The 144179-nt window shown below is 43.4% G+C and overlaps 2 protein-coding genes across 2 annotated transcripts; both read left to right on the top strand.

The window, feature by feature from the left end:
* The first annotated feature begins 52608 nt into the window (after window positions 1–52608).
* Window positions 52609–80200, top strand: CD96 (CD96 molecule). Its single transcript, XM_075727804.1, has 13 exons — window positions 52609–52666; window positions 55687–56112; window positions 59832–59941; window positions 61424–61646; window positions 65131–65186; window positions 67562–67652; window positions 68025–68201; window positions 69435–69488; window positions 72236–72310; window positions 75062–75139; window positions 77735–77824; window positions 78916–79039; window positions 80092–80200. The coding sequence occupies exons 1-13, from the start codon at window positions 52609–52611 to the stop codon at window positions 80198–80200; spliced, it is 1671 nt and encodes a 556-aa protein (XP_075583919.1).
* Window positions 80201–90689: 10489 nt separating this feature from the next.
* On the top strand, window positions 90690–110872 carry PLCXD2 (phosphatidylinositol specific phospholipase C X domain containing 2). Its single transcript, XM_075727632.1, has 4 exons — window positions 90690–90825; window positions 106029–106489; window positions 107690–107931; window positions 110710–110872. The coding sequence occupies exons 1-4, from the start codon at window positions 90690–90692 to the stop codon at window positions 110870–110872; spliced, it is 1002 nt and encodes a 333-aa protein (XP_075583747.1).
* The last annotated feature ends 33307 nt before the right edge of the window (window positions 110873–144179 follow it).

The raw sequence follows: 144179 nt of genomic DNA on the forward strand, positions 1-144179 counted from the left end.
GTGAGCGAGCGGCTGCGTGGTACTGAGTTGCTGGCTGGGACTAAACCACGACATTGATAGAAAATATTTTTCAGAGGGATATGACCTCTCTGAAGCTTGTGACTGCAGCTTAAGACCAGTCTGTTGCTGTGATGTGTGAAATACATCCTAGTCCATTAAGATCAAATGAATTGGGCACTTGCTTGCAGGGGCAGCATCTGCAGCCGAAAGTATTTATACTGATTAACTGCTTTTTTAGAACCCTGTGCTTGAATTGCTAACCTTCAAATAAGTCACCCCTTGGGACATCATTGATGACACAGCCACTTGTCTCAAAATTCAGCTGCTTGATCTTTATTGAACTTGATGAGCAAACATTTAAATGATAATTGAGACACTAATTAAATGCTGTGCCTGGACTCCTGGTTCAGGATTGAAAAGAAAGACTAAATTATTTAATGACAGTTTGGGCAATTACAGGTCCAGATCTTCAGCAGAGTTGTAAGAAAGAGGGGCTTGTTCAGATGTTTGAACCCTGTCTGCTGCTGCTGCCTACTTCTCTGAATATCTCAGCTGATCCCCTGGTTTTACAAGGGCATCACTAGGACCCAACTCACCTGAGTTTCCTAGCGAGCGTCAGGATATTATATTTGCTCTGGTGAACAAAACAGAAGCATAGGACCTTGGGTTTTTTCTGCACTGCCTTGTCATTCTCATCGTGCAATCTTAATACTGTTAATCCATGCCTGCATTTGTAAGTTCACCTACCTTTGAAAAACATGATCTGGCTCCTGACTACAATCTAGTTTTTTAAATTTTATTTTTATATTTCACATTATTCACTATTTCCTTCCTTTCCATTCCTAGTAAGTTAGCTGCTTCTTCCTACATTTCCCATCCTGCCCTTTATTGCTGTTCATGTACATCCATCCCTACATTTCTGCTCTTTTTCCCTACAGGCATATTTACGGCATCTGTTAAGGTAGTTAGGGTATTAGACCTTATCAAAATGTCTCAAGCTCTTTAGTAAGTCACATGTAACTTTATTCTCAAATGACAGTAGATGACTATTCCTCCCAGCTTAGTTGTGTATCATTGCTACCCTGTCCAGGAACCAGAGAAGTGAGAATCATGCTTGGCACTTCCACAGGGATCTTGGAGGCAGGCAAAAATTTCATCCTTGCCAGTCATTTGTGCCCTGTGCAGAACAGACTTGTTCAACAGGGCCTGCACAATACTTAGGAACTTGGTACAATGCCAATTTTTCTTCCTCCTTTCCTATCCTTTCAGTACCAACAGCATGCAGCAGATCAATTTCCTTCACTGGAGGGAGTCAGGAACTGCTACGGGAACAGATGCTAGGGAAGCAGATGGGGCAAGAGTTGATTTGGAGCAATGACAACTCCATAACCTTTCAGCGTCAGCCTGAGATTGCAACTTTCCCCGTATTCCCTAGCAGAAGGCAAGTCCAGGCGCAGGCAAAAGTACAGGCTTAGCGCTGTGCTCAAGCAGTGGTAGGTGGCAGCTGGGCTTCTCGAGTGCAGCCTGTTGGCCCTGAAAAGGCAGCTTGTGGCGGAGCGTGGCTTTTTCTGTCTTCTGTTACATAGCAGCCTTTATTGCAGCAAGTACCTCAGGCTCTTCAAAGAGTTCAGCCTGGCAGGGCTTATCAGCCTGGCAGCGATGTGAACTCTTGTTTTACACATGCTGAACCAGAAACTCTTTGAGAACTGATCAAAAGTTGCTTCTCTAGTAAAGGACGTCGACTCCCAGCTGTTTTGAAAACTTGAGACGTGTGCATTCCAGGCCACCCAGAAGGTCAGGGGCAGAGCAAGGTGTGAAATGGAGATGCACAGCCTCCCAGCCACACAGTCGAGAGGCAGCTCCACATGTGGAACATAACTGGAGTCTCCTCCATTTCCACAAGGGCAAAGGCAGTCGGGGTTTTTGTTCCTGTTTGCCTTTTGTTAAGGGGCAGGGGGATTTTTGGTAGTTTTGATTGTACATTTTGGAGGAAAAAAAAAAGAACAATGATCTTGTTCTCCACCATAGTTTATCTGGATGGTTCATAGTATAGTGGAGAACTTCAAAACTCTAACCTGCCTGATAAAAAATTCAATCTCGGATAGCATTTTAGATACTCTTTTGAAACCTCCATTGCCACAACTTGCAAATGTATACTGTACATGATATAGAGGAGTCGTGAAACTGGTCTAAGGAAGTATGTCTTCAGTAGCCCATTTAAATTTACTCTTTCAGCTGGGTAAAATCCCATTTAAGTGCACTCAATTGGAAATGCGGTTTTAAAATATTTAATAAGGCTACAGCGAGTTCCTTCTTTCAAAGTATGTATCCCAAATTCCCTGCACGGTTTCTTCAGGATGTTTACAAAGGTTTAATTATGGCAAAGTACAGGGTTAAGGCTGAATAAGTGCTTTTTGGATCACATGTTTATGCTTTCTGGTGATTGATAAACAAGATTGTGAAGACTGAGCGGTCCCCAGCCTTTTATTCAAAAACGTACTGCAGACCTGGCCAAGTGAAAAATTATATTTTTTTCAACCTGAGTTTTACCTTGAAATATGTTTTAGGTGATGGAATTTCCTGTTCTGAAGTTGAATGTTAACACAGAATCCAACTTAAAAGCTGCCTTGTATGCATGATTTATTTAGCAGGGTGCCAATGAATAACATATTAGCACATACCTGAAGATGCTTGGTCCTATTGTGATGAGAAGCCTTGAGTACAATGGCGTGGATGTGATGGGACTGGAAATAAAATGAAACATAATTGTACGTTTAGTGCACTTGTTCACAGAGCTCTCAGAGATTTTCTTTATTAAGTGACAGTCACTTGAGAAGCAGAAGAGCAAAAATAGATGACTTTGTACAGCAGATCTTGGTTTGCTATATTACTCTTCAGCGTAAGATTTTACCTTGTGTCTTAGAACGCCATGAATGGTAATAAAGGGAAGCTGACAGCTTCCTAATGCTCTTTTTACATGTGCCTGTCTATTCCCTTTTCTCTCCATTCATCCAAAACCCCAAATTCAACTAAACAAAACCCCAATCAGGTACTTGACTGTAATGCTTTTCTGTATAAGTGTTTAGACCTAAACCAGAGACTTTTTCTAGGGTGCTGTGTGTTGGGTAACTTGGAATAAAAATGCTGTCCAGCTGATGGCTTGTGCTGGTGGTACCTGTAGTCTGTATCAAACTTCAGGGTTTTTGTGGTGCTAAGTGGAAGGTGAATGCAAAATGTGCCTGCACGTCTTACCAGCTGTCAAGTTGAACTTGAGAAGCACGATTAAGGTAGCTCACCACAGGAAGCTGTTCTGTCAGCTGGGTCACAGGGTGGGGATGCTGTGTTTTTCTGTGGTGGACAGAGACCAGGCTCCTCTGAGGAGATGTGGCCAGAGCAGAGCTTTGCAGCCCACTGTGGTGGTCGAGGTCCCTAATGTGACACTTGTCGCCAGACAACTCAGAAGCAGTCTCCAGTTTGGAGAAGTATTACAATATTATTACAATATTACAATATCTGGCACTGTCACAGGTTGTGCACTGTTGATTTACAGCTTAAAAAAATATCTTAATCTATTGCTTGAGGAGAAGGCTGATATCAGCTGATAAAGCTGACCTGTGTCACTCTGAGAAGCCCAGTCTCATCCAAAAAATTTGTGGAGGAGCAGGGATAGGTCAGCAGTTGGCTGCTTGGAGAAGAAATGTCACAACCCGTTAATACATTTTCTTAGATCATGAGTGCTAGGAGACAAAGATAAAAACTGGCTGGTAGGTTAGAGGCAACCTTTACAGAGGAAATGCTGGTTTGTCAGAAGAGGGGATGGAAGCAATGCCAAGGTCCAGAACACCTTTGGGTGCTGCAACCACCCAAAGCCTCCTGAAACCACTCACCCCTGCTCAAACTGCTTTAAATAAGCAAGAAACTAAAATTCAAGCACTTCCTTTATAAAGCCTTTTGATTTCAGAAAAGTGAATCACTGTGTGAAAGTTCGCTGGGAGTGTATTCTTCCAGGATTGCTTCATTCCTTTGCAAAGATGCTTGGTGAGCAGCTCAACACGCTGGCAGGCTACAGCAGCCAGGCATTTACTCCTACAAGTGCCACCTGCTCTGTTACAGCCCTTGCCTCGCTGAAGCCACCAGCATCTTTCTGCTTGATCTGCAGGGTTGGCTCCCTCATGTTGAACTTGGCTGCTCTCTTACAAGGGTAACAGTTTGCTGAGCCGTTTGGCTAAGTAGCACTTGGCAACCTCAGGGAAGCGAATGCGTTCAGCTACATAGCGGACACACGTACGTTCAAGGGGCACTGCTGCGTTCGCTATCGTGCAGTGTTATTTCATATCCTGCGTGTGCCTCTGGGGCTCTTGCTGTGCAGTTGACACAGCTCTTGGGCATCAAGCAGCTGGAGCAATTGCCACAGAAGGTTTAGCGAGGAAACGCGTAAAAGCTGAAGTCGCAGGCTGAATTGAGATATCGTGGGGGAGGTAGCTATTATGTTCCAGCTCTTTTTAAAAACCATTCTGAGACTTGTAAGGTATTTTGTTGTGTTTGTTGCTGGATTTAAGACCGCTGACTGCCAGGCGGTGAAGGTCGCTTTGTACCTTTTTAAGGCAAGTTGCTGCTGTTTATATTAACAAGGGAGCCGCAGTGCTGGCTAACTCCTGACATGTTAACCTGCATCTCTCCTGAGGAACAGGTCTCCGATGGACTCCCCTAGGACCTGTATGTAAGTTGGAAAGTTGTATATTATGCAGATGTCAAGCCCAATCAGAGCTTCCTTGTCAGGATGTGTTAGGGCAGCTGTCTGCAATTTGTGTGACAGCATGCATCTCTGCCAACAAACTACTTTTGCTCTCTGTTGTGCTGTGTCTGCCGTCTGCAGTGCTCCTGGGAAAGCTGCCAGCAAGAGAGAGAGAGCAACTGCGTGCACAAAGGTGGCTGGGTGGCACCTCTTGTAATCTGTGTTCTGCACAGTGTATTGATTGGCTTTGTGGATGGATCCTGGAGGGGGGAACACGAACATCACGTACCAGAGCATGACATTTTCATCAGAGACAGGCTTAACTATTGGGAGCGGCTTGGGTAATGTCTACTTAAAAAAAAGAAAACCGCAACCAAAAAAACCCCCTATGCTGGTTATTGCTTAGGAGCTCTATGTAGTTAAACGTGGGATACAAATGTAAGAGGACTGAGAGCGCTTTGAAGTAAAGCTCTAGTAAGTGCAAAGTGGTGATACAAGATAGACACTGAAGTAAGCTTTTTGCAAACACATGTGCATGTGCCATGGCTAAGCAGTGAAACCTGCTCAGTGCAGCACTATTCCCACCTGGAGCATCGCCTCTGCCAGTTGTAAAATCATTTGGCTCGCAGGCTCACATAGAAAGGTGTTCATGCTGCAGGAGATGGGGCTGGCAAGGAGCAAGAGAGATTTCAAAGAAGAAGGTGGCTGGTGCTTTCTCTGTATTTGCAATGATATGGAGTCGTGAGAAAGACGGAGCTCTTAGGGGGGTTGGTGTGACAGCTCGCCCCACCAACACCTTGAGTAACGGTTGAAAAATGACCACCCCAGAAACACCAGGGAAGGTTATACTTCTTCTCAGCCTGCGACATGCCTTGTAGCAGAGGACTTTAGCCTTCTGTGGTAAAATCTCAGGGTCCCAGAAGAGCTCTGTTAACCTTGAAAGTCTGCGTAGTAGGTGACTTTCTACCTGCAAAGTAGAAAGCACCACTTATTCACAGGCATGAATGACGCTGAGTCTGGTCCACAGGTAGACTTGAAAGGACATTCATCTGCTGTTTGTGGGAATTTAACTGAGCAGAAGCTTCTGAAATGCCAAAAAGAGAGAATCGCAAAATTATTCCCCAAGTGCTGCCTGCCTTCTAATTGCTTGCCATCTCCTTTTGTGAAAAGAGGCAAGGGAAGCAGTTCACACAAGCGCAAGTGCTTGCAGGCTTTTCTTGTGGGGAAAACAGCCGTCTGTCTTCTCTTGCTTTTGGATGCTTAAAATGAGGAAAGCAACGTATCGGAGTTGAGAGAGAGGAAAACCAGTCCAAGTTACCTTGGTATCTGATGATCAAAGGTACGTCCCTCTCTGCTGTGCCCTGGGAAGGACAGCAACTGTTTCCCGAGTGAACAGCACTTAGTTCAGAGCTGAAAATGCCCCTTCGCTCCCGGTGTGGCCACACAGACAAGGGGCTGCCTGCCTGCCTTTGGAGAGCAGGGGATTTAGCTTTTCTCACTAGAAACAGGGCAGCTTAACCAGTTATCCTCTGCCAATAAAAAGAAGCAAGGAGATGAGTCTTGGAGAATGATTACTCCCTGGGTAGTGATGTGGCTGACATGTATTTTCTTGTGAAGAACCACAGTGGGCTACAGCTATTAAGTAGCAGTAATTTGTGAAATTCATGGCCAGCTTTACCATTCAGCTTCCTGTCATTGATTTACAAGTCTGTGATTTTGTTCTGACTACTATACTTTAAATGCAGAAAATAATAGAAGCTAAGAGAAAAACTGTTTGTTCTTTACATTCAGTTACCATTTTACTGTGTGCATTTTAACACTTAAAATGTACTGGCTGCTGGCTGGCATTTCCATCATGTCAGAATGCCTGTATTCCTCTCATGTTTCTAATGAGGCACAAAGTATAGAGAACATAAACGACAGGAAAAAGGCTACAGTTTTTTTAATGACCAAAATCATATATATTTTAAAGCTCTAGCCTAAGGTTATAGCACAACAAAGCAGGCAAAGCCTCTTTCATCTGCAGTTTACTTGGAAACTAGGACCAAATTTCTGTCTCCCAGGTGACAGAAAACAGCAGAGAGCCTCCAGTACAAAAGCGAAGACCCAGTCATATACCATCTAGCACTGTAGAGTCGATGTGAGTTACTTTGCAAGAATCCAGTGATACCTTTCTTCGTACGAGTAAAACAGATAAGGGCAGGACAGTCAGAGAGCCAATGAGACAAAAGAAAATGAAAATTAAGGAAAAATCAAAATGAGCCAATACTGTGAAGCTATTAGAAGAGGGTGTTACAGCATCTGATGTGAGAGAACTTAATTGGGACACACATAGCATTTTCCCCAACTTCACTAGACAAAGCGTTGCACTGACTTTGCCATCAGAACATATGAACAGCATCCGCTCTTCTAAGTTCTTAATATACATCACACCTTTTGCATGAATTTTTCCCGGAACTCTAGGGCAATTTTCTGAGATGAGAATTATTTTTTGCCACCTGCAAATTGCACTTTTGTGAGGAGCTGTACTGAGGAAAAGATAGATGAGATGTTGGTGGGGTGAGCCGGTGCACCAAGGCTGTGTGGCTGACAAATGAGATTTCTGACAAGAAGAGTTGTAGAGAAAAAAACAAAAAGAGCAAAGTTCAATTCCTGGTGATTCTAACAGACCGGTGAAATTGCAGGCTGTCATCAGGAAAATCCTGTTTCTCAGATACAGATGGACAGGGGACACTGACATGAAAATGCCAGCGAGAGTCAGTCTCTGTTTTATGTTGTTAGGTGTAAATAGTCTTTACTCAGGTTTTGGCAAAGGGTTGGGAGTAGGGTACTTAGCAAGCTCGCTGTTACTGCTTGCATTACAGTAGCATTTCAAGGCATGTTCAGGATCCATTATACCAACTGCAGTTTTCACAAGCAGTATACATTGAAGGTATTGTGTATGTACGCATATATACATGGTAAGGCCCCCTGAGAACCATAAAATCAGTTTCGAGAGACGAATGGCGAGAAGAGGAATCAAAAGAAATGGCTCATTTTCCATCTGGGGAGTTGCACTTGAGAAAAATGAAACACTTATCTAAAGCTCCAGGGAAAGCGTGACAAAAGCCAGGAAAGGTTTCTCGTCCCTTGCCCCCATGCCCTGCATATTTTACCAGAAGGTGTTATAGGAAATGTTCAGTGGCAAAGTTTTCAGGGTTTCTCTTGTGTTTTCCTGTGCACGGCAGAGTTTCTCTACGATGATGGAGCAGGAGCGGCCCGAAGGCTTTTCGTATTGTCTGGACACATCGTGTTGGCGCATGAATTTGTTCCTCGGGCTTGAACTTCCATTAAGTCAACTCACGCTGGAGTACTAAAAATGTAACGAAATTGAATTTGGGGAAGACAAAACTGATAAGAGATTTGCTGCTGCTGGGAGTGTGAATCAGACCTTTTCTGCAGCAAAGTTGCAAATGTTACCTGAATATTGAGTGCACCAAAAGCGCTGATTACAGAGACGGTGATCTTCTCTGCTTTGTTGCAGCTCTGATCTGATAGTGGGGAGTTCCTATTTGTTTTGGTACTTAAGCAATTGCCTGTGAACTAGCAACAAAATGAACTATCCAAGATGCTTTTGATAACTTTCAGGCAGGACAGTGTAATGAGCATTGCAGCTATAGATGTATGCTCTGATATTAAGCGGTGCTTTTTGAGATAGTGTGGTGGATTTAGTTTATATTTAAGTAATGCCTTGGACTATCGTTTCTCAGATATTTTCATGTCTACCTTTGATCTGAAACATGTTAATCTAATGAGTGGGTAGAGGAAATGAGTTACTATGGGAACAACATCTTTCTCTAACTTACTGCCCCAGTTGGCTGCTCTGGCAATCGAAGCACGCCGCAAAATGGAGCGAGGCCACCAGAGACAAACGTGTGTTTCAATCTTAGAGGGAGCTTTGGAGGTCACGTTTGGGGTAGAGAGGATAACAGCAGAGCTGTATCATGTGCTTAAAGCAAAACAAGAGGAGGAGGAGGGAGCTGCGATCCAACCATGATAAGGAAAAACCCCAACAAAACTGGGAGTTGTCTGGTGGGAAGGAGACAAAGGCTCTGCTGCTGTGTTTCTTGGGGTGTAATTGATAAATGATTAAGGACAGCTGTTAAAATGTGAAGCTTTTACATCTGTTCTGGTCGTCATTAATAAGGTACTTCATCATTAAACAACTCTTTGAGCTGCATTTGCTTCCTGTTTTCTGCTGTAGACTCACAGAAGAAGCCATCAGTATGGAAAACATGGGTGTGTCTTCCTCTGACCAGTGGTACCTGCAGTGATGGCTGGTGACCTCTGGGGATGCGCTGTTGGCTGGGAAGCAGCACCCCATATTGGTATTATGTTTCCTCTGCAGCTCCCTAAAAACTACTGCACAATACGATGCATGTGGAGAAGAAAAAGCTAAATTCTTTATTATTGCTCATGTAATTAAGGGGAGAACTTTTCTCTGAGTGGAAATGTTTTAATCCTCTCTTCTTTGATTCCTCTCCTTGGCCTATTGCCTGGGCTAGGCAAAGGGAAAAACAGGTGGCCATCCTACCTCCCTTTGGCTCATTAGCTCTCAGCAGTGTTTGAGCATCGGGTGGGTACTCACCCCAACTTCAACACCTACAGGTGAGCAGGAAATATTTCCTCTGGGCAATTTGTTTCTCTGATACCTTCAATCCTTACTATGTAATGTTTGTCATTTATTTTGCCTACTCTCTCAGGACAAAAGCTGTACAATTTACATGGTTAAATCAAATCAGGATCAAAGTAGTTTGATTTACATTTTTTTTTAAATGAAAAGTAACTAAAGAACAATCATTGAAATACATGTTCAGGTTCGATATCAACAATGTAAACCACAATACTAGACATTAACAAAACATCAACAAATGCCTATGACATTCTGAATTTCTAAATAGGTTTTGACTGCCACTCTGCTACACCTTTCCCACTCCAATGTCTCTCTCCACAGTCACAAATTTTTGTACCTTTTTATTTCTTTTCAAGTGGACTCCTGCTCTCAAAGTCCCTTGGTAGTTGCTTGCTTACTGCGTAATCCAGCTGATGGTCAGCCTAAGGAAGCTTTGTCATTGGTTATTTCCTCCCTGCGCTATCAGTTTTTGGGCAGATGCCCTCCTAGCCAGCTGACCCCCGGGTTACACCGAGGTTGCTCTCTCCTTGGCTGCTGTTGTGCAAGGCAGCATCACTGGGGGGCTGTGCAGATCCTCAGTCCCCTCTGACTGGTGCCTGCCCCATTTTCGTCACCACTGTGGCGCTCAGATTCCTCTAATTTCTAGGTCTTTATTCAGCACCCCTACAACTTGAGCTTCGCCTCTCTGATGCAGTTTCTGAAGTTTCATATTCTTGTTACTTGACTCCTTTATTTGCTAATGTTGTGTGTATGCCTCTCTCTCATTGGACACATCAGGGACTCACTTAACTTTCAACTCACCTGCCCATGAGCACCTAGCTAGGGTGAGAGAAACTGCTTTTTCACATGTGCGTATGTGCTGTGGGGAGGTCTCTTTCTGACTGTCTTTTGTGCCACAGTCACATCCCAAAGTTAGGTAGGGTCACACTGTCCCTAAATATTTTGAAGTGAGGATTTAAAACAACTGAGGCTGCCTTTCTCCCATTTTGAGCCTCACTAATGAAAATAATAGCAATAACTAAAGCACCCTAATCTCTGCGTGTTGCAGCACCGGCTTTCCCAGTCTGCACACATGTAACAGCAGCATCTCCCTACCTGCCTTCAGCAATGGTTCCTCTCCACCTCTGGCATGTTCCCAAGCTCTTCTCCAGAGAGCTTTTAACAGTTAAAAGATGTCAATAATACAAATAATTAACGTCAAGTGGCTGTCAATAATGTCTAAGTCTAAAAACATAACACATGTAAACCCATATTAATTAATTGCATCCCACTCTGAAATTTGAACAGTAAGCAAATTAGGAGGGATGGTATAGTGACAATGATCAATGCTTATTTTTTTCCAGGGAAATGCTGTGAAGCAGAGGAGCTTTGGCACAGATAAGTCCTTACTGGAGTTTGTTTAACTCTCACCTGCTTCTGAATATTGTCCTTTTTTTTATATTTGATAGTTAAGTGTATAATACTTACTCTACAGAAAGTAGACGCATGCCATCAGGATATTAAAAACTCTTTTAATGTATGTATTTTAAATGTAAAAAGAGGAGTTACATAGAAAAGCAACAAATGAGAAATTACATTTTATTTCAGCACACTGTTTTTTCCTGTGGCCTGATCTACTTTCCTGCTATTTATCATTCATACTTAGTCCTTGCATCTGGCATGCTTAGTCCAATCCAATCCTCTGCTCTCAGATGCATTTCTACATCTTCTGAACAAGGTTGAAGGGCAGGGACCTCATCCTGGCACACACAGACCTTGAAGGGGGTTACAGCAAACAAGGCAGGTCAGACAACTCTCCAACAACACCATGCCAAAAAGAGCCTGTGTAAAAGATCTCTTTCATATAGACATATTGGTATTTGTAAGCTGGGAGCTGTTGGTTTGTTTGGTTTCTTTTCTCTGATATTTGTAAGGTGGATATCTGATAGTGTCAAGTTTTGTTTTCTGCATTTCAAAAACATTTTTGCACATGGGAGGGTAAAGAACTACAAGAATAAATACAGAAGCTTTAGAAAGGCCTTGATTTTTGATATGTAAAATAATCTCACTAGAATGAGCAAGGAAGAGACGAATGGGGGAACAGACTAATGTATTTTTACCTTTAAAATAACACAGGCCTGTTTAATCTGGTGTAGAATATTTTCAGTACAACTTTTTTTTTCCCTTGCACACTTAATCTGACCCAAATCCAGGCTGTTGCCAATGCCAATCCTTGTCTCTCTCTCCCTTAGCATCCCTTGCCAGTAGGTCTAGGATGGGGAGAGAGTGCAGTGAAAATACCCTTTCTGAGGGCAGTTTTTCAGAGCAGTAGGTGACCATGAATGTCAGTGCAGTTACGGGGGAGCAGGGCTGACGTGGTGTGAGGAAGCTGGAAGGGAGCAGGCTGGCAAAGATGACAGCAGGGAGAACCTGGGCTTGCGCTGCCAGTGACCACCCCATGCCAGATCCAGGAGTGCATGACCTGAAAATCTTCCCTTATCTAACAGCAAGCATTGCTTTTTAAGACTAGGAACAGGTGGCTGGGAAAGAGCTGGCTTTTTACCTCCAGGACCTCTCAGAGCCAGGTGTGTGAGTGCCTCCCTGGAGGACCCCCCAGCCAGAAGCTGTCCGACTTCAGCAGCTAAGGAGAGAGGAGGTGATGAGGGGTGGGATCCTACGCAGCCATGAACATGAGGGAGCATGTGGAACATCGCGTTCAAGCAGGCAGGTCCCATTGTAAGGAACAGGGCTTTGTGAGAGGAGGGGCTGGGAATCACCTCAGGTTTTCCCATGCACCTTCCTCCTGGTCCTCCCTTGAACTCCCTGGCTTCTACAGAGGAGGGGGCACATGGCAGTTGTCCAGGAATGACCTTTTCTTGGCTAGCATCACTGTGAGAAGCTGATAGCTGAAAACCTTTTCTCTGGGAGAGGAAAAATGTAAAAGAAGAGCAGGAAGAGGAATGGAAACAAAATATCTAAAAATGGTTAAGAATTCAGGGGCCTGTTAGGTGCCACTGAACTGAAATTAGCTCTGTTGCTATGAAAATAAGAAAAGTTCTCCAAAGCAAGCTTCTTAATTTTGGTCGTGCTGCATATTCTTCCAGCCAAGCAGCACAATTTTTAGGGCACAACAATTTCTCACAGATTACTCTGCAGAGTCCCTTTGGATGCTGAGAAACTGAGCAGTTCTTCTTCAGTCTGTGGTGGAGTAGCCAGTGTTATCAAAACATGGTGAGCTGCATTGATTCTTACAATTGCTCGTGACTGATTTATCACTTGATTGTAGGAATTCAGTTTAAATAGGGGTTTTTTTCCATCTCCTTTGCTCCCTAATTGATTTTTTTTTTTTTTGAATGCTGAATCTTTGACTTCCTCTCATAAAATAGATTGGAGTCATTATAGCTGTGTGCTTTTTAATCATTCTGCTGCATAATTACTGTTGCTGCTGTTGTCTCCTGGTTTACACTGTTTCTTTATTAGCAGCTCTTACTGCCAAAAGCTTTAAATGTTTAATAATCTGTCAAGGTGGTAATTTGTTTTTTTTTTTTACTTGAAGGCCCTTTCAGTGATATCTTCAAGCACCTGGCCTGGTCAGATGCTTTAATATTCACTTATCTCTGTCTGATTGGCCTCATGTTATTTTTAATTACCCTTCTTCTGGAAAATCAAAGTTACCCATTCATCATAAAGAAAATGCAAGCAGGTCACATGTAACTGTATCAGGCAGTAGGAAAATAGACCCTCCAGAAACAGTAATGAGGCTGATAGCCAAAGATGTCACACAGGCAAGCCTTCCTCTGTTGGCACTAGCAAAAGAGCCTTATTGCAGCCTGATCCAGCTTTCGTAGTAAATGCAGGCTGTAGTGGTTTCCATAACACAGAGGGATTATACTACCATTTCTTCTTTTTAATGCTTTTTGGGGTTTCCATTCAGGGTCCCTGCAGAAATACAGTCATCCTTCTTCCCGAGCTCCTGCAGGCATTTCCTACACGGCATGCCAACTCTGGAGCAGCTTGCCTTTCTCAAATGCCAGATAAAGCCAGACAGTTCATGGGCAATATTTTATCTCTGTAAAAGGCTCTTGGATCTCAATTCTCGCTGACTTGAGCATAAGTCTCAGGGCTGTGGCTTCCTGAGGAGTCCTGCAAGGCTGTTCCCCAGCAGCTGGTGTGTCCATCAGCATTCAGTCATCACTGATGGGCAGGACTGCTGGATGATGGCATTTTGCCACAGTGACGGACAGCAGTCTCCTCTGGGGCCAGAGCCGTGAGCTGCTGCACTGCCTAGCTCACATGGAGTGCAGAGCCAGGACACACCGTCTCCCAGCAGCACAAGGTGCTGGTGGTCCTGCCACAGCAGCTGCTCCTCACCCAAAGCGCCTGCTGGAGCCAGCAGCCTGGCTTCTGTATGTGCTCCCTGGCCCCCGCCATGGGCACAGGGTCTCAGAGGTGGGGCAGCACTCCGCAAGTCAGCTTTTCCTGTGTCCGCAAGGTAATCAGGGACTGAAGAGCATTTGGAAGGGCTGGAAGAAGTGAACAGGTCAGCACAGACTACTGAAACTGGGGCCTTGGTGGCCTGTCGGTAGGTAAAGGACTACAGAGGTGAGAAGATGCTCAATTGTCCCCATCCTTGGGGGATAGGACAAAACATAATGGGTTTCTCTGGGTTAGACGCAAGAAAAAAACTTCCTGGTGCTGAAAGATGGAGAAGCCTGGGAACAGACTGCCTTGGGACCTGGTGGCATTTCAGCTGTTGGTGGTTACCAAAGAGTGTGTGAGACACAAGTCTGTCAAAAATGACAGAGGTATAACGGGGGCCTCCCTTCTGCAAGGCAGCAGGTCAGGCTGCCTTTTAATTCTCTACCCCCTCTTGCTTTCTGTGCGTGGAAGTGCAAGCCAGAGGGCACAGAAATGCTGGGATTTGCACGTGTTAGTCTCCCCAAGAGCTGAAAACAAAAGCACAGAGTAAAAGTTGGGTCGTGATGTTGATGTACACAGGAAAGAATGAAATCTGAAGGAAGGTAGTAATCATTTATGACTGAAAAGAATGAAGAGTCAAGAATTACTTGTGGAAAAGAAGATATATTTTAAATAACATGTTACAGATTTATATCATCTTTACTTTATAGTTGTGTATTCGGGAATTGGTTGCTACTTTTTTAGCATTCCTTCATATATTTTGGGGTAAGCTTCTTCATTAATGAAAGTGACTGTCTGCATTCCTTTAGCACCTTGTCTGTGCCTTATTTTATCTTGCCAGAGGAAACTGGCAGATATTAATTCTTGGGGCTGTTCTTGTCTGTATGATAATCCAGACAAGATTTTGACAATTTCAGTACAATAGGCTCCTCTCAGGAAAGCTTTGATTGCACTAAAATATATTCTGAAGTGCTAATCTCTTAACCTTCTAGAGTTCATTATTTGGACAGATAAAAATTGAGTTTAAAGTGACCTATAGGTCTTCTTGCCAAGATATAATCTAGTTAAAATTTTCTCAAATTGAATTATGTGCACTGCATACCATGTATTGATTAAAAAAATCTTCTTAATGGAGTCATATAATAAGACTCTTGACATGATTTTTTTTTTTTCTCCTTTGGCAGAGTCAGTTTTTAACAGAAACTTCAGCATTTTGTTTTGTAAAGCTGGCAACAGCTTGATGGCTTCTCCATCAGAAAAAGCTTTGACCTTTGGGCCACTTCCTCATTTGAGGAAAACACAACTGCAAAATTAACTAGTCCTGTGCCACTTAGGAATAAGTTTGTTGTATTACATCAATATGAAGAAGATGAAGGCTGCTTTGAATTATCACCTGAAGGACTGGTATTGTGGCCTTAATTCAAGATGCATCCTCTGCGCTTTTGAAATAGGAATTTTAGTAAGTGCTGCTTTTAAATGTCGTTTTTGCCATGATTTATAATTCTTAATTCAGTTCTTTTTCAGACCGGAACAAAACTAAACAAAGGACCAGTTAAGTACATTGAGGAGACACCTTCAGCTATGAGTCATGTTTTCTGGAAGGTGGGCAAGAAGTCAGGCAAGTTAAAGTCAAGAACTTCTCTGTGCTGTGGCATAAGAAGGAGGGTCTCAACTTTACCTCTGCCTTCTCTGATCCCATCTACGGTTTTACTCTGCAAAATCTTTGTTTTGTGGATTTGGGACCTCTACAGCCATAGTCTCCTGTAGGCCTGTGTGTCCCTGGGCTGTTCAGTGACCTCTGCTGGAACAGCAGGAAGATGACTGATGCCTCAGCATTGATTAATTGCCAAAATATGTGGCAAAAGAGAAACCAAGGGGAAGGGAAGTCTGAAGGTCTCTGCAGGGACAGTGGATGTTAGAGGGAAATTTGAATGTGCCCAAGAATGATGAGTCTGTGAACTGTCTGACCTCCTCCAGTGGATTTGCTTTTAAAGAAGGTAGTTTCAATTGTGATACTGGTTTTCTGATACTCTGTGGCTCATGTACAAAAACTGCTCATTTGACTTGATTGAGGAGGAATGGAATAAGTTGCTCTGTGTAAAAAAAAAAAAAAAAAAAAAAAAGGAAAAAAGAAAAAAACAGTTTGGGTTTATCTTTTTCAAGTGTTGAAAATCTCATGAAAAAAGCTTTTGTGGTAGGCAGATCCTAGTCATTTAATTGAGACAATAACTTGGTTTCAGTAAAAATAAAAAAATTAAAAATTTAGTTGTCCTTTTTCTTAAGATACTTTGCAGCAAATCTGAACTTAACAGTATTTGTTCAACTCATTGTAATTACTAGAAATGCTTCATCCATTCAGAAACCTTCATGATACCCTCAGGGACTGCTAAGCTTTTATATAAGCTGTTTTTCTCTTTATCTCTGATTTTTCTCTCACGTGATTTCCCCTTTTCTCTAGATGTCACGTTTTTGTTGCTATAGCGTTAATTTTGTCACTTGAAAAGGTAACAGCAAAGCAACAGTGTTTCAAATCTTTTCTCTGAATTTCTAGCGTCCAATTCTTACATAGAACTAAGCTATTTCTTGATAAAATTATGTTGCAGGTTTCCTACTGAACAAGCTTAATCAGTCAATAGTTCCTGTTTGACAGAGTAAATAAATGATATTGTGGTATGTGATAATCTCCGAGTTTTCCCACCACCTAACGGAAGGCTTATACTGAGGTGGGAGTGTGGAAATGGAGGAATTGACAGGCCCAGACAAATGAACAATTAAGATGGGGTACTGAGGTCTGTGACAAGGTGGTAGAATAAGGTAGAATACGTGCCTGGAATATCAAAATCTTACATGCTAGTTTAACGTGTCCCAGGATAGCTGCTGGACAGATACCATGTGGGAAATAGGCAATACTCTCATTACAGCAGACTAGGTTGCTTACCAGTGGCCTAGAACTTGGAAATATGGGAAAATGAGCCCAGAACTGTTTGAAAATAGGAACATAAGGATATAATTCGAAACCAAAATTCTGTTTATTTTCTGGAAATATGTATTGAAGCAACCTCTTGTCAAAGAGGAAGAGTCCTGACGTTGCAAGGAGCAAAGTGTGGGAGTTTTCAGCAGGAGGTCCTCTGATCCCAGGTCGCAGCCTGGCTGGTAGTGCCGATAAGTTGTACAAGTCGTCATGAGTGACAAAATAGCAATGAGAAGTGGATATACTCACAGCACTTCTCGCTTCTGTTTTAGGCGCAAGCCGTACTGTAAAAGGTTTGCTTCTGTTGGTTCTTATTTAAGTAATTTCCTACTTCAGAAAAAGCAAACTCATGTAGTCAATGTAGTACGCTGCCCTGCACCTCCATTTGGACAGAAGTTGCATCAGCAAATGCTTGAGCAGTTCTAAAAGCATTGCTAAAGAAACAGACCCCAAGGAGGGTATGATTTCACTTTTGGTGTAAGTTAAAGTGTTTGTCTTGGGATTTTGGGTTTTGGGGTTTTTTTTTGTTTCTGGATGTCTTTTCTTCCCCTTAACACCAATAAACTGCAAACTGGATGATAGAAAAGAAACTGGATTGTCAGTCATAAATAGGATTATTGACTAAATACCAGTTGTAGAATCTACACTGCCAACGCGTGAGCCAGAAAGCACATCTTGACTGTATGATTTTATTTCTATTTTCATAGAAGCAGCAGTTAAAAAAATCATTATCACTTGCGTCTGAGCTGATCGTGTTTGATTTGGAAGTCACTGGGATGCAATAAACAGGAAACCCCAGGGTGCCATTTTACTAAGACAGTTTTCAGAGAGGAACCACAGTTTCTGCTGCAAAGCACTGTTGATTTACATGGATTTTCTTGTCACATGTTTTGGCAAAATGTATCAACTTGTGCTTCTTAGCATCAACAAATAATACTTGACTTGCAAACGAGCTCCTTGGCAAGTACCCAGCCACAGGAGGCTTGGAGACTTGACTGAATAAAAAAGACTTTCATTTCACCAATTTGTGAACTGGCGCTATCCCTGCCATGGTCGTCTGCAGCTGCTCTCCGATCCTTGCTCTTGATTCTTGGATATTGAAGCTATTCAGCCTGTTAGCTTTTACTAAATTCCAAGCAATGAAAATGAAACATTTATTTTTTCAATTTCCATGTAAATGCCTTAAAGGGCTCTGAAGCTTATTTGTGCTCTCATGTTTGAAATTCATCTCTTCTACCGTGTGACATTGGTATCTTTTTCTTCACTATGTAAGCTTTTCAAAATGTTCACCTTTTAAAGAAAAAAAAAAAAAATGTAGCTTACTTTGTATTTTTACTGTGCAGCCTTCTTGTTCATAATGAGTTTAAATATAAGGAACATAAACCCATCTGGAAATAAAATTATGCGCTAAGTTCACTAAAAAAAGTAATTACATTATAATCAAACTGTCACTTTATGAGATAGTGGGAGAGGAAATACACCATAATCTGACAAAAGAAGAGGACGGCTTGCTATTTTAAATATCATCCGTGGCACAAAGCAGTGAAGAAACTCTGAATTACATACAGTGTAACCAGGAAAGCTCTTGGAGCCGGGAAGGAGGAACACAGCACTAGGACCAGCGAGAGAGAGATGCTTTCTTCTGGTGGAATGGGGGAACCTTCAGCCATATGCAGCCCAACACATACGCAGGCTACTACTGCCAGTAGACTGACAGCCCAAGGGTGTTTGGAAACAGGGTGGGAAACACTGACCCATGATTAGGAAGTACGCTGAATTCATGCATCGTGTTTTTCATGAACCTCCCATCTCTGCAGCTGTGGCAGTACTTGAGTTATTGTCCTTGTTTGCTTCACCTGAAGCATTTGTGCCCCACCAAGCTGTCAGCGTGTATTCAGCAGAGGCTGACTCGTGTCTCAGGTTAAACGTGCAGGTGAATCAGGTGAAATGTGTGAGGAGTTGCTTTGTTCATGTCTTCCCCTTTCTTGTGGCCCCTGAAACCCATGTTGCCTTAGTGTGAATGGAAATGTGCTGGTTTGAGGGGAAATTCCCAGTCCTGTGAAGCAAAAAGTATGCGTAGCCATTGCGTAGATGGCAGCATTCAGGTGGGAGTGATTTTCTTTAGTCCTTCTGGTCCTTGTCATATAAGCTGCTTTCCCGTTGTGGAGGAAAGTCCTTTTTCCCTCCTGATGTAATTTCTTTGAGATTTGAGTCCATGCTCTGCTTTCCTTTCTCTGGCAATGGGTCCTTTACACGGGCAGTCCCAGCAGTGATCCTTGCTCTGGTGTTTAAGACCAAACTGGTGGCAAATGGTGGGCATGAATGTGGGGCGCAGGGAGAGGGAGAGGAGCCGTCAATGTGATTTTGGATGCCAGCCTTGTCTTTCCAGCAGGGGCTAGGGAGGGGGCAGGTGGGTGGCTGTGAGTTTATTCTCATGGATGAACCAAAGCTGGCAGAAGACTGGCAACCAGGAGAACTGTTTTTACTGCCAGTAATATATCTAATGAAAGAGAAATTTGTTTTCATATAGGGCCTTTCTTCTGGTCGCTGAAAAAAGTTCAGAAATATGAATGGGTTGAACTTCATGTTTTTGTAGTCTGATTTTGTTTCTATTCTAGAGATAGAAATGGTGACATACCAGGAGGTCCATACTGTGGAAGTGGCACAGCTGATACCTTTATTCAGTGTCTTGCTTTTCTCTTTTGATGCTATGAATACAGTGACAGAGCAGCACAGCACAGTGTTATTCTCTATGCACAGTGGGTAAGACCCACTTTGTGTATTCATGCCACATATCTATCTGGCAGGGTACTGTGAGCTTCAGGAAAACAGAAGCCAGGGGAGCCCACTGGAGAATTCCCGATACTACAGCTTTCTTTTTCAAATTTAAATCTCTAATTTGTTTAAGTACAATTAGTTTTATTTTTCTAAGAAAACTGGAAAGATTTCAGTTCCAAGAACATGAACATGAAATGAAGCTTCATCAAGAAGAAGTAATAATAAAATCTTGTCCAAATGCCTATGTAACTGTGTAGTCTCTGTTTTGACAGAAATATCTTTTGTCAGAAACAGCTTTTGACAGTAGCTTTCTCCCCAGATAAAAGTAACAGTTTTAAAGATACTGTTTTTTCCTTCTGTCACCAAATCTCAGCACAAGCAACCCCACTGATGGACTGGCAGCAGTGGACTACTGATGAGCTGTAAGTTGTGTACTGAAGGCTTCATGGGCTTAAATTTAGCATCATCCTCATTTCATGTTATGCCACTGTTGCTGGCAATAGACTTGGTTAAAATGCCATAGTTGTTGTTTTCATTAAATTCATGCTCCTATATCTACCTTTGTCATGCAAGATGTGTAAGATGTCTTGAATTACAAAAAAAACCCTCAAACCAAAACAACAAAAAAAGTATTCTCATGACAGAAGATGCAAGTAAGGTTTTTCTTGGCTTTGATTATGCAGATACTTTCATGAGGCCACTGTTGACTGTTGGGCATAACGAGGCTATTGGAAATAGAAACTGCACTGATCCCAGTGTCTTGGGTAGTCTCACTTTCCACATTGTTGTTCTGCTGCAAAGATGAGGGCAGGGATGCTGGTTCATCTCCATGCCCATCTTGCTGCACACAGCAAGACTCACTGTCGAAGCCCTGATGTCACAGCCGAGCCGTGGGTCTAATTTGTGCTCCATGGTGGATTTGAATCCTTAAGAAAGGCGGAGGATTAGCATGCACTACTTGTACTGATTCCCCTTGGGATGCACTGCCTTTCTGGTTCTTTCTGGCCATTCTGAAATCAACCTTGAGTTGCAACAGATGCTGAAAAAAAGGCCTGTAAATAGATCAGATGGTGCTCTCTTTTTTAAAAAAAAAATAAAATCTGTTTAAGTGGCTGGGGCTTGAGTTAAGTTGTAAGGGTCCATTTGTGGTGTGGGTAACCTTCATCGCTTCCACAGGGAAAGCTGAACTGAAGAAAAGGTATAATAGCCTTCTTTTAGAAAACAAACAAAACCCTTGAATCTAGTATTGCTTAACCCTAGCACAGAAAGGTGCAAGGCTTTTACTTCTCCTGCTGCTAACCAAAGTGCATACACAGAGGATATTTTTTTACAAAGCTAGCAAGCAGCTTTGGAGATGGTGTCAAAGAATTGGCAATACAGTACACTCTCTGGCTTTTGACTTAGCCTAAACTAATCACTGTTAGAGTCCCATAAACAACTACATCTTTCTGCTGTCAAATCCTCTTTGCCCTGTGAAGATCACAGCAATGCAGTAATTCAGCTCAGATAGATGTGACGCTATGTTTTACCTGCCTCCAGCAGCTGCTGCCTAGTGACCTAAACACTATGCATAGTAAAGAAGAAAATACAAATTTTACCTTAAGTGATGGGTTTGGGGATTTTTTTGTACGTGGAGTCATGGAGGTGTGTAAAGACTAAATGACCCAGTTGGGACCGGAGCAATGTTCTCAGGATGTATCGCAGTTATGGACAACAGTAGGTGACGTAGCTGACTCAGCCAGAAAATAAGGGTGGCAAAATGACCCTAGTAGGTTCATGACATTGCATGTATCTAGGGAGTGTACACACAAGTCATGAAATCTGGCCTGACTTAATGAACTTGCTTTTAGATCTTGACAATTTTTTTAGTTTATTTTCTTGGGTTTGGTGGTCGTGTCCGTCCCTGCCCCCGCCTCCTTGTATTGCTTATTTCAGCTACTGTGCTGAGTGGAAGACAGACACTTATTTACGAGCTGGTCTGTTAAGATCTATTCAGGGACTGATGATTTTTCCTGATCCCGAAAGGAAGAGAGATATTTGAGCTTTGTACTGCCTCTCTGCAGGGGCCAGGGCACAAAGTCTCTGGCACAGCTTGACACTGAGGTATAAGGGCTACACTTGCCCAAAACGTACTAACAGAGCAGGATTATTTTCTAGTCTCTGTACTTTTGTTGGAGGTGCTATTGGTCCCTCAACTGTCACCAAAAGTCTATGCTTTTCCTAGTAACCAGGCCTGCATGCACTAGTTTTTTTGAAAGCTGAAACTTTCATCCTCATTTCTGAAATGGGCAAACATCTCTGTCTCTTCAGATCATGTTGCTCTCCTCTTCTCTCTCCACCCTGAAATCAAGATGTATAGCATGGGCAGTATGACTCTGAAACTGTTTTACTGTCCATTCTCCTCACAAGAACCCATATGAAGAGTGGTGAGGCTGATAACTCACGTAGCTTCTTTCTGTTTTTTTCTTCTTCAAGCATGCTGAGGCTGAGGAAAATTAATATCACACTTCTTATAAACCTGTCCTTGTGGCTGATGCAAACCCTCCTAAAAGCATGTCAAAACAACTTGCTTAAGCACAGCAATTTGCTAAAAAGTAATGATGTTGGAAAACAGGACAAACATATGAAGAATTGTAGGAAAAGAGCTTTGGCTATTTGTAATCTCAAGATTTTAAATAGAATATCAGCTCAGAGCTGTGTGATGAGTTTTGATTGCAGAGAAACCAAAGATGGAGGTTTTAGGAATCAATGTATTAAAAAAAAAAAAAAAAAAAAAAAAATCTGTGCAGTGTCTTTTCTCTGCCTTCAAGAAAGAAGCGTTCCATGTGATCCCTGCTCTTCAAGCAAAGGCAGCAAGGTTTGTTGACCTGGATGAAATAAATTACTGGTCTTAACACAAAATTGGAACGAAATATGCTCTAAAATCTAACCTGTGTAGGCCTAAGACAGTTGGCAGCTTTCACATGTACAAATGAGAAGCTGCTGATCTGCTTGCTTATTTTTCTGCTGTAATTATCCTCATCTTTGTCAAAACATACGATTCCATCTTTTACTCTGTAGATTAAAGCCAGAATTGCTAATAATCAGGATTTTTGCTGTCTCATTGTAAAATGCTCATGGCTTCATTAAAAGCAATGTGAGCTCTTTACACTCGTGACCTACTTAAAATGGATGTGTAATGCAAAACAAGCACAATGGGAAGGGCTCTCCCATTCTCATTTAATGTGTTTGATGAAGAAGGAAAATACCTCCATTATAATACTTAATAATAAGTTCAGCTAAAAAATAGAGCCTTAGAAAACCCAATTTTTTTTTGCATGGCTCCAAACTTTCTTGGTCCTATTGGTTGGCATTGGCACTTTCTCTATAATGTAAATCCCATTACATGGCACTTGAGTTCTGGCCTTAGAAATAAGTGGAGACCTGACCACAACAACATTTAGTCTAATTACTTATTTTGTTAGGACTAAATCTATTTTTCCAGTGGAGTCATTGCACTGCATGCAGGCACACCAATGCTGGACCCAAATTTCCTAGTAGAAAGTGGCACTCCCCTAGAGCTTAGCATGTGTCTTCAGCTCTATTCAGAAACCTGTGCTTACCCTGTCCTTACTGTTATTCCGAGGCAAACTTAAGTCCTTTGTTGCCACGGCCATATCTGACCAAGTTGTGGGCATTTGCCTTTAGTTATCTGTATCAATGCAAAGGCAAGAAATAAAATCTGAGATGTATACGTAATTGCTATGTGGGTTTGGCTTTTTTTTTAGATTTCCCCTCCCTTCGGTGATATTAATTTATTTGATGAACTTAATCATACAGTCCTTCTAAAATGACTGCTTACCTCAGCGCAGGATACCTGCTTGTTACAAGTATGATTTGCCCTTGCATACCGCAACAGATCATTTCAAGACAACCATTCTAAAAGGGGAAATGTGATAAATAGAAAGTTAGAGAAAATTCAGGAATCAAAAGTAAAACAGAGCTTACTTAGAGGCACAGAGTCCCAAGGGAGCTTTTTATGTACAGAACATAAATCTAGCAAGTTGTAGTCACTAAGACACATAGATGTCAGGGCTCAGCAGGAGTGACTTGCTAGACCATTAATAACATAAGCAAATTACACCCAGATATGAAACTGCAAATAGAGTCAGAGCTTTGCCCTTAAAAAGGTTTTTGCACATTAGCACCATAACCTTGGAATTAATATTTCCTCCTTTAGCAGTCTCATATCTACTGCAAGTAAAGCTGCTATGATACCCACTGAACTATCTTTCATGCCAATGCTCTTTGGCAGCCATACTGTGAAGATGCTGATGAAAGAAGAGAGCGAGCTGGTGTACCAGATGAGCCTTGCTCTGATCGTGTGCAATGGAAAAGTGTGTGGCTTGATTTTATGGAAGCTGCCAACAGACCTGGTTGAAAAAATATGTTATTCTGAAAGATAGCCTCATCTTTCTCATGGTCTGCCTAATTAAAAAGCTAATTGAAAATCAGCTCAGAATGAGCTTTCTCCCTGCAGACATGATCTTTGCTCAGGCTTCAAGTGACGCTTTTGAAGCATCAAAATATGTAGATAATGGTCATGGACTGAGGCTGAGAACAGACAGCACCCAGTTTAAGCCTCTCCAGGATGCATTTGAGAATGAAAGCCTGATTCAACCTTTATTTGTCCTACAGGCAACTGGGAAACTTAGAGCAGTTTATGGGCTTTCCATCACTAAGACAGATCTGAGTGTCATTGGCATGGAAATGAAATTTCAGGTTACAATAATGAGGAGTATATCATGAGGGCATGATAAGCACCCAGTAAAATGCATGAGCTTTTTAATGGGCCTCTGTAGGAAAGATGCTGTCTTAGGTGAGCCATAATGTCCTTAAGGCTCTGCACCAGTGAAGGGTCAGGTAGCAGCCAGAGAAAGGTAAGTGAGGTTGGATGGTAGAGCCACCAAGTATTTTTATGAAAAAAGCAGTGACAGAAGACAACTAATAACAGAAGCACAGCATTACTGCTGCTGCACACATTCCCAAATGAGTAACAGATGAAAACCAACCAAAACCATGTCAGGCCACTTCCTGAAAATCTCCCCAAGTTAGCAGCCTGAAGTTCCCCAGTATTTCCTGTTAGCAGCATACCTCTTCATTCCTAGCTGCACCTGGAGAAATGCAGGTGAAAGCCTGTTTCAGAGCTGAAAAAGAGGTTGGGTGAAGGGTGGGTTCACCAAGACATCTTTCTCTGTTGAAATTTATTGCTTGTGCAGTAGGTGCATGTATTTTCTCTCCCACACCTGTTAGTCTCATGAATCGCTTTGTTTGTACCAGCCCCAAAATGATGCTTCCACTGTTATTAACTTCCTGTTCCACTAAAGCCAGTCAATAGTTTTCAGACCGGTCTGTGGCTCTTCTTGCCTCTTCCCAGCACATCCTAGCACATTCCTGGCACATCCTTGGTGATGTGGTGACACAGCAGTGCTGCAGCCTCTCCTTTCCTCTGGTTCAGGCTCTGAGGCCCCACAACTGGCTCTGCTTCAGGCAGGAGGCTGGCCCAGACACCCCCAGCCTCCCTTCCAGCCTGAATTATCCTGTGGCTCTGTGTCGGATCCCACAGGCACACTGCTGGCTTGAAGCCAGGCTGGCTTTGAAATCGGCACTTTTGCTTGGCATAGCTTAAACATGCCTTCTTTCTGGGATATCACTGACTGGAATAACCAGCTCTGTCGGGCTCGGTAGGTAAGCTGGAAGGATCCTGTCCAGAAGGAAAATAGAGGGGAAAGAGGAACTCAGATCTGTATGTGGGAAGCTGAAGGATGGAGAGGTGAAGGCTGTTCCCCAGGTTTACAAAGCCTGTGGGAGCTGAGAACTGAGTTGGGGTGTTTGGAGTCTGAAAAGTATCTCTCTGTTTCTTTTCATAGCTACATAGAAAACCTCGACTTTTTTCAGCAATACCAGCTGCCCTGGCTAGCTTGTGGCAGGACAAACTGTTTTCTGAAGCATGGAAGATAAGATCATAGTTTGCAGCTGAACCTGTTAATGACTGAGCCTTTTATTTGTTAGTTACCTTTAAGTTTTTTAGAGAGACTGTCATAATGTCTGCAGAGAGGACAGATGTGTAACAGTCAATCTGACATGTAAATTAGAAGTGGGAAAATGGGCTTAGGTAATGGGGAAGTCATAAATATCTCTGAGTTATGAAGTGGTGTGTTATCAGAAAGGTCAGGAGCAGGATGCAGTGATTGCTCACGACCTCGTATTCATCATGACTCCCTTCTCTAATCCCTTCGTGTTGGTCCTTTTGTACCTTTGAAAAATACACTGATAAGCAGATAGCTGGAAATGGAGTCTAGAGAGGATCATACCATGAGTTAAATTAACTCTACCAGAGGTGGATAACTCCTGTGGCAGTTCTTCCCTGTGCATTGGTGTTACAGTGTCAGATATAGTGTATATTCAGACGCATTTCTCCAAGGCGAGATGAGGCCAATGAGTGATCATTGCATCATATAATCAAATATTGTTTTTCAGCCTACTGTAGATTACTATTGATGGCAAGAATTGCCAGGAGGCACTCATACAGGGAAAGTATCAGTGTGTGCATGACAGCCACCACAGCAAAGCTGTGATCTTACCCCAGAGTGGGGTATAAATAGAGTGGGGGGCCAGAGGGGGGATGCTGTCCCAGCTGCCCAGAAATAACTCCAAGCTGTCTTAATGTTGAAGCTTGCTTTACTGGATTTTTGGTTTAGCTTTCACAGGCTGATGATCTGAGATCGTGCTCTGCCTTTCTCAGGAAAGTCTGTAGTTATGGTTGCGTTTCCTCCACTTACGGGCTGCGTGTTCAGGTTTGCTGTCATGAACTTGGTAATGATGATGGCCATAAGGGTCCATTTATTAAAGGAGTAACTCTCACTTAAGATGTCCCTGTAAGAAAGGAGGTGTAGTTCAGATGGGGGAGGTAAAGGGAAGAGATTCCGGCTGCAATCCACAAAAAGGAAGCTGGGTCAGTAGAGTGCATCGGTACGTGCTTACACACAGTCATGTCTGGGGAATGCATCCGGCATGTAAGTGATTCGGATGCCTATAACGCCCACCACAGATACCCAGTGCTGGATGGTTATCAGACAAGTATTGTAGGACAAGTATGCATTTCTAATGTTTATGTCACAGACATAGGGTGCAGGACTGAGGAAAAAATACAGTGATTACACACATTTAGAAATGGAAAATGTGTATTTTGTATATAGTAATAGGCAATTGCATCGTATCTTTTGCTGCAGTGAGCTAATTAGTAGCGTCTTTGTAAGCCTCTGGAAATCCTTAGGTGTAGCAATATCTGTTCATTTCTTCTGAATTTTCCTTCATTGGCTTTTCACAATTATTTAACAGCGGGGAGTACTCAGAGAGCATCAAGTAAATCAAAAAAGCTAAAACAGCATGTGGATGGACACACATGCAAATAGTTCTGTATTTGAGAAACCATTTTTTCAGACAAAAATATTGAACTAATTAACAGTAATTGCTGAACAACTTTGTTGTATTTATGTTTTACAGTCTTCTCTTTCAACATAATAAGTTGTCTCTCAGGTCTCACTGAGGGGTATAACAATGGTATTTATTAACTTTGACTCCATGGGAACAAAATCACTTCAGGAACCCTAAAGTTTATTTTAGGGTTAAGAAAGGTAACACTATTCAGGTCTACAGGGATCATCTTGTTCAATGTCAGTTATGAAACAATTAGGGGAGTGTGGACTGTGTTTGAAAGGAGTTATTCTGTGGACTTGTAGACAAGAAGGTGATTATTAAGATCTTGTGCCTAACATACAGCAGCTGATTCAATGTCAGGGTGATGGATTGTAGGCTATGGAGATGTTATTTATAAGTTTAAAATAATAGGAAAAGGTGACATTCTGGGAAAGATTCTATTTGTGATTTTGTCATTACATTGTTGATGGTGGCTTGCTATTAGGCATGTTTATCATATGTAGATGTTGATGATACAGAGGATATGAAATAGAGTACTCTTCTGTGAAGTTCTGGTTCAACAAACCTGTCACTTCACATTTCTCAGTTCTGTTTTGTTATAAAACTGTGATGCTGCTTTCATGATCAGTCCAACCTGTCTGGCTAGTAAAATACCTATTTAGCATAAGACTTGTTGCATATGCACAATCTTTATCTGAACTGGTGGAGAAACCGTCCAGGTAAGTGTAGTATGTACAATCCTATTGTACTCAGTTGTTGCAGATGCTGACAGAGTGCTTAAAAATAAAAATCAAAACAAAAACAAAATTGAAGACCTCCTATCATATTGGAATCTTTGCATAAGAGAATTGGTTGTGTGGGTTCTCAAATCTCTTGAACAGAATGGTGGTTTGAAGTCTGAATGGCAACAAAGACTCTTCATTGCAAGGGCCTTTGTATCAGCATTGTATCCATGTATATTGATTATCTTAAACTACATATAAAGCACCTAACTCTTCAAGAGATGGTGACCATTTCTGCATCTGCAGGAACTATTTCTACTATTTCCAAGTGTCCCACCTATGCAGAACTTGGTCAATTCTGCAGCAGGAGCTGCCTGGGGAGTCCCTGGGACAGCCAGATCCCCCCCTAGGATGCTCATCAGCACACTGAAGCTTAGAGATTGCTCTACCCATAGCAGGGATCTACCTGGGGGAATGTAACGTTTTCCAAAATTCCCTCCTGAATAGCTTGTGAGAAAGTTAGTCACATGTTTTACTGTGACGGTGACTAGGAGTTTGGTCAACGCCATGCCTCAAATCCATCTTTTGTTTTAGCAGTCCACTGATTCTTCTGTGCAGAGATTAACCAGGGTTCTGCTAAAATCCTGGAACCCAAGGAATTAAGGGCATAAATGCACTGGATGTACAAGCAGGCACAGACTTGATTAAACCACAATTATAATTATAGAACAAACCTGAGTTTCTTCCTCATATCTCACAAATAAATTAAATGCAATAGGTCTTGCCACACAATACACGTAACAGGAATTTACAAGGTGTGTTTCCATTCTTGCTGGTGCCCCAGGAAATGGTAGGTGCTTGCCTCTGAGCTCACACATCAGGAACTCCTTCATTTCTGTCATCACTAGCTAAAATAAGTCATTTACATCACCAGATTGAAGCTCAGTATATCTACATGCAAAATATTGTTGCCTGCTCAAGCATTGCTCTCATACCCTCTGTAAATTGAAAAGACAGCTCCTTCTTAAGCTGTGGGTTGAATTTCAATATGAATTAAATAAAAGCAGCAACATTTTCCAGGATATTAGCTTATAAACCTAACACTAGCTACTTCACCTTTCATTTCTTGTTACTTGTGACACTTATGCTTCTGTAACATTAGTAGTTGTTTACAATGGTTAGGTTGGTGAATAAAAACAAAATTAATAGAGCTTTTTCTGATAAGAAAATATCAGAAGAAATTATTGGAAATGTCTTGACAGCTAAAGAATACAACTCAAGAAGCTTCATAAAATGTTAGTAATCATTCAGTATTTTTGATCTGCAACTTCATGTGGCAGAGGAGTAAAAAAGCCAAGCTAATGTTAAGCAGCCTTTGGCAAACATAAATGAATGTGTAGAAGCCACACAATTCAAACTGACATTTTCTACAAACAAAGGCAACTCTACACTGTTCAATAATTGAAAAATCCCTGTGGCATGAACATAATGATGGGCAGTGAAAATACTTCATCTTCCTTGAAGTGCTTGTTGTGGGTTTCATGACTGCAGCTTGCTGAATTATTCATTGGAAACAGTCCTTATAGTGGATGTGTCTCCTTTTTGCATTCAGAAGTCAAGAGATGCTGTGGTTCAGTTAGAAGAGGCTGTGACATGATACTCACTGGGTCATCTCCAGTGCCCAGATACATAGAGCTGGGATGAGAGAATCACAATGTCCCATCTGTAGAATCATAACTGTAGCTTCTAAAAATTCAGTTTTCTCCCTAACTGTATTTAGTCAGTAATTTATCATGCAATTAGGTGCCATACAATACAAACTTTCTTTTCATCCTTTGTTCTGCTCAGCTTGTTACATGAACCTGTTGCTCCCTAGTTTCACACTGTATCTGGACACGCATCTCTGTTCATGGATCTTCATGCACATTTAGTGATGTGAGTGCACAAAAAGGACTGAATGCAAGCTGTGAAGCTTCACTGTCATAGTGTTTTCCCAGCTAGCCTCTTAACCAGTTCAAGGCTTTCTTTGATAACCTGACAGACAAATATTTCTGGCAAGCGTACGTGAGACTTGGTTTCAAGTAACCAGTTCAACCAGTATCTGTTCAAACCAGTCATTGAGAGTTTTGTTTTAGCAGGCCACAAACAGTTTTGCTCAGGTCACCATCCTTGGAGCCCAAGTTCCTTGTGGCAAGGAAGAAGTTGTAGAAACTTCTTTAAAAATTATTGACAGTGTTTTGCTGGGCATCAAGCAAGCTATCCCAGTCAACTACTGCACAGTTAGTCTCCAAAGTGATGAATCATCCAAAAACCTAGTTCCTTGTGACTGACGTCATCTTTGATGAAGTACAACTAGATTGTGACCATCTCATATATGAATAGTACATTCAGTCAGTCAGCCAGCACTGTTGCAGGGAAGGGGAGGAAGTCTCATACTTTTGGAGGAAGTCCCATACTTTTGGTTATGATGCCAGTAAAGGGCTTGAATATGTTTGTCTCCTCCATTTTAATTTCTAAATAAATGGGCTACAAAAAGCCAGATTCTTGCTTTGGGTAGAGTCTTGTAAATCATAAGCAAACCACTGACTTGAGAGAGAGAAGCCTATCCACTGGGGTTTAGTAATTCTTGTACGTAACTTTTTTTTTTTCCTAGAAAAACATTTCTAAAAGGGTGTAAAAACTTCTACCATTAAACTTCACTGATCTCTCTCTGCGGAATGTCTGTCTTAAATTAAAAATGCTTATTTACTTTGACACATTATTGAGAGCAGGATTTCTCATTTTTTTTAGTACATGCTAGAGTGTCTTGAGAACTGCATGTTAAATTACAATCAATCTGCGATGTACCTGAATTTCCAGAAGAGTTTTTATGTTATTCTTATGCAGAATCAATGAATGTTGTGGGCTTTTTTTAAATTCTTTGAAGGCAGGGAGGGAGAATTCTCCATTCCTCCCAATACTTTTTTAGAATTTGGTAAGCCTTTTGAGGATTGTTTTGTATTATAAGCAACAAAGTTTGATAGTTAAGAAGGGGAAAGAAAGGTAAGCATTTATAAATCTACATGTCATAAATTTGAATAACTATAAAATACGATTTTTATTCTCTAGGGGTGGAGAAGAGTAAGTGCTAGGAAAAAATCCCCAGTCCCAGGTATCACTTTTGAAGCTTGAAAGATTCAAATATGTTCCTTCCAGGCTGTGTATTCCCCACTGGTTTTCCTATAATTTTCTGTGCTCGGTTTTACAGTGCACTACGTATGTTGTGTCGTGTTATTTTCCTTGAGCCAAAAATCACAGATAGCTGCTTATGTATACATTTGTCAGTGAAGGGGCATGAACAAGACGTAAGGATTCAAAAGAGAAAATCAAGTAAAGGATAGGAAAGGGAAAGAGACTTCAGTACTTCAGAAGTGTAAGAAGAAAAACTTTTTTTTTTTTATGTCATTAAACATTAGCAAAAGATTCATGAGACATTTCAAATGAATGTTTGAATAGTTCAAGTAATTTAAAGATGACCAAAGTAATTGAGAAACTCAGCTTTTAGTTTAATCTGACAAAGGAAAGTATTAGTACAACAGATTGTTACTTTTCAATATGTAAAAAAGGAAATTACCATATACCCCTTTCAAGCTCCAGCTTCTTCTAATTTTTAAAACCATCCTAAATGTACAGTTTTCTTTATGTGACGCTAAATTAGCTCCCCTTTTTCCCCCATTTGTGGGTGAGATGGGTGAACAGGGGAATCATTGTTTTCCAGACTTCATTAGCTAGCAAAAAAATGGGCTTGCACGGCCTCAGTTCCAACACCTCATAGACCAAATCCAACTGGAGCATGACTCCAGTTGTGATGGAGCAAACATATAACTCCTCGTGTGCTGGTAACACCTTGCCACTGTGAGATGAACCACCAGGGCACAGCTACGCCCCTGAAAAAATCTCTCCCTGATATATTTTTGTTTTCCTCATCTCACCATCCCTGCAGCTCCCTCTGTCATAAACACCATGACCAAGGAGTGTGGGGTGGCTGCCCATCAGGGCTGCTTTCAGAACAGCTTATTCTTGAGGTTTTCTTGTCTCGGGACTTTCTGCTCTTGACATCCAGCTCTCAGATGCCCAGGGACTTTTCCTGTCCTCAAAGCATTGTTGCTGGCATGGAGGGGGGGCCCTGGAGCCAGCTTCCTGAAGTCAAACACCACAAAAAAAAGAACAGGAAACCCCATGAGAGGGACCCAGTACCTGAAAACTGTGGTGTGGTACCCTGCTGTATCAATCAGTCCCCCACGTACCTCCTAAATCTTTTGTTCAATGGCAAGAAATCAAAGGTAAATAAGCAAGCAGCATAGTCCATGTACACTTCTGAGCGCAGCAGCTGAAGCTGCCTCATAGGGGACCATAAATCCAATAGCCAGCTACATTTAAAAGAGCAAAAATAGTAAGGTCCATTTGAAATAGCACTGTGTGACAATATGAATGACTCCATATATGTCAGGAACAGCTTTTGAACACCATAAATCAATCCTCTAGATTGCTAGAAGGAGAGGAGGTTTGGTCAGAAGATGTCAAGAGAGACCTTACTGCAATAACTCATAAAGGTACCTGCCTTGCATTCACAGGTAGAACACTTCCAGAGATAAATATCGGGATAGTGGAGCCATTATCTAGCAGAGTCATTATCTAGGCTTTCTTGCTGAAGAGGAAATCTTAAAGAACTGATTATATTTTTTCATCCCCAAGAAGCAGTAAAAGAGATCCTGCCTCTAGCGCTGCAAACAGTCTGCTGTAAAGGCACGCGTTTGTGCTCAATGCTTCAGTCAATGCTTTTGAGAAGTGAGTTTAGTTGCTATGGGGAGGGAAGTCTCCTCTCCCCTCACCACCGCCTCTCCTTCCCCCAAGAAATGTGGGTAAGCAGTGAACAACATGATTTTCTTCACCCTACCCTTGCAGTATGTTTCAGCACTGTTTCTAGGCACCAAAGGTATTAATTCCCATTTTTGTCATTTATCGAGAAGCAGAATACATTGGAAGCTGTGGTTGCAGATCCCAAGGTGAGGACACAGTGCAGGAGATTGCCAAATCTAAATGCTGGCCTGAGAAACCTCCAAAAGAGCTCCAGTTGAAGCCATGGAACAAAATGCAATAAATTGGTTGGCTTTTCCACCATAGAGTAAAACCTACTGAAACCTTAATGTGGTAAATCCAGGTCCTGGTGCAGTAAAACACCACATTTTTGAAAACAGGACTTGAAACGTACTCAGTACAATCCAGAGGTAAATTAAAGCGATAACCTTTCAGTGACTCAGATTTGGCCAGTGTGAAATAAGTTTTTTGGAGACAGGCACATCCCTTATAGAAAGGGACACGTTATTGAATTCTCATTGTACAGGAAATTCTATTGATCCTTGCAAGCACTCCCAGAGAGGTGTCATGAACTGGAGCAGGCCCTCGAGACTGTATTTACTCTGACCAGTTTTCAGAAGTAGTTCATTCAGGGATAGGATAAAGGCATGTTATTACTTTTCTCCTGCTTTCTTGTAGGGTAAATGAAAAAATTTTTACTTCAAAGCTGTCAGACTAATGACACTCACCAGGATTAATACAGCTTTTATGGAAAATATTATTTTGTTTAATTGCATCATGAGGAAAAGGGGAAAATAAAGGGGGAGACAGGATTGTAAAATGATGCCTTCAGAGATAGCATTTCTAAAAAGGAGGGGAAATAAAAAAAAAAAGGTGCATGCATTTTTTCCTGACAGTGGGATTAAGACACCTGATTAAATTTGTGCAAGAGACAGTTACGAATTTTTTGAGTAAGGTTTTGGTGTTTTCTTTAAACAAATGTTATTTAAAAAAAAACCCTTACAGGAGATGTCTCAGAAAACGACATTTTGATTGTTTTTTCCCTGATTAGGGGAAAATTGAACTTCAGAAAAGTGGTTGGAGCTGCAGCTTTCCTGCTGTGGGAGAAAGCAGGGTATGTGAGACATGTTCAGGTCAGCTGTTGAATTTACTCATTATTCAGATTTTTTACATATAGATGAGTGCTACTTCAAGTCTTAAAATTCTGACTTTTTGCCACAGCCTTTTTTTTTAACCAGTTGTGATTTATAAGGATATATCAGTCTAAGGCTTTGGAGCAGAAGGTGATAGGAATAAACAGGTTTTACATAGCTCTACAAGTTTCGTAAATGTAAAGCATACATGGAACAAGAAAACGAAGGCAACACATTTATTTTTCCAGCACTATTGCAAATAAAATGATTGTTTGTCAATAAATACATAATGCACTTTACAACTGCATTATAAACAGTGGGAGCTGAATGAATTTCAATTATGCAGACCAACGATATTGTGCCATCCATTATATAAATCAAACCTCAGCACAGGCCTGTAAGCTTTTGCTGCTTCACTGATTTTTATTGCTGTACAAAATGATAACTGGAAACCATATAGAACAAGACAAATTAAGAATCTATTGGGGGGAAAATGCAATTGGAAATGAACATCCTCCTGGAAGCTACATTCATGAGCCAAATGCCTTGTGAGATTTTATCTTCTATGCACAATGTGATGATATTCCTGTGCATATATGGTTAAATTAATTTTCCCTTATCAGCACAAAAATGTAGCTGGCCAAAATAGATTAGAACTGCATAATATGTTGGATCACATTTTATTTAGGTGGAGAAGAAGAAAATATTTAATTTCAGCCTGGAATGGTATTGAGCAGAATAAATGATTGAGTTCAAACAAAGAGATTGTGCTTCCCGGGTTTTTTTTCTTTTGTTGCGTGAATGAAATGATCTGTAAATTCATGACAAGATGATTATTTTCTCAGTTGCAGAACAGTGAAAAGAAAATAAAGTGATTTCTCTGTGGTCAAACAGAAACTTCTGATCCCATTGGAGTCCAGTCTCTTTGAAGTACTGTTCAGTTTCTTGGGGTTCAGTCAGTCCAGTTGTGCGGTTTGAGGCTAAGGTGGGATGAGGCAGTCTGTGTCCTGCAGGATTGTCCCGTAAATGAACTCATCTTCTAAACAACTGCAAAATACCCATGACTGTTAATAAAACCCAGCTTAGTCCATAAAGGATAAGCAGTTGACTTCAAACCAGCCCAGTCAAATTGTACTATTAACCTGCCATTTGCTAGCAAGATTACATTTGCCTTTTTTAGCAGTAGTTTCAGTTCACCTGTAACTACTGTGAGCAAGTGGCGTCAGGGCTGCCGGGCCAGGGGTGCCAGGCTTGTCCCTCTGCTAAACACATGCAGCAGCCCCCAGGGCCCCAAGGATGCTGTCCCCTGTACACAGCCCCACTGAAACTCATGAAATGGAAGACCATTTCATTGTGAGTTAGAAAAAACAGTAGGAGAAGGGTGGTATTTTTGTTTGTTTGTTCATTTTCTAATTCTGTTATTTTACATCTCCTTGGTATGTAAGTGTTTCTTGAGGTTGATCGGGTTTTACTTTTTTTTTTTCTTCTATAGCCAAAATGCTATAGAGAATTATTCAGCCTTCAGCTATTTTTTATAAAAACTTTTGAAGAAGACATCTAGTGTGTGCCTTAGCTTCATGTTTCAATGACAAAAAGCCCTTCAAACAAGACAGACAAATATCTGCAGTAGCAGGAGATTTATTTTGACGGCTACTCCTAGTTTAAGCCATGTAGATATTTTTTAATCCAAAATTCAAACATTATTTAATTGAACTGGTGATCATTTAACTTTAAAATGAGATTTAATTGCTTATTTTTTTATTTAATTGTTCCTTTTTGATGTTAGGTATTTCACTGTACTACTTCAATATACCAGATTTAATTCATACCTGTTTCTACTTTATCTTTAAGTAGACAATATTTTGTGTGCTGTGTTAAATGTTTTGGCCAATGTGCCCTTCTAATGGCCAGGACTCATTTCTCTCTGTACTCTGTGTAGTGGAAACCTTCTGATGGCAGGCTGCGTTGCATAAGTCCCTGAGAGGCTGATGGCACCAGTCTCATGTGCCTGAGCTTCCCGAGGGCCTGAATGGAAATCTTGGGTGTTTGGGAGCATGGGAGCTAATCTTTGTTCACAGCACCTCATTAGGGTGGAAAATAGCTTCCTTAAACTGCATTTAATAAGACAGGTTTATCCTGAAAATGCCTCGAATAACTCCTATGTTACTGTTTATTACACAGTAGTTCATGAAGTACTATGGGTGAATGGAGCCTCCTGAAGAAACACACATCCCGCTATACATGTGATGGAAAATAGATGCATTGTCTCTAAATGTTGCAATGCCATCTCCATGCAAGATCATCAAAACAGTGGCAAGATGTCTTCGCTGTCATGAAAGGGCTGACCTTGTTGATATTCGGGGAGATGGACGTTAAATGGCTTAATGAAGGGAAATGATTCCTTCAGAACGTGGGATTTTGTTGAAACCATGGAGGGACTAGATACCACTTCTCTAGAAATTATTAGACTAGACTGTGTTTATTAAACAACAGAAGAATTTGGCTTAATACAATATATAATCTAATAATAACAAAACTGAGGTTTGTCCGCTGTAATTTTGTTTTTAGAAGTTTTGTGTATCATAATTAAAACTCATAGCTTTACCCAGCGGTGTGCCTAGCTCTTGGATTTTTTTTCAATTGTATCAACCGGTTTTGTGAAAGATATTCCCTTTCCTTGCAAATCTGACTTATATCTGTAGACCACCATGTTTCTAAGAGGCAGTTGCACCTTCTTAATGGAGGCACATCCTATTTGGGCAACGAGATGAAATGAGAGACATTGAAAAAAACAGTAAATAATGATAATTCACTAGGTATCTATCACCTGATTTTACCAGCAATAGCAATGTCTTTGGGTAAATTTAGTAAGCTAAATCTGGTTGAAATAATTGTCAAAATAAATTACTCAGTTCGAGTTCTTTGTGATACAAATAAGTTGTTTTAAACAGTCAACACTTATGTTAGCAGAATTTTAAATGTCACTTTCAATGCATAATCCCTATACTTTAGGGAGGAGGAATAAGGAAGATGACTCTTCAAGGCACCAAAGATCTAGTATATAAAAGTAGAGTTCATTTTAAAAATCAATTCACGGAAAAAGCTGGAAAAAATCCCCACCTTCCCCCTCTACCCCCCGGCCTACCCCAAAGTGGAGAGTGGAAGTGGCATCTATTATGGTAAAACATTCCCTGGGTTGTCTGTGTCGGAGGAAATGAAAAACCATTAAACAGATAATAGAATAAAAGTGCAATGAGATGTTCAGAGAATCCATCAATAAAAGGATGGCAAGCAATTGCTAAAGACAGCCCTTTCTAAATGTAGCTTTATTGCCAGAGGATGGAAAATTGAGAGAGAATTTGCAAACAATTGAATTTATGGTAATGGCATATACGCATATTGTACCACCAAAGCAAAGCGCAGAGCAAATATAAAAGACAAAATACACCAACGTCCCATGGAAACCCTTGTGTTTTGCCTATTATCTCTTGGTACTGGAAACTGGAATATTCTGATATTAAAATCAAATACATTGCAAAAATGCATTAGCAGGCAGTGACTGGGTGATACTCTGCTCTGTATCTGCTTTAAGGTGAATTGTTGGACTAAAAGCGATTCAAGACGTGAGCAACAAGGAGCTTGCTCCTGGGTACTAAAGGCAGCTTTGTTTCTTAGCTTCGGTGATACCTGGACAAGTCTGATGCTCTTACCTTGACAGTTTACGGGTAAATTACCTCGGGATAATTTGAGTCAATTTGAATTTTAAACCTGTTTGAAAAATACACTGTCACTAGGTCTATTGAACCAGCAGAGGTGACCGCTAAATGACAGGCAGGAAGAAAATAATCAACTGATGGGCTGAGAGGTGGAGCCTTCCAGTAACCAGATAAACTGCAAAGGGGAAAAACAACTTCTGCCGCAGGTCACAGATAACTCTTCTGGACAAAGCCCCAAACAAGGGCTAATAAGGCTAAAACCTTGTGGTTGAAAAACCTCAGGCACCAGGAAACCATGGGCTTAGAGAGAGCCTGTGCTCAGCGGGCAGGGCAGCATTGAGGGAGGGATGGGGGAGGCTTTTCTGTAAGGCCTGTTTTAATTTTTGCGTGCAAAGGAATCGCCGGCACGTTTTCGAAGAGGCCATTTATGCGCGGTTTGTGGGTTTTTTTACTCCATGTCCCCACCTTGCGGTGCCGGCAGCCTGGTTCAGCAGCCGTGCCTCCCCTGGTGACCGTGGGGGCTCAGGGTGTCCCTGCTCCTGCCCCGGCCCCGTTGCTGCCCCCCTATAAGCGACCCCACTGCACTAGTGCTAGCTGGGCCAGGGAAATGCCCCGGCTTGAAAGACAGTCTGGGGTTTTTTTCTTCTTATTTTGTTTTTTAATGTGTAGTCCCTGCTACTGCCAGAGTCAGCGAGAGGGTGCTGGTGGGATTTAGTAGGATGGGAGAGGGTGATGGGTTCCAGCCTTTTCTTTTTCGCCTTTGACACCCCTTACCGGCGACACACGCAGCGGCGCGGGTGGTGAGGAGCAGCGCCCTGCTGCTGCCTCTCGTCCCAAGAGAGGCGCGTGGCGGTGCCGCCAGCCTGCGCCTGCTCTCGCTCCTGCTGCCTTTGGCTTTCAGGTGGATGCTCTTCCCCCAGTGACCTGACACCGGGCACGATGCGTTTGGGCACCTCTGCGGATAGGGCAGCGGGCGCTGCTGGGGTTACCTGAGCCCATTGCTACCGCTTGCTGAGTTGAGAGTCTGGAGACAATTCTCTGCGAAGCACTGAGAGGATGGAGGGTTTGCTAGATTTATCTTCTGTAGATTTTTTTTTTTTTTTTTTTTTTTGAGAACAGTGCTTGGAAACAGAACAAATGGTAATAAAATAACCCAGGTCAGTATGTGTCATTCAGGAGCGCTTGCTCTTCCTGAGATGGGCACAGACAGAGCTGAGCCTGAGTTCAGCTCAGCTGATTTTTCTCTAAGTCCTCTGCAAAGACTGAACTTGCAAACAAGCTTCCCATATTAAAAAGTCCTAGCCTGGAGGAACAGAAGAGCAAAACCATCTTTGTAAAGAACCAATAATAATAATTAAAAATCCAATTTCTATTAATTACTTTCCAGGCCTTAATGGTAAACACCAAGGATGGAAGATGGAAAGTTTTGAAAATGGTAGGAGGTTGCTATAATCGGCAGTGAGATACGCAGTGGCTTTCAAAGCAGTATGGGACAAGGAGAGCCCAAAGAAATTAACTGGAGAAATGAAAGTAAGCTGAGGCAGCCCGTCTCAGCCTGGCCCCGCAGAGAGCAGAGCTTGGAGGGTGCCACTAGTGCAAACAGAAATGTGAGAGCAGCCAGCTGATGGCCCTGCTGAGGTGCTGCAACAAGCTACTGCCAGGCAAAACGTCTCTAAGCCAAGGCTCTGTTTTAAAGACAAAGCTTTGAATGTTAACGGCTTGGGCTGTGGCACAGCCTTGTGTCTCTTTCACTGAAAATGTTTGCTAAAAAACTAATTAGTATGTATTACAGTGTTGTTGTTATTAATGACTCTACCTTTCCTGAAGTAAAACATTTCTGATTTATGGGAGGGTTTTGTTTTTTTTTTTGTTTTACACTGCTTCACCTAAAGCATAACAATTGCTGTATCTCTGGAAAACCCATAAATGACCGAGGCACAGCAATGTGAGTTCTGTTGAAAGATTTAAGCCTATCATTCCAAGAAGTGTAGTTGTCTTGGCAGCAAACAAGGATTTAAGTACCTTTGAGACATTTGCCTTTAATTGTGGGGGAATGGCATCACCAGCTGCAAAAATGTTTAACCCTCCAAAATGCTTGTCTTACTCATTAGCATCTCATTGAGGTGCTGATTACAGAGGCGGGGGCCGGAGAGGTGTATGTAGCATTGCTGCCTTGGCTGGGGGGGTAAGCAGAGCCATGTGGGTTCAGCTGAGCCTGGCTTCAGGAGGTCTATGAGGCCTCCAAAGTGTTTATTTTTTTGAGTAACTAAAGGTCTGTAGTGTGGTAACATGATGTTATGGCCAGCAGCTCTCTGTACCTTAGCTGAGAGGGGGGAAAAGTTCAAGGGTAGCCACAAACTTGATAAAGCCGGGGAGCAACTGTGGGGATGCTGAGGGTGGGGATGGAGGCTGGCCATGTCCCTTCATAGGGCACAATGATTGGGGTCGCGTTGTTTCCCCCATCTTTGTCTTAGGTATCCAGGAGTTTGATGCATCTGGTGCTGGTGTCCCAGGAGCAGCCCTGTAAGTATAACAGAGTGCATGGGAAGCAGGGGGAGGTGTTTTGGTTTCAGCCTAAGCAGCTCAAGAGCTGTAGTCTGTTTTTCTGTATCACTAGAGCTCTTGTGATAAAAGGTATATACCTGGAAAAAAAAAATGTTTTTTTAAAATTCCATTTTTCCAGATTACTTTTCATATTAGGAAAAGATTGGGCGGCCCTGTCTACGTTTTTTGGAAAGCCACAACAGAAATTAACATGGATAAAATCTTCTTAACTATGCTGCTTCTCTAATTATGAATGCTTCAAACATTGTTTGTTAGAAAGCTGTGCTGGACTTTCCAAACACGGATACACAGCCATGGCTGCTGCTTTCTCCCCAGGAGCTAGCTGCCGCTCCCAACAGTCACTACCAGCATGGTGGCAGTTTGATGAGCTCTGCCAAGACTGGCTGCTTTAAATCACCAGCTAGTGATAACGAGTGCTCAGCAGGCTGTCCTTGCCCCTTCTGCCTCCTCCTATTCCCCAGCCAGGCATCCTAATTTACCCAGCTGTCTTTAAGCACAGATCTGATTCAGTATTATATTTGTCATCCCCAACTTTATTCAAGTAGAATGGCTGAAAAGTAGCAAATGCAACACTGCACCTGGTGGGGTCCAGCGCTGTAGAAATCCCTTTCTGAAAGCCGGATTTGGGCTCTCCTTTTGTATAAATTAAATAAGTCCTTTACAGAGGGAACCGTGCATTTCCTTGTCAATCACTGCCTTCTGCCAAGTGCTCAGCTTTCATTCCGGATCTGTTCACCATCAGCCCCATCTTCAATTTATTCCGTATAAATTTAGATGCTGTAATTGGACTTCTCCAAGTCTGCTCAGCCTTGTCTTAAAGTACCCCAAGTGTCTTATCCAGGCTTCGATTACTCGTCTGACAGACTACAGGCATCCTGCTTGTTTGTTTATTAGGCAGCTTCTTATCTCAGTTGCAGTCTTAAGAAACTCCATCATTTCAGTTGCACAGCTCTAGTAATTAGGCTTCCTGCTTTTCTGGTCTGGCTGGTGCTACCTTAGCCTATATAAAGAGAGCAGAAGAAAAAGGTGCAAGAAAGAAAACGTTACCACTGGTAGCAGTCAACAGTATAAGGTAAGAACCCCGGGCATATACGTTGGATGCTGAATCCTGTAAAGCTGGGGTGTTGAGCAGACCAAGAAGGTGCTAACATAGGGCCAGAGACCAAAAAGATGAATAAGAGAGATCACCTTTTCACAAAAACTGCTCATTGCCTTTTTCCACTGTCCACCTATACAAATTACATAATCGCCAGGAAGATGAACTTGACTTGGGGTTGCAGATATAGACCTGAATCTTCACCAAATGGCAACGTGCACCTAACAGGCTGCTACGTACAAATATTCTGATTTTTCACCTGCAATAATACCTGAAGTTAGAAAAAGATTGAAGGCTTATAAATGCCATTTATCCCCTGGAGAAGGGAGCCTGACTTGAATGCATTTGAAGGCGCTGCAAATTAGAAATGTTTTAATCATGTATTCCCACTGGTGAGCACATGTAACAGCAACAAATATTTATCCAGATGGATGAATGCAAGAATCAGTTCCGGCCTTAAGCTGTCACTGCTCCTAGCCAGCCACATATTTCACTGGTGGGTCCTGCTGACATGCCGTTTTCCTTGCTGAGGAAAGTGTCGGGGTGTCTCCAGCTGCTTGCCAGCCCCTCCCTCTCTTCACTGGGTTGCTTCCAGTCACTCATCAGGCTGTGCCAAATACATCGGCCACCGGAGCTGGTCCATCTGCTAGCCTTTCACAGGGGAACAATTTGGGGCTCTTTTTCTGGAGGTCAACAATACTGCCAGGATCTTGTACGACGTGATGCACTACGGGCGCTCCAGGAGCCTGACAAAATGTTAAATCGGACACTTGCTTGGCACCATTTTAATTACTCAACGGGACAGTGCAGGGTACTGCCTGCCAGTGCTGCTGCTCATTTAGCCACCCTTAAATGTTGTTCAGGCAGGAAGGAGTTTTAATAAATGATTGCTGAGCAAGGAGCATGGCTATAGGGCTGTGTCATAGAACAGGACATTTTTTAACTAATTTCAGTCTTTCTGGGTCACAGTTCAGCTTCTTTTCTTGGAACTCCTGTAGGGAATTCAATCTACGCTCATGTTGGGGGGGGGAGGGTCATCCCCCCCCCCCTTTGGCAGGGCCTTGAATGCCTTCATTTTTCAAATAGAGAGGCTGATCCCCTAACTCATATGAGGAAGTTGCCTCATAGGCATGACAGGGATCAGCAGGGGAAACGGGCCTTTATGCGCATCCTAATTGGGTCTGAGACCCAAAAAGCATGACTTGCATACTTAGCTTCCATCCTCTTGACAAGTAACTGGTTTCTGTAGTAAGACAAACTCTAGCTGATATCATTTTAAGGCTAAATCCTGAAAAATTCTGGAAGGTGGCAGACAAAGTTCAGTTGTTAAAGATGCAATGGAGTATTATGGAAGGGCTTTCTGAGGATGATGATGGTATTGGCAGCAAAACTGCATGAGGGCTAAGTTGTCAGAGCAATTTCAGCGCAAGTTTTTGGTGCCTGCTTTGCAGCTGCAAAAAATGCCCATGTGCCAGCAAGCTTCTTTCAGGCCCAGAAAACTGGGCACTTAAAATTGACTGAGAGTTACGTAGTTATGGATTAAACTATACAGGCACAAAACGTTTCCTTCAACTGATTCATCATGCAACGAGTCGGGACCATGGGTGCCTGTTGAGCTTTCTCGCTTGAGAGCTGCAGGAGACTTTGTGAAAGGCAATGCTAGGGGTGCCCTACTCAGCCTTTTCCCCGCTCCAAAGCGAGAGCGCTATCCTTGGCATGCAAACTAGTAGCTTAAAACAAAACAAACCCAACATCAGCTGCATAATTCAGAGCCCTCTCTGTTACTGACGCCTCTATAACGTATCTCAGGAAGGGACTGGCAGGGCACAGGGTCTCAAAAGCCTGAAAACCAAAGGGGCTGGGGAAAGCCCTGGTGCTGCTGGCCTGAGGGGAGGGCTGTTTGCATGTGGCAGCGGCAGGACCTGTGCCAAACTGCTCCTGCCTCAACAGCTTGTCCTCAGTGCCCCGGCGGGCAGGGCAGCAGCCCTGCTTCTTAGCCTTTCTCTGGGTTTACTGCTTTGCACATGAAATTAATAAGATTTGTCATAAAAAATATGCACATTGACTATCTGTGTTAATAATTGACTTAACGAGGATCTAACTGCCTCTAGCTCATCTCAGGCAAGTTAATTGAGGGGATTGTGTTTATAATCTGCCTTAAGAGCCCTAATCTTCCAAGCCACGGATTGATTGATTGATTTTGGTCTCTTGGAGCAAAACAACAACCTCCTGAGACAGACTTTGGCACTTTCCCAAAGAGAAAGTACATGGCATGGGGAACTAAGAAAAAAAACATAGGCTCCTTAATGGTCTTTGAATGCAGGCTGCTAAATCCTGCTTCCTAGAAAATGCAAACCAGTAGATGTTGAGCTCTTAGGTGTGCTCCAGGTCCTTTGAAAAAGCTGTTGTTGTTAGCAGGGAACTTGTGTCCTTTTGTATGGATGATGGATGGCAAAGGTTTTTCTGAGAATTGGTGTGAGGGTTTTAAATAACAAAATAAAACAGGAGGTCATTCCTGCCTTTTGAGAGGTGGCAGGAGAGATCTTACAGAGGTAACTCTCTCCTAGGTCTGGGGACCTCCTCACCAGAGGAACTGCCCAACTACTTGAGTTACTGTGTGAGGAGCAGGTCAGGGGTTCATAAAACATGTTTCTGGTGAGAGAAGGAAAAGTCACCCACAGAGAAAGACTGCTGGAAGCTGTCTCTGCAACTGAAAAATGGAAAATTGCAGGAAAAAATGCTGGAGATCCCGTCAGGAGATCTAATTCTTCATTTTCTACCAAAGCAAGATTAACTGCACCTAAGCTATTTTTCAGTTAATATTTTTTACAGATAGTAATTCTAAGCATAAGATAGCTAATACACTTGCTCTGTTCAATATTTCGTCCATTTTGAAAAAGCAGATTACTTCTCTGCAAAAATCCTAGTGATTTCCTGTGGGCAACTAGTGTACGATGCAGGTGTCAATCCCATAAAACTGGGCATGTACTTTTTCTGTTCAGGAAAAGTGGGCAATCCTCCCTAGGGTTCAAAAAAAAAAAACATTTATTGCCCCCAGTGTTTTCAGATATGGGCAGCATCCACATTGGCATAACAAAACATTTATTCTGGGAGAATGGACCACTGTTTTTTGTTTCATATATGAATTGTTAAATGTTTCTACTGTTCAAAACACTGAACTATATATGAATTTTCTTTGAACTTACATTTCTTTGATTATCCACCTTGCTTCCTGGGAACCAGAGCCAGTAAAAAGCATGAAGCCTGCCAGGGAAGTCCCATATCTGAGGTTGATATGAGATTACAGCCCAAATCTAATAAGGTTAGATTAGTTTTATTTCCCATTTAGCCATGAGCGTTGCTGGTAGAACAAGATATTAAATCAGACTTCTAAAATTGCACCTGTACTCTGAGCAGCTGGTCAGCTGTACTGATCCCCAGCCCTGGTACTTTCTCTTGCATCCTGAAAGACCATGGCCAAGACTTTCCAGAAGCACTGCAAGCTGAATGTATCTCTGGTGTATTCAGGTAAATCACTGAAATGAGCCTGAAATTATTTTGATCCAGCCTCCTGCAAACATATCTATGACACTTCTGAACTTGTTTTTTCATGCAGCTCTGCAGTGGGTTTTTTTTCCTTCTTGACAAGCTCTGTACTGTACGGTAGCATCTGTTAGAAAAATATACCATGTGAGTCAGTGTAATTTTAAAGGGAGAAGGGATGACTGGTAATGGCTTTGACTGCCTTAGTTTGCATGATGTTTGCTGCTTCGGCTGCTGTGCAGCTGAGCAGGGGGTAGGGGAAGGAAATGTTCTCTGGAGAGTTTGATTCACAACAAGCCAACTTTGTTGAGTTCTGTAATGAGAGATTTTTTTCCTTATTTGCAATTAAAATGTCAAATAACGTTAGAGGTATTTGATTTGTGCTCAGTCACAGTGCAATTCTCCAGCGTACTGACTTTAAGGAAAGTCTTGCAAGATGCTTCTTTTTTTTAATGCAATTGCAGTAACAGACCGAAATTAATTTACTGAATCATTGATTTTCCAAGGGGCAGAAGGTGGCTTCAGACTTTTGGGAAACAAGACTTGGGGAACACAAGAGGTTTCCCTTGTCTACACAGTGGTGCTTTTTTGGGTCACACGGTCTAGAAGCACCCAGGTGTCACCCATTGACTTGGGCAGTGCTCTGGTTAGGCCCTTAAACCCACTGAGCCACTGTATATTCATTTTGAAAATGGAGGCAATCATGCAAAACTGCTCTGGTAGAGGTCTCAAATGATTTCATTGCATTAGCAGCATTGCTAAGCTTAATCAGCTGTGGAGAAGTTAAAGCATAACCTCATTTCAGGCAGGAGGGAGTTCAGTGTTCAGTTGAGTGGTGCTGGTGGGTGCCGGTAGGTCAGGAGCAGGTTCCTGGGAGCAGGTAGGTCACACGTCAGTGACTGGGTTGGAAATACTATCTAGGACAAGTGGTCAAACTGGGAGAAGGTGACTACCAGCCTTCTCTTGGTTCACAACCAAAACTCCAGGCCAGCTGACACTTGGGAATGATTTTCAGGACATGATCATCCTTCCCTCCCTATACTTTGGACAATAAACATGTGACCAGTCACTCTCTTAAATACCCACTAGTTGGGATACTGTGTTTCACGGAAACAAGGAGAAGCAGTGCAGGCCCTTCCTAGTACTATTTCAGGAGGTGACCAACTCAGCTAGAAACTGAACATCTACTTTGCGTGGGCAGTGACCCTTACAAACCAACCTAGAAATCTTTCTTAATTTTAGTGGTGACTGAAACTTTAGGAACTCATACTGAATGCTAAGAGAAGTGTTATCTGTTGAAAACTGTCTTAATTCCTTATCCTTTTCTTCAGCTACTTTGCCAAGAGTGCCCTGGAAGGAGATGGGTGTCCAGCACACATTGCTGCACTAACAAGTCCTCACAGGCTCTTTAAGGCAGGTTCACATTATGCCTTGGAGCATGGAGTGAACCAAAAGATTTTGCATCTGAGGTAGCTAAATGTTACTCTGCTTGTGGTCTGGAAGATATCATTATGCAGAAATATCCGAGAAGTTTCCTATTCTCCATTTTACTTTCTAGCTACTCCTGTGCTGTATTCATCCCATCTAACTGCAGGCTGTTAACTCTATTGAGATGCCCAGATTTAGGAATGCACTTGCCCTACACTGCCTTGTATAAGGTGCACTAAGCTCTGATTTGCCTTCTGGAGGTGACCCCCTTCCTCTTTCCAGGACCTGGGTGAGGTGTCCTGCTCTGCAATGTTCCAGGCTAAAGCCCCTCAAACGTGGGTTCCACCAACATACAGTTTCTTCTCTGCATGGTCAGGCTCAACATGAAAAACAACCTCTGCTTTGCTTTTCTCATTTGTACTTCACCACCTTTTCTAAAGAGGCATGGAATTAGGATGTAGTGGACAATTTAATAGATGGTGGATGTGATGGGAGAGATATCTCACTTCCTTGTGGTTGCTTCTGACAGGCTGATAGAATGAGAGGTATTTATCAGGCTACAAAGGAAGTGCGTGCAAACAAACTCATTAACGTCTGATGCTTCCAAAGTATTCCATTAAAAAAAAAAAAATCCAAGTTATGATTCTCAATGGCACTGTAACTTGGCCTTTTATTGCTGTAAATTATTTGATTTTTTTATAATGGAAAGGCAGCTGCTGCCCTCAAATTGTCACTGCTACTGTATCTGAAGTTAAATTTCACCCCTTTAATCTTTTCTATTTGATGTATTTCTTCAGTGGTGAATTCTAACCAGTCTGCTGTGTTGAGCTCTGGCCAGGCGGCTGTGTGTCTGCAAGATGGTATTTGCATACAATAGTATGGAAGAATTTAAATTAATTGGGGAACAAAATCCATTAGAGACGGTCTGCACAGTAAAATGAGCTGTGCAACCCATCTAAGTTTACAGCACTCTGGATGTGAACCTAAGCTTTTAGTTTCTGATTGAGTGGTCTGTTGCTTGTCTTGATAACTCCCTCTTTATGCAGACCCAAGATAAAGCCCCACAAGCTGTGCTTATGAAAAGCCCTTTCTCAAGCAGAGTCCTGCTCTCTCTTCTTGCGTGATTCATGAAAGCTGCTCCAAGCATCGTCTCTGAAGCTTCTGCCAAAATGACCAGGGGATGACATGGCCCTTCTGGGAAGCTTCATTGGAAACCTCAACCTTGTAGTCTAACATGGGCAGATGTTTCCCATCACTGGCAGTGGGTTATCCTTTCCTAACAAATGCCTGTTTAAAGCTATGGGTGCCATTACATTTTGTTACACGGTTATTAACCTAGTTAGAAACATTTCCTTACAAAATGTGGAGGATGAGATGTACAAGTGAAAAGCCTTAGCTGATGCTGTGCAAAACAGGGGGAAAGCATGGTTTGTGCTGTAGTTGGAAAAGAGAGCAACCAAAGAAAGAAGGGTTGGTCTCACATGTGCCTTCCATTTCATTTTGAAAATAATGACTCTGTAGAGTCTTTAATTTCTTTGGAAATGTCTGGCTGGCTTTCACACAGTGGTTTTTCATTGGTGTATAGTTGTTGAGTCAATGTGCTTTATTTGTTTTGTTGGTTGTGCTTTTTATACTCTTTTTCCAGTAACTTGCACTTTGCATAATGCAGTGTTCAACAGCTTACACTGACAGACCATTGTTGATCAGAAATGGCATTAAATGGGAGCAGAGGACTACAGGGACAAGTGGTTGGAATGATAAAGTGACGGATCTGATTGTCTTCAATTTATCCCCAAACATACGCTCTCTTTCCCTGAAACATGACCTGTAATTTAGGCCTTCTAATTAGAAAAACTACTGCCAGCTTTGGCAGTCCCTTTCTTATATCACAGAAATGGAGAGTCTGAGGTGTACACACAGAGGAACACAGCACTAGATCACTCCCTGTGATCCTCCTGCTTTCCCAAAAGGTGCCCTGTTGCCTTATCTGAAAGGCTTTGTAAACACGGAGTGGTCATGAAGAGATTTTTCCCACAGACAGCAAGAAGAGAGGATTTAAGGCCAGTAGTCCTTGCCTATCCATTCATTTTGACTTGTAGTCTTGGGCGAGACTGCTGTTCCCTGTTTACAAAGTGAAGAAAGCAATATTTACAAGTGGGATGAGCAAAAGGCATCATTAAAGAGCTGTCATCCAGTTGGATTTGGCCCCAAAATGTCTGCAGGACTTAATGGCAAATGAAATGTTTGTAGATAGGGCTGTCTTGAATTCTGCTGGTGTTGACGGCGGAGCTGGGGGCGAAGGCGATGGAGCAGCCCTGGTGCCAGGGCAGGCTGGGCCAGAGCAGGGAGGTGGCCAGGGCTGAGCGTACTCCAAGCTGTCAGTGAGGAAGAAGGGATGAAATGTCCATTCAGATCTTTAAACACCTTTCAGATGGAAAAATTGCTGTTGACAGGGAAGCGCGTATGCCTTGCCATGCTGCTTAAACAGCCCAGCTGAAACTGGGGCTGCGTTATGTCAAACACAGCATGTGGACATGCGCATGTAGCTGTGAGAGAGGAGGAGGAGGAGAAGGAAGTAGAGTGAGAAACGCCCTTCCCCTCTCCTCCCCATGCAGCAGAGACAGTGCTGCAAGCGGGCTAGAGGCACAGGAGCTAAGGATGGGGAGAAGGAGGAAGCAGGGTGTCACTGAAAAAGCCTGGTGGGGATCCCACTGCCACCGCAGTGCCCTGTCCCCTGCCGTGCTGCCCCCTTAGCCTGTGCCACCCAGTCATCCGCACACCCCCACACACCCCGTGAGACCTCGTGGCCAAAGTTGCCTGCCAGCTACAGAGTCATTAGTACAGTTTTCAAAGAAGTTCAAAACCAAAACACAATGACAAAGTGGCGGTTTCTGTGCCAAGTGAACCTGAAAGGTTAGTTTACTCTTTAATGAAATTCCTGCTTCAAAGTCTCCATCTCTTTTTCACTGGGGAGCAGCGCTTTCTTTAAGCAATGTTTAGAGGACACCAGTCTGCAAGGGTAATCATCCTCGCCTCTGGCAGGAAGAGCTCGCACACTAGCATTTCTGAAAAGGCTCTCTTTGTGAATAATTGAATTTGTCTCTGGAGTTCAAGATTTCTTTTTCTGTGGGGCTGACTGCAGCTATGCTTCTTCCTTAGGTGCAGCTTACTGTAACTGAGGTAGAAGAATTGTATTGCAGTTGAGGGTTTTGTGAGCATGACGCATAATAGGCGTGATTGCTGCGGAAGTCATTTGTAGCGCTCAAAATGCCTCCTCCAGTGGTGAACGGATCTGCAGAAAATAATTAAAGGACCCTCACTGCCACCCCCACTCCCACACAAAGGGAAAAAATTTAATGTCACATGAGGCAGCAGAGGCATCCTTGAGCAGCAGGCAGAGCTCTGCACTGCAGTGCACTGCCAGAGCCCCCTCCTGGGGGACGCTCAGAGCCCATCCATTCCTGCCAGCGCTGCCCCTGCCTGGGATACAGGGACCCATGAAGACCAGTCAGGCCAGCTGCTTGTCCAGCCCAGAAGAAAACTTTGCGGTTCACATATCCCCTGACAACGTGTGTCTCTTGCCTGGGCAGAACATCTTTTCCTTTAAAACATCCCAGCCTTGCAGTGGTTTCTGGGTCTCTCCAGAAAGGTACGTGTAGCATGAGGTAAAAACCTGTGCATCCCAACTCTGAGAAAAACATCCCTGCAGCTGCCCCACCAAGGAAAAGCCCATTACAGGTATGTTCTCCCTCCAGCTACCAATGAGGTCCACTGCCCCTGGGCATGTGTCTGTACCTCCTCTCATCCCCACCACCCATAACCTGGTGTGTAACATCCAGCTGTGGTACCTACCAAGCTGCCTGTGAGTAACTCTTCAGGAAAGGGGTGGCGGGGGAGGAACATCTCATAATAATCTGCACTGCTGTAAGCGGGACCCCTCGTCCAGCTCCAGAGAAGAGGCGGGTCCCTGCCAGTAGGCTGAGATAAGTGGCATGTCTCAGAGGTGGTTTTCGATGCCGTATGCAGAGGCAGGGCTTAGTTGTTCATGCACATCAACGTCAGCAGTGAGCTGAATGACTATTTCAGACTTTGGGCTTAAGGTAGGAATTGGGACAAAACACAGCTCTGAAGTGAACAAAACTCCATCGAGCTGGGAGGTTTCTTTCTTGTCTGTCTTTCATCACTAAGCTCAGCAACAATGCTGGGCAGCTGCATTCAGCCAACACAATGCGGCATGGCAGCAGTATATTTTTAGGAAGTTATTTTGGGGGGGAAACAAATTCTAAGGACAAGACATAGCAATCTAGTAACTCAAGCAAGCTGCTCAGGGATTTCTGTGGCTGTTGAATATACCACATGGCACTTGGGCTGTCTTGTTGAATTGTGATGTATGTTTCAGATCAATAAAAAGGTTCATTTGAGATATTTGTTTTCCCCATGGTATACAAAATACATTTTCTCATGGTACAAAGCTTTCATGAACTGATCAGCAGGAGAAGCTAAGGTAACTGTGCTCATGAGTGAAAGCCCAAATTCTAGATTAAAGTCCAATTTTCTTGGACTTTAGTCTCTGCAGATAATCTCTGGGTTCTTTGTGGTCTCTGCTTTGAACTGGAAACCAGAACATATACCTTTAATACTTTTACTCCCTTCTGTGGCTGTCAATTACAATGGCTTAAACATTCTGTTAATCCTCAACTTCAGGACTTCTTGATCCTCTGAGACAGGTATTTCTCTGTCAGGCTTCTGAGTGGCAAGCAGATATTTAATCCCCAGGGAGTATTCCCTTAGCAGTAATCTGGGCATCCAGTGCATTTACCACGACTGCTTTTAGTCTGTTTCCTCAGGTAGGGGAGCAAGGCAAACAAAAAAGGAAGTGTGCAGCAGCACTTATCCTCCAAGATGTGTCTGGAGGCCTGAACGTAGCCTGGCCAGCGCTTCCAGCTGTCCAGCTGGAGACATTAGCTTGCTTAAACATGCTACCAAAAGATTTCACGTGCACAAATTAGGGAAGTGGTATAGAAGTTGTTTGCATCTGGTAGTGCATAAAATAGGGAAATGACCAGTGAGGTCTGTCTTTTTTGCCTTGAACTCTGTGCCTTAGCTGGGGCTGTGGGGAGCTCCACGGTCAGCAAAAATTGACAGCTGGGGAGGAAATGGAAAACAGTTGAGAAGAAAATTGCAGGCGGTTGCTGGCAGTTTCCGTAGGCCTTGCCTGAGCAGCAGAGAGGGGTGCCATAAAAGAAGGGGGACGACAAAGGCACCCGGGCCCCCTAGAAATGCTTTCAGGAGAGAAGTATCAGCACCTGGATCACCCATAGATAGACCAGCCACCCAAGGAAAACCACTGCTGGTGGAGAGAGGGGTCCATTTAAGGGACTCATCCAGGCCACTCGCTTTCTCTGCTCTGATGGATGGGCTGTAATCGGCTCTCCCCGGAGTCAAAGGGTGGGCTGTCCTCAGGTGCCCAGGCAGGGACCCATCAGGGGCAACCAGGCTCCTGCCCAGCTACGCTTCCCAACACACACCCCATCTCGAGAAGAGCCAGCAGAACGCGTACACTCATGTTGTGTACGTGAGAGGTCTTGCCCTGCTATTTCAGTTTTGGGGAAAGAAGTGTGATAAGCAAGAACTTGGATCTGTTGTCTTTCTGAAAGACTACCAGCAGCAGGTCCAATTTGCATAAGACCTGTCTGCGATGAGATGCTTTGCTGACAGGTGTATGCCTAGTTTATGGAAAGGCAGTATGCTTTGAGGACAATTCAGAAGGATTTACAGGTGACCTGCAATAAAGAAAGGTTGCAGGACTGGCTGGAGCCATGCACCAACACCAAAGCTGCCAGCTGAACAGAGTGAGGTACGGGGGTTAACCACAACAGGTGATGTTGTCACATGTGATGCTGTAATTCCTCATTGCACAGAAAATAATTAATGGTCTCCTTCTCAGAAAAAAAATGTAAAAAGTAAATCTGGAAAACTCTCAGTTCACTCTGATTTAGGGGGATTGGTTCTGTTATCTTGCTGTTTTCTTAAAAGACAGTGAGTGCAGAGAGTCTGGAAATAGTATATTTGGAATATATTTTGGAATAACATGAGAAGGAAATGAAGCAGGAAAAAAAAAAGTCAGCTTTTTTGTACGCTATGTACCAGATATTCAACTTTAGACACCTGACAAGTTTTCAAGAGAGCTTAAGCCAGTAAATTACTTTACTCTGAGCTTATCTGAAAAGACAAAGGAAAAAAAAAAAAAAGATGTCTTGAACACCAGCGTGCAGTAAGGTAGCCTTCTCAACATAAAGGTTTCACAACATGTACTAATTTTGTCGCTCCGGCAGGAAACTGAGGCTTTCGCATTTAATGAAGCATTGCTTTGAAGTCACGCTAAAATGATGAGCGTGACTCTGTTGTACATCTGCCTGCCTGCACAGGACAGACGATTTCGACTTTTTTTTCCGAGACACTGACGGGAGCAGGCCAAGAGCGCTACTTATTTATCAGAACTTCATCAAGTGAAGATGGAAAAAAGGTGGCTTTTCTCCCTCTTTTGTTTGCTCTTGGTGCCCAGCATTGCAGGTAAGTGTGTCAGTGGGACGCCTTGACGCAGCTTATGATGGAGGGTGGCGAGGGGCAGGGTGGCATGTGCAGACGAGGTTGGCGTGTCTCACTAGGGCAATCTGTAGCTGCTGGTAATGATTTTCTATTTCCTGACAACATTCTAATAGCTCTAGTTATAATGTGCAGCTAGTAAGGAGTAAATGGCTTGTGCTGACTAGCAGATTAGTTTATTCAAAATGCTTCACCCGTTTTCACCAGAATAATCACTGAAACGAGCTCACTTGTATTTAGGGCAACATATGCTCGTGTCCAATGGGCAAAAAGGAAAACTGTTTTCAAAGAGCGAATAAAAAATATCTCTATCTCTCTCACACACACACACACACACCTGTGTATACAGAGAGAGGAAGAGTTGAAACACTTAAAGGCAAGAAAAAATTGTATAGCTGCAACCCCTTAAGTAGATTCTTCCCTTCCTCTTCCTCACCCAGCCCTATGTGCTGCATTAAAGTCTTGGGAAACAAGTTTGTCATTGCGAGTAAAACTTTCAGAAAAGTTGAGTGAGGAGAACTGCATCCCCATCAGAGGGAGCTTAAACCAAAAACAATCTAAGGAAATCCAAGAAAAAGTCTGATGCTCACACCCCCTCCACCCACCCCCCAACAGGCTGACCATGCTGGATGCAGGTCATTTATTACCAGCTAGGAAGAAGAATTTTGTAGGATACACCTTTTTCCAGTTAAGAAAGGAAAAAGGTCATGTATTTGACTGGTATGGTAAGATGCATCTCAAAATCTGGCATAGGCTGTTCATATTTTCTACACCACTGAGGCAAACTGGATTTTAAAAGAAAGGAAAATATTTCATATGTGTATTCACAGCAAATAAAAGTTCTCAAATGCAAAGAAAGAACTAGAGACATCAAGACGTGCACATGCAGGAAAGCAATACCATTTAGGGAAAAAACAGGACTGTTGAGTTTTTTTCCCCTGAGGATGAAATCCTCGCTGAAGTCACTCAAAGGTGAAAGTGGATGCCACCATGCCCTTTGTGGAGATCAGACAGCTAAATGTCTGGCAGTTACTCTATTAAATTTCAAATGGACCACAAGTATGTGCTAATGGACAGCATTTGATTTGGAAAAATAAAATTGGCATAAAATGAAACTAATTGTATTGAGATGTTAATGAAAAGTTAAGAACACTTTTGCATGAAAGGGTTTCAGTTAAAATAACCTAAAGTGCTAGGCTACTAATAAACAACACAAATTAAAATGTTTCTACGTATGCAACTTTTTCATCTTAATATAAAATATTCAAGTAATTCTTGGTAGGCATTCTGTACATGGTCCTTTGACCTAATAAAGCATCAGTATGAATATGAGAGAGAACTTGTTAGGTGTCCCTTGCCTGCTAGTCTGATCAGAAGATTGCTAATCGCTTTTTACTTAAGTTTTACTGATGCAAAACTTGCAGTGAAATCAGTGAGCATTTGCTATAATAAGCTCCTTGGACTGACAAAAATAGTTTTCAGTAATTTTTCTCACAGCACTTGGCACTTGGGTTTATTTTTATTTACCCTCTTACGTCATCCAGTCTCTTGGAAGTCAATTAAAAGATGAACAGAGCAGGCACAGCAATAAAAAAACCAGAGATTAATGTTGGCCATGGCCATTCAGTAGCTTTGTTCTCCATGCACCTGGTCTCTATGTGTTCATGTCACGCTTCAGTGGTTAAGTACTGAATCTCAACCAGCTCTGCAGGGATGTGGGACTCTGCCCTTCTTCTTCTTCCCTGTCAAACCAGAGCTGGGGTTGCACCAGGTCCCTGTCTCGCTCCCAGCTGAGCTGGCAGAGCGTGGGGCATGCCATCCCTCCTGCGGGCACCGTCGAGGCTGCCTGGCTCCTGGCAGGGCATCCCCTGGCTCAGGCGCCCTGGACCCCTGTACCACACGGCGGAGCAGACATCAAAGCAAAGAAATTGGTACCCAGTTTTTCAAGTAAGGAAGGTGAGCAGTGCGCACTTGCTGCCGTGGGGAGTCAGCGGTATGGCTGGTGGGACTCTGGGGCAAGTTGCCAAAGCAAATTTGCAGTGATATTTTGATACACAGGGAGGATAAAAGCCAATGGAGGTGGAGGTGACAAGTCCGTACCTAAGAACAACTGCACAAACTCTTTTTTTCTGGGGACCCGCATACTCTTTTGAAAAAGAGCCTTTTTGTGTATGGCTCTGTGCGTGTGATTGATTGCTTGTCTCACTACGACTCCCCTATCCATAAATTCTTCATCTCTTTGAGTTTGTCAGTGCCCTGCATACAGGGGCTTGGGGACTGCCAGCCTTTTGTTCATAGGAGGGAGAAAGGGAGAGAAATCTATTTTACTACAGCAGCAGCAAAACCAAGTAGTACAGGCTCACATTGAAAGCCTCTTTATTTCACAGATACATTACTCCTTTATATGGCACACTAAGGACTACCAACATGCTTTATGAAATTAATTGAGGAAGAAACCATAGCTACCGGGGCAGCTCGCTCTGACACTGAAACAGACACTTGTTTAGGCCATGCAGGAGCTGTTTAATAATGTGGACGTAAAAGAACAGCTTTCTCTGTTGAAGCAGCAAAGGCAATGGCAGTGGGCAGGGGGAACAGTGCAGGGCAGAATTAGCCAGCAGGGATAAATTATTTGTTCTTGCAAAAAGAGCTGGGGAATAAGTGGGCCCAACTTCTGCTTTATTTGTATCACTTGAAAGATTTCCATTTTTACAGGGGCCCTCAGAATTCCCATTTGTCTCTTGTGAGCACAATGGGAGCTCCCCACCCTCTTCCAGACAAGCGTGCATTTGATCTCCTGGTTCTCTCTTCGCAGTTTGTACTGGTGGCGATCTGCTGTAAAGCTCCTTGCTGGAAAGCTTGTTGTCACAGTTGTAGGGTCTTCGTGGTTGTCTGTGGCTAAAGCACCAAAGCATATCAAAGATGGCTTAGGAAAAAGCTTTGTTTAAACATTACTTGCACTAAAAATGGTCCCGTTTGTTTTTAAGGCCAGACTGAAGACGTCATTATACAAACAGACGTGGTCCGTGCTTTCCCAGGTACTGACGTGACCCTGGTTTGCAGCTTCCCAAAACCACACACTACCCGCATAATACAGACACAGTGGTCCAAGACTGATGCCACCCAGCTTAGCAAAATAGCTGTTCATCACCCCATTTATGGCACCCACTACTTCACGTTTCCGGAGGCTCCTTACAACTTTTCGGTGTCCTTTAGCACAAGGAAATGCTGCGACTGGAATGCTACAGAGGCTTTCTGTTCCCCCCATCCAAACATCACATCTGAGTGTGATCAGTGGGCTCTGCATCTGAAAAACGTTACCGTCTCCCTTAGTGGGCAGTATGAGTGCAGATTTGCTACTTATCCATATGGGACAAAGGCTGCAAAAATTCGACTTATTGTCAAGGCAGAAGGTAAGTGATTATGGATGAGATGTGGCTTTTTCATAACAGGGGATAGGTGGGGTGGAATATCAGGATAGATGACCATTTCTTGGTCAGTGATCTGTTTGGGGTTTGCAATGGTGTCACTGAATGCTGCTGTCTACACAGTTTCCTATTTACCAGGCACTCCTTAGCTGTTGTTATCCAGCTCCTCATTAGGAAACCTTATTTGTTTGGAGGAATAGAGAGTTAGATAGCAAGGAAAAAAGGTGGTGAGATGGGCAGTTTCCACATTTTCATTTTGGAGAAATGTGATGCAGAGAAGACTGGGCGAGCAGCTCAGGATATGGTGGGGCCGAGGATGCTGGATCTCCAAACCACACTGTGCTGCTGCTATAGGTGTGCAGCACTGAGCACGTGAAAGAGAAAAAAACTTTGTCTGGTCAAGGCTGAGGGCTGGCATCTGCAGGGCGTGCTGGGTGTTAGCTCAATGGAGGGCTGTGTGTCCCCACCGTCAAAAACAAGCTGGAGCAAAGCAGGGATCGCTTAGGCCGATCACGGGAACAGAGACCCAGCTGCTTCTGTCAGCCAAAAGGAAGCTGGAAATCAGCATGACTGCTGTTGGTAAATAAGCCTCAGGGGAGAGTGTGAACTCCAGGGAGGATATTTAAATTATCCCTGCAAAGGAACGAATGGAATTAAATAGGATGTGAAAAGATTTGACTACAAATTAAACAACGCTGGCAACCAGTAGCGCAGCAACTTTGGGAACAGCTGTTCAACGCCAGCAGTGAGGGCAAAAGTCCAAACTGCCATGAGGATGGAGCTGGGCGGGGATGCCGGGCAAGCTGAGCAAGCTTCTTGTTGTGCACATGGGGGACTGGATTTGATGACCCAAAAAACCTCTTCCTGACCCAGGCTTCTGTTAACAAGCCAAGAAGGATTAAAGTAAATGCAACAAACCTGGCATGGTTTCAGTTCAGAGCTGCAAGGCCAGCGTGCTCACCCTGCTTGCGCCTAGGGCTGTAGATGCAGCACATGTTCAAGGGTCAGAAGCAGGGTGGGTGCAGGTGACAAAAGGGGTAGCAGAGGGCAGCAGAGCACTGGGGCAGCAGCATCCATGGGCACAGCACTCCCACCGCCTCTTTGGCCTGTGTCATGAGGCCAGATCAGTGGCAGGAGGGACATTGATCCTCATGCTGGATCACATTGGTCCTGCAGCAGAAGGAGCCTTGACTCTATGGAGTCAGGGACAGGGCACGGCTCCTCAGCAGCAGCAGCAGCAGTGGCCTCCCTCTGAAGCAGACTGGCAGCTCTGGACAAACTCCAGGTCCTATGCAAGCCTCATATGCAAGGATGTTTCACCCAAGCTGCTGCCTCACTCTCTGCTGGCCCCTGCATGGTAGTGGCTCCAAACATTTTGATGCTGTTATCCCAGAGTCACATCTCAGGGGTGACCCAGCGGTACCTTCCTGCCCTGATGAACTTGTAAAGGCAAAATTAGAGCCAGCATCTTTGCATGTCCCATAGAGGATGGGGGTGTTTAAATAGTACATGCTGGATAATTGTGTCAAGGTTGAAGCTGCTGCTTTAGCTGCTGTACAGGGATGTGCTGAGTAGTCTCCCTTTTGGGAATTTTCCTGCACTTCACAGGGCAGAGGGCCTGGATCAAGTGGAGAGCAGTGAGGTACAAACAGTGCTGGTAACTGCATGAAACCCTCCCACGTGTCTGTTCTTCATGTGATTTTTCTCTGTCTCTTCCTTAATATAGAAATAGTGCTAATCAGGCATTGCTCCTTTTCTCTTGCTGGTGCTCTTGGTTGATACTAGCATGTTCAACACTGTTATTGCTGTCTACATGTTAAACATGGGCAGGTCTTGTTCCTATCAGCATCATTGTGGGTTTTTTCAGCAACTGCACGATGTAGCAAGCTGTGCTCCTGATAACTGCTTGCCAGAGAGAACTAAAAAATTCGGTTTCAACATACCTTTTGCAGATTTGTATTTTAAGGTAACCAGATCCTTTGCAATGAACCACTCCCACTCTAAAGAAGGCAAAAGACCTTATCCAGCCTACGAGTGGGATGGAGAAGGGTGCCAGTCATTAATGACGTACAGCTCCCAGCTACATCAAAGTGAAGTGAATCCAGATGGATTCAACTTGTAGATGCCGCAAAAAGCCTGCAGAGCAGCAAGCCTACATAGGACTGACAAACACGGAAGACCTTAGCCAACAATCTGTTAATGGAGATGGGACTCAAAGAGAGGGGGATAATAATAAGCAGCTGGCACACGTGACTGTGAAAACAGGCAGAGGCTGTTTGCAGACTGAGCTCCTGGGGCGACTACTCATCTTTGTACTTCTAGTTAGCTGCACAGCACTTTTGCATGGTATTTTGTCCCAGCAAAGTCTCCTCTGCACTTTTCTTCCTGGGGAAGCTATAGATGTGCTTCCTTTGCCCTGTCTTTACCCCTTCTGCGCTATCCAGCCCCTTCAGGGGCTGTGTACTGCGTGTCCCACTGTGACAGCTGACTCCTCGGCTGCTTCGCTCTGGTGGAGAGTGGAGATGAGCTGCTTCTGCTGCTGAGTCTCCTGGGCACCACTCTGGGTGCTGCCTTTCTTCGCGTCCCTGTGGCACAAGCTGCATGCTGGCACTGTCACTCTGTGCTTGGGTGTCAGACATAAAGGAAGTCAGTCATCAGAAAGTGCCCACTGCCAAATAACCTAACAGTCTGGGACAGCTAGATATTCTCCCTCCTTTCAAGGTAAAAAATAAATAAAATACATATCTATTCTATGTCAGCACGCAAGCCAGAGCTACCAGGGGAGCAAAGCTCAAGAGTTTCCCCGTGGTGTGGGCTTGAGCCTGCCTACAGGGAAGAGGGAAGGCAGGTCTGTGCAGTACAGCAGCGGCAGGCAGGCTGCGGCACGGAGGCTGGCTGGCACGGCAGGCTGCACAGTGCTACCGCCCGCTGCCGGGCTGAGGGTCAGAGAGATCTGAGCTCACCGAGGCATTCGTAGCATCTCCTGGCCATCACCGCTGCTCTTGCTGTTTAGATGCACACATGCATGCGGACCGGATGTCTGGACCACAGCTGTGCTCTGTTCAGTGCACTGCTCTGCCCTTCCATGCATAGACTGGAGCACTGGACTGGGAATGTGTAGGGTAGGAGATGCTGAAATGCTTTTTTAAATAGGTGACAAAGGGAAGAGTGACAAGTTCTCCGCTTCTGGTAGCGGGCAGGTTGGAGAATAACAAAAAGGAGCACTTACGCTGAAAAATGGGGTTAATCTTAACCTGCCTCACATGCTGAACACCTTGCTTAGTGAAAAGAAGGTCTGCAGATTTCTTCAGAGAAAAGGAAATACAGGTGCACAAAATTGATGCGAAGGTTTCTTGCCACAGAAAAAAATAGTAAGAGAAAAATTGAATCTACAAATTATTCTCAGCTCCAAAAGAAGACATCTTGATCGTGCACTTGAGCAAAGGTTTACATGAATTGCCCAAAAACTCAGGTAAAGCCTTGAATTAGAGTCATGAAACTGCATCTAGAATCAGATGTAGGGCTTTCACTTACAAATGTGTCTATGGGTAATGGTTGAAAATTACAGTTCCCTTCTAATAAAAAAAGTGCCTGTTCCTTGAACAGAAGACTAGTCAGCATTGGTTTTTAAAGTACAATGAACACCATGTTTCTGATTTTCCTTCTTGGGCTTGTTGTTGTTGTTGTTGTTGCAATGACAAAAGAGGAGCAGCACTACATGAAGGAATTGTGGTTAAACCAGACTTTAGAAATACCATGCCTTGAGGACACGACCTCAGAAGATTTGTCCAATTATCCTTTGAAATGGCTAGTGGTAAGTATTTTTCATCTCAGGTATAAATTTCACAAGGAACTACAGGGTATTTTTGAAGATTGAAATAGAAATGTTAGACTTTACTGTGTCCTGCAGAATCTGTTAAACAAAAAGTATCGGTCGTGTTGGACTGTGATAATAAAGGGAAAAAGTTCAAACACAGTTTTACAACATAGACACCACAGACAATAACTGTTAAAGAAACAAAGAGGGAAAATTCCATCTTAATTGCTTTTAATTTTGCAAGACTACCTGTAGGGCAGGTCCGTGGAAAGTGGCAAAGAACTTAGCAAATGTAGCAGAACAGAAATATTCCTTGCGTTGGATTTCTCAGGCTTTTTTGCTGTAGTGAAGATTTAGTATCTCTGAAAAATACACGGTTACTGTGTAGGGTAGTGAGATATCAGGCCACTTTGAAGTAGAAAAAAAAGGGGCTGACTGTAATATTTTTGGTTTTGGTAACCTCTGTGTCACAGATGCACGCCAAAGACATTGAAACCCAGTTATCTAGCTAACCACATAAAAACTGTTTTTAAGCAATTTGCTGTGAGATATAAAGCTTGTTATATTATTGTGCTGCATCTCACTTTCTGGATAAATATTTGTAGGCATGTTTTAATATAACCTTTTAGCATTAATCTCAGTATGTAGAAATAAGTATCAGCCAGCAGTGTCCTTGAGCTTTGCCTGTTAATTTGTATCTGTTGTCACTGAGGAGCTGTAACTCTTGAGGGCTTTCTTAAAGATGATTTTCAAATATTTTAGGTTTTTTAGTCTTTCATCCCAGCTCATTATCTATTTAGATCTCCCCTTTGCAGCGCATTCTTAATATTGAAATTCTTAAAATTTTTGTAGGGAACATCCTTGTCCTTACTACTTTTTAGTGTCACTAGTTCATCCTACAAAGTAGCAGAGGAAGGGGAAAAAAAACCCCAAAGGTCAGCACAGTGACATATGTGGGTCACCATGCGTCATTTCAAGTATAGCTTGCAAATATGTACCGAGGCACAGATGTCCAGGATGTGCCAGCTGCACCTATATCTAAGGGTGGCTGGCACACAGGCATTAAGAGGAAATGACTTAGCTATTGCTACAAGGCTCTTGTATTTAAAATCTAAACAAGCAAGGATTTTTCTTGGAATTTCAGTTGTATTTAGTATGTATGGGATGTTCAGCATAACTTAAAGATTGCTGCAGTGAGAAAGCAGTTCTGTTGTCCTCTCTACAGGCTACAGAGATCAGGACTCACAAGACAAAGCTATTTACTCCATAGTTTATTGGTAAGACGATGACCGCTATTGGTTTTGAAGTTCTGGGAGAGAAAGTATTTGGAAAAAAATAGATGTTGCAAATATTCACTTAGTACTATGCAGTGTTAGGGGTGCGGGGGAAGATTGTCACAGTGGGAATAGAGCTGGTCTACAAAAATATTTGGGGGAGGTGTCTGGTCTTCACACATTGTGTGGGTTGCTCTTTTCACAGGGGCAAAATGGCAGGGAAGAGGAACTTGTGACCAAGGAACCCTCTTGTCCTGCAGTGTACAGGAACAGCAGCATGCTGTACAGGCAAAGAGTCCGCCTGGGTTTGAATAATGATCTGAAGATTTTCCCCACCAAAATCACAGATGATGGCAGGGTGTTTTCCTGCCAGGTGGTGTACCACCCGGAGAGAGTCCAGAAGAGCAGCACCACCGTGAGATTATTTGGTAAGGGGCTTATGCCAACTGCCCGCTTACTTGCACTTGGAAAGGTAACACTCCTGACTGGTTCTGAAGGAAATAGCTTTTGAAATACACTGGGTTTTTTTACATATACATATTTACATTGTATTTTTTTCAGCTGCAATGAGTTAAAATGTTAGCAAATAGCCCCATAGTTCTTAGGAAGAATTTGAGGCCATTCCTTCAATTTCTAGCATCAAAAATAGTAGATCTATTGTGCACACATCAACACCACTGGCATGCACATTGCCACTATCTCACCCCGATGTGTAAGCTTATGTTGACACTTTGTGGGTCACAGGCAAGCTCCTTGGTCATCAAAATGTCCGTGCCCCAGTTACCAAATGACCATGCTGTCTGTGGTTAGGAAATCATGGCCAAAATTTAGTAAGTAGCTAAAGCAGTTTGAAACTATCGTTGTTGCAGTCACATCCTCAAAGGCATGTGACGTTCAGCTACTGCCAAAGGTTCTGGTTCTGAAAATGAGGTCCTACCTAGGGGTCTCAAACTGGTCAGGAGTGGCAGGGCCTGTGTGCCGCAAATATGTGGGCTTGGATTTCATGCTGGAAGCCTTCCCCATCTTTAGTTACTTGCTCTGTTCCCTTTCTAGTGGCTTAGGAACTACTCTACAATTGCTGAGGTGCAACCAAATCAGAACAATGCTGCCCACTGAAAACAGGGCTGTATTTTCTGCTTAGAGAGCAATGGATCTGGAAAACATATTTAAAACACTCCTAAAATGAATGGGTGTTAAACAGTGGGTCTGTCAACAGTCCCTTGACTGTAGCTACTTGCCCAAGGAAGCCTGCGGCTCAGGGACAGCATGGCCATGCAAGAGGGATGCTCTGAATGCAAAGAAAGAGCAGGGGAAAAAAAAGAAAAGAAAGCAAAGCCTGTGTCTGGGGGCTGTTGGTCACTGACGCAAGAGAAAAATAGAATTCAGATCTTGGAGGAAATGCATTTTTGTGCTCTTAGCCCTTTCACGTCTGATATTTTGCAGGTAAAATAACTATTTGGCATGCTGTCTCACTCTTCTTTGTTACCATTCACTGAAGTCACACTACTTACTATTGCATCCTACCAGCTTTTCTCCATTTACCTCTCTTGTGGTGCAGCAAGAGGGGAGACCCAGAGAGCAGACGGTCCAGAGATGTTCCTGTGCCAGCCCACATGCCCATGCACTGGCAGGGCAGGAGCTGGCAGAGGACAGGCAGAGACAGTGGCCAGAATAATCCAGCAATCTCCAGTTGACATTTGGGGACAGGCAAACACCCACTTCAGATGACAGCACCTCTCTTGTTCCTTGTGCCAAAGCTGACCAGGGAATGGTAGGAAGGGTAGGCAGCTAGTGCACCACGGTGCTGTAATGAGTGGGAAGAGGAGGAGGAGAAGGAGAGGAAGGTACTGTCTCCTGGGGAAAGCCCATTGTGCAGGATCCCTCTGACAAATGCTTCAGGGCTAAACACAACAGAGACAGCCTAAGTCTGAGGGACAGCAATGGCACTTCCCCAGAGATGCTTTAGGTGGCCTGACTATAACGGAGAGCTGGGCAGGAGAGCATGGGGAAGGCATGAGCACATCTCTCAATGAAGTTGAGAGTCTTGATAGGTTGAGTAAAACCAGACATTCAATCGAGAGCGCTTTTTTAAGAGGGTACTTTTGGACTGAAATGCTTTAAAATATTTGTTTTCTAGAACAGAGTTCTTTTAGATACAAGTTTCAGAGAAAATGTATGGCCTTTTCATGTCTAACTTTGCCAAATATTGATTTCTCCTTTTTGTAAGAGTAAAAGCTCAGCAGCAGAAACTACTATACTAAATATTGAATTCCTGCTAGACCCAAAACATTGGTAAATATCCTAGCAAGACAAATGAATGTCAAACTGTTAACAGGGGCTGAAATGTTAAACGGAAAAGATCTATTAGATCATTTAGAGCTGTGCTTGAGAGCTGCCTGCCAGAATACTTACCTAGCAAACATGTCTTCTGAGAAAGCAGAGGACAGCATCCAATACAGATGTGGAAAAGTATACACATTCTCATCAAAAAAACAAAACAAAGAGCAGGCACTAGACTGGATGTTATTTAGTCTCCCAGCCAACTTTTAGCTGCCATTAGAAGATCCAGTTTACCAGACTTTTTCTTACATCTGAAAAAGTATGCTTGTCTTCTGCCAGCCCCACTATCATCTGTACAGTTTTGGCAAGGCAGAAACAAGGATGAAATTTTAAGACATTCATTTTCTGATAGGAAGAATCCACAAAAAAAAAAAAACCCACACCATAAGGAAAAAAAAAAAAGGAAATTCTGCCCAAAAAGTACTCTAAGTCCAGAAAACCATAAGGCCATGCTAATTAAATATAGATCATTCGTGGGCATAATCCACCAGTAACACTAGGCAGAAAAATGGAAATTAAAAAAAAAGAAGGCGGGAGAGTCTTTGGTGGATTTGCTGTATAAAACAACAGGGAAACTTGAGCTGTTCACCTCAGAGGGAAATGTAATGAACTGAGGTGACCCTATATCAATTAATAAGGTTAGGAAAGAAAAGAAAAAATAGAGAATAAAATTATCTTAATGGTAGAGAGTAAAGTGAGGTTTAGGTTGGAAAGAGAAAGAATTACAGATCTCCTAAGTAATCCAGGGGCTTCACTTGTTTCCAGTCCAGTTTTAAGGCTCAGAAACGGCCAGAAGCACAATTTATCCAAGGCTTTTGAGATTTGCTATCTATTAGCACAGTTTCAACAGTCCTTACTTTACAAGCCAGTTAATATTACTGCAAACCACTGATCCCAATGGCTAATTTAGAAATACCAACTTAGAGAGGCTTATGGTTCCTGACAGCTTTTATCTACAGAGTCAGATGGGCCTAGAACCAAAATGCTGCAAAACCAAAAGAAAACACGTTTTCCGTTTCTTGTGGATGTGGTTATCAGAGATCCACTGCTCTGACGTGAAGATGAGTTCTGGGCTTTCCGACAAGGCGTCTGTGGTGTGACAGTCACATGTCTGCCCAAGGGACAGCATATGGATAGCTGATACCCAAAATCAATCAACATTTTTGATGTTGGCTAAAGCCTTTGCAGATTACTTTGATTGGCAGACACCCAGAGGAGCCAACAACTGGGGGCTGTTTTATTTCTGCAGGCCTGGGAAGGGTGGCTTTGCTGCCAGAGCCGTGACTGCAGGATGGTTTGAGCTCGCGTCTCCAGCAAAGCCACCCAAGAGTAGTTTAGATAGGCAGTGAAATACATCACAGATTTTGTGGTGGTAGCTGCTGATATATGCTTGTAAACCACTTCCTTGACCTTAAATTGGAGCTGTGCAAGCTTTTATCTTGCTAGGTGTGTGGGTGGATGTAGGATTTAATTTTCACTCTTTTTATGAAACAAGGCTGTTAAGTCTCATTAGAAGCTGTTGCTGTGACCTTCAGTATCCATTTCACTAATACATTTCTGTTTGCTTTCCAGCCTACCCTGAGATCTCTGTTAGCCTGCAGGAGGGCTCAGCTGGCCCCTCGCAGAAGGTGAGCGATTTTGGAGCGAAGAGAAATGCCCGTGACCGTCACGGTGCCACCCTAGCAGGGCCAGGCAGGCTAAGCTGAACCAGATGTAGGCAGAACCTCCGATGTGACTGAGCTCACAGGGCAACAAGCGAGTCAATGAATTAATGTCAGCTGTTTACACCCTTTCTTCTGAGCGATTCCCATCCCTGCAGCAGGGAGCTACTTCAGTGAGCACAAACTGGAGCGAGCTAAGAGCTTCTCCGGGGTTTGAGCAAAATCCTGTTTTGTGTTAGCCCTAGGAAAGACTCTGGGACAGGGTTGAGAGGCTGTGAGGAGTTGGTGGTGTTGCAGGGGGCTGCAGTGCTCCCTTCCCCATCTGCTGGCTAACCAGCAGCCTTGAGCTGCCCTCTCCACACTGCAGAAAATCCCTCTCCGAAGAAGGCCACCAGCTACCCAGGATGTTGCTCCGAGGGGGTAGGCAGTGGCAGCCCCCACCTGCCACACAGCCCCCCTGGGCACAGGGAGGAGCGGGTGCTGTGGGAGCGGCGCTCGGGACACTGACGTGGTCTAGTGTGTCGATGGAAAGGTGATGATCTTGTCAGGCGTAATGTGTCCTAGAATCATAGAATCAGAATCATTTAGGTTGGAAAAGACCTTTAAGATCATCCAGTTCAACATGCTCCAAGCAGAACTCAGCTGGAGCAACCAGATGCTGATGGATGGGGTGGATCTAAGTCTGAGGGTCCCTGTTTAGAGCTGAGCACTTACACGTGTTTTGGGGCCTTTGTTTTATCACCTGCTTGGCAATGGCAAAACCTAAGGGAAAAGTGCTATACTGCACTGACCATACTTGGCATAAAACATATTTGTGGCCCATATGTCTGACTAGCAAGCCACTCTGGCTACTAGCTATGACTCTTTGCTTCCTGTTGCATCCCTCCAGGTTGAAGCTTTTGATCTGTGAGAATCCCAAATTAAGAAAGTTTTCCTTGGAAACAGTGCTTGTGGGCAGGCAGAACCTTGTATTAACCTTATCCACCTGTTGTCAGACAAGCCATGAGTCAGTTGGTTCTGCAAAACCAGTATAATTTCCCTGTTGGCCTATTTCCAGGTGCGGTGTTGGACATGGCAGGCTTTTGTCTGCACTGTTCTGCGCAGAGCAGGGGGTGCTGCTGTCATGGGATGGGGCAATAGAAATTCTTCCAAGAGCCTCTGTCCGTTCTTCACCTTCAAACAACCACTGACTCCTTTCCTTCTCTTTTCCATCCTTTCTTGCAGGGCTTAAATCTACTTTGGATGTCAGATTTGTATTTCTTCATAGGTAGCATTTATAAAAATATTATGAACTATAAGTGGCTGAAAAATAAGGGAATAATGAAAAGAGGGGAAAACAATTACACTCTAAGTTCAGAGGTTATTTACCATGGCAAGGAAAGAGTTTCAGCTGGGTAGTTTCTGTCTTCATACTGAATGATTGACTTCTGCTTGCTGCAATGCATCAAGCTCGCTTTCAAGTAAATGTGTGAACCACATTCTTCGAAAGTGGGAGCAAGAGAGCTTTGTGCTGCATGAGTAGCACGTGCTTTTTTCTTTTTTTTTTTTTTTCCTTTCTTTAAATGGACAAGGCAACTTCTCTTAATGCCATAAGCTGCTAAGTGAATGTAATTGGGAACATCCAGGCAGCATGAGGATGAGATTTCCCACCCTGCTAGTGCCCAACCCTTCATCCAGCCTTGATTTTGAGATCACTCCAGTCCTTCCTATCTATTGCTTGATGAGCAATTAAATTGGGCACAAACACAGACTTCTGGAGCAATTGGCATACAGCCAGGACTACTGCATCTAAAGCATGCAACTCCTTGTGACTTCTGGAAACCTCTTACATATCATACCCTCTACAAAGGTAGTTAATTTTGTATATTCAACATATCATTGTGCTAGTCAGTCTTTTTCATGGGATTTGCCTCCTTATCTGCCTAAGGAAGGAAGGATTTACATGGCAATCAGGAGGTATCTCATTCTTCCCGCACACACCCTGCCCATTACCGATGCCAGTGTTTCTCCATGTGGGTGTTTGCTCCCAAGGCGCTGGGCTGGGGGTGCGAATGTGGGGGGGGTCACCTCACCTCTCTCTGGACACGGCACACAACTGGAAGGCACTGGAGCCCCATCACCCCACACCTGGGCCAGGGCAATGGGAGTGTGCCTGGGCTCTCATTCAACAGCGTCTCCAACCAGAAAAATGGGGGGGGGAAAGAAAGGTAGTAAAGAGGAAGTGAGTGCTTCCTTCCTGAGTGGGATGGTGAGTAAATAAGCCCTATCTGTAAGGGATTTTGGAAGCTGGCAGCCAGGTGAGAACGGCCAGAGGCTAACGACTGGCTTTTACTGCCCCATAGCCTAACGTGAGCTGTGTCGTGAGGAAGGCATTTCCCAAACCGAGCCTCCTGTGGTACGTGGACAGAGCGAGACTGACGGAGCAGCCTGGAGGTAACGCAACCTGTCAATAGGAAAATGGCGCAGCTGTAGGAGTGCTTCCCAAGAAAAGCAATGGTTGCTCATTGTCTCCTACTGTGGGGAGCCTGTAGGTATCTGTCGGGGTGAAAGGGAGGATCAGACCACCTGAAAGGGAACAGCTGGTGGACAGCTGTGACCATTGCCCCCTGCAATTGCCAATGATGGGAACAACGGCTTGGCATAACCGCGCTGTTCTTGCCAATTCTTTGGTAGTGTCTCAGCAAAGAAACCTGCAGCTATATGAGCTTGCTTTTCAGTACCGATATTTTGCACAGCTCTGATTTATAGTTTGGAGTGTAACGAGAGGGTCTTGCAGCTTTTCTTTTTTTTTTTTCTTTCCCCAAGAAATTTCTGTTGAACAAGAAGACTCGCAAGACAATGAAGGTTTCTATCAGCTGAGATCAACGCTGATGTTGCAAGGGACCCACCAGACACATAAGACATTCTCCTGTGCATGTCTGTTTCCCTTTTTTGGGAACAAAACATGGCATATTTCATCAGAAGAAATATTTGTTTCCCTCGGTAGGTTTTTCATAGATAGAGTGCATCTGAAACATAAAATGTTAAGAACATTGAACACATGTATTCTCTGTTATTTAAAATAGTGAAGAAATGCCAAGTGTATGGAAGTTTTTTTATACAAGTTCATCACGCAGCTTGAACTTTCTGGCAGGTTTTTTAGCTCAAGTCTTTGCTCAAGACTCTAAATGAGCTAAGAAACTCCTGCACAAACATAAGAGGCTTGCTGTTTGTTTAGGCAGTATCTTGCTGCAATTCTCATACCCAAAAATACCCTAGCTTAGCCACATGGCACCAGTGAGCTATTATAATCATGTGTTTCTCACTGAGCACTCCTAGCAGAACGTCTGCATGTGTGCAATGAAGCTCTCTGGAAAATCAAACCCACAGAGTCAGGAATACATTGTACATCTTCACTGAAACCTGCAAAAGGCCCCTAAAACAGTTGAATCGCTTTGGGCAATGGAGAACCTCCCCTATAACCTGTACTGTAAGAATTAGCTACATGATTAGGGAAGTGTGGGGAAATACTATCTCAAGTAGTCGACGAAAGCAGGAAATGTGGTGGTCCAGAGGTTTATGGCATTTCTGAAGATACAGGGTGGCTGGTGAGAAGGGCAGACTGATTTCCTTTAGCACCCTCTTGTGCATGCCTCATCTTCAGGTGCAAATGCACAGTTACACCTTTTTTTCCTACTCCTTACTGCACAGACAGTACAGCTGAACTGCTGCCCCTTAGCAATCTCCATGGGCACAGTCATGTACCGTGGTGACTACTTGCAGCTCAGCTGTGTTCACTTGTGGCTGTGGATATGCTTGTTGGTATGTTTTTCCACAAAGAAACACTGCATCAAAAGCCAGAGCTTACTCCCCTGGAAATATAGCTTCAGAGGGAAGGGAGATAAATGATCATTTTTCTCCAAAATTACTCGTTTCACCCAATTTGCAGTTTTGTAGAAATGTATTCAAATGGGAGAGCCATCAATTAAAGAAGTCTACATTCTTGCCTGCAGGGTATACTAATGCTAAGATAGATCCACTCGGTATAAAAATGTTAATGTATCTAGATGGGACAGAAAGGAAAGGATTAAATTAATTCTCAGCTATGTTCTGTGAAGGTGCCATACTAATGCACAGTATAACACAAACCCCAGACTAAATTTTCAGCCTTTAACATAAAAGCCTAACTACTTTTAAGAATTGTTCTCATCTTTCTTTTTTTTTTTTTCTTCACAGACAATAAGTCTAATGAAGCCTCATCCGAAGGTTTTACCACCATGGCTTCAGAAGGTAGCATAAATTAGAGAATAAAATAACTTGGGTTATGTTAGAGGTGCATCTATAAATTCCTAAAGATGTTGGAGAAATGTTTTTGCAAACTTGTTTCTGAATGGGTTGTAACGTACCCCTTCCTGCAGCTATGACTTCAGAGAAAATACAATAAACAGATATTTTGGTGATGTAATCTATCATAATTAAGCTCAAGCATAATTAAACTCCAGGTTTGGGGAGCATTTAGTGTTATTTCTGATGCTTCAGCTGGCATTTGAATATAGCTCTTTCAGCACTGAACTGATAATTAAAAATAACAGCCCTACTAATGGTTCTACCTTCTGCTTAAGTACACAGCCAAGATCCTCAACATTTTTGCCTAATTAAAGAACTGATGGGATGTTTCTTAATTTGTGTATATTTGGTAAATCCGCGCTCTGCCCCTGCAAGTTTGTCTCATTATCAGCTTATTGCAGACAGATAAATCGTTCCCTCCACACCTCAGCTGAAGTCCTTTGGAGACACGTCTCCTGGGGCAGCTTGCTCTGATCCGCACAGGAGGCAGCTGCATTTCAGTGGTGGGTTTCGTGAGTGCGTCAGAGAAATGCTGTAGACAGGCGGCATGGAAAGTAGTTGTGGTTTTCTGTGTAAGCTTGCTTTTGTGAGTGCAGGTTGTGGCAGATCCTGGGGGTTCAGCCAGGATGCTATTGGACATCAGAAAGCCATCCCAGGTACTGGGGGTACCTGAGAGAGAGAGAGAGACTTTGTCCTCCACTGGCCTCTGCAAGGTGATCTCTCAAAGCAGCCCCTGCAGCTTGCATCAGGTCACCACCCTGCCTTGCCTTGCATGCTCTGCAGTAACTTACTGAAAGCTGGGCACACCTCGAGATGCCCCACTACCCTGGTTTTAGACCCACTGCATCTTTGGTAAGGGATCCTCTTGTGTTAGCCAGCTACTACAAAATCCCTGTTAGTACAGGCAAGGCTAAAGTGAAGTGCAAATGGAAGAGCAATACTCAAAACAGTCAAAGGAGGTACAAACGCTTGCAAAAGAAAGCAGCTGGAGAGCTGATAATTATCTATTTATGCTAAGATCCTGTCTGCAGGGGGTCACTCCCTGTCCAGTGCTCTCCCAACTTGCCTGACCACACAGAGGTACTTGGGCTGTTTTCCCAGATACGTTTTTTCTAATGGGGTGTGCAAGTTTTCATGGTTCACCTCCATGGAGCCCTTTGGGGAGATCTAATCCTTTCTCCTAACCTAGTCAGGGGGTATTTTGCTTCACCTCCTGGGCAAAAAAAAAGTGAGACAACTCTTACTCAGGATGTAAATACTGCTTGGGCAGGATGGTGTCCCTCCCCTTCTTTGAGGACTTGGGGAGCACTTTTCAGTGCAAAGTGTCCCTGAAATTTCGTGCCAGGGTTGCAGTCTCTGAAATGCCTCATGGATGGAGCCGGGCAGGTGCCACCACCAGGTCATATATGTTATTTCAACCTGCATGGTAATAAGGTGCCTCTGTTTGTATGGGATAAAACCATGTAACTCGCTTCTGCTTTTTGAGTTGAGGTGCAGACTGGAGGTGCCTGGGACTCCAAACCTGTTTCCCCCAAGCCTTTGTTTCCCTAGGGATTTCACAACACAGTTACCTCTGGTGCTTCTTGTTTCTCACTGGACCACTTGGTTGGGTTGTGCATTGAAAGATTATTTGGAAATTAAGTGTGATGCACCCTCTCTCACTCTTGAACCCTGAATGACCCTCTTTTCTAAAGCAGAATAAACATGTTTCTCACCCTGAGTAAAAGTGTTTGCTTTGATTTGTTATAGACCTTGGAAACTCAGCACTTCCATCAGCTGTCATGACTACTTCAGGTAAGGGGGAAAAAAAAAGCCTTCTTTATTACTCAGTCAATAGATGTATGATCTCTGCTTGACCTGTGCTTAAATGTCATGTACACAGAGCCAGAGGCATGCCAGGGAAAGGTCAGCATGCTTTGGTATCGATGGTGCCTGTGTGCTGCTGGATAGGAATTTGCAAACTATTAAGTTACCCAAGAAGAGATCTGACACAAACCCTGCTAAAACTGTCACGTTAGGACAGCATGTAAAATGGCATGCTGAATATCACATATTATTCTTATGCCTTTTTATAAAATGGAATAAAAACCCCTATACAACTATGAATAAATTTGTCCTATTATGACTCTGAGGTGTATGTGATAGAAAAGTGAAAACCAGCACTTTTCCATGACCCAGTAGTAGTGCATCATTCCCATTCATTAATAAGATAAATACCACTGCTTTACCAAAGCATGCATATGTATAACTATATTAAACTATCTTCACCAATTGAGAGGAAAACCCACAACAGCAGGCAATCTCCTGGGCTTATACAGCTGCCATGCATTGTCAGAACCATTTCTGGTGAAGCTCTGGCTAGGCAGGGGAGCACCACCGTCAAGTGCATAATCCACCCTACAGCAGTTAAATTGAACCCTATGTATAAAAACGTAAATAAATAACTCACGCAGCTAGCCTGTGTGAAAGGGTCTGCATTAATAAAGTCAACCGTCTCTGCCCCTTGAATTTGTGGGATGCGTTTTGAGCATTTAACCTTAACTCTGACAGTGGGATTTCTGCTGCAGAGTCCGCGTTAACTCAACAGCTACTGCAAACTCTTTGATCCAGGTTGTTTTATGATTTATTAATATTATTTTAAAAAGACCCTACCGACTAAGTGTGATACCGTGTAATCTGTTTGTCTTTAGAGCAGCAGTCGACATCTATGGCCTCTCTAGATTTCACAAGTCAAGCAAGCTTGGCTCCCGCTTCCACGACACAAGGTAATCAATTCAGCCAATATGTTTTCTCTATTGCTTCAAGAACATAGGAGAAAGATGCATAAATACAATAACCTTCTTGAATTTTTTGTAGCAAACAATTTAATGCCCACTGAAGCCCTCCTCCTAGTACATTATACACTAGAAAGTCCACAGCTCAAAAATAAATATATGAGAAAATGCTGTCTTGATTTCATCTTTTTTAATGCTCTGTTCAGGTTATATGCATTATTTTCAGCAACTGAATAGACCTTGAGTATATATTTTTACAATACTTTTATTCCTCGTATGTCTTTAATTAAATATCAAACAAGAATAGAATGATATTAGAGCTAGAAGTGCAACCCAAACATTGGAGCACAGGATTACAAATACAAAGCACCGATAAAAAAAAAAAAAACATTTACAGCAGATGACTCAACTCAGTGATTTCTTCTCCGGGCTGGTGACACTGACGACAGTGGAGGGCAGGGCGACTCTCTTGGAAGGGTTTAACCTCGCTTCCCCAGGGACAGGTACATGCACCAGCAGCTGGCACGCGCTCGACAGCGCGGCAGCAGCCTGAACTGTGAGCAGATGAAGCTGTGAACCTCCTGCCTTCTGACTGCAAAATAAAGGGCCGATGCCCGCCAGTCCCAGCAGAGTGCACAACCTGCCTGCCAACGCTTTTTTCTTTAAAGTCTCTTTTCATTTTGAAGCCCAGCTGTTGATCCCTGTAGGACTGGTAGGTTTTAAGCAGCAGTCAGAAGGGCGTTAAGGCTGCCCTCACTGACGGCAAGGTGTGCACTCGCTGCTGCGCAGCCTGAATAAATGCAGGCATGGCACACGCTCCTATTTTGGAGACAAAACAGCCCATGTGAAACGGCAGCACAGGCAGCATGAGGAAGAGGCAATGTGGCAAGTCACTGTCAAACACCGTCTTCCCCTCCATAACAGCACTAAAGCTTTGGCTCGGAAACGATGCACCCCTGAGGTGGCAGCCAGCAAGAGTGAATTTGGCCCTTGGTATTTGCAGCAGTCTTGTTCTCCCAAACAAAAAAAAAAATCAATTGCAACAGACTAACTTTCACAAGCCTGTGGGACATTGAACATCCTCCTTAAGCTGTGCAATTCAATCCTGCAGTCTTCACTTAAAGTAACTTACAAATTAAAGTAATGCTATAGCAGTATTTACCCGAAGATGCACAAGTAATGCGATGAGCAGTGTGTGGGGCAATACTGGAGGGAGACACTGAACACAAGGCTTCATCCTGACTCAGCAGAGTGTTGTTTGGGCACTGAATCACTTAATATAAAGCCCTGGGGCACGAAGAGGCTAGACTGAGATGTGCCAGGGCACGAACACAGATTGCAGTGACACTGAAATTGAAGTTTGCTGCTTCTCACACTGCTTTCCCCATCCCCAAAGTAGAGGCACTTGCCCAGCCTGGCTGACAGCAGGGCAGGAAAGTGGTTGTCCAAGTGGACTGAAAGCCCTCCTGTCTCAACAAACAATTTCACGACATAGGTTACAAAATACACAATGTGAACAGAGAGGATTCTCCTCGCTGTATTATATACATCTTCACTGGTTGAGGAGGTACGAGGTCTAAGTCATAGTGTAAGCTGGAGCTGAGCCATTTCTCTTCTGTAAATAGCCCAGGAAACATCTGCCTTTTAACCAATGCCCCTGATGTGTGGAAGTTGTGGTGTGTTGACCATGGCTTAGTGTGTCTCCTCTCTGTCTCACTGCTTGTTCCCATACCGGTGTCACCATCAGCTTCTTGAGCAGCCCCTTTGGGCTGCAGCCAAGTCAGGATGCCAAGTCCAAGTCTGCTGTTGTAAAAAGGGGTTTGATCCAGTTCCTGTTGTTTTGCAAGTTTTTAAAGAAAATCGAAGACACAGCTGGGAACTGATAAGAGGGAAGAGTGCACAGATATAGACAGGAGAAGGAGGAGGGGAGACAAAACCAAGGCTGTTAAAACTGCAGCCTGGTCCTTGCTTTGCTTCCACGATAGCTCCATCTCTGAGCCCAGAGGTGCTCTGGCTTTGAGAGCTGAGTTACAGCTGCATTTCACCTTCTCAGGTTTGTTCAGGTGGCTTCATGGTACTTTTCCAAAAATGAGACAGGCACTAGGAAAGATGGACTCTTTTTAGTAAATGTGAAATAGTCCTCTTGGGAAAATAGATGTCTACTTGCTAACTGCCATCTGTCTGTGTTTATCAGATAAACAGCTAGTTCAGCTCTAGAATACTTAGCACTTCGAAAAAAGATTAAAAGAAAATATTAAATAAGTTGGTACTTGGCACCAGGTATTGCAGGTGTGACTCCTGTACACTAATGTCTTCAGAACTTCTCTTTGCTAGTTGGGAAAACAGTTTTGTCTTATTGCAGCTGGTGAAACCCTGTCTAAATTCTGATCTATGTACATTTGTTCATCACAATCTGTTGGCTTCATGTCAAAAAAAGCCAGTGCACTTGGAACTACTGAGTTTCAGCCGAAACTCAGCTGAAATCAAAAAATGCATGCTTAAATGCCCCATATGTTTTCTCAAAGTTTATTCATCCATCTCACCAAAGTCCTCTTGAGTTTCTGGCTTGTGACAGACTGGACACAGAAATTTGTGGTGCTTGTCTGAGGGAAGCAGCATCTCAGGTAGTAGGTTACAACTCTTTGACCTCTTTAGTCAGGAAACAGGGAAAGAAGAGGGGAAAATGAAGAACAAGTGATAGGGTCCCCTACAGCAATTTTTACAAGCTTGTGTGTTTTTCAGCAGGAGTGCTGATTTCTACTGCAGAGACAAAAAGCTATACCAGTGCCCCAGCATTGAATGAGCGTTTGACAACAGCATGTGAGTAGATGATGCATCTCCTTGGCTTCACAGGACTGTTAACAGGGGAGTTACGTAGCTAAATGTAGCTAAATACAGGTGCTGCAAATGTGGCACCAATTTAGCAAGTGTTGGGTTGCAGATCTACAGTGATCTGGAGTATCTTACAAAAAGTACAGCAGCAGGTACTTGACTCTACATGGTCCTCAGTTTGTGACGCCTTTGCCAAGAACATTAGCTCTGCAGTGCTTATTTTCAGCTGCTAGTTAATAGTCATCACATTGCCATGCAAAAATTATTACTAAACATGGAAAAGTTGGGTCCGAGCAGAGGCCAAAAGTCGGGTGGTGTAATCTGTACCAGCTTTTCAGTACTTCACAGAAGCAATACCCCTGCTGAGTTGCACTGATAGATGATAAAGACTTGAGTCTTCCAAGCCATCAAGGATTTGCAGCAGCAAAAGAGGAACAAAAAGCATTTGAGTATCCTGGTTTTACTAGACGTATTTAATTTAATAGTATTAAAATTGAGAGAGTTGCTAGGCAAATGTAGTAAGTGCTGAGGGTAGTTTATAGATGAAATAAATTACTAGAGAAGCTAAATAAAATCACAGAGCAGCAATGAAATCATGAGATAATGTGGGGCAATAAAGACTGGCTAATAGAACATCGAAAGGCAGCCTCATTAAAAATCAATAAATCAATAAAGAAAACCTAGGGGTGGACATTTTTTCACAAATCTTTCCCTTTAGAAAATCTCTGCTCAGCCGCCCAAAGCCAGAAGTGATTTTCTTTTTTAACATCTTGGTTTGTCTTTGTGCTTTCAGAACAGGCAGGACCTGTCAATGCACTTCTGCATTTGTATGGCAGGCGTCTTTTGGCTGAAGCGCAAATATAGCAGCCGCTTCCCATTTTCTGAATATATTTTTGGCAGCACTCTGGTGCTTATTTACCAGCATATAACCCACAACCATGCATTTAGACCGAAACCTTGTGACAGCTTCTAAAGCTTCACAATCCTGTTCTTGCGCAGCTTGCCGGTTGCAATTTTTGCTAAAAGTGTGACGAATTACGCTACGATTTGCAGGTGGTACCGTGCGTTGCGCCACTCATCGGCTTCTCTACAGCTGTGCCCACCTGACCACCAGCTGAGGCATGGTCTTCAAGGGTCCTCAGTCTGGCGGCTGTAATTGAGGGCAATTTCAGAGAGCGCGGGCACTGGTGCGCCCACTGAGGCATGCTGATGTCTTTCCCTGTGCCCTCCCAGGGACACCAGGCTCGTACAACAGGGATTACCATTATCAGTTCAATCCTCTGAGGCTCTAACACAAGCCGTTATGTAAATAATAATAAGTGGTGCTTGTCGGCGTGCTGTATAGAGCACAGTGTAATGGGATCTCTAAGTGTATGTCCTTTTTTTCAATCTAACTTTTTAAAATGCCAGATCTACCATGCTTATCCCCATAAAATGAAACACCTAATAAACGAGGAGAGAAGAAGAACTGAATTGAATTAATGTCCAAAACCCTCAGTCGATTTTTAGAGTGCCCTAAAATTGGGCTGATTTTGGTAGGGCTTTTTAATACATACATACATATATATATATATACACACACACACACGCTTGAGTGCTCAATTTAAATCAGAAACAGCATCTCATGAGAAAGAGATTTTCCTGTCTCTGTCCAGTTATTCATTTACATCATTTAAACAATGGATTTTTTTCTTGGATTTATAAATCAGCAATTATACTAGAGACTTTCAGGTAGCTCTGTTATTTCATTTGTTCTTTGCATCAGAGAAAAGCAAAGGCTATAAAATAACCACAGTTAAACCTAATGAAGCAGTCACATACAGGCTTGTAAGATAATTGAAGGATATTATTGCTTTTTGTCCAGATTTGAACGATTCCACCACCGAATCCCTGCAAAGCCTCAGGAATGTCACGCACTCCTCTGAGAATACGACCCTGGTGCATCGTAAGTGCCGTGGCAGCTCTGGAAAAGCTGTGCACTTGTCTAGTCACATATTTTAGCTATTATTTTGGAAGACACGAACATGGATATGGCTAGAAAAAAAACAGGAATGTATCCTTAGGCAGCACTGATCTCAAACATAGGTAGCTTAGCCATATTAGGAAAGGGAAAATATCTGTCTACAAACAGATTAAAGATGATTTTTGTGGTTCAGACACAGTGCTTGACAGAGGAGACTGAGGTTTCACTCAGTTATGGCAGAGGCAGACTCTTTGTGTTGCTGCTAAGCCACTTAATATCTTTAGCTTTTTCATTACCATCAAAGAGGCGACAAGCTTATCATTCTCCCAGACTGCTGTGCAGTTCAATGCTGTCTTGCTGGAATGTCTTAATAGATGTTTTCTAATAGTCTTTCTTTGTTTCTGGTAATACTCTTCAATTTGATAAAAGCACATTTTTTGTCTAACGCTGGGTTGTAGGCCAAAAATATAGGTGTTCCTCCAAGTGAAGTTTGACACCTGGATTCTGGAATTTGACTTCCAGTCCTCAGCAGGGTGAATGATGGTGGCTTCTAAACACAATCTTCATTAAAAAAGAACCATATAAGCTACTAAAAATGTTTTGTGCCCATATCCTTTTAGGTAACCTGTCCTTCAGCATCACAGACCAGACAATTTCAGTTACCAAGGGGAAAGATTTCTTTACTACCAGCAGTCTGCTCAATAGTACTGGTGAGACGTCATCCTACAAATGCCCTTCTTTCAGCGTGCCATTGCAGTAAGCAAGAAAAGTAGAGAAACACGAAACCTGGAGGAGCATCATGTAAATTTGACCAAGGAATTTCAAAAAAGGGAAAAGGGATGGAGCAAGCAACACCCCAGTGCATGTTTTCTGCCAGCAGCAAAATTTGGCCAGTCACACTCCCACACCCCAGGGGCCGCTCATGGCTCATGCAGCATGCTACCGTGGCCCAGCCACGGGGCTGGCTGCCACTGTGGCTAAGACCCAGGCTGGGCCACATGCCAGTAGGACCAAACTTGCAAAGGGTCGTGCTGCCAGCACAGTGGGAGGTGACACTGGGGTGGTATTGCCCAGTGACACTTGTGCTCCAGCCCTCTCTGGCACCCAGCCCACTCTGCATCCTCCGCAGCCACTGAAGGAGGACCGTGCTCCTCCTCTTCTTCCTCCCCACAGCCAGGACCCTGAGGGCACCTCTTTCAGCCACCAGCACCCCCAAGGGTGGCTGCACAGGAAGGGGCAGTGGGGCGATCCCAGCACCGCGGTGGGCAGCTGTGGCGAGGCGGGGATGCTGCACTGCCACAGGGATGCTGCGCCGCCAGCAAGAGCCCACCCCAAAAGGCAGCTGTGCCCTTGGCCGGACATTTTGGCTGGGTTTGGTGTCAGCAGCATGAAAAATAAACTGGTGGGAAGGAGGGCTGGGGTGGGCAGCCGTGCCCGTGCTGCACCAAGACACGATTCCTCTTCTTGGAGAAGCTCACAGGGGAACAGAGAAAGCCAATGGTTTTCAGATGAAATGATTGCCAGGCTGTGCCTGAATAATCTCGTCGTGTGAACCGATGGGTGGCTGACATCAGCCTGCAAACCCAGTCAGAACAAAAGTGGTTTAAGTCCACAAATTAGAGCTGCAATGCTCAGAGTTTGGGATCCTTAGCCTGGGAACCTGGCAGTCCAGGTTGATTGGGACCTGGGTTGTCAGCAGCATTGTGCCTGCAGGGGGGGGAAAGCGAGCCACAAGCAGCAAGCAGGGGTTTCCCTCCCCTCCGGACATTCGGCTGAATGCTGTCTTGTGTCTCCCTTCCAGGTGGCACGAGGGACGTGAAAGCCGGTCACTTCCCCTGGCCAACAGTGGTAGCCATCCTGCTCCTCTTCTGCAGTTTTCTATTAGTTTTGGGCATCAGAAAATGGTGTCAGTACCAGAAAGAGATGTAAGTACACCGCAGGGCTAGGAGGGGTGGCCTGGGGACAGCACAAACTCTAACCCAGCTGTCTGGATTTATGCATTTTCATTTGAGACTACCCATAGCGCACAAGACCTTTAAGTACATGGATCGCTAATGTTATTTTTTTCATACAGAGGTATGAAATGTGGAGCGTTCTCAGTCCATTCATCCATTCTGTGGGTTATCTAAAATAAACTTTAAAAAAAGAGCTCTGGTGCAGCTTCAGGGTGTGAGGGAAGAATACAAGTCAATTTTTTTCCCCCGAGCACCCCACTTCTATTAGCCTCCTTGCCAGCTGCTTTTGCTCTCTCATTTTGCATGGTTACTTGAGGACGTGTTTTAATGAAATTGTACTTCTAGGGCAATACAGACTATTTGAGTTGCGAATAATATATATGAAAGTAGGCTACCTGAAACTTAATCCCAGCCACAGAAGCATTGACTTTGTAATTATTACCAAAGTTTAATTCCCTACTAAAGCACTCAGCAATCTACTGATGAAAGAAGTATCTAAGAGCCAATTATTTTTAATCTTACTAACATTACTAAAATGTTTGAAAAATCATGGTGATCATGAATCATTTGCAGTTCTAGAAAATCCATTTGAAACGTGACTGCAAATCCTGTATATCAAAAGTAAAAATGGGGTTGATTTTTTTCACTGATTTGGGATGGGACCTTTCTTTATCTAGGCCTATAAAGTGACAAAAAAAGTTATGAGTCTTTAAATACATCTTCAGAGAGCCGTGTGAGTAAAAGATCTCTGCAAGGGTTTTGAATGATTCACCAGGACCATGAGCTGGTTTTTTTGAAGCATGAATAAGGTAAAATTGTGAGGTGGGAGCTGAGAAAGCCAAATGAATACCAGCAGGTGCGTTGGGGCTGTAGAACAGAAACAGGGAAGTTGCAGCATGTAAGAGCAAACGTCAGGTGCTCTTATAATGATTTAGTGTCCATCTACCTCCTCCTGTGAACATTTTACAACAGTCTTTTATATGGCTTTTGTGTGACAGGGCGTTTTTTCTCCTCTGTTTCAGTATGAACAGACCTCCATCTTTCAAGCCACCACCACCTCCAATAAAGTACACCTGCATGGTGGAGTCTGATGGGACTCCCCCATCCTGCCACGAAATGGAAAACCTGTAACATCGCCTACACCCCTTGTGTAGTGTGCAGAAGACTGATGCAGTTAAAAGGCTCTGTCTTTAAAACAGTGATTACAGGAGTTTGGTGTTAATGACCCATATTCAAATTCAGAGCGCCTAAATGACATTAATGTTGGAAGCTGAGCACTCCTGAGGACACTTACTTCATCCCATCTATGTATGCATTACTTTAACGCCGTTGTGAGTGTCACTGTGAGATTACATGTGCTTAATTTGAATTGGGTGATCAACTGGGAATTTGCTGTCTTGTTAATGGGAGCAGATTAACACATCACTCCGCCAGCCTGCCTGAAGAGTGTTGAAGCTTTTTGTTTTATTAAGTGTATAGAGACGAGAGCTCTCCCGTATGGACACCACGATTACACAGGAAACATTGGCTTGACACAAGCTTTTTGATACCTTCATGAGCCATTCTTACAATTACTATTTTTTACTATACAAGTTTTGACTTACATGACCATATATATATATATATCTCTCGATATATAGTCCTATCACTGTGAAACTAAACAAAAAAAAATAATCAGCACCTTACACGGAAAGAAAACAGACTGTGTCTGTCATCACCAGGGTTGCAGCACAGGATCATGCGGAGTGGTTGGTGAGATGAAAGGGCACAGTGCCAACCCGGTGGGAGTGTTCATGAAGAAGACTCAGTTGCTGTTGGTGAAGTCAGGAGAAAGAGTCAGCTTTGGGCTCATTTACAAGCCACCTGTGGACCAGAGACTTAAAGACTGAAGTGAATAAGGACCCCCAAAGACAACAGAAAGAGCCAGTCATTTTGGAAGTGCTGTGACTTTGAAACAATAGTTACTCTTGAGTCTGCTTTTCTGAAATTATATCTACGGTACACGTGAACTAAAAAAAGGACTATAATAACTTTATTCTCCTTTGTTCTTAATGAGCTTCTGTCATTTGCTATCTTCACATTTTTCAAGACCTCAGGGGCAGTTTCCCAGGTGGCTTAAGCCTGTGGAAGGGACGGTCCAGACTTACCCCTATCCTGCCCGGGCTGCATGGGATCAGCTCAGCCCCCTGCACAGTTCTCAGCCAGGTCAGCAGCCACACAGCAGGAGCACTGCTTTTGGCAGCAGTGTGGTCTTACATTACCTTCAGCCAGCCAAGAAACTGTCCCTCCAAGCTTGTTTGAAAATGTATTGCTACCACAATGGTATTTCTGTAATTAATGCAAATCAACTAAAATTCAATCATGTCAAGCTTAAAATTGGTATTCTGATTTAGGAATGGGATTTGCCTTATTTACTGCTAAACGCTGGTCGATGAGTATCAGGGTTCAGAGCGCTGTATTTCCCTGGACTTTAGACGAATGGATGACTCACCGGAAAGAATGATTTGACAGGCCTTTTTAAAGTATTTGGTAGTGCGATTTACCTTATAGCACAAGCAGTTCTAAATCCATCACCGAGGGGATATCTGTCCCTAACAGAAAACATTTTCCTTCCCACATAGCTACACAGACTTTGCATGCACAGAAGGCTCAGTATTAATTTGAGCATTTCTGGTCCATATGGGTTTGGAGAAGCAAAGTAGTTTAACTTTTGTCATACTATCAGTCACTGCAAAAGAAGGCAGCTTTTTGGTCTTCAAAAAAAAAGAAATCAGAAAAAAAACCCCAGCTGGATAGCCATATTCCAAGGGATGCGACGAGACAGGACTTTCTTCCTTGTCATTAGTTGAGGATGACTGACCGTAGCACACCTGTCGAAAAGGGGTTATATTTTCATCTCAGGTATTTTAATCCTCTTGATTGCTTCGTGTCGGAGATGTTCCCTCCGACACTGAGGTTTTGCAGGGCGCCCTGCGAAGCGTTCAGGCTTGGCGTGATTTCCACTGCTACCTGCCTGAGGGAGCCAGGCTGCAAGGCGACCTACCGGCAGCTTTCTCCCGGTCCCTGACCCATCCCCAAAGGATGCCGCTGCTTCCACAAATCTGCAGCAGCAATGTAAAGATGTCCAGCCGACTCCCGCCTGGCTGAGGGGCACCTTCAGCCTCTCCGGGAGGGGTCTTCCTCAGACCCCCCCCCCCCCCCCGCCCCCCCGCACAAACACGCGCGGCGGTGGGGAAATCATCGGCTGGCGCCGCAGCCGCGCTCCCGCCGCAGACCAGCAGGTGGCGCCGCAGCACCGCAGCCGGCGGCGAGCGGGGCCCGGCCCCGCCCCGCCCCGTGAGGCCCCGCCCCGCCCCGTGAGGCCCCGCCCCGTGAGGCCCCGCCCCGCCCCGTGAGGCCCCGCCCCTCCGGGGCCGCGGCCGGGGTCGGCGGTGGGGCTGTGGGGGGTGCGGGCCGACGGCCGCGGGGGGAGGATTCCTGCCCGCCCCCGCCAGCTCCAGCGAGGGAACGTCCGGCAGTGGCCGCTGGGCATGGCCGTGTGGGACCTGGGCGGGGGAAGAGGGAGAGAGAATCCCCCCACCTGCCAGCCCCCACCTTTCCCTTTTTCCTGCAGCTCAGCTGAGCGCGGAAGGGTTTGTATTTCTGTTTGACTTCATCTGCTCCTCACCGGGATAAGCATGTAACATATAAAGACTGGAGAATTGTGATTAGGTTCAAAATTGTCCCCTGCTTTAATCTAAAAAGAAAAAAAAAAAAAAACAACCAACCTTGTCAAGCCATTAGTTTTGGCACCAGCCGCCACAGTACGTGGGCTTAAATCATTCAGCTTGGACTTGTGTTCTGTCAAACCTAGAGGAATTTGGCCCTTAAAAAGTTTAAGTTATCAGAGGCTTGAAGGCGGCTATGGGAGTGTCACATGCAAGCTTTTCTGTAAGAGTTAGGTGTTCAAAGCTTGCTGCGTGGGTATAGAAAAGATTTTTTTTTTAAAGAGGCTTGAGTGTTACGTTGCTAAACGCAAATCCATGACACAATGAAACCTGTAAAGCAGACCCGAGTCAGGATCTGAGGTCACGTATAACGCAAATGGAATATTGTGAATTTATCCGGGTTTGCTGTATATGGTCTTTAATGTGCATTACGCAGCTGTAAAAGCAGCACACTGGAAAGCTAAGCAGCAAGGTGATTTTATGTACAACTGTTTTTCATCTGCTTCTGGGAAGAGAGCAAATGGTCCAGGGGGGAAAAAAAAAGATAAAAGCAATAAATTTGTTTTCAGCTACTAACATGCCCAGTGAAGTCAGTGGCAGGGTCTGGGGACTTCAGTGAAGCCCGTGACTTTTCCCAGCACCCCGCAGTTTGTATTCCTGCCTGTTGCGTCCAGGTGGTGCTGGGCCCCGCTAACTGGGGGCAGGGGAAAGGCTGCTGGCCCAGAGCCCATGGGGTGCGTGGGGCAGGCGGGTGTCCTCAGCTTCTGCCTGATTTCCACCTCTCTGACAGCAGAGGGGACAGCTGTGAGCTTAGAGGATGCCCTGGTACGGCGTCGTGGTTTAGCCCCAGCCAGCAACTCAGCACCACGCAGCCGCAGCCGCTCGCTCACTCCCCCTACCCCAATGGGATGGGGGAGAGAATCGGAGGAGTAAGAGTGAGAAACACTCCTGGGTTGAGATAACAACAGTTCAATAATTGAAATAAAGTAAAATAGTAATGATAATAATAACAATATAATAATGATAATAACAATAATAATATACAAAGCAAGTGATGCACAATGCAATTGCTCACCACCTGCTGACTGATACCCAGACAGTTCCCGAGCAGCGATCGCTGCTCCCCAGCCAACCCCCCCCAGTTTCTATACTGAGCATGATGTCATACGGTATGGAATAGCCCTTTGGTCAGTTTGGGTCAACTATTCTGGCTGTGCCCCCTCCCAGTTTCTTGTGCACCTGGCAGAGCATGGGAAGCTGAAAAGTCCTTGACTAGCATAAGCAGCACTTAGCAACAACTAAAACATCAGCGTGTTATCAGCATTCTTCTCCTACTAAATCCAAAACACAGCACTATGCCTGCTCCTAGGCAGAAAATTAACTCTATCCCAGCCGAAACCAGGACATACGGGCATGTCTGTACTTGTAACTTCAAGTACCTTTTGCCTTGCTCTGAATCATGCATCTTTTTTTAAACAGCATTGCAGTGGCTTTTCTTACAAGGCACCTTTTGGTCCTGCAAACTAATTAACTGTGGCTTCTTTATTTAAGAAGCACCCTTATAGTTTGCACGGTGTGCTCAAGTCATTGTGATGCGGGTGGTAGTGTGGCGGGGCCTGGGAGCAGGCTGTGGGAGAGCACAGGCTGCCCAGCAATCCCAGAGCCAGACTCATTAGTTAAGAGTTGCTGATAATAGGCTTTGCCACCTGGGATTTCCTGCGGGAACAGCCCATCTTAATACAGACCCACAGAGTTTTCTCTTTTAGAGAGATGTTTTCCTCAATTGCAGCTGTGTTGAAAGCCTTGTGAAGTGCTCCAGCTTCCTTTTAATGTATGTGTTTGTTTTAAAAAGCTGTGTACAGAAATTACACTTGCTAACCAGAACGGGGTATTAGTTACCTTACGTAGTCTTTGCTGGATTTAAAGCCATCACTTACTAGAGCGGGCAAACATTAGAAAGATCTGTGTGCACTAAAACTCCAGAAGAAGCTGCATATGTAGGATAGGTTTTGTTTTATTTATTGCTTATGTCAGTAGGTAATTCTTCCTGACTCTGCAATTAACTTTGAGCAATAAGCCAAGGAAAGCTTCTAAAAAGCTCTGCAGGGGGATAATGATTACTTAATCCTGTCTAAGGAGATTTTAATGGAAATAATATAAAATCATATTATATTTAAAATGATTCCTTAAGGACAAGACAAAGCTGGGGGAAGTCCCCAGCAAAGATTATTTGATTTCAGAGAACATCGGATTATGTCTTTAAAACTTCTCTTCCATCTGTTTTCTAGTGTATGATCTTTTGTCTCTTTCCTTTGAAATTCTCCTGTACCAGGTTGCCCCGGTAAGATTTTTAATTAGTGGGAAAAAAATGTATCTGTTCGCCCCTTGGTTCCTTTCCAAACAGGAGGACTTCCAAATTAACTCTGGCATCATACACAGCTTGAAACACCCTCATGTGGTGTAAATGAAGTATTGAATAGCTCGCTATTGTCAAACAGGCGACTCGCAGATGCCAGGGCTTGGCTTAAAGAAATGAGCAAACAAAGGTGAGAGAGAGAGAAGCAGGTAATGTATTGATATGAACTGATGCCAGGCTATGAGTGGTGGACAGGGAAAGGAGGGGCAGTCGATATTACGAAGGGTATATTATATGATAGACATCAAAGTATTTGCAATGGACTTAGGAAATGGAAAAAGTGCTGTGATAGTCACGGTGTTTTTCTGACTCGATGTAAAATGGGAAATGAACACCGCCATTTGGTCTACTGCACTTGAAGAAGCGGCATTTTAAATGCAGTGATGGCTGCAGAGCTTTGTGATTGAGTGCGTCTGATGGTTTTAAATGTTAAATAATTCCATTACAGTCAGGGTAAAAATGGTAATGAACAGCTTGGAAGAGTCTGAGTATACTTACATGAAATGTTGAGCAATTAGCTTCTCCCTGTGAGAGTGAATCCTGCAGTTTTCTTCTCATCAGTAGCAAAGTGACCTTTAAAATATGCAGATGACACAGAAGCCGTTTCAGTAACTTATTTGATCTATTGTCTGCTGATAAATTGTGTGTAAGGATTTGGAATTTACATGGCACAGTAGATTTTGGACTGAAATGGAAGATTTTGAAAACATTAACTGAAAGCTTTTTAACAGTAGCAATGCACCCTGTTGAATAATGGGACATGTGTTATTAGGGTATTCAACGTGGTAAGGAGAAGGCGGCTACGCTCCTGGTAGCACTTAATGTTATCAACTTGTTTTCAGTTGCTTTAAAGCACTTTTTAAAGTTCATTGTTCTGGCTTTATATTCTGCATATGGCAGCCCAAAAGCCATGTGTTAAAATTGAAAAAAAACACATTTGTGTGTTTGGAATTGGCTAACAGCGAAACCCATATGCCTCTTAGTGCTTAAATAGCATCAGCCTGATCCGCACAGCTAATCTTTTGACTATGTATTTGAAAATAGGAGGGCTAGGGGTATGGGAGTGGGATTTGAGCTGCTAGATTGTCTGGGCTGCCCATGACATTGGCTTGTACTCTGCACCGAGGCACAAGGGAATAGCTGAGCTCTTTCAGTAAATCCACATAAGGCATAAATATGGCTATATAATCCATGGGGGAAAATGGATAGTAAAGTTTTAGTCAGGCCATCCTCACTGCTGAGTATGATTCATATGTGAATACTCTAGGAATTGGAAAAATACAACAACCTACTGACCTTGATATAGAATAAAAAAAAAAAAGTCAATAGTATGGTGTTTTTCCTGCCTGCTTAGGCATTCATTTTTGCAGCCACTTAAACACATGCTTGAAGTGAAGCATTTGCACGGTCTCAAGTGACAAGACCCTAGATAGTTTGTGGGTTTAGTCTGTGGAAAATAAGACGGTAATATTAATGCACATGTGTTCCCTCTGGCCATTGCAATTAATGTACATCATTGCAGGGTTTGGTACTGATTACAGAATGAAATTGCAGAGTTTTGCGGAGATGGAAAGAGGTTATAGCATAGAATCATAGAATCATTTAGGTTCAAAAAAAACCTTTAAGATCATCAAGTCCAACCATTAAGGTTGAGGTTTTGGGGAACAGGCAATTTAATGCTCTTCTTTTCAAGAAAAGCAAGAGAAGCATTTTTGGATCATAAGAAAATTCTTCCAGCAGTTACTGATGGCAAGTATCTGTGCATTGCATCTGATGGTCACAGCCAAAGTCTTACACCGCAGTGCTGAAAGGATGCATCTCCTCATTCTCATCATTCTGGTTTCAAGCTGTTGGCATCCCACATGGTCTAAATGTCCCTCGCAGCTTGCAGGTCTAGAAACCACCTTAACCACAAAAGCCAGGGTGTACTTACGCTGCACGTTACAGCACGGGGGTGCTGAAACTAGCTGTGAACAAGTGAGAAAGTCGCTGGGCTGTGGGGGCACTGGAGTACCCTGATGCTCTCACATGCTCCAGTACTGTTAAAAAAATGATGGCAAAGGGTCAGAGACTTTTGGGAGGCTGTGAAGGGAGTGGGTTTGAGACTCTCCCCATTCCAGCTTTAGCCCCCTTCTTTTCTAGCCAATCTGATGGAGAGGACTGCTAAGACCTACTCTCCTGGTAGAGGCTACTGCCCGATATACTGGCAACTCCTTTTCCTGCACCAGAGCACACCCCACCTGCTCCCCTTCAGACTCTGCTGTCTGTCTTATGCACTCCATCTTCTTTATGTCATTTGAAAGATGGGAAATGCAGGGTGGGGCCTGGCAAGAACACCAAGAGTACAGTGTCAGCGCTCAGCCCTAATAGTTTTGGCTCTAGACTACAGCTTCAGTGTTTAGTTTCAATGACCACAGTGAAGTACTATCCCAAATGCACAAAGATGTCCTTGAGAACATACCAACCTCAGTGAAATGCCTACCCCTGTGCTGCAAAGCTTTCCTGTCCTGGAAAGCTAAGGTGTAAACCAGCCGTGGTTGCCAATGGTATTTAAGGAGTTCACGTGTGCTGGTTGGCTGGGCGGTCCCAAGCTGCGATGGTGGGAATGTGAAAAAGAGAGTGAAGTAACGTGAGGTAGTGATTTAGAAAAGATAGACTTGCAGGGATGCGGACCAGTAGTGCGACCAATGAAAAATGTTGGAGCTCCCACACAACAATCACTCTTTCAATTCAAGATACTGATTTAATTAAAAGAGAAAATGTTTATGAACCCTACCTATGGCTTTGAATAGCGTGGCCTGGTTTCTCCTACATCAGAGGCAAGTGTACTTGGCGGTCTCAGCAGGAAGGGGGAGCAGAGCTGCAGGACAGTTGGAAGCGTGCCAAACCTGTCCTCCACGTTCCGCCTTGAGCATGAGGGGTCCTAGGTCAGGAGCGCTTTGTGAAAACCTATTACTGAAATTGCACTATTTTTAAGGTTGTTTGATATCACAGCTCCAAAAGCAAAATGCCTTTGTTCCCTTCCTTGAAAAGGAAAATGCAAATTTACGGAAGGAGATAGATTCTGGTTGTATTAGGTGAAAATACATACTTAACATATATGTATTTACAGATACATTAAGTTTATATGTACTTTAAATATATAGCTCAATTAGCAGCTTTACTGTGTATTAATGAAAACATTCTATGACTAATATGCAAACTCTAATCACCAAATGAAAAATACCTGTTTATTTAAAAAATACTTCCTTACAGACAAAACAGAGGACTTCTGAAATGTATACCCTTGGTATTTAGTATTCATCCTTTAGTAGTTCGACACTGAAATTTGACAGAGCAATGTTTGGGGTTTTTTTTCACTAGCATATGATGGAGTAGACTTCAGCATGGTACACCTGGTTGTCTCTACGGACTGCGTGAAGAGTATGGAAATAATATGTTTGTACGTATTTGTAAGAAGCAGTTAAATGAACTTGCTCACAAAGCGTTATCCTCCAAAGATATGTAATAACGCAAGGGCGGAATAATGTATCTCAGAGGATCCATTTTGTGTATTACAGCAAATCCAGAAATTGTTTTGGACAAAACGCTTTACCCGACAGCTAAATGCAGTGCGAGGGACAGTGTGGGACTGCCACGGAAAGGGAATTGCTGAAAGAGCAGCTGGAAGGGATTGAGGCTGCTGCATCTTGATCCTTAAGTCTTCCGCCGTGGTGTTGACTCTTGTCAGGTGCAGCACATAAACTGCTCCAGCTAATACACTTACTAACCAGTCGACATCGTAGAACCATGGCGTTGGCCCTCTATATTGGGGGTAGCTTCTCTGCCACTACAGTAGAGTGAATATCACGATCCAAGCTCACAGCCATTTCCTGGTGTACGTGGGGTAGCTCTGTGTGTGTGTGTGTGTGCGAGTGCCCGCACATACGCATGCACGCTGCACTGGTAAGCACATCCCCAACAGCATATCACCACACAGTGAGGTTGTAGAAAGTCATGAGCATGTGCAAAGCTGCACAGCTAGTGCCATCAACAGTAAAAGGAGAGCCAGTTGGCTCAAAGGATTTTGAATTTCGGGTGACTAGGACTGTAGAAGCCCTGTGTGGTGCCACCTGAAGTGAGAAGACATTTAGGCCCTCGGCTGACATTTCTCTACTCCCAGACCACACTGTTACTCTCCTCCTCCTCTGACCTGGTCAGACACGATGCCTGTTTCACCGGTCAGGTGGTGCAGAAAGAGAAGAAAAACAATAGTGATGGTTACTTCAGTTGTTGCAGATGTACTGTGACGAGTACTTCCCATGACAGGGTCACAGAGAGGTGGTTTTACCTTTTCCCTCACAGACAGACCCATGCAATGACACCAGGACGTGCATCTGTAGGTGTCAAAATGTATGTGCCTGGTTGGGTAGTACAGAGGAAGCCTGAAATGCAAAGTTCATTGTGCTTTACTTACAATTCCGTATGATAGCTCAAAACATTGTAATGTGTCTGCAAAGAAGGTGTCGTGGTTTAACCCTGCAGGCAGCTAAATACCACAGAGCCGTTCACTCACTCCCCCCAGTGGGATGGGGGAGGGAATCAGAAAAAGGGTAAAACTCGTGGGTTGAGATAAAGACAATTTAATGGGAGAGAAAAGCAAGGGAAAATAATAGTGACAAAAGACTATACAAAACAAGTGATGCACAATGCAATTGCCCACCACCTGACTGATGCCCAGCCGGTTCCTGAGTAGCATCCCCGCCCTGGCCAACCACTCCAGGTTTTGTTCAGCATGACGTCATATGGCATGGAATAGCCCTTTGGCCAGTTTGGGTCAGCTGTCCTGGCTGTGCCCCCTCCCAGCTTCTTGTGCACCTGGCAGAGCATGGGAAGCTGAAAAGGCCTTGACTAGTGTAAGCACTGCTCAGCAGCAACTAAACCATCAGTGCGTTCTCAACGTTATTCTCATTCTAAATCCAAAACACGGCGCTATGCCAGCTACTAGAATGAAAAGTGTCTCTCTGTCGGCCGAAACCAGGGCAGCAGGTTACGGGTGGGAAAAGCAAAGGCGCGTTTCTTTCTCTCTGAGCGGCTTTCTGGCTCTGCCAAGCCTGCACCTGCAAACCCTTCCCCCGAGGCGGGAGCCGCATGTTGGCAGCCCGCGCTGCAGGAGCGCTGGCAGGTCCTCCTTCCAGAGCAGCGCAGCGCCTCGCCATTGCCTAGGCCCCGCAGCCGGAGGCCCCGCAGCCGAGCCCGGTTCCCCCCCCACTCCGCGGGGAGAGGCGGCCTCGCCGGCCCCACCGCCATGTCAGCGCCGGGGCGGGGCGGGGTAGGGGGCGGGGCCAACGGCGAGCAGCCAATGGCTGGCCGCCGGGCCGCTGTGACGGCGCCGCGCCTGGCCGGGCCGCACCTGTTACATAAGGGGGGGCGGGCAGCCGCTGCTGGCCCCGGCCCCGCAGCCCCTCGCCGCTGCGGCCCGGCCCGGCCCGGCCCGGCTCCGCTCCCCCGGCCGGGGATGAGGCCGCCAGCCGGGAGGGAGGGCGGCCGGCGGCGGCGGGCCGCGGGGACCATGGCGGAGAGCAACGCGGACTGGATGGGCTCGCTGCCGGCGGCGCTGCGCTCCTACCCGCTCTCCAACCTGGCCATCCCGGGTAGGGCGGCGGGGCGGGAGGGGAGGGGTTGTTTGGGTGCCGGGGCCTGTCCCTGCCGTCGGGGCGGCCCCGGGGGTGGCGGGGCCTGGCGATGAGGGGAGGCGGCGGTGGCGTGTGTCCGTGTGTCGTGTGTCCGTCCCTGTCCCCCCACCCAGCCAGTGAAGTAGGGTGCTTGGGCCAGGCCCGGTTGTGCCCGGCGCTGTGGCGGTAGGCTCGGCCCTGAGGTGTTTGCCCGTGCTCGGGAGCCGGCGGTCGGGTGTTCGCTGGAACTGTAGCAAAGGTGGGGGCAGCCAGTCCTCAGGCGTCAGAGCCGGGCTGGGGCCGAGGGCCACCGTGAAGCCCGGCCCTCGCAGGAGCGGGAGGAGGCCTTCGCCTTCTGCCAGTACCGCTGCGAGTCTCGAACCCGCTGGCTTGCTTCTTCTCGTTGGCTTTAAAAAAGGTAGCTGTGGCCTCTGGAGGTACTCTGTAAGGTGCCTCGCCTTGTTTAAGGAAGGCTAAAAGGGAGAAGAGTTTATGTTGCCCCTAACAACTGGAGGTTCATCAGATGGAAGCATCTTTTATAGCAGAACCTGTGTATGGCTTGTCAGAGGGGGGAAAAAAAGAGTACAGCACGCTTATGAAATATCCCAATGTTACGCTGAAGACACTAAAATACTGTAATTTCTTATAAAATTTTCTCCCTTTCTGGCTGAACTTAAAACAACTAACCCCTAGCTTCTGCGCAGAGCTTCTAGCTTAATAAATTGGCAAGGGCAAGCGTCATCACTTCTGGTTTACGGATAAACTGATAAATGAGGAAGACAACAGATGACCCTTGAGTTACTTAGGAATGAGGCTGAATTTCCATCTGTAAATGGCAAAAAATAATCTAGTGTTGTTTGTAGATGTCAATAAGGAAGGTTTGAGGGGCAGCTAGTGTAGCAGCTCATTCTGATACTGGATGTTGGACCCTGGGCATTAGTGGTACAGGCTTGATTTTCACATTAGTGCCTTAGCTCGTCAAAACCCTTTGAGTATGTGTTATATAGAGGACATGCAGAGACACTTCCCTAGAAACAGAGTAGCTTCCTTTTTTGTGCCAGCAGAGATAACCAAGAGACATTTGAAGCATGGGGAGAAGGGGCTACACACCTCCTGTGGGGTACCACAGCACTTGCTGCTGTATTACCTGAAGTAGAACAATTCAAATACCTTGTTTTAATCAAAAGTAACGCCCCTTCCCCCCTGACAGTGGCAAAAACATTTTGTGTAACCCTGTTCATTTGAACAGGGAAGGGGGACAGAAGGGCAATTCAGTGTTCATACAAAATTCAAGCAGTTGCAGATTTTTAAACTTGTGGCAAAGAAAACATTCTCTGTTTTAGTGAACAGTAATAAATCAACTTTTTGTTGCTGTAGCAACTTAAGGGCTGTGAAACTTTGCAGAATGTTATGATGTAGATTGTGTTAGGTATGTTGCCGCTGTCCATCGCTTACAATACTGGTTGCATGACGTTTGTAGCAGAGGAACCAAGGAAATGAGTTGTTTCAGTAATGCCATGGTGCTTTTCAAGTGAGTAGTGTTTTTTGAAAATGCTTGCAGTGTATGTTTATTTGTGGTCAAAATTGGTGTATTTTCCCACCCCTTTCCTGCACGTACACCGTGCAACCTGCAAGCAGGGAAAAGGCATTTTAGGTAGGTGTTTTGGGAATTTTTTTTTATTTCAGTCCAATGATTCTTTTGCTGAAGTAGATTGTTGGTGTGGTGCTTGACAAACAACCTTTTTGGGAGCCAAGTTGATGTTACTAGCAGTGTGTAAGGAAAGGATTGTATAAAACATGTTGCAGTTGAGGCATCTGTTTACAGGTGCTGAATAGCAATGAAGACCAATGCTATCTTCAAAAGAGAGATGAAAGATAGGCTTCGGCTCAAATGGGAAGCATTTTTGTCTATGCTTAATACATGTGTGTGCATATGACAGGTGTGGACTGCTTTTGTCCATCTCCAGATGCATTCGTTTTCACCACTGGAATGATGGACTCAACTGTTTTTTGGGTTTGTTTGTTTGTTTTTCCCTCCCAGTCACTCCTTGCAGGTAGGAGCAGAGATGTGACTCTAGTGAAGGTGCTGGAGCACTTGAAAACAAGTTTTAAGGTTTCAAGTCAACAGTCCAGTGTGAAACTGTTGTTTGTTGCTTGGCTTTTTTTTTTTGACCTAGTTGCACTTGGAGAAATGCAGCATTTGAAGAATAAAAGTTTCTACCTTCTTCTTTTTAAAAAGAGACAAAATGTTGGCATGATGGGGCTATTTAAAGTGAATGAATTGATAGTATACACAGAAAAGAAACTGCTTAGATTTAATTCATCGTATGGTATTGTAAGTGGGAAATTCTTAATAACCCTCTTGTATGAAGCTAAGGATGTCTGTATAGAGTTATGCTTCTTCATCTGTTGCAAACAGTTGTGCTTTTAGAGATGCTTGTTTTCACTGGCTTTAAAAAAAGGTAGCTGTGACTGCTGGGGGTCCTTTGTAACATACACTATTCTATGACTCCCAGAGCTATTAAATGTGGTGTGAAACATGCTACCTGAGGATAGAGAAAGTCATTATTTGCTCAATCTTTAGAACTGATTGGTAACAAATAATGTTTAAGATCGGTGTTTCATGAGGTATGGCAGTTCGGTGTTTACATGCTGATTTAATTCTATGCTCAAAACAGAGGAGAGACTTTGAAGAATTGGGGGTCATCCTCCAAGGCTTGGGTGTGGACAGTTCCAGAGTTCAGGCTTTTCTGTTGTTTCTATTGGAAAAACTCTAGACTAAACTCTAAACCAGCGTAGTCTCATCTGAGGAAAAGAGATGAGGTTTCGTGGGCAATGTCATGAGAGAAGGAATCTTTTGCAATGAGAGATTGCAAAATATCAAGTAACTAAAATGTCATCAACTTACATGCATACAATATAGTCAACAAAATTAACCACCCTCAACAAGTGGTGACCTTGTGTGAAACTCTAGAGGTTTTTCTCTTAATTATATGCCAGACTAATCCTCTTTGAATGTGGGTTTAAAAATGAGCTCTTAAACACTTTGATTGTGAGCGTGACCCTTGGCAGGGTAATGTATTGTATATTATAGTGTGTGTTTAATCTCAAGCTGTTTTACTTTAAACAATTTTATGAAATTGTGTACAACTGTGACGCTTACTACTTTCCTTGGTCATCTCTTAATCTGCATCTGTTGTTTCCCCCTCAGCCCCTGAGAAATGGAACATGAGAAAAAGCTGAAGTGCTGTCATTGGTCTGCTTTTGAAGTAAATAGGCTGTTTAATGAATTTGCTGGAGAAGCCTAACCTGTTTCTTGCCTGTACTTGTATGCTGATAATTCCTAGCACCGTGGCATGTCCAATTCGTACTGCTTCATTTGGACTACTTGCCTTTCTAAGTAATTTTTGCAGTATCACAATTAACTAGGTGCTAGAGTCTGAGAAGTCTCTCTGCTTCTGAAGGTACAGCACCACCTTCCAGTTTCATCAAGCTTTTATATGAATACTTGTATTAGGACAGCTGATTCAATTAGATCCACTTTCTGAGATCAGGATAAGCTTGTGCCAGTTGTCTTGAGACAGCAAAGCAATCCAGCAGATGTTAACTGCCACCTGTCAGTGTCTGCTTATAGAATCTTTTATTAGTCCAGCCTCCAAGGTGCTGGATGAATGCGATGAGCAGAAGAGTAGGCAGTTCGGTTTTCCTTTGGGTCTTGGTAATAATGCATTTACTTAATCCTGTCTGGGTTATTCCATCTTTGAATAATTACGAGCCATGACATAGCTGGTAGACTTACTTGCTATTTTTGATCAAACTATATTACTGGATTGGTCACCCATTTTGGTCAGGATAGTTAGCTGTGAGTCTCTCCCCAGTGCTGATTTTCTTTCCTTATCTTCTAGAGGAAATTTATGATTGCTTAGGTAAGGATCCACTGGTATATGGGAGGGTAAGCAAGCTCCTTCTTGCAGGAGCACCCAGAGTAGTTATGGGTGCCATTTCATAATAGAAATAAGCTGGTCAAATGCCTCTTCTGTCCCCTGCCTTCCCTCTTCCCTTCCTTCTGTCTCCCATCACCTAAAAAAAAGACCAGGACTCCCGTTTCCCTCCTTTGATGCTTGTTTGGTCCTACAAGCATAAATGAGTGCATTTGTCAGGCTAGCCTGATGGAAAGCTTTTTTATGTTGATAACAGTTTGGGGGGATTTTCCTGGAGACGTGGTTCCTCCAGAAAAGCTTCTCAAAACAACTGTTCATGTGCTTGGACAAACCCCAGGATGGGTGCTGGAGCATGCAGCTGTCCTGAGGGAGCATGGTGGTTAACCTGGTGTGTCACAGTGCTGCAGATGCAGGCAGGAAAGAAGAAGAAGAGGTAGTATGGCCATATTAAGGAAACATTGGGGATTATATTTTCTTTCACATGGCTTTAGTGAACCTGCTACTGAGGAAAGAATTAAGCTTAGTTGGGAACAAATTAATTTGAATCTGAACTAAATTAAATTTTAATTGAGTCTCCAGAGAAGAGAGCTGAAAAATAGAAAATTTAGAAAAAGTGTTTTAGTTCAGCACTTTGAAATGTGATACTAAAAAAGTCATTTAACACTGATATTCACATCCTAGATTGTAACTTTTTTTAATCTTCAAATATAAATGTTTCTGTGTTGGTGAATTTTGTATATCTGAGTCTGATTTGAAATACTAAAGAATTTTTTGCCACCAAAAGTTAATTTTTCAGATACTGGTATGCCTAGAGCTGTATGTAATGCTAGGCAAGGTGTCCTGCTGGTATGGAGCACGTGGGCAGGGCAGCCTGTGTCTCTGGGGAGAGGTAGGGCAGCTCTTCAGTCGTGGCTTCTGGTGGTGCACAGAGCCTTTTCTGTTATCTTCTTATGCATTAGCTCATCCTCTTGAAGGTGTGTGGAAGGATGGCCAGGATCTCCTTTCTAAGCAATGCAGAGCAGTTGCGACAGGGTGCTGCTCCTGCCTGCATCAGGCTGGACAACTGGTGGAGAGTTGCCTGTGGGCTGCTGGGTTATAAGTAGCTAAAGCTGATGGAAGAGCTGAGTTTTACAGTTCCAGAAGCACTTTTTTAACACAGAAAATAATCTTGGCTCAAATATGGCTAAAATAAAACTACATTGGAGAGCTGAAATAGTTTTTGAAATGTCTTTGGTTTTTGCTGATCTCTGAGATCTGTCCCTGGCCTTCTAAAGTAGTAAATGTTGGTCTTCTGCTCCAAACTACAGCACTTGTCAAGCTGCTCGATTCTGCCCTACAACACACATGCTTTTTTAATTAACTTTCTAATGAACTTTTAATTGAATAACTTTCCTTAGTTTGTTCATGGTAGTGTCAGTATGACTGTAGCTGAACCTTTTGGTACTACAACATGCCGCTGTTTCCACCCTTCTCCAATAAGATCACCCCAAAAGCCTGAGGCAGAAACCTAATGGTTTTGATCTAAATGATCAAAGTCCTACAAAATTAACAGCCCTGGAAAACAGAGCTTTACAAATACAGCTAGCAGGCAGTCTTAATGAGGAGCAGCCCTACCAGCCGAGCCCATAGTTAACCCTAAAGGGGGGATACAGCGTGTGGAGGGGTGTGTTTCTTGTGATGACAAGCTGCTGGGTGCTTGCTGTGCTCATGTGTCAGGCATGTGGGGAATGCCTGGAGTTGGTGGGGCCCTGGGCATCTCCTGCTCATCTCCTTACCCACCAGTTCCAGCCAGCTCTGCTGTCCTGACAGCGCGACTGTTCACCAAAAGCCCTATGGGCTGCTTGCCTTTTAGTTGGCCAAGCAGAACTGAAATGGTTCTGAAAAGAAGCAGCAGCTCTGTCCAGTTAAGAACTGGCCACTAGGATCAAATCTAATCAGATTTTTTTCTCCTTGCCTGCATGACCCTGAGGTGAGCTGCTGAACTTGATATTGCTGTGGATTTCTTGTTTCTTTGTTCATGGACTGGTATGTGCTATGGACATGGCTCCTGAGGGGAGAAGTGGTGGTAAGCCTGAAACTGCCTCCTCCTTCCAAACAGGACTTCTTTGGAGTCCTAATTAAAAGGATCGTTGAATCGGCTAAACTGGCTGTCTGTTGGGTTAAAGCTCAAAGGGAAGAAATATATAAGGTTAAAGTTCTGATTCACCAAGCTTTATTTTCCATTACAATTTAATTGACATCTACTAATCAATGAGGTAATAACCATTAGAAGAAAACATCTGCATAAGTATGGTGATATTGGATATGATTTGGTGGACTTCACAGCCTTAGGTTTACAGTTGGACTCAATGATCTTAAAGGTCTTTTCCAACCTAAATGATTCTATGGTTCGTAAATGCAGAATTTTCAGGATTAACCTTTCCTGAAAGGACAAAGTATTTTATTACCTTGGTCATCTACTTCATAGTAGCAGCAAATACCAACTCTTGTTAGAGAGGAGCTATTAAATTTTCTGCACTGCTATACTGATGAGAATATCTAATGGAAGTTGTTCCACTATTCCAAAGTAACAAACTATTCCCTTTATACATCCCTGTGTGAGGAACTGGTGTGGCAGATAGGGAAATAACTGTACTGGGTCTATGATGGGTCCCACTGAAAAGCCAGGCTCAAATCTTAGGGTTTCTCCTTTTTAAAGGACCACTGCCATCTATTTAGCCAAAACGGACTTGTTCTGGCAATGCCACAAAGTTTTCTTAAGACAGCATGTGAAGATCTTAATTTTTTTCATCAGGAAACACTTCCTTTTTTTATTAAAATCTGTGTGCCCTAGAGGGTGACTTCACTGCCTGGTAAATGAGTGTAGAACATGCTTAAGTTTTACTTCAAGCAGTGAAAACCAATCATAATGTTGATATAAACAGTTGTTGCTCTCCTTCCATGTTGTGTGAAAGTTCTGGTTTGCCTGCTTCTCCAGAAAAGATGTAAAAAGAAGAAAAAGTATTGAGTAATGAAAACAAGAAAAAAATTCCCCAGAGCCTTCTTGGAAGAGAATGAGCCCTTGGTCCATGTGTTTGAGTGCTCACAAAAGAGGAGTATAGGACTCTAAGCTGAATTTTTTTTTTTTCTTTTCAGAGCAGGTAGATCCATTCAGGCTTTGAAATGGTAGAGAAGTACTGCCACTTTCTGCTTGCCCAGTGCAGACAGCTGAGGTTGCCAATAAATAGGAAGTCATTGCTAAATCACAAAAAAAGCCTTAATGGCAGTAACTCCAACCAGTGCCAAATGGTTTTCTCCTGGCTGGAAAGAAAAGCAAACTACAATGTGATATTGTGTCCAAGACTGTTTTAAGCCATCACTTCCTCCCTTTCTCTTTGTACCCCTTTTATTCCCCCCACTCCACCTCCTACCCTAAAAGGGGGCAGTAGGGGGAAATCAGGGTAATTCTTTGATAGGGAGAGGAAGTTTTCCTAAGAGGATTTGGTCTGTATTAGGCATTGTCTTTGCTAATGAGACTGCATTAAGAATACCTAAAGGATTCTTTTACAATTCTATTAAAAATACTAATGTAAATAGTTTTAGATAATTATCAATAGGATGTTTGTTATTCCTGCCTCTCCTCCTTTTGCTGGGCAAGTTAATATGAACTGTTGTATTTGCTTTTCATTAGTGAAGAGCTTTTAAGATGTTAATCTTTTGATTAGAAAATCTGGATTGTTAATGACCTGAATCCTGAGGACTTCTGGGCTTTGTGAGGCACTTTTGTTTATCCCATTTTTCCCTCAGTTCTGGCACACACAGGACACTTTTAGAAGAACGTTTGTGGGACAGCCTTAACTTGCTAGCACTTGCATCCTGTGTTTTTTGGAACTTGATTACTGTGCTTCTAGATGTCTTGGCTATGTAATGCTTGCTATGCTATGTCATGTGTGGTGTTTTGTAATATATGGGGAATGTACTTCGTGTAGTGAGCAAAGCTTGCTCTAAGAAGTTTGGCGTCACTACAGCTAGGGTGATTCTTTGTCCATAAATGACCCTTTAATCCTTTTAGTGGGTTAGTACAGTATGTTGACCTTGCGTCTTACAAATGTTTAATGTAACAGAAGTGGTTTTCTTGCATTTTCTAATCCTGTTAATATGCCATTAATGTGAAGATAAAACCAAATTTGTCTGATCTAGTTGAACTTACTGACAATGCACTCTCCTGCATTTCTCCTTCCATTCTTGTTTCTTAGTTAGACAGACTTTTTGCAGGAAGTGTCTTTAGCTGCTGCTCCTGACTAGTCCACAGCCTTGCAACCAGGGAGGCTAGTGATAAAACTGTAGGCCTTCTTGTACCTGAGAAAAACAGGAGTTCTTGTCTTGTTTTCAAGTAATTGGCACTGTACAAGTATGTTCTATGTTGGAAGCTCTCTGCACTTTGCATGCCATGTATACATATTTTTAACAACCTTTGAAGGTAAATACACAAGCTTGTGAAAGGACATGGGGGTTGGTGAGATGATGCTGATTCCTATCCCTGCACATCAACTGTATATGGAGAAAGTACTGATGTGGAAACAAAAGATAATACAAAGTGATATAGCTAGTATTTGTTGAAATTCAAGGCTTAATAGCATTCTGTTGATTAGTGTCATTTGTTTGAGCTACACCATGGGTTAATTTGACTATCTGTGACTAAGTAGCATGACAAATAGACACACTGGAAAGTTAGACTTTGCAGATGGGATGATAAAAGGCTGCTTTCTAACAATTAGCACAAAGGCTTCTACAAAAAAGTCGTCCTGAACAGTGAAATACAATCTATTTAACATACAAATTGAATTGAGAAGAGATCTATTTAACATACAATTAACTTGAGAAATTAGTGTAAGGAGAATAGAAAGGGGATTAAAGATATGAATAAAAATTAATCCAAAGTTGCACTTGCTGGGATAAAACTAAGAGGACTATTCATCATTTTAACAATCTGGCATCTGGAGGATACCTCTTTAATACTATTCTAACCGTATCATAGCCTTTGATAATTTAATATCTGGGCATCTGATGGGATGTGACTGCTTTCCTTGAAGCTTCCAATCTTTGTCAGATGAAAGAAATGAAACCAAAATAGAGCAGCCATTGTCTATTACTGTGTAAGAGCTGCCAGCTGATTAGCAGTCCCCTAATTTTTATTTTGAATGTGCAGGCTTTCGTGCTTAAATTTAATGCTCGCTGCTTCATGCTATGCATCTTCAGCCTATTGGAAGCAATTGGCAAATCATCACCTCCTTATTTCCTGTGCCTGGCTTGGTTTCAGGAAGGGCTGAGCACCAGATTGATGCCACGTCACTGGAGCAGCTCAGTGAGGTTTGCAATCTGAATGCTAATCTGTTCTCATGTACAGTGACTCAAGAAGTGTGCTGCACGTGCAAAAACTGCCCTTGAGGCAGTTCAGACTCGGGTTCTGGCCTTTGTTCACCTAAAGGACAACGAAGACCTAAGTTTCTTGACTTTTCTGTGCCTTTTGAGTCTGTAAGATGGAAGTTACAAATACCTGGGTTTGTTAGGTGCTTTGTTCACAATCAACAAGTTTAAGGAATGCATTTATGGAATTAATACATGGTGTTACTTATTTTCAAGATGTCAGGTGTCACTTGAAATATTTTGCTGATGAGACTTCCTGAGCTTTTTTTAACTTTCCTGAGAAAGTGGTCAGTATAATTTGGAGATGCACACCATTTTGGGGGGTGGGGGGTGTGGAACACAGACTGTAAACGATTTCTTATACATGGAAAGGACTTTTTCGTGTATGTCACTGAGAGTTTTGTGATTCTTGCTCTGTTCAGCAACTGCCAGCCCCATTGCTGTTACTGTACAACATTACAGCATCTCAGTACCTTCGCACATCCTTGTATTAGACTTTAATTGACAATGTGATTAGCAGCTCTAACACTGATCTGTTAACAAGACGGGGCTGGTCTGCTGCTTCTGGTGTAGGCTTTTGTCTTTGAAACTGTACAGGTTTGGGTTGGTTCAGATTATACTTTTTCAAAAGTAATCATACTGCATCAGCAACCAGCCTGGCTCATGCCATGGCTACAGAATGGCTGGGCATGTCATGGAGTTTAGGGGTAGAGTGAAGGAGAGCAGGGATTATTTTGACATCATGATGCAATCGGCTTAGCGTGTAGCTTAACATCACAGCTAAGCTATATTAAAAGCCAGTGGCTGAGCTGGTAACATAACACAGTGATCATAAATTATAGAAGGGCCTGGTGGATGACATGGATCCTCACCTAGCTCTTACCTCTCAGCTCAACAGTGCTGTTGCTTCAGGTTTTCAGTTTGGTTTTCTCTTACCAGAGTAAAAATGTTCTGGGTCCGGGTTTGGCCTACATATTTCTTGCAGTTGGTGGCTGGCCTTTTGTGAATGACCACTGAAAATCCAGTTGAACTTCTGCTGTGTCTTTCCAGCTGCAGTATCGATGATGCTCTCTTGTCCTTCTTACGAGGTGGTCTTCTACCAACTGTGAAAAGGCGAGCTTGTTTTTCAGATGCTCTGGCTCATGTTCTAACTGGTTATATCTAGGTATACATGTTGACTTCATTGTAAGTGAGAAGTCCAGTTTCCTAAGCTTTTAAGCAGAACCACAGGACAGGAGTTTTAAGGATCTTCTCTAACTATAGAAGCATGTCACATACAGTTCAGTTTCTCAAATAGCTACCCTGTTAAGGAGCACAGTTAAAGTATGTAAGTATGTGTTGAAAAAGTTGCGATGTGCTTGTGGCTTGTTTTCCTTCTTGCTGCTTTCTAGAGCTAAAAATAGAACTTGGTTTGTGATAGTGCAAGGAGAAATTTGTTCTTTGTATCCTTAAATGTGCTTTGTATGTGGCAATCTGCAAAGGAAAGGCTTTTGTAGCTGTAAAGTATGTGACTGGACTTAGGAAAACAAGGTGTTTCTTGGCTCAGATTTGTGTTGACAACAATATATTTGATGCCAAATGAAGTTGTCATTCTTTTGTAAGTCAGATTTATCAGTGACACTGACTGAGGAGGGAGCATAATGGTGTGACTGACTTCTGTAGACAGCTCTCTAGAGGCTAAGGCATAGTCTTAGTTAAAATGATAAGAAAATGTTTCTTATGGCCTTATTCTAGCATGTTAAACAACTTTCTACAGTGACCTAAATAGAGGAAGAAATCAGAATGGATAGAATTGAGAACTTAAAAAAACCCAACCCAAAAAACCCTAAACAAAACAAAAAACCCAACCAACCCCCTCCCCCAACCCCCCAACAAAGCATTCTCACAAAGGAAAACAAAAAAACCCATGACTACTTTGTGCAGTGTGACTCATTCAGAGGCAGAAGACAAGCTTCTTGCAATTGGAAGTCTCCTTTCCAAATACTGTAGAAGCTTGAAAGGCTCATTCTGTGTGGGGAGATGTATGAAGCTCAAACATCTGTGAGTTGCAGCTTGCAATATGAGCCAGGCCTTATTATGGCTTCTTCTGAAATGTCTTCACTAAATGTTTGATCCTGTATTTTGTTTGGGGTTACATATTTGGAGGTGGGGAAAAAAATCTAGGTGTCACTCCAAAACTGACAGCTACTTTTTTATGTAGCTTACTATGACAGGTACGAAATAGCTTCTTAAGCTGACATCTTTTAAAACCAGGTTTTTTGTTACTCGTTGCTTGTTTCTAGAAGACTGAATGGAAAAACACAAGAGGCATGTTTTTACAAGGACTGTGAAGAATTCCTGAAGAGTTGATCAGAATTAGTTTTTAGTGTTCATTTGTAAAGCCTGAAAACTAACCTTCATGGTTCTTTTTCAGTACTTTTGAACTAGTTGAAAGTCATGGAGAAAGTACATTTAAGGTTGTTGTGAACTGATGTTTGGTTTGTGCACAGTTTGTACCTCCATCTGCGTTAGAAAAACCTGACAAGATAATCCAATTGAGATCACAGTCTTGTTTATAGCTCTGAGCTTGCATCACAAGAAATACCTCTGTCTTCAAGTGGGCACTGGTACACAAATAAAAGGTCTGGGTAAAGGAGGCTGTGGATGCCTCAAATGTTGTTTTAAAATTGGAAACGACAAATTAGGAATCTTTTTAACAGAGTTGCAGACTGAGGTAGAGGAAGAAATTCTAGAAAAGAATAGTCCCAGAAGCAGGGACAAGAACCCTGGGGTGTGCAGGAAGGGAAGATGCAGATGCTGGCAGCATGGTGCAGGGTCACTGTATCCCCAAGGCAGCTGGAAAAGGAGCTGTTTGTGGTGACTGGGGGTGAAGATGCTTTCCCTGTACTTCAGTGAGGTGGGTGTTGTGGTTTAACCCAGCAGGCAGCTAAACACCACACAGCTGTTCACTCTCCCCCTCCCCAGTGGGATGGGGGAGAGCATTGGGGGGGAAAAAAAGTAAAATTCATGGGTTGAGATAAAGACAGTTTAATAGGACAGAAAAGGAAGGGAAAATAATAATAATATACAAAACAAGTGGTGCACAATGCAATTGCTCACCACCTGCTGACTGATACCCAGACAGTTCCCAAGTGGTGATCGTTGCCCCCCTGGCCAACTCCCCCCAGTTTATATACTGAGCATGACATCACATGGTATGGAATAGCCCTTTGGTCAGTTTGGGTCAGCTGTCCTGGCTGTGCCCCCTCCCAGTTTCTTGTGCACCTGGCAGAGCATGGGAAGCTGAAAAGTCCTTGACTAGTGTAAGCACTACTTAGCAACAACTAAACCAGCAGTGTGTTATCAGCATTATTCTCGCACTAAATCCAAAACACAGCACTATGCCTGCTACTAGGAAGAAAATTAACACTATCCCAGCCAAAACCAGGACAGTGGGTGTGCAGGAAGCATGTGGGGTTTGGCTCGATGGGGAACCTCTCACCTACTGTCCTGAAGAAAAAAGGGAAGCAGGGATCTTAGAGCTCCTGTAGTGTTTTTCCCAGCTGGGGCTTCACAGGGAAGTCATGCCTGGAGTGGTTACAGCTTCTTGGCCAGAATGCTGGTGCCTGGTGTAAATAGTTAGAAATCCCTGGTAAATCTCAGTCTGGTAGATCAGCTTATGCCCATCTTTTGCTTTATGCTGCTCTCCTACAGCGTAAACCGAGATAGACTACTGTGGTGGGTTGACCCTGGCTGGATGCCGAGTGCCCACCAAAGCTGCTCTATCACTCCCCTTCTCAACTGGACAGGGGAGAGACAATATAACAGAAGAAGTTCGTGGGTTGAGGTTAAGGACAGGGAGATCTACTCAGCAATTACCATCACGGGCAAAACAGACTTGACTTGGGGAAAATCAGTTTAATTTATTACGAGTCAAATCAGAGTAGGGTAATGAGAAATAAAAACTAAATCTTAAAACACCTTTCCCCCTCCCTTCCCTTCTTCCGGGGCTGAACTTCATTCCTGATTTTCTCTACCTCCTTCCCCTGAGTGGCTCAGGGGGATGGGGAATGAGGGCTGCGGTCAGTTCATCACATGTTGTCTCTGCTGCTCCTTCCTCCTCAGGGGAGGACTCCTCACACTCTTGCCCTGCTCCAATGTGGGGTCCCTCCCATGGGAGACAGTCCTCCACAAACTTCTCCAATGTGGGTCCTTCCCACAGGCTGCAGTTCTTCACTAAATGCTCCAGCGTGGGTCCCTCCCACGGGGTGCAGCCCTTCAGGAGCAGACTGCTCCAGCGTGGGTCCCCCACGGGGTCACAGGTGCTGCCAGCAAACCTGCTCCAGCCTGGGCTCCTCTCTCCCCACGGGGCCACAGCTCCTGCCAGGAGCCTGCTCCAGCACGGGCTTCCCACAAGGTCACAGCCTCCTTTGGGCACATCCCCCTGCTCCAGCGTGGGGCCCTCCCCAGGCTGCAGGTGGAGATCTGCTCCCCCGTGGGCCTCCATGGGTGCAGGGGCACAGCTGCCCCAGCATGGGCTGCACCAGGGGCTGCAGGGGAATCTCTGCTCCGGTGCCTGGAGCACCTCCTGCCCTCCTTCACTAGCCTTGGTGTCTGCAGAGTTGTTCCTCTCATATATTCTCATTCCTCATTCCAGCTGCAGTTTGTGTCCCGGTGAGGTCTTTTTCCTCCTTAAATATGTTATCACAGAGGTGCTACCACTGTCGCTGATGGGCTCGGCTTTGGCCAGCAGCCATCCAGCCATGGAACCAGCTGGCATTGGCTCTATTGGACATGGGGGAAGCTTCTAGAAGCTTCTCACAGGAGCCACGCCTATAGCCTCGCTGCTACCAAAACCTTGCCATGCAAACCCAATACAACTGCCCTATTACTCTTTGTTCTGTTATTTACTTGGCTAAGCTAGAGGTATTTCATTGACTCTGAAGCTGTTATTTTGAAGGAGTTTCATTATTTCTCAGCTTTGTTTCCATTTACTACTGAATTTTCAGTTGGAGGTTTCTTTTCTAGTAAGCACAAATTTTGTACTGGAGGTGCAGCTTCTCTGCCAAGGTACAGGTTGTGTTACAGGAGCTTTGTCAGACGTGTTATTTTGGCAGGGACTAGTGATTTTGATTGTTGGTCATCTTTTTTGGTGAATTTTGTATTCACCACACCTGTAGCCACTCAAAGGCACTGCCAGGTAAAAGACATGTTCATGATCTTGTTTAACATAAGCTTTGTGTCTAACCACACAGTAACTGGTGGTGTGCTTAATTGTTCCACCTTTAAGTTCAGCCAGTTGTTGCCCACTGTTCAAACTACTAATCATTTATTTACCATCTTGGGGCTAAAGTGAGATGTGCGGGTAAGGCACGTGCATGTCCATCACATGAATAAAGAAATATGTTCCAAGAACTGTGGTGGATTGGGTCACAATTGAGTTTACCAGGTAGAATGGACATAAAGCCTCAGGTTCTTTCAATGAAGCTGGAGTCTTGCCTCAAATCAATGATATACCAGGGTCTGAGAAAGCTTTGGAGGTAGATTGATAGTTTTTAAATGAAGGAAGTTTCCCATTACCACTGATGTTTGTCTTATGGTCATGATTTTCAGAGTGTGTTGAAATTGGGAGCTCACACAAGAAAACTGTTCAAACCGAGAACCTTAAGCATAGCTCTTGCTGTACAGTTAGGGAAAATTAAGGTGTGAAGGATAGTCTGAAAGACTCACACGTGAGCAGAACTCTTCTGCCCTGCCATGCATGTAGGGCTTTTTTCAATTTACAAGGCACAAGGGTATATGTGTTTTGGGGGCATCAGTTTTCTAAAATTAAATATTCTTGGCTTTTGTTTCTAGGGTCACATGATTCTTTCAGCTACTGGGTTGACGAGAAGTCTCCTGTGGGACCAGACCAAGCCACAGCCATCAAACGTTTGGCCAGAATTTCATTGGTTAAAAAGATCATGAAGAAATGGTCAGTGACTCAAAATCTGACTTTCAAAGAGCAGTTGGAAGGTGGGATCCGCTACTTTGATCTTCGTGTATCTTCCAAGCCTGGAGAAATAGGACAAGAGATTTACTTCATACATGGCTTATTTGGCATCAAAGTATGGGATGGGCTGAAGGAGATTAACACCTTTCTTGAGCAGCACCCCAAGGAAGTAATCTTCTTGGATTTCAATCACTTCTATGCCATGGATGACAGCCATCACTTCTTCTTGATCAACAGGATCCACTCAGCATTTGGATCCAAACTTTGTTCCGTTGAATGTGTAGAATATGTGACGTTACAGTATATGTGGGAGAAGAAACACCAGGTGGGGAAAGGATGTGTAATGTTTTTCAAACCCAAAAGGTTAAGATTTAAATAGAGAAGTTGGGTTATGCTTCCCACTCAGAGGTGTTGGAGCAAGGATGCTGCTGACAGTCAATTTAAAGCCCGCTCGGGCCTCCTTTGTGGTGTGCATGTTCATTTATGTGCAGCTGTGTAGCCCCTCCATCCATGGTGTGGCTAGACTGTGTCCTGCTCGCAAGCATGTCTGTTAAATAACTAAATGATAGTATCCTTGGGGCCTTGTGCTCCTTACAAATGGTTTTCTCTTCTGGAAGAGCATGTTGTGCTGACTTGTGTTGGTGAGGATTTGATAAACTTTTCTTTTTGGCCAGTGTGAAGCATATTAGCTTTAACATGACTAAGGTATGGTACAGAATTTCTTAGCTCCTTTGCAGCCATCCAAATCTATAGTGGCAAGATTAAATGACTCTTCAGGGTAGCTGCTCCCATGCATACGCACAAACTGAGAACAGGGTTTCAGCAATGGCACATAATTCTTAAATTGTAAAATACATGAGGCTTTGAGGAGTTCCTCTGAACTGATGCTGTCAGTGCTAGGGTCCAAAATTAATCATTTGTAAGCTTGGGTGTTAATAAAAAGTGTTGCATCTTTGTGCCGTCCTCTTATAGAGAACCACCTTACAGGGCATGAAATACTGACTTTTGATTTAGAGAAGATTTTGCTGACAGCAAGACTGATTTTGGCATCTTGTGCAGTAAGTGCAAGTGCAATGCCGTTATGCCAGTCAGCCCGGTACACTTTGCCACTTAATAGGAGTTATGTGGAAGATGGCAAGACTGCTAAAATCCTTGACTTTGAGTACAGACGTAGTATTCTCTTGACAGTGCTTTGAAATGCTTTTAAGCTGAATTCTTTGAATGACATTTCCGTATACTCCTGGCAACTTTTTCATTTTAAACTGATGACCCTTAAAGCCTGAAGCAATCTTGTCCTCATAGCTAACCAAAATGATCTCCATCTCCTTTGTTGGCAATAGTCCAACAAATTTACTGACACTCATGACTCAGAAGCAGCTTCTTTTTTTCTTGATCTGTTTTTTCACTGCTATGCTAGCTGCAGCAGTACAGTATTAACATAAACCAATGCAACATCCTGTTTAAGTTTAAATAACATAGTTTTGAATTTTTGTTTATTTTTTCTCCTTTTTCTTTGTTCTGTTAGGTTCTCATATTCTACCACTACCCTTTGTATCGGGAATACCCCTTCCTGTGGCCAGGGAATAAAATGCCGGCACCATGGGCTAATACAACCAATGTGCACAAACTGTTACAGTTCCTGGAGACCACTCTTGAGGAACGAAGTCGTTATGGGACTTTTCATGTTTCTCAAGCAATTCTCACACCTCGAGTGAAAACTATTGCACGGCATCTAATCCGTGGTCTGAAGAACACACTTGTTCATAGGTAAGGACTTGTCTTGATTTCTCAGTTCTTTACTTACCATCTTTCATGTTGAAAGAGGCACTGAGTGAGCAAGAAACTAGGAAATGTTTGCTTAGAAGTAAGAACTTGATGAAAGCATGCAGTTTTGCTTCATTACTATTGCTTGTGAGAGATATTTGTAGTCGTTTTCAATAATTCTTTAATGAAGTAACAGGGTATGTATGTAACTATAAGTGTGTTTCCTGGTAATTGGAGCTATTTCTGAACATAATGTGATTTCATAAAACATGGGCTGGACCTATTGTTTCAAACCAAATTAATTATTATTCATTCCAAATTGGCTGAACTTGAATTTAGAAGGAAAAAAACTTGTGCCCCTATTTGTGGGCTCAGTTTTGAATTTGTCTGTACAAATCTGTCTCGGTAATTTCAGTAATGGCCAAAGATGTATGACCTGGGGCAGTATTTTATCTAGGGTTTTTTTACCAAAAATTAGATTAACAGTATGACTTTTATACCACTGTTGTACAATAACTTGCCCATAAGATCATCAGAAGAGGGTTTTGCTTTGAGTAGTACAGAGTGCCAGTGATTTTTAATAGTGTTAATGGCATGAGCAGGATGGGTTCCATGTGACTTTATTTTATGGCATTATCACCTTGTAGCCTCTTTGCTAAAAACTGCCAGAACTGTAACAGTCCTGGTGGGATCTGGTCTCCTGGCTCACTGTTTAATATTGCCTGTTTTGATGTCACTAACAGTTTATCTTGCCATAATGATATTAAGTTCTAACAGTTTATCTTGCCATAATGATATTAAGTTCTAAATTACACTTGTATAGGTGGTCACAGCTGGTCTAATTTGATCAGCAGCTGAGCTTAGTATTAAGCAGTGAGATAAAAACACATCTTCAGAAGGCAGTTCATGTTCCCTTTGGGAGAATCATTGGTCACTTTAGAAGTAATTACAGTATTATTATTTTGAAGCCAAAGCCAATATAACTTATTTTCTTAAAAATCCTTTCTAAAAATAGCAAGTGTTGTTTGCAGTCACAAAAGCTGATGAAAGTAAGGAAATGCCAGGTAAAGTATAAATCATGGCGTTTTCAGTCTCCTTCCTGTTTACAGACGTTAATCTAGCAAAAGGTAATTAAATCCAAATGATGTTTGCCACAATATATTCAGGTCTCCAGTCTGGCCTGTGCTTTGCCCATGTCTGTGTGGTCAGCATTAGACACTAGATGGTGCTCAGGTGCTCTAGGACTGGTGCTTGCTGTCACAAGTTGCACAAAGTAAATATGTGTGCTTGGTGGGGATACTTAATGGAAAGTGTGGATGTAACTTATGTCTGCATACTGTATATTAAATGTACTGTTGCCTTGTGATTAAAGGAAAGATCGTACTGAATTTCTATTTTTAAACCAGTAAAGGATCATCCAATTTCATGGAATGGGCAAGCAGTTTTATTTCAAGTGACTCCTGGCACAGATCTGGGCTGTAAGCCACTGGTAGGCTGGAAGCCTGCCTTCCCTCCATCTTTTTCCCTCAGCCCCATCGTTACCACTTGTTTGAAAGTAAACTGTGAAAATTTAAAATAGATGATGCTGTTTGCTAAAGCATGATTGCTCGTATGCATTTACACATGCTAGCTGATTTGTATGTGTAAATCTGTCTTTGCAGTTCCGTGTAGATGTCTGCCTTCTCATATGGAAATTTTGCCCTGAATATGAGTGTTTAAGTGTTTTTGAGCTCTTGCTAAAGGAAAAATGTGCAACATTCACACTTAGCTGGCTAGAATCGGGTGTGTCCCTTGACAGGGACAGTAATTATGCCTTCACTCAAGTTCTCTCTTCTCTTGGTTGTTTACAAGATTTTTTTTTTCTGGAACAAGAGCTGTGGGGTGTTTTTAGGATTTTTGTTTGTGTTTTCTCCCCTATGCTGTTAGCTAATTTGCTTGCCTACCATCTTCTTGTGTAATTTTGTATGTGTATTATGACACGAATTTAAATAATTCTGATATGTTTAGTGATTTGTCTCTAAGTGTGCTGAAAACCCTGGTATTTGCATGTTCGAGTGCAAAACAGCTTGTGCAGATTCCTGAATTGCACTCTGTCCAAGAAATTACTTGAAACTTCTCCCCATGGTAGAAGTTCTAATTTCATTTAACTTGATTCCTGACACACTTTGCCCTTCTCTGGTTATGGTGATGTATGGTGGGATGTTCAACCCCTACAGAGCTGAGGGCTTGGTTCTAGGTTTCGTTTCCCTGATCCCATTGCTGTGGGTGGGTATGGGGGCTGAAAGGAGTTCAGTAGAAATGCAGTGTGCTGCCCCCAGCAACTTCTTTCCTGCCCACCCTAAGGCAGAGGTGGTCAGGGGAACATCTTGGGCCAGATATAACCTTGCTTTGTGCTACAATGAAGTCTGCTGTGAAATTAAGCTTTTCGGTTCAATGTGTACTTGGGTAAAAATAAACCAGGATGGAGAAAATTGTAGTGCAGCATTAAATCCTGAAGCACAGTCTGCTCAGTGAATATAGAGTTCACAAATATTATTTTGTATGCATGGTGGTTTGGATAGATGACTGACCAATATTTCTATTTGACAGCTAATGACTGCATGCTATGTTAAGCACTCTTCTTGTCAGCCAGTTGCATTTTGGGTGTCAGTCAGGACCTGATCACAAATGTGAGATAATAACATAATTTGTAAACAGCATGTTGTATTTGAAATAAGTAGAGTATGTATAGAGAATAGTCTCTTGTAAAATGTTTAATTTTCTTCATTTCAATTTCTTTAGGAACCTGCCCATGATTTTGAATTGGGTGAAAGCACAGAAGCCAGGTGTTATGGGTGTTAACATAATTACATCTGACTTTGTGGAGCTGGTTGACTTTGCTGCTGCAGTTATTGCATTAAATGACCTCCTTTTAGAAGACGATGAGTCTGCAACTAAATCCTGATTGCTGTGTCCCACTTGTGCTCCTCAGTGGACATCTTCAAACTACACTAAATGTTTTATTTCAGTGAAGCCTATTGTAATCCCTGTTTATTTAAAAAAGTTTTCTAGAAGAAACATGGTTAAGCATCACATAGAGGCGGGTCCCTTTTCCCGGTGATGTGTGGATCTGAGTGGAACAGAAAGTGCTGTCTGAGTGCTGCTGCGCGTCTGTGGCTACGTGTTTGACTAAGTTATGCACACATCTGCTGCAGTCCGGCGCGGCATCTGCCTGCCAACGAGAGGCTGGCCTCCGGAGCAGATGTACCCGATTATGGTGCACGTCTCCCTGGTGACTGGACTCACCGTCCCCCTGTGTGCGCATCCTGCCTATTTCTCAACACCAGGGCTCAAACCAAGGATTGCTGCTGATCCCTTAGCAGCAGTGTGACCAGGCTGGCCACGATGGTATTGTTCTTGAGCCACCTCAGGCATAGCTGGGCTCAGCTGGAGGCTGCTGCTGTATTCTTTACACTGTTTCAGACACTACCTCCGAGTTACTTGAAGAAACAATATTGCTGCTGTTCAGGGGGAAGCTGTTAGGCTGTCTTGAGTATCTGAACTGTCCTTTGGGCCTGAGAGGCAAAGGCTTGGGAAGCTCTGCCTCTTTGGACTCCAAACTCTTCTTCTGGACCTCTTTATTTTACTTTAATACATTTGTTGCAACCATGTTTAAGTGTGTTTCTTTAGGCATTAATTTGGAGAATATCTCAGTCTTCAAATTATGAGGATTATAACTTGCAAATCTGAATTCTGGTTGAGACATCTGAGAAACCCCAGCACAAACTTTCTCTTTTGCTTGCTGTTCACTTGTTTTTCTATCCATCGAGCTTTCTTTGGTAAAGTCTCTCACACAGCCAGCCTTTCCCTGGAAGAAGGTGGGCTAAGTGGGAGTTTGCTCGGTATTCAAAGCACTGCAGCTGACAGGGACTGTTCAGAACACAAATACTGGACCTCTGTGACTTGCAGTGTGACAGTGAATTCTGTAACTCAACCCAAAAGTTGTGCTTGTAGTCAGAGAGCCACAGTTATGGGGGAGAAATTTCCCCAGCCTGCACCTACTTGTGACAAAGTAAGCAAGTCACACAAGCACAGGCAGGCATCAGTGATGTTTCTTTCTGTAGTCATACTCGTTTTTGTGTTGATTCACAACAAAACATGACCATGTGTGCTTGAGCCAATGCAGTCACATGTTGGTACTTATCAGCACTTAAATGACTAGCTGATAGCAGTCCTACAGTCTGATTTATCTTTGGTTAAAAAAGTGAGTGATTAGCAGGTACTTCTCTGCTCAATCATCTTTGTAAAGCAACTGTTGGTGCACTTACTATTCAGTGATTATGAATTTCTATTAATCTCTAAGCTATTTGTAATAGAATGGATTGTCTTTATAAATATTTTATTCAAAAGAAAAGTGAATCTCCAGATATATTATTTATTTTTTTATTGTATCCTATGTCTGCCATCATGGTCTGACAGCCCAGAAAAACCCAAAACCTCTTTGCTTGCTTGTCATAAACTCTGAACTCAGGACAAGTTTATCTAAAGGTTTGCAAACCTTCCATGTGAACCTTGGCTGAGTTCTGAGCAGACTGTTATCTGATTTATCTGTTTGTTGCATGGTTTTCATTAGAGTTCCTTGAATTTTTTTTAACTGAATCCTTTCTCTAAGGGAGTTGGGGGTGGGGTTATCTGTATGTCAAGCTGTCTTTCTCCTTTCCTCTTGTGTTTCAGTGACAGGGGGCAAGTCATCAAAATCAGTTTTTGGGAACTAAAGTTCAAATTTCAAGTTTAAAACTTCCTTTGAAAACCCCAGCAGAAGGCTTTATTATTTTTGGTATTATTTTTTTCTTGTTGATGAAACTGTTGGAACCTGTTTTGAACAGCATTACTTTGTTTGCAAAGTTATTTAAAATACCTGGATTTTCCTTAGCTGAATTTTGTGTTAACCTACTTTTCTCATGGCCCCAACTGAAACTCCATGATAGTGTTAAATGTATGCGTTTGGTTTCAGTGGTCTTTTAGCTGCAAGTTGTCTTAGAGTTCAGAACTTGGAAAAACTTGGTTTGAATGCTGATGAGGCAGAAATAATATGTTTGCAAGGTTTCCTACAGAACTGGAGGACAAGGCGAGAAGGTGAACTGAGTATGATGTTCGCATTCAACTCTTAAAATATTTTGTACTGTATATATCTACCTCAAAAGAGATTTATCGGGCTTAACCAATATTTATATTGTGTGTGCACAGTAATGATTGTGGTGTTAGTCCTTCTGTTCTATTTATTGGAATAGAGATGTTGTAACTCAGGGCTTTGGTTAGATATTTTTAAGTACAAACTCAGAAGTTTTTTCTAACATTTGCTGTTAGCTCTTGCCTCTTGAAATACAGCAAAGGCATGCTAGGTGTTAAGAGTGTTAGCAGAGGGAGAAGAAATGGAAAATAGCTTTAGGATTAATGATGAAGTGGGGGAGGAGAAGAGATGACATTTCTGTAAGTTTGGCCTATCTGAAGAGACTTGTATGTCATTTCGGAACAGTGCTGGGTGTTACGCTTCTATGTGAGGAGCCCGACAGTCTCAATAGCGAGTTGGGCAATTGGCAGATACAATTGCCTGCAACAGGGTATCTCCTGGGGATACTCTGGGCAATGTTAGTGCTGATGTTTAGAACTGGTTTTAGGGTAGTCCTAAACCATCCTAAGCAATGTGAACTACCTTTCTGCTGTTACACATTATAGCCCATAACAAAGCTACCTGTATAATAGGCTTATCTCTCTGATACAGCACCACAGCATACCCAGATTCCCTCACGCTTGGCAAAACGGAGCTCATCTAGACTTGGACTTTGGGCTGCAGACTGTTTTCTGGCATTATAAAAAGGTGAGCTGGGCAGGAAGGGAGGATCAAGGAAGTAGGGCAGTAGTTTGCATCCAGTGCCCACACTGAAGGTGTGGCAGTGTTTAGCCAGGTTTCGGGCAGCAGAGTGGAGCAGGTCTGGCAGGTGAGTGACAGTGGCTGCAGCTCACACTGAGAAGCTCGGCTGAGAGTCTAGCCTCTGAGCGGGCTGCAGCTGGGTAGAGTATGGAGTGACTGACAGCCTGCAATGTCAGGAATGTGTGAGCTTGAGGAAATAAAGATTGGCATGAATGCAGGAGAAGGCTGGGGGTTCCTTGCTGTTGATGTAGGCCTGCATCTGTTGAATACAGCGATTGTCTCACTTCTGTCTTCCCCAAGTGGTAGGGTTCACTTTCAAACAGTTTAGGTGGGAAACTCCCCCAAAAGAATTGTTCTGAGGACTTGACCATCCTGTAGGTGCTGGGAAAGGAAAAGCCAGGAAACTAGTAGCTGCTTGAGGCAAAATAGTTACTTGGAATTGCATATTCTTGAATAATTATTTGTATGGTTTGTTCTTAGATTCAAGTTACTTACACATTCTGTTATGACTGTTCTTCCCAATGTGCAGTCACTGAAAGCCGAGCATGCTGGTGGGTATGCCTGTTCTTCTGGCACTGATTGCTGCCAGGTGCAATTCAAGGGCATAGCTGAGGCACAGGAGACCTCTGTATGTGTCCCTGATGGAGAGCATCAGGGAAGAAGGTTGTTAGGAAGCATATATGAGTTTTTAGCATCTTACTGTGTGCTTGTAGGTAAAAACAAAGAGGAGTTATTACTAGATTTTGCAGACTATCAATTGCTCAGCTCCTTATTTGGGAACTACTGTCCTAAATATTTAACAACTGTGGAGCTGGGAGTTGTAATGTTGATTTTTTTTTTTGAGAACAAAAGACAGATTCCTTACTGTCCAATTTTATTTCAAGAACTGAAGGGATACCAACTTGCTTGTGGTTTGCTGTGATGGAGATGGAGAGGATCCCACCAGAGACAGTGCTGGCAAAGCAACTTTCAGGGGTGCTGTGGTCAGTGAGAGGTGTCAGACTGGGAGTCTTTAGAGCACAAATGCCGATTGCAAAAAGGCCCCTGTTCTGCTAAACAGATTTCTTAGAGAAGAAAGGAATAAAGGGAAAATGGTATATTTGTTCCTGACATATGCTGTTTTCTGCTGTGTTAATATGTTACTGAGTTTTTACTGTTAATATGGTACTGAGTTAGTATGTTGGAGTTCAGAAATCACCTGTGCTGTAAAGCTGAAGAAGCACTTTTGAGCAGGGATTTTGGCTCAGACAGAAGTAGGGCATCTGCCAAGATGCCTGTCTATTGTTTTCATCTGTCTAAGCTTTTTGAAATATTTTCTTTGCATACCAGTCTCAGGTGTCAGAGATTGTTGTTGTATCATCTAGCAGACCAGGATTTAGGACTTCTGTAGATAAATAGAGGGCATGGCCATTTTGATTTAAAATGGGGTTACCCACAGAAGTCTGACAGAGCATATGTGACTTGAGGTTTACTTGAATATACAATATTTAACACAGAGTCCATATGCAGTTTTAGCAAGACTTTAATCTATACTTCAGCATATTGTTACCCATCCCTAATAAGCAAATTCTTTGGTCAGAGGACCACTGTTTGGGACAAAACTTCAGGCAAATTTTCAGTGGTTGTTTAAGCACGGAGAAATTGTCTAATGTGAAGAACAGAACTGACCCAAAATTTCATTCAAAATTCAAGTCAGGTCAAGATGTAGCCCTTTCAGCACTGGAAAAGAAGACGTATTTTTTTGCTTTTCTGTCTGACAAGTTCTTATTGCAGCTTTGGTTCTTGATGCAACAGGGAGGTAGAAGAGCCAGAGCATATGCTGAAGAGCAAATAAATTTTATGCTAAGGACATGTATGTTGGGCTAACTGTGGTAGGAGTGTAGTGATTTCCTTAGTCATACCTTCCAATGATAATCCTATTAGCTGTTTGGTTTAGGTTGCTAAATCAGTCTCTATTTTGTATTAAAAACAGTCAGTCCCACTGATTTACTACGCCTATCGTGTTGAAATGTGTGTACTTCTGTAAGCATATTTATTTCCTCTACAAGTCTTATCAAGTAAACAAGCTTTAACTTTTAATTGTAGAGTCTGGAATAAGAATGTCAGCTTTAGAACTGTTTGCTGAATCCAATTATATTTTATGTTCCTGAATATTTATGTATTTTGTGTTGTTCATTGAAATGGTACTTCTCTTACGCTTTGTTAAACCTGTGATAAATTCTTCTGTATCTCACTTAAGTTGAACTGCAATGTATTCTTAATTCTGAAAAAGTATTGATCAGTACATCCTGTATAAAAATAATTTTGATGGTTTTGATTTTGCTCAATGTCAAATGTATTTTGAAGTTGGATTTTTTTATTTGTGCTATTTATACTGTGGAAGGGGACAGAGGGAGCCAGGTGAAGAGGAGTTACCTCTTGTGAGTTTGTATTTTGTGCAGTTGCTCTTCTTTCTCTTGGCAGTTTGTGCTTTATCAATCTGTCCAATTCACTTTTGTGAAACCAGGATGCCTCATTTGAACTGCAGATAAACTTGGGTTGACATGTTTCTTTCCACTCTATTCTGTGTCTATATCATTGGGGTTTTTAATCCTGAAAATAAAAGTACAATTTGAGTTAATCTTCACTGTGTGTTCTGTACTGCTGATTGTTTTGATACATGATTGATACATTGTGAGTCAATTAACATCAATTGAGCTCACTTTTCTGATGCAGAATGGTGTCATTGAAGGTTGTTTTTTGAGGTGCCACATCTTGCTGCACTTGTGTCCCATGGGTAGTCAGACCTGGACAACATGCTTGTTTTTAGGATGTGCTAAGAACCTCTCTGTGGAAGTAGTAGTGCACAGTGATTAGGAAACTGTGTATGCTTGCACTTGTGTGCATGCACAGTTGCATCTCTGCCTGAACATACTGGGATAAAAGCATGCTAATGCACAGATCCAGTTGTATCTTGAAAGGCAAGTATAAGTTTTGTGTAGCCTCTACGGCTGTAATGCAGGTGATGAAGCTCCATGGTAACGCTCAGTCAGGAAACAAAATTTTAATAATGATCCCCAGTGCCTGAGCTAATGTTAGATGTTTGTAACCTGGCGACATCAGCAAGACCCTTCTTTTGGGTTACTTTCAGCTTGCCTGTCTTGAGAATGTGGGAGTACTGGGGAGAATGGATGACCCCAATTCCCTTGTGTTTTCAGACACTTGAAACTGATGGGTGCTGTTTGTAGACTTTAGGTTTTTTTAAATCCTAAAGCTAGAGCAGGGAGTTCAGAGCTTAATCACAGCTGTCCCTACCTGTAGTCTCAGACCTTGAGGTAAGTGTGCAAGTGTTGTGGTTTAACCCCAGCCAGCAGCTGAGCACTGCACACTCTTCCCTCCCCCTGGGTGGGATGGGGTAGAGAATGGGAAGGGTAAAGTGAGAAAACTCACGGGTTGAGAGAAAGACAGTTTAATAGGTAAAGCAAAAGCTGTGCACACAAGCAAAGCAAAACAAGGAATTCATTCACTGCTTCCCATGGCAGGCAGGTGTTCAGCCATCTCCAGGAAAGCAGGGCTCCATCATGCGTAGTGGTGACTTGGGAAGACAAACACCATCACTCTGTCCCTCCATCCTCCTTCTTCCCCCAGCTTTACATGCTGAGCATGATCTCACATGGTGTGGGATATCCCTTTGGCCAGCTGGGGTCAGCTGTCCTGGCGGGGCCCCTCCCAGCTCCTTGTGCACCCCCAGCCTGCTCGCTGGTGGGGTGGGCTGAGAAGCAGAAAAGGCCTTGACTGTGCAAGCACTGCTCAGCAGTAATTAAAACATCCCTGAATTATCAACCCTGTTTCCAGCACAAATCCAAAACATAGTCCCATACTAGCTGCTGTGAAGAAAATTAACTCTCTCCCAGCCAAAAGCAGCACAACAAGCCAGACTAGACGAAGAGTGACTCACATACATAGCTAGCCGATGGTTTCAGCAGTCTGTCTGAAATGTGCTGTAGGCAGGGAGTGTGCCACTAGTTTTTACAGCATAAGTCTAATGTGAATATCATAAGCTGGCTGTGTGTGTGGTGGGGGGAAATTGATGGCTAAATAGCTTGCAGTAATGGTGTTACTTTTTTTTTCTTCCCCACTCCAGATACTGTTTCCCTAGGGCAGGAATCATATACTGCAGAGGGGACTCCGGGCACAAGTGAGCATGATTTCATTATACTGCTTCCCTAGGAGGTTTAATAGATTTTGGTTTTTTTCAGTCTGCATTTCAGCAATGCTGCACAAGGGCACGTGCGCATATATGTGCACATATATGCACAAAGTAGATACCTTTTATGAAGCGTATAATGAGACTGCAAAAACTAGACACATGTTCTGTGACAAATTTATGCATGCCCTTTATACCTAGTTTCATTGTTGCCACAAACCTGTGATTAGCTGTTCAAACAGAATCATTCCTGAATTGTACGTGGCTTAGTATTTGCCTCTTAGGAGAGACTGCTGAACCTGCATGCAGATTTTTAGCAGTGAAGGATAAACTCTTCCATGCTGTCTGAAGGAAAGCCAGCTTGAAACCTGGCGTATGCTGCAAAGTGCTCTCATTGCACATGTAGCTGGATGGTGAACAAAACGCTGGCAGGCTCTGGAGCCTGAGCAATGGTAATGTCACCGATTCTTCTGATCAGTTAGGTGACGCACCAGTCATTTGCATAGACTAGAAAAGCATTTGACCGGAAAGTGCCTCTCCATTTTAAATGTAGTAAACGGGGTCAGTTTGTCAAGTTCTCAGGTGAGCAAATGCTTGAAGAAGAAACCAAGTGGTTTTTTTGAACTGCTGCTGGTTAGCGAGTCCAGCTGCTCTTCTTGGGGACCCAGAGTGTGATGCTTGTTTCTGCTCTGAGCTGATAGCAGTGCCACCGCCTGAGTCCAGACAAAGTGGAATCTTCTGGAGAAGACGGTGAGAGTGACCAGGATCATTACCAGGTAACTTGCTATATGGATAAACTGTTAAGATACCCATGCTTAAAATCAACTTTCCCTCAATTTAGAGATTTGCTTTAAATTAAAAGCAAAGGTTGCTTAGAGTAGAAAATGGCTGGTTGTTTTTATGTCCTTTCTCATAGATCTCTTATCTGCAGTAGAAGTAAATATACATTGGGGGAAGAAGTGCAGGATGATGCAGGGTCTGCTTGAGGGAGAAGCTACTGTCAGACACATAGCTGTGTAGGTTTATATCTGCAAGTTCAACAAGAATTCTACCTCAGTGAGTAGGCACCTTTCCTTTGAGTGACCAGTGAGAACACGAGCCTGTGGCAGAACTGTTTACATGGCCAAATTTGTGAATTAAAAAGTTTTCCACATAATAACCTGTGGGCTGAAATTGCACACAGCTGTGAATTAGGTAGTGCTTCAGAGAGGTGAATATTTCTCTTGTCTACTTTGTAATGTTTTTGTTTTCAGTAGTTTAAAAATAAATCAAACTTGTTTGTTGCGAGAGACCATTGCTTAGCCTGGCATCTAATTTAGAAACAGAATTGGAACAGGGGTGATTTTGGGCTGCCATGTCTGTAGTGAGCAGTTTCTTGGTGGAAGAAAGGAAGCAACTGGCAGTACCTTAGGCACTAGTGCATCAAGGTAGCTAGCTGGTACTTGCTTAAAGTGGAAACTGTATGACACGATATCGGCACAGACTGTCCCTTTAGAATTGAGGCAGACACCTTAACTGCTGGATGAACCTTTGAAAGAGTTCTGATGACTCAGGAGATGCTGAACAACGAATGAGTTGGTCATCGTGCAAAGACTTGCAGGTTTCACTGAAATGCCCTAAAAGCTTGACTGGTACGTGCAAAGCCCAGATGGTGTCTCGTGCTTGGGTTTGGAAGGGTAATTTCTATGTTTGATCAGTTGTAGATGCCTTTGGTGTTTCATCTCTGTCATAATCATGAGGAAGTTTTGATGCTGTTAGTAGCAACACCGTTTGGGGTGCTCAGCAGAGGGGCAGCCAAACAGCAGGCCCAGCCGTGTCCCCCAGCCCCTCACTTTGTACTGCAAAAGAGCACCTTGGTACCTCAGAAGTTTTTGGAACTGAGACCCATTCCTCTTGGGTTGAAAATTTGGGAATGCAAAGTACAGAAGAAATTGAGAGCTGAGTTATTTTCTATCGTGTTGCTTCTTGCAAATACGCTTTAAGAAAAGGTAAATAAAAGACTGCCTGAGGGGATGTTCCTCCCTGCATCAAAGTCATCTGGCAAACTGGGTGGAGAAAAACATACGTTGTTTGTTCAGTGAGCTCTGTGTAAATGAGTATTAAAGATGGTAAAAATACTTTTCTTGAACTTTCTGCTACTGAGTGTCCACTTTTCTTTTTGCCTGTAGCAAATGAGCAAAGGGTTGACTTTCAGTATTCCTGAGTTTTGTGGTTTAACCCCAGCCGGCAACTGAGCACCACACAGCTGCTCACGCCCCCCTTGTCCCTCTGGTGGGACGGGGGAGAGAATCAGACGGGTAAAAGTGAGAAAACTCATGGGTTGAGTTAAAGACAGTTTAATAGGTAAAGCAAAAGCTGTGCATGCAAGCAAATCAAAACAAGGAATTCATTCACTGCTTCCCATGGCAGGCAGGTGTTCAGCCACCTCCAGGAAAGCAGGGCTCCATCATGCGTAGTGGTGACCTGGGAAGACAGATGCCATCACTCAATGTTCCCCCTCTTCCTTCTCCCCCCAGCTTTATATGCTGAGCATGATGTCATATGGTGTGGAATATCCCTTTGGTCAGCTGGGGTCAGCTGTCCCTGCTGTGTCCCCTCCCAGCTTCTTGTGCACCCCCAGCCTGCTCGCTGGTGGGGTGGGCTGAGAAGCAGAAAAGGCCTTGACTCTGCATAAGTGCTGCTCAGCAGTAACTAAAACATCCCTGAATTATCAACCCTGTTTCCAGCACAAATCCAAAACATAGTCCCATACTAGCTGCAGTGAAGAAAATTAACTCTATCCCAGCCAAAACCAGCACACTGGGTTTTCTTCCAGTTTGAAATTACAAAACCGAAAACCACTAGTGCAAGAAAGAAACAAAAAGCATCCTCAGAAAGAGAGGCTGGAGAGGTAGAAAGGGAGGAGGAAAGGTATGCAGTAGAGATGGTGCTGCAACTTGCCCTTTGGAATGGAAAAAAAACCCTCTTTTGGTTTGGGGCTGCTTTTTTGAGACAGAACAAATTACTACACGAAGTTCACTCTTTGAATCGCATCCAGTACAAAGTTCATCTGATATGCTAAATGCAGTTCCACGTTTACAAAAGTGCTGAATTTGACTTGATTGCCTCCTTTGAAGGCTACACTGGCAGCAAATAAAATACAACGTGCCAGGCATTTCTCCTGAGAAAAATAACAATTGCTAGTATTTCAGCCTAAATATCTCAAATGCCAACAGGTTTGGGATTTTTTTTTTCCCCTCTAACTTTGCATTTCTTAAAAGAATCATGATTTGAACTCTGAAGTGTTAGCAGCGGCCAGCTCATCCTGTGTGATAGTGGTTATTGCTGGAAAATGTGCTTTAGCCATTGCCAAAACAAAAAAGTGTATCACAAAGATAATCCTCTTCTGGCCCTCCATAAATCTGTCTTGAAAACTGCCCTTAGGAACAGGACTGTCTGAGGATGAATGGCACAAGCTGTCTCGCCACATTGCTGCCTTTGTTGCACACCACAAATGTGTTTATAGAGTGATGAACTGGTATTTCTACACTGATTTTCCCTCCCCCATATGCTGGATATGTTCACTGGGCAGCCATGCACAATGTTGGCAATAACACTTGAAACCTAATGAAGTTTTACAGGCTTTAAGATTCAAAATGAATCCAAAACTCAGTGTAAATTGCTGAAATGGTATGTCCACAAAGGAAGAGCAAGGCTGCTGCAAGGATAGCTTACACTAGCAACAGCTAATGCAATTTGGAGGATCCTAGTAACTCCTACCAGGTAATGGTTTGTTTTCTTACTACCTCTGGACAGAGACCTCTGGACAGAGATTTGGCACTGCCATCTTCATGCCATCCGGATTTTGCGCACAATGGGGATTGTGTTCTCAGACGGTTGTTTGACTGCCATCTCCTGGAAAGAATTACTAAAAGCTGGGCTACTAAAAATTGTTTATGGCAATAAACTAGATAATTACAATCTTTTCTTCTTGCATTTATTGCCAAGAACAAGGACTTTTGAGTAGCTTAATTTCCTTTCTGCATTTAGTTCCTTCCTCCTGTCTTGGGGCTAGGTTTGTTCTCTTTCTAAGGCTGAAGGATAATGATAATGCAGGCAGTGTTAATAACACACACCAGGGAACCGGCTTCTCAAGATCATGATTATAGTGAAATTCTGTTTACCCAAAAGTGAGATGAAAGAGAATTGGCCAGTGAATTTGTTCTGTGCTGTGTTACTATACTGCAATTCTCAGAACAGAAGAGGCCGTGGAAGCTGTTATAGCAATGCTTTTAGCAGAGAATGAGGGAAATGAGCTGAAAATCAAGCTTCCAGAGGACACTGGAGCTCCCAGCAAATGCGTGTGCTTCTGTAGATGGCTAACAAGCAGTTAACTTGAAATCCTGGTTTTCCTGCCCCACTGACTGTGGCTGGTTAGGATGCTTTAGAAAAGATAAGAAGGAAAATCTTTTTTACTGTCCTTATGCCCACTGAAATGTAATGTTTCGTAGACAGGTATGTACTGCTGTCCGCCCCTGCCTCCCAAGGGGCACTGGTCAGTAGATCCAGAGGTTCTCCAGTGCGGTGTCCCAGGTCTCTACCACGTCCTTTCTCACTGTTAGAGATGTGCAGTTGCCCTGTCCTGCTCCCAGGATCTTGCTTTGCTTGGGTCTGTATGGTTTTAATGGTCTTCATGCACCCTGTGTGCCTATGGAACTGATAGGTGGGATTTCCTTTGCTGGTTTCAAGCCTTGCCAAAATTAAGAAAAGTTCTGGAAGTGAAGAACTCAAATAACTTGTGGTGTTATGTTTGTTTAGAAGAAAAATATGACTACCTTCTAATATACTGAAAATTACAGTGGTGATCATTATACCTGCCCAGATCACAGAGGTGTTGCACTACATTCATTAAAGCTTGAGAGAGTCTCCTGCTGTGGCACGGAAGACTGCAAATATGTAGACCAACATGGGCTCTAGGCTAACAGACCGAAACCGAACTGCCACGTACAGACTCAAGAATGCCTTCTGCGAAGTGCAGGGGTGCATGTCCCACCTGGCTCTTCCTGCAGGCACGAGTGTGACACACCTCCGTGGGGCATGTGGACCCCCAGGGTCAAAGTTAGGTCCAAGCATACACTCTGAGATACCATCTCCAACATTTCAGGGCACCACACCTTATTCTTCTCTTCTTGAAGACTCCTGTGTGTGGTAGGACAGGAGAAGAGAGGCAGGTTCGTAGCTTCTTATGTTAGGAATCTAAAGCCCATGCTCAGACCTTTCTCTTGTGTCTGTCTTGCTTGATTCCTGTCAGTCAGGACACATCTGCTCTGCCCATTGAGTCTCATCATTAATGCTGACGCTGTTGTTTTCCTAACTCGGAGGTAGCTGGCACATGTAGTCGTGTTCCCCAAGAGAGTTTAATTAGATTAGGTATGGCTTTCTGGCTCCAGGTTGAGACAGTGTTCAGACTGACTATTTTTTTTTTTCCAGAGCTGATTGGTCTAGGGCTAGTGTTGAAAGCTGCCTTTTAGTTTCAAAAGCACTTAACAGTCCTACTAAATTATTAGCATTGGCAAGATGCCGCCGAATGGGACAGAGTCCAGTTCCAGTGAGGTGGTAGAGCTGTTCTTTTGCTTTGTTTTTGTTCTTGAATAACAACCACAAAAGACCACCTAACACTCATCAAAGTTTTCCCTCCTGATCTGATGGGAGCAGGATATATTAGCATTGAGTCTGAGGGAAATGTGGGCTCTTGCTTCCTGTGCTTTTCTTTTGTATGTGTCAAGTAAAGGAAAAGAATTCAGAAAATGCAAGGAATTCTTGTGTCACTTTTCTCCCTGCTTGTTTTTAAGTGCCTGAGAGCAAGGAGCCGCTACCTTAGCAGGCTTTCCAGACTTGTATTCCGAATGTAATTGCTCCATGAAAAATTTCACGCTGGTTTTGATACCTGGGGAGGAGGCATCCTCCCCCCAGGAGTACTTTGGCCTCCTGTTACCCTGCTGCATGTGTGGATTTGCTGGTGTTTGTAAAACTCTCCTTGCTGTCCTGTCTGTTTGCTGTTCTATTTCAATACACCTTTAGCTGACGTGTGCTCTAGAGCACTGTTAAACATTGCAGGCATGCTAAAGGAAGGAAAACAATCTGCCTTTTAACTTGGAGTGCACCACTTAAACTCACTGCTGTGGCAGAAGGAGCAGTAGCTGTGCTATGGGTCGTGCTGAACTGGTTTGGAGAGAACAGGGAATGGCATGAAGCGTGGAACTATGAGCTTCATACCATGGTGGGGTGGATAGGTTAGCATCTACCTGCTGGCAGACTTTTTTTTGGCAGGGTATTAGAGCTTTCAAAGTATTGTGGGTTACAGAAGGAGCACTTGGAAAGGGTTTGAGATTGAGCACTGGTGTTGCCTTTGCCTTGCTCAAGGAGAAGGTCACCAGAGATGGTTAATAAAGCTTTAGCTGCTGAGCTCACTAAACATTCTTCCAGCTCAATGACCTATGCAGAATGATGTGTTTAGTCAATGTTTAATTCCTAAGCAACAAATGGTGATTGTCTTACTAGAAGGCACTTGTGGTGTTGACTGAAGCAACGGAGGCCAAGGATTAAAAAGGTCGTGCAGGGAGATCTCTTCTGGAGCCTCAAAGCTCTCTCCTCTAGGTCAGGTCCCTTCACAGTGGGAGAAAACAGGGAGAAGTTCAGGCTGCCTGTTGTGGTTTAACCCCAGCCAGCAACTAAGCACCACACAGCCGCTCATGCCCCCCTTGTCCCTGTGGTGGGATGAGGGAGAGAATCAGATGGGTAAAAGTGAGAAAACTCGTGGGTTGAGAGAAAGACAGTTTAATAGGTAAAGCAAAAGCTGCGCATGCAAGCAAAGCAAAACAAGGAATCCATTCACTGCTTCCCATGGCAGGCAGGTGTTCAGCCACCTCCAGGAAAGCAGGGCTCCATCACGCATAATGCTTACTTGGGAAGACAAACGCCATCACTCTGAACATCCCCTCCTTCCTTCTTCTCCCCCCAGCTTTATATGCTGAGCATGATGTCATATGGTGTGGAATATCCCTTTGGTCAGCTGGGGTCAGCTGTCCCTGCTGTGTCCCCTCCCAGCTTCTTGTGCACCCCCAGCCTGCTCGCTGGTGGGGTGGGCTGAGAAGCAGAAAAGGCCTTGACTCTGCGTAAGTGCTGCTCAGCAGTAACTAAAACATCCCTGAATTATCAACCCTGTTTCCAGCACAAATCCAAAACATAGTCCCATACTAGCTGCTGTGAAGAAAATTAACTCTATCCCAGCTGAAACCAGCACACTGCTTTAAGGCCCCAAAAGGCTTTCTAATAAGAAAACAAACCAGCCCTTGTTTAAAAAGAAAAAAAAAAAAATGGCTGTAGGGAAAAAACAAAAGGAAATATTAACTGTGGGATGATTGAGGGGAGGCGGGGGACAGCAGGAAATCGGGAGACATCTACCCTTGCCCTGGTGACAGCAGAGGACCATGTAGCTGCTGCTTTGGTGGGCAGGAGAGGCAGGCTGCGACTGCCAGCAGGAGGGGAAAGGTGCAGCAGCTAAAGCAGCAGCAGCAGCTGTGAAGGAGGCTGAGGACTGCCTGTACAGCTGGGATCTGGAGAGAAGATGCAGAGACAACTGCAAACAGTGCCCTCATGGAGCAGAGGAGACCGGGGTGGGATGTCAGGTAGAAAATTAAGAAGCTTTCTCATTGGATGAGTCAGCAATGAGAAGAGCCCTCTCTCCTGGCAGCTGAGAGCCTCTATCCCTGCCTCACCCTTCTCCAAGAGCTGCCTGCTCCCAAATGGATATCTTACCTGCCCTTCTAGCAAATACCGTGCTCTTAAAAAGCTACAGCCCTTGTGTCCGCGCAAAGCAGACTTCAATGCACGTGCGATGCTTCCTGCAGAAGGTAACTCAACATTACTACCGCACATGCTAGAGTGCTTATCTTGTGTTGGACGACTCGGTACTGAAGAAGGGCTGTCACAGCCAGACCCATGGGCTCTGAGCAGTCGCCAGGGCTGTTTATCCCTAAGTCTGGCCTATTTTGTCTGAAGCGGCTTCTTCCAAGGACTCTGTTGGCTGAGGCTTCATGTGGGGGTGTGACGTTCCCACCTCCTATGAAACCAGCTCAAAGTGTTTGAAGTACTGCAGGGGGGGTTGGGCTCGATCTCTCAAGGTCCCTTCCAACCCAAAGCATTCTATGATTCTAAGTTTACAAGTCTGTTTATAAAGTTTGGCCCAGGTCGATGAGACTGGCTTGGCTGTTATGACACGTGCCAAGAGGATCTACAGGGGTTCACTTCTGCATCAGTGTGAATTGTCCTTCATTTTCCATGTTTTATACATCAACATGTATAATAGTAATTATTCTGTACTTTTCTAATTCCGCTGGGTAAAGTACACTAAGATTTTGTGATACAGACAGACAAAGAGCAAGTGCTGTTCAAACTACTGCACCTTCCAGATTGTGACTCAGTATTTGGGATGGCTTTGTCTTAAAGGCAGATAGAGCTATTACCAATATTTTTTTTTTTTTTTGTAGACTGTTACTGAGCGTGGGCATGTGTAATACAGACCAGAGTTCTGCTTCAGTTTTAGAAGATTAAGGCAAGACTGAGTAGATTATCTTTGATTTACCACGACTGCTTAACTACTAAGAGCAAGGCTGCAAGCTAATGGCAGAGCTTACTTGTGGCCAGAACACACTCCTCCTTCCTTCCTAGTTATTGACTTCAGCACTGATTTAGTGGGCACCAGGAATAAATTTTCACCCATGCAAATGCCAGCTGCAGGATAGGTTTAGTACTAGATTACTGATCTGTGAGTATTTCAGTCATGGCAGCGATTTATTTTGTTGATGAGTTGATGCTCCTGTAAACATGTAGGGCAGCTCTGTGAAAGTCATTGTTTGAGGTCTTTGCTTTATATTTTTTTTTTAAATTTCATGCTGCTTACCTTAAGAGTAAAGAATGAATGCTGCATGAAAGTGGCATGTCCTACAAGCCTGTATTACTTTGCTGAGTGTATCAGCAGGAGCGAGCTGTTCCAGCAGCCAGGGTGCACATTCCAAAGCAATTAGAACAGTTTCATGAGTAAATACTGCTCAGCAGCTGATAAAATGCCTTTCAGATGTCTTCGTAAAACAGATTCAGGTGACCAGCAAAGAACTACTTTCTTTAATCTTTACAATCGAATGTGAAAATACTTATTTTGATTTTAATGTCTTAACTTTAAAATCGCTGCAAATTGAAAGTAGTTAATTTGTTTTGTTAGAATAGCCTGCAACTGAGTCACAGGGAAAAGAAAAGGTGCCGATCACAGATTCCCCACCCCTGTCTGCTTCCCCAGGGTCCCTGCCTTCTTGGAGCACAGCTACACATGCGATTCATTTGATGCTTGGCTCAACTGAGAGGATGAAAACTTCTAGGGAGGAGGAACAAGTGGGGGGATGGAAACCATAAAAGGAGGATTTCCTCTACCTATAAACCAACATGTATGTAACTGCAATTCATCTGGGAAGCTCAGCCAGCTCTAAAGCATGCCTGTTTGCTGCTCAGGAGGAGCATGGCTCCAAGCTGCAGCACTGCTTCCCAAACTTCTTAGACCAGAAAATCCCATCTGTCCTCAGCTTTCCCCCATGTTGTCCCTTGCCATAGACCTTTGAATTCCCAACCACACAACTGTGGTGTGGTCTCCTCACAGGCCCACCAGCTCTCTGTATTCCCCAGCTGTGAGAACCCCTGACCCAGAGTACCCTTTGGGTACAAACGCAGGGAGTTCTTGGCAATTATGTACTCCAAGTCCAAAGCTAAAGATCTTTTTTCCAGAAACATGCTTTCAGGAACTAAACAAAATAGTCTTGTAGATGTGGATTGGGTTTTTGGTGTTTTTTTTTTTTTTTTTCTTTTGCCTCCCCTGTTTCCCTGGCTTGCTTTCTTTTCTATCCTTCATACCTCTTGGCTAGTGTTATTGCTTTCTCTGGATTGATTCCTTTCTCCGCATTGCCTCTTTGTGAAGGATGGATAGAAAACTATGGAGGGGTAGTTTTCATTCAAACACCTTTGCTTCTGGAGAGTATTGATGTGATGAGTTGCACAAGAAGGCAGGCAGTGGGGAAGTTACCTGGGACACCCTCTGGAAACTCCCAACACAAGGATGAAGGAGGAGGAGGATGTGAAGAGAGAGGACCACAAGCCCTGTGAGTGAGGCTGAGCACTGAGCCTGGAGAGCAATAGGGAACAGAGGTGGGCCTTGAGTAAAGCCAGCTGAAGTTCAGCCTGGACAGTGCCTGAAGCCAAACCCCAAATCTGTTTGCTTTGACTGGGTAAATTAAGACCTGCACTTGGATGCTGTGGTCCAGGCCCTAGCCAAGCACATAGAGCATTAGCCTGCCTGAGTATGGGGAAGAAGTTGTCAGATTTGTCAGCCTACAACCCAAGCCTGTCATATAAGCACGCCCTGAACTTTAAGCGTGTGTGTAGCCCTGGTCCCAGTACAGCATTTGAAAATGTGTCCTCCCACCAGTCCTTCATCCTGGTAAAGAGAACAGGATTTACAGAGAACATTTTAAGCATAAAGTTCCCTTTTTGTTCTGCACTGTACTGAAGCAAGCAGATAGAAAATGTACACAAAGATCTGTTTAATTTCATTCACTCCAGCTAGCAAAAGCAGGACTAGCACTGGTTCGGGTGTTTTTTCTGTGTTGGTCTTGTTCTGTTTTGATGTGGTTTTCCTGGGGAGGGTTCTATGTGATGTGGTAGCATGAGAAATGTAAGTCAAAGAACTGGGCTTGGCAGTTTTCTGTGGACATCCCGTGGGGTTGCTGGTGGCACATACCTGGCAAGGTTCCAGATGTGACTAGCTATAGGAAGATATTTCTGCTGCCTCTTGCCCATATGTTTTCTACCCCGTGCTTCCCCTTCAAGCCTTCTCCCAGAACACCATGGTTGAACATGGTGAAGCCCAGTTCTGCTGGAAACCTTGGCCATCTCTGTGTTGGACCTGGAGCCTGATGTGATATCTGCATATGTACAATCCACTTTTCCTCTCCCTGTCTCCCAAATCTATATATAGAATCTGTATTTCCACATGGCCTTTTTTATTTTTTTTTTTAAAATCCTGAGTTAGACTAAATAGGGAAACAACTGTTGATTAAGTTATGAAGCCTTATTTATGGCACGGTTGTCATCTTCAGCTTGATTCAGTTTAACAAAAACTGAAAAAATGCTTCCAGAATACAAGGTGACTGTGGCTAAATCTTTCCAACACCTCTGGGGCCTTCAGTACACAACAAGTGTCCTGGTTCTGGTTTGCTGTGAGTTGAAACCTAAACAAAATAATGAGCTCAACCTTATTTCCACCCCGCGCTCCATTACATTAGAGGCAAACATACAAATTTTACCCAGATGATTTGAAGAGCTTTTACAGGACCTCGCTCAGTTTTAAAACCTTGTGAAAAAGCAAGAGGAAGCTTCTATAGTTTTACATTTAGTTTCAAGCTGCAGTCAGAGCCTCTGTAGAATTTCCTTTGGCTTGGAGAGGCAGCTGCCTTGGCCATCAGCCAGCTGGTGGAGGTGTAGCTTTCAGACCTCCCCATGGACCCCTGCTCTCTGCCCAGCTGTGGGCAGGAGAGTTGGGTCCTGGCCAATGTGGCATGCTATGTCCCTGCTGGGTAAGGACGCAACACGTCAAGGTCCTAAGCTCCCAGAAGCAGCTAGAGGGTCTGGGCGACACTTGGGACGTGGTGCTTCGTACCAGCATTAGCTCAGAAGGAAGGAGATGTCATGCAGGACTCTATGGGGGGGATTTCTATGTCTCTGTTTTCTCATCCCACACTGAATGGAACAGTGCTGAAATCTGCTGCTCTGAGCCCTCCAACTCTCAAAATGATATTCAGACTCATAGCTTTATTAAAATCATTATAGTAATTTTCACCTAGAGAGCATTACAGTACTCTTCAAAGTGGGAAGTGTTTTGGCTGAAGAAGACCCCAAAATCAGGCAGTGTTCAGATCAAGGCCTTTCTCTGTTTTCACAATTTTGACTATTTAAAAAAAAAAAAAAAATCACCTGTCATGCTTCTTAAAAATCTATTAGTTCCTACCTACTCCAAAGCTCTTGTGTTGCCATGACCAACAGAAGTTGTGCAAGTGGGCCCACATGACATGCAATGTAATTTGCCCGTAGGGGAAGAACCTCCAAATTCCTCTTATGTTGACTTATCCAAAATTCGTGAGCTTGGATTAGAGTTTTCTCTCAAGTCTTATAATCACTTGAAACCTGGATGGTCCTGCTGCATCAAAGTAGCTGTTTGGTTCTTTCTTGTAGGCCACGGTCTTGGCTTCAGGTACAGACAAGTATGATGAGGTCTGCAGTTTTGGGAGTCTGAACCCGGTGACCCCAGATAAACCTGGTCTATGTCCCTGGTGTCTTGTATGCTATGTGCAAAAAGGTAGGTCTTTCTTACTTTTAAACTTGTTGGTTTTCCACTTTTGAATCATTTCTCAGGAAACAGAACCTTTAAAGCTGCTCTTTCACCTTTAATTTGGGCAAGAAGGCTGAATGCTGCTAATATGACAATGCTTAAAGGGATTAGTTAACACATTAACATTTTCAGTCGCTAATCTTCTGTAGAACATAGGTTTTTAGAAGGGAGTAACTGCTTCTTTTCTCTAATGACCTTCAACTGCTTGTTCTGCATGGATACAGGATATTTCCTCAATATCTGCATGAGACCAGCAAGCGGTGTGCTGAGATAATGAAAATGGTATGGTGCTTCCACAAAAATTAGTAGTCAGCATTAAAGTCACCTTATGGAAGACTATACTGATGATGATCAAAAAAAGAAAATGCTTCATAGTATGACCATGCTTTCATTTCTCAGGGAAGCCAAGAGAAGCTTCTCAGTCACACAATGCCCACAATGCCTAGTCACTTCTCATAACTCCTCACGAAGTTAGAACAAGTAGCAAAAATAATTTTTTCTGAGTTTCTGCTTTCATTTCCAGCTTGTTCAGAAATGTATGCTTCTTCCACCCCTTGAATGAAGGTCCATGTATTCATTGTCTCCATGGTGGTTTTCCTGCGTTTGTTGTACATAAAGCTAAGTAACTCCAGCATACACGTACTTCAGCTGGAATGGTAGGAAGCTGCTTGCTTTTCCCATGTCCCAGATGCTTGTACTTTAAATGCAGATTTGTAATAGGGATCTTGATCTCGGGGTTCCCATGAAACAGCTGCATTCTTCTCAGATGTGGTAGGCTGTGAAGTATAGAGTGCTGGAGGACAAGAGGTAATGTATTCGTGGTCAAAGAGGCACAGTGGAAAACCAAGTCAGAGTCCCTCCTTAGGAAATGTTTGTGAAGAAGATATTTCACATGTAGTCACAGACTAGTCATCCCATCTTTTCTCCTGTAAATGCCTAATACTTTGTCCCATTAGAGAGACGGACATCTCTGGCTATTCCTTCAGAAGGAAGTGAAGTTCAATGAGAGGCTAGAATTAAAATCCTCAGGGACATTCCGTATGTTACATAGCCTACTGGAGTCCCTCCTGTGTGTGTTTTAGAAGAGTGCTGGCCTCTAATCTGGAGAACATCTTTTCAGTATCTGTTGGCAAATCACACCATTTTTATTTCAGGTGAAGCTTTAACACCGTTTTCCTCAGTATCTCTTCCCATCACTGCTCTCAGCCTTGGTGTCCCATCACTTCATCTCCTTAAAGATCACTTGTGTTCTAAAATATTCTTTTGGAAGTTAGGTATTCAGGCCAATGTAATAAAAAGAAGGCTTTGCAGCATCCTCTGTATAACAAAAGGTTAACAAATCCAAAAACAGCTCCTCAAAGCTGTGGGCAATTTCAGGCCAGGTTTGCATTTTCCAAATTCTTGCTTTACCTTATTTGGCCATGCAAAATGGGATCCAGCAATCCCTGGGGACTCGGCTGTGAGGAGATGGGGCTTTGTTAAGATGAAACTATGTGCTTTTTACTTTGGAGACACATGGCTAAATATGGGCTGTATTAATAACAAATGAGTCTGTTTTCTGGCAGAGTTACAGCTTCCCAACATCCCTCAAGTTAAAAAGGCAAGCGCGCAGCAGCCCTTCAGTATCAAGCTCTGTGGCTTTGACAGCGACTGTATTGGAAGGTGGGGGGGAGCGGAGGGATGTGCCAACATAGACGGTGACAAAGCTTGTTTTGATTTCAGTGAGTAGTTTTGGTATAAGATGCTAGAGTTGTCTAAAACAACAACTTGAAATGAAACCAAGCAGGCGAGAGAATGAGAGTTGAGTACTTTTTGTGAGCCAAGACTGTGTGTAATCTTTTTTTCTTTTTTGCTATATTTTTCCTTTTTTTTTTTTTTTTTTTTTGTAGTCCTTTTCCTGTGAACAACTATTCTCCATCTGAAAAATATAAGGAGACAAACCATAAGATGGCCAAATAATATGCATACTTTTAGGGAATAAATATTGGCTTTGGATCTGATATTGGTCAAGTGATACAATTGAGGTGTGCCTTATAAAATGTAGCTCTTGGGAAAGGAGCAGTATCAGATTAAAAAACCTCTGCTGGCTGCACACTTTACTTACCTATGTACAAGTGTTATCTAAAATACTGCCCCTCAGTGCTTTGCTAGATGTGAAACCTGTTGATGCTTGGGCTGAGGTGAAGAGTGTAAAGTGGACAGTAATGGAGAAGCATAGCTATATTAAAGCATGTGTTGCATAAAGCATTAACTGTATAACCACTTTTTAAAATCTAACAGCAAGGTTGGGGAATTCTTGCAGAAGCAAGGAGAGGGTACAGCCAGAGGCTGTCAGGGAGCTGTCAGGCCCAGAGCAGATGTTAGGAAAAAGGTGTAGGTAGTGAAACAGCTCCTACTGCTTGCTTGGGCACTGCTGATGGGACAATACAAGCTAGATCCTCATGCTACTTAACAAAGAGATTTAGCTCCTCAGAAACAATTGCAGGCCAAAATCCTTATAGATGGTTCTCAGCTCACAAAAAAAATTTAGAAAAAACAGCAAAAGTTTAACTTTTCTATTAAGTGGGACTTCAGGTGAACCATGGAGGAAAGGCTGAGAGGGTAGGTCCCAGTGAGACTTTGATTAGGAACACATCACATCTCAAGCTCAGTTGCTTCACGAACTTACTATGCAGGTGATGAAAACGTGAATCATCTAAAACACTTTTTGGAGATGTTCAAAACAAGACAGCCACAAGAGCTTGCAGGCATGCCGATGACATGGCGCATGTCAGTGCAGCTGTATCATGAATAGAACCAGATGGGGGGTCAGTTGCACCATGGCTGCTACCCCATCTTGATATCTCTTCTTGAGAAAGTAATTTTAAACTTGCCACTGTCTCCTCGTGTGTTTATATATTACCATCAGGATTGTACAAATGTTTTGAGTAGAACTAGTTGAAATTTTCTTGTGAGAAGGGTCTTGCAGAAAAGGATTTTACTGAAAAATAAAAATTCCATATGAAAAAGGAAAACTCTTCCTGGCCAGTTACTCTGGGGTTTTCTTGTTCTCTCTGTTCAAAATATTTTCCATGAAAAGAAGAGGTGGATTTTAAAGTCAAGGAGTCGTGCCTTCAGACTTCCTGTGAATATTTGTACTTTGTGGTGGGATGGAGGAGAATATTGGTTCCCAAAGTGTTGTGTGGATTAAAGTTTTGGCAGACCTCTGAGCATGTGAAGTGTTACAAAACCTCTGTTATTTTTTATGCGAATGACATTCTCAGTCTTTTTGTAAATGGTTTTGAAAGCCAGAGAGCAAAATGCTCCAAAAAAGCCAAGTGTTGGCATTCTCACTCTAATGCATTTTCATGTCCCAGGGCAACATAGCTTTACTGACCACTCATTTTTTTTTTTTTCTTTTTTTCTCTTTTCCCCCTCCCCCCCCCACCAGTGCCCAGGTTTGTACCTGAATATTTGTAGGAGTGAATGACTTTGGTTAGAGTTGCAGGTGTCTCAGGACTATCTCAAGTTACTTTCGAGGCTTCTCAGGCTCTACACCAGGATTAGGGACTTTCTCCTGGAAGCTTTGCTGCAACTTTTTGTCACGGCTGGTGCTGGTTTTACACCACTGTTGCACGATGATGAGCTGATATTAGGAGAAAGTGACTGCTGGGGACTGATTTCACTTCTCTGTATGACGGTTATAACTTTGAAATGTGTGACCTATTCAGGAGCCTGCTCCAGACTGAAGTCTTGAGGTTGCTGGAGAAGAGGCGAGTGAAGGACTGAGAGCTGAATATAATCAAAGTCCCCTTAAAATTGTGGCTTGTTTTACTCTCTATGGCAAGGTACCCAAGGCTAGTATTTTGACTAGCTCCTCTTCTGCATTTTATCTAAAGACAGCCTCTGGGAGTCTGATCAGCTGTACCTTCTCATGCACTCAGAGACTGTCAAGAAACTATATATCTGTGCAAAGGTGGGGATGCAGCAGGCTTGGGGCATTTCACAGGGGAAAGACCTGGGTAGGAGCCAATCTATTTCTCCAGCTTGGGCAAAGTGTGCCACAGAAATGAAACTGCTCCTGCAGCCCCCGTGGGCTTTTTAGTGAGTTTCAGTAATGCGTTTATCAGATTTCTGTAATACTAATGTTATCGCTGTTCATGCTGCCTTTGTTTTGACTCTGAGGACCGCCCACATTCTCAGAGTGCGGAGATGGTTTGCGAGGCTTTCTCTGTGCCGGCTGGCTGTGCCCACGTACCGAGGTACATTGGGACAAGGCTGGGATTCATGCCTGAAATGCCTGGTGCATACCAACAAACCCACTCCCACTGCCCGTCTGTTTGGAGGAGGCACCGGCAGACCAAAGGGCCCTTACAGCCTCTGATAAGTTAATTTCTGGTGGCATAAATGTTTATGGGGTGGAATGTGCCTCGCGTTCAATATCTGACCTGTGCTGAGAACCTGCCTTTGATGCGTTGTTTCATGGGTCAATGGTTTAAACTGTCTGTGCAAAGTCAAAAGTTGTTTGAACGATGTGTTATCAGTGCTGCCTTATAACATTGAGGGTTCTTTACTGTCTGTCTTAAAATACTCATAAACACAGAGTATTGGAGGTGGGCTTATCAGGCATAAGAGTTCCTATGAAGCAGCTGTGTAGCTCCCTCAAAACAAGTATTTTTTATGTGTAATTGCACTGCTTCTAATTACAAGGTAGTCATTGTTTATAACCTCCTCTACCCTTCCGGCTTCCTCTTGGAAGGATGGGCACGGCTCCATCTCCTTGAGGCAGCCAGAAGCAACGTGCCGTGGCTGACGGTGGTTGGCCGCACCAGCCAGAACATGACACTTGAGAGGGGAATATCTGAGTTGGGACCTAACACTTGCTCTTCAGATAGTCCTAACTAAGAGTAGGACAGGGAGGAACAGCCCTTCATGTGAAAGGGGAGGTTTGCAGGATGAGAAGGAGACTGAGATTGGTCTTGTCCAACGTACCAAAAAAAAAAAATTATTCTGTAATAAAGTAGGATATGAACTCCAAGCAGAATAGTTAGTTTGAAACAACTCCATGGATGAATGAGTGTTAGAGTCTTGAATCAGGGACTAGGGTTTTTTTCAGGAAATGAGAAGAAAGAAGGGAAGCATGCTTTTCCTTTGGAAACAATAATGTGGGATTTGGATTATCAGATAGCAGCTGTATTGATGCAGACACAATAGCTGTCTGCCAAGAGCATGCAGACAGCTTAAGGACAAAATTGCAATGCTCCCAGCAAACACTGGTACCCACTGTGGGAGGCATCGCTGACAGTCATGGATGAGGCCTTCCCAAGTGGAAGGTTTCTCCAGCATTACAGCTTGATGTGCTTGGGAAAGTTTTGATGAAAAGGTTTTCTGTAGGATAGAGAATGCAGTTTTATCAAAATTAAAACACTTCCTATAAAATTGTGCATCTTGGGGAAAAAAAATTATTTGGCAAAAATTGGAGGGATTAGTTTCCTCTATTTGACTTTAGCTGAATAAAATCAGAATATCTCATTTTGAAATGAAACGTCTATACCTAATCGATCATGTTTTGCGAAAGTGGTACATTTCATTTGGTTTGCTAGAGAGTATACTTAACCCAAAGTTAAGATATTTTAAGATGCATTTGAAAGTGAAGACAGAATGTTTGAGACAATGTTTCCCTTGACTGAAATCAGAAATTTGCATCTAGAAAAATCTAGAGATTTTTATTGGTCTTAACTTAGAAGTGGGACTTGTTCAGCCTTTCATTCTTGTTAAGACTGAATTATTCTTAAACATCATGATGTTTTTCAAAAACACAAGCTGATTCTTGACTGGCTTATCTACAATAAAGTATTTAATTCAAATATCTACCTAACTGCTAAAGAGCCTTCAGGACACTAGTCTCTTAATTCTTTCATTTAGGCTGCTAAGCTCCTAAAGTTTAAATAGCATCCCCTTCTCCAGTCACAGCATTTCACCAAGAGCTTATCGTGCCATGGGGAAAGAAGGAGCAGGCAGAGGAGACGTAACCAGCCCAACATCACCCAGCACATCCGAGCTTGACTTTGTTTAGACTCCTAGGAAGAAAAAAAAAAATGGTGCAGCACCAGTAAGCTGTGCAGGATCAAAACCCTCGTCGGTGTTAGTGATCACAGAGGGGCAGACAAGGGTAGCTTTTTGTCAGTGTGACTGTACTAACGCTCAGGTGTTCTGGGTCCCTCGTCTGCCATTGCTAGCTGGTGGATCCACCCGCCCTGCAATGTCTCTTAGGGCCAGTTGATACGGTAGGCAGAAGAGAGGGGAAGAGGGAAAGAGGTGGCTGTAAACACTGAAACACCACCCGTGGGAGACCCTGCAGGTCTGTAACCGCCTTCTTCACTCTTCTGTGAAAAATGACATTTGGAATGGGTTGATAGTTATGATATTGTTATTGCATGGAACCTGTGTACAGACCTCACAGTGCAGCTCATGCTGGGTGGGGTTGTTATTTTGGGCTTTGTGCACATGTTGCTGCTGAAAGCAGAGGGAACAGCAAACTTAATGCAGAGCAGAGCCTTTTCCAGAGCTGAACCTCGGGAGAGTAATACAAGCATCTGCTAGAGGTGTTGCTGGGGAAGAGGGAGGAGTGTGAATAAGACTCTCCTTAGTAGCTTCCTGCAACGTGAAGGAACATACTCAAAAATTATCACATTTGTGGATACACCTCTTTGTCTACTTGATATGCTCATTGTCCTCAGAAACATAGGAAGGATGACGAGGATGTTGGTCTTCTGTTATGCTGTAGTGGTCTGGAAGGATACCATTGTCAGATGGAAAAATCATGAGATGAAAAGATTCAAAGTATGTTTTTGATGGGGAAATGAAATGTGAGAGACAAAGCAGTAGTGGAAATGAGAAATCCCTGACCGGCATACCTTGCTTTAGAAGGAGTCAGTGGAGGCCCCCTCCCTGGCAGCAGGGCCACCGGCCTCCAGCAGACTGGAAAATGATTATGGACTGAGCATTCACCAAAACGCAGGGCCTGGGAAAGGGCATGTTCTTCAGTGGGGTTTGAGAGCTATTTCCCTTTGTCTATTCTTGTCTTGCATAAATATTCTAAACTGGCACCAGTCTGTAGCCAGTTGCAGCCAATGTTGCATATTTTACATGTACCAGCTTTTTGTAAATGTGACTTAGAACTGCTTAGATCTGAAATTTAGGTTTAATTTTAAAACGGGAGGGATGGCTTATAAGCCTTCGTGTAAAAGGAAATGTTTTAGTACATGGCTATTTTTAAACGTGTTTTGGCATTGCAAAGTGATGTGAATCAAGCACTGATTCTCACGTTGTACCTAGAAATAGTGAAGGCTGTATGGACGAGTCAAATAACACTGAAATTTAAAAAGTTAAACTAGCAGCAAAAAGAGGGTTAATGCAAGTAAAAAATAACATCACTTCTAAGGACGCAGAGCTGTTTGATCAGACATGCTACTGTCTCTGCATGTCTTTTTCTGCCTGAAAACTCTTTGCATCTGTTGTCCAACTTTGGTTAAGCATGATAGAGGGAGGAAGGTACTCAATGTAATTAAATTTTTCCAAGGTTTATGAAAGCCTAAGAAAAGGTGGAGAAGCCATTGCTGTCCCCCAGAAAGAGCTTAGAGGTGATTGCAACCTTTCGTAGGCACCAGAGAATCCATGCAGGGGAGCCCTTGTGAACACCTCCACTGCAGGGAAAGCCAGGAGGTTGCTATCCCCACCTCGGGCTTCATCAGCCCCCACTGCCTCGGGAGCTGCTGCTAGTATAGCTAAGAGACCCCTGTGCAGTAAGAGAGGAGCACAGGCAGTGTCGGAAGAGATGTGGAGATGCCATAAGGTTTTGTAAAAAGCAATTAAAAAAAATTAAATAGAAGCAATAAAAAGCAAGCAACAATAAGCAATTAAAAAGCAAGCAGCTATGTGTGCAGTCAGAGTCTGTTGCTATCCCTGCCTGCCTCCTTTGTGTCTGTGGCTGGCAGCTCTGTGCATTTGCCACCACCACTCTGTCACCCCACCAGTCGGGGGACAGAGGCAGCCAGTTACTTCCACCTTTGTACTGGCAGTAGGCTCTACTCTTAGCATATTTATGGAAAAAATTTGTAGTGGGATGGTCACACAATGATATGCTGAGCAGAGCCCTATTTGTTGGAGAATGGAGATGGTAGACTGTGGCAATGGTGATGGGCACTGTCCCCTCTATGCAAGCCCAAAGGGTAATACATACCCAGACTACTGTGAACACAGAGGTAAGGTTGCTCAGTTGTCTGAGCTCCTATCAGCAACATGGCAGGGGGGGAAAAACTGTGCCTCTAGCAACAAATGTGAAGTCAAGATGTGCAAATTTCCACTCTGGGGATTGTTGCATTAGGGTATGAAGAGGTTATTAAATTGCAGAGAACCGGCTGGACTTTCCGCTGCTTGCTGCCTGCAATTACAGGCAGTCATTATTAAGTTAATGAATTAATAGTAACTCTGTGGCCTACATTCTGGGGAAGAGGATAGATTTAAGGCTACCTTTGTCTTTAAGAATTCTGTAAATGTGTAATAAATGGAAAGGAGGAGGGAAAAGAGAATGTGCCTTTTACAAGGTTGCATTTCACAGATACAAATTGTATCACATTTCTGCACGCTTTTCCTAGTACTGCTTTCCCAGTACTAGATGGTGGAGTTGTTCGCTGGACCTGCTAAGGAGAGATGCAGTTTAGAGGTCCTGCATAACTTGACCCTCAAGGATCTCATTGCAGTGCTCGGTTTCAGAGCACTCATTTCTTCTTGCCATGGGGATTGGCCGTGGTTGCTTTCAGCTGGCATGCATGACCACAGATTTTCAGTGGGAGAGGCCACCTCTTTGGGAGGGGTGAAAAATAACTCCTGCAAGCTTGTGGTTGTTGGTGTGGGGCAGGCTCGGTGTTGGATGATGAGCCTGGTGTCGGTACTTAGTCTTCCTTACAGTTGATCTAAGTCTCATCTTTGTGCTTACAGGGAAGAAACCCTCTCCAAAATGTCCTGTAGCCTGTGTGAGTGTGAGATGTGACAATGCTGGGATGTTGCTCAACAAGAGTGAACTTAAAGTATCCCACACCATGGTGGCTGAGTTATGAAATGGCGTAAATCCTGTTCTTTAGCAAGCAGAATTTGCATATTCCTGATGACAGCCAAGATAGGAATATTTTGCTGTGGCAGGAAATCTGCTAAAGCAGCAGTATGGTGTAAATGGCAGTTTTGCTGCTGATGGTTTTCATTGTGGAAAAGCTGTGCTCTCTTACAAGATTCTCATAAAGACCAAGCTACTGCTTTATGGTTTGTTTCCTATACTGTGGAAGTGATGTCCTAGCCATATTATTTTATGGAGTAATACGTAATGGTGTTAAATTTTTTGCTTTAGCAAAATAGTAAGATTTATGAAACACTGAAGTTTATAAATGAAGAGAAAAATCACAGGGAATTGCAGTAGGCAGTTTTTAAATCTCTTTGAAACTGTAAAGTTCTAGAAGTTTTCATTATGACAAGGTGCCTCCCTTGATTTCCAGCTTTAAATACATTTTGAAAACAAAGATAATTGTTTTTCATGCAAATCAGATGACCATGCTCACTTTGGTCTTCAAAGTGAAAGATCCGCTGACCAGTGTTAATGAGAAATGGTGCTATTAGAGTCAACATGGAATAGTTTCTGCAACACCATGTTTGACTGTAGAAGAGAATAGTACAACTGTGACTAGTAAAAGAGAATTTTGCTGCAAAAAGGTTTAATTTAGCCGTTTTGAAATCCAGATTTTGAGCTTGGAATTTTTTTGTGTGTGTCAAGCAATAATTTTAGATATAGGTCTCTTAGATTTCTGGTTTCATCATGCTATTGTATACCCCTTGGAAATTAATGGGAAATAAAACTGAGCATGTGCAGACCATGCTGATCATTGACATTATCAGCTGATTTTTTTCAAATTAAGCTACACTGTACTTTTGGCACTGTTCCTTTCCTATTCTTTTTATGTTCTTTTTGGACCCTGGCTTTGTTGAAGCTGGTTGGACCCTAAGCCTTCACTTAGGTGCTCTTACAGGTGCAATTCTTCTTTCAGTCTGCCTCCTGCAGGGTGCAGCAAACAAAAATATGGTTTTGTTCCATCCAGCACAAACACCAGACATAGCCTGGCCATGTGTGTGCAAAGGGGAGTAGGATCTGGCATGCAAAGGAGCGGTGGCTGCCTGTGAGGCTGGCTTGTTCCTCATGAGCACTTCAGGCATGTCCTTGGTCTGCAGTTAGCATGGGCTTTGCTGTCAGCTAAAATACCTTGAACTGGGAAAAAAGGAGGGTTTTGTCTGATGAAGCAGCAAATCAAACCTCTCTGGTCCACTTGAAGAATGATGATTATGATGAGGGTGGTGAGACACAGGATCAGGTTGCCCAGAGAAGCTCTGGATGCACCACCATTGGAAGTGTTCAAGATCAGGTTGGATGGGCCTTTGAGCAACCTGGTGTAGTGAAAGATGTCCCTGCCAATGGCAGGGGGGTTGACTAAATGATCTTCAAATGTCCCTTCCAAGCCAAACCGTTCTATGATTCTATAAGAACATCTTAGGGGCCTGTTCTTCAAGGGAGTGGTGGAAATAGCTGAGTGATGGCTAACCCCATTTGCTTCAGAGAGGGCTTGGGGACAGATATTAGGAGATCAGTTTTTGGAAGAGAGGACAAAAGGTGGCTGTATCTTCAGAGAGGGAACATGGGGCACTTGTCACTGTCCCTCTTCCACTTGGTAAATCCATGCTTGCTGAAGATGTTTTAATCTGCCTGTTTTCTGCCAGTCCTCTGCTGAGGGAAGTGTTTTGACCATCCCTTTTCAACACCAGAGTGGTTTACATCAGTCTTTAAAAGATGATAAAGCCTGTGTGAATGTGTCCTTTATTAATCAAACCTGCTAACTATATGTTGGTATTGTCTTGCTTGATAAATCTAGGGAAATACAATATAATAAAAGAGTGGATCAGAAAAGTGCTCTTCAGGTAGTAGTCAGAGGATCATCATCCAAATGAAGGAATGCATCAGAGAGGCCTGAAGTCAGTCGGTATTTTTCCTGATGACTTGCACAATGGAACAGTGATTCATGATTAAATATATTTGAAAATGGAAAATTCAGGCCAGGGGGTGGGGCTCAGGAGTTTTAGGCAGCAAGTTTCTGATTCAAAATAACTGAGTGGAACTGGAAAAATTATTTGAAAATAGGTTGTAGCCCAGGGAAGACAAATGTCAATTTCTGCATTGTAGCAAGCTCTCAGTGGGTTACAAGATGGGAAACAAATGGATAGGTTGCAGTTTTGCAGAAAGAGATCCAAAAATGACAGTGACTGAGACAATATATTATAGCAAAAAAGTTAGTTATTCCACAAAGTTAGACAGACAGAGGTGACAGGACATGCAAAGGGTTCCTACTCCATGCGGAGATAATAGTGGCAATTCCTCTGCAAGACCAACTGGAGGGGCTTGAAAGGAATAAGAAGAAAGACCAGGGCCCTACACCATGAAGAGAAAGATGTGGTGGTGTGTAATTGAAGGAAGGTAAGGCTGAAAGAAATAAAAGTTTTCAAATAAATGAGTTGTTTGCAAAGACAAAAGCAATAATCTGTTCTCTGGTCCTTGGTGGCCAGAACAGGCGTTAAGATGATCTTGCTGAGAGTAACAGTAGTTGGGACAGGCAACCTGCAGAATCCCTGTTCAAACCATGCAGATCACGTCTGTCAGGGATGGCACAGGTGCAGCTGATCCTGCCTGGAGGCGTGGCTGTGTGGTGTGAATTCATGAGGTCCCACTTGGTCTTGTGCTTCTGTGATCAAATGAGGGGGGTGGGGAGGGAACCCTTCACCTGTGGCGATGTAACATTTTGGCCAGTGCTTTCTTCTGCCTTTCTTTGACCCCATACTTCCATTTCCAGAACTCGGACTCCTCTTTTTTGCTCTGCCTTCTTGTTGACATAAATTATTCAGCAAGTCCTTTCAGGCAGGGGCTGTGTTTACCTGCCTATTTATCTGGCATCAGCGGGGCTCCAGTTTTGACTGGAGCTTCAAGCATAAACAATAACCATTGTCAGGGTAGATTATTCGGAGCAGAGCAATCTGAAGTCATTTGGTTATGAAAGGCTCCCCAGAGCATGAGTGCTTGCTGTGACCCAGAAATGTTGGCATGAAAATTGATTACATGGTAGGATTTATGTGGCAAACTTGCAGTTCTTCCTTGTGCAGACAGCACACAGTGTCATGGAGATGGCGCCTATTGTGTGAAATGTATGTGCAGCCTTCCTAAAGGGAGCTCAAATTCTAGCCATGGGAAAGAGGGCTGAAGGAGCCCCTTTGTTGGGAAAAGGGGCGATGAAGCTGGAGAGAAAGTCTTTGGAGTTTCTGAAGGGAGATGACATGAACAATAATTGCTGGGGAGGGAGTGAGATACAGGGGCCAAAGATGCAGGGTATGGAGCCTAGTGACTCCCTTTGGACAAGTTCTCCGAAGGGATGGCAGCTCTGTTGTGTGAGCGCTGATCAGACGAAGCACTGAAGAATACACAGCTGTTTGAAATGGGCCAAAAGCCCTTTTCCCCTTCCATTTCTCTGCTCTGCTGCTGTATGCCTCTGATGAATGTGCCTGCCAAATCCTGCTTTCTTTTTGGTTGGCAGGGAGAAACTGGGCATAATTATTCATATCATCTATCCTGTTTCAGACAGCTTTGCTGCTGTTACTGCTGCAGCCTGGCAGCAGCTGAAGGTACAGCATCTCTTGAATGGAGATTCAGGGATTCAGGCCCTGGAAACCGTGGTTATGTTCCCCACCAAAACTGTGGGAATTGTTGAGAAGGTCCCCAGCTGGTTTACCTAGTGGGTCTCTCAGAGCTGTTAAGGGCAGCCACCTGGGCAGCCACCCTGTGGGGGCACTATGCAAAAAATTCTTAAAACAAAATTTTTGATTTCTCTAAAAATAGTTTTAAAATGCAAAATTTGTGCTTTCAAAAAAAAAAAAAAAACCCAACAAAAAAACCAACCAAAAACTCCAAAATTGCTAAAGGTCTTAATGGGGTCTGTGTTAAATCTTAATCTGAAATGCTAAATCTGCCCCAAAGACTAAATGCAGGAGAACAGCTCTGAAGATGATCAAAGCCACTCTTCCAGGGCATTTTAACTAGCACAGCAAGGGAATTTCCTAGCAAGTCATTATTAGTATGTGAAAGTGTAACATGTTAAATATCTACCAAGTATGCTCAGTTCAGAGCAAAGAAACTGTCATCTTGATTTCTGCTCTCGAGAAGTTTAAAAAATACGGAGGTAGCAAAATAAAGCAGCAAGGAGATGTGTGTGTCCAGCATCCATGTCTCCAGCTGCAGCAAATACCCAATTCTTGAGACTACAGCAAAGAAGCTACTAACAGAGCTATGAACTTGTGTGATAGTTTCATATGCAGTGAGACACCGTTTCTTTCCTAATCCATATGATGATCGGTTTAAACCATGAAGTGTGAAATGTGATTACCCTTGTCCAATGTTTGAATTAGGGGGCTGTAAGGAAAGGCTCATTGCTCCAGCTTGTATGAGGGAGGGGAAAACAGGCACAAAGACCAAGAGCTGCTTCTGCATGTCTCTGTGAGGCAGGGCAGAAATAGAGTCCTCTTCTCTTCTATTTACTCACTGAGATTTAAGTATGATGAAATAGAAG

Source organism: Pelecanus crispus, chromosome 1 (assembly GCF_030463565.1).
Source record: "Pelecanus crispus isolate bPelCri1 chromosome 1, bPelCri1.pri, whole genome shotgun sequence".
Taxonomy (NCBI): Eukaryota; Metazoa; Chordata; class Aves; order Pelecaniformes; family Pelecanidae; genus Pelecanus; species Pelecanus crispus.

Excerpts from the sequence above, each read along its gene's own strand:
- CD96 (XM_075727804.1), top strand. The coding sequence starts at position 52,609 with ATGGAAAAAAGGTGGCTTTTCTCCCTCTTTTGTTTGCTCTTGGTGCCC. Across the intron at positions 72,311-75,061 it reads TCCCGCTTCCACGACACAAG|CAGGAGTGCTGATTTCTACT; the intron begins GTAATCAATTCA and ends TGTGTTTTTCAG. Across the intron at positions 75,140-77,734 it reads TGAGCGTTTGACAACAGCAT|GTAACCTGTCCTTCAGCATC; the intron begins GTGAGTAGATGA and ends ATATCCTTTTAG.
- PLCXD2 (XM_075727632.1), top strand. The coding sequence starts at position 90,690 with ATGAGGCCGCCAGCCGGGAGGGAGGGCGGCCGGCGGCGGCGGGCCGCG. Across the intron at positions 106,490-107,689 it reads TGTGGGAGAAGAAACACCAG|GTTCTCATATTCTACCACTA; the intron begins GTGGGGAAAGGA and ends TTGTTCTGTTAG. Across the intron at positions 107,932-110,709 it reads AAGAACACACTTGTTCATAG|GAACCTGCCCATGATTTTGA; the intron begins GTAAGGACTTGT and ends CAATTTCTTTAG.